The sequence below is a fragment of the Pan paniscus genome, chromosome 20, assembly GCF_029289425.2.
Source record: "Pan paniscus chromosome 20, NHGRI_mPanPan1-v2.0_pri, whole genome shotgun sequence".
NCBI lineage: Eukaryota > Metazoa > Chordata > Mammalia > Primates > Hominidae > Pan > Pan paniscus.
The window spans coordinates 61,777,560-61,895,121 of NC_073269.2; the positions used below are offsets into that span (position 1 = coordinate 61,777,560).

The 117,562-nt window shown below is 52.0% G+C and overlaps 7 protein-coding genes across 22 annotated transcripts; 6 read left to right on the forward strand and 1 right to left on the reverse strand.

Annotated features, from left to right (window-relative positions):
* The first annotated feature begins 411 nt into the window (after positions 1 to 411).
* On the forward strand, positions 412 to 4,943 carry LOC100978625 (uncharacterized). The gene is made up of 2 exons (XM_063599708.1): positions 412 to 423; positions 4,221 to 4,943. The coding sequence occupies exons 1-2, from the start codon at positions 412 to 414 to the stop codon at positions 4,941 to 4,943; spliced, it is 735 nt and encodes a 244-aa protein (XP_063455778.1).
* A 101-nt stretch (positions 4,944 to 5,044) lies between these two features.
* ZNF580 (zinc finger protein 580) lies at positions 5,045 to 7,635 on the forward strand. 2 transcript variants are annotated; one of them, XM_063600656.1, is made up of 2 exons: positions 5,045 to 5,349; positions 6,664 to 7,635. In XM_063600656.1, the coding sequence occupies exon 2, from the start codon at positions 6,676 to 6,678 to the stop codon at positions 7,192 to 7,194; it is 519 nt and encodes a 172-aa protein (XP_063456726.1). In that variant the 5' UTR covers positions 5,045 to 5,349; positions 6,664 to 6,675; the 3' UTR covers positions 7,195 to 7,635. The 2 variants fall into 2 exon arrangements, with proteins under 2 accessions (XP_063456726.1, XP_054960201.1); XM_055104226.2 differs by lacking the exon at positions 5,045 to 5,349 and adding an exon at positions 5,887 to 6,315.
* A 144-nt stretch (positions 7,636 to 7,779) lies between these two features.
* Positions 7,780 to 9,788, forward strand: ZNF581 (zinc finger protein 581). 3 transcript variants are annotated; one of them, XM_063600653.1, is made up of 2 exons: positions 7,780 to 7,939; positions 8,718 to 9,788. In XM_063600653.1, exon 2 carries the CDS (start codon positions 8,737 to 8,739, stop codon positions 9,328 to 9,330), a length of 594 nt encoding a protein of 197 aa, XP_063456723.1. In that variant the 5' UTR covers positions 7,780 to 7,939; positions 8,718 to 8,736; the 3' UTR covers positions 9,331 to 9,788. The 3 variants fall into 3 exon arrangements, with proteins under 3 accessions (XP_063456723.1, XP_063456725.1, XP_063456724.1); XM_063600655.1 differs by lacking the exon at positions 7,780 to 7,939 and adding an exon at positions 7,997 to 8,191; XM_063600654.1 differs by lacking the exon at positions 7,780 to 7,939 and adding an exon at positions 8,298 to 8,322.
* Positions 9,789 to 11,579: 1,791 nt separating this feature from the next.
* CCDC106 (coiled-coil domain containing 106) lies at positions 11,580 to 17,353 on the forward strand. Of its 4 annotated transcripts, none has more exons than XM_034946492.4 (6): positions 11,580 to 11,757; positions 13,183 to 13,258; positions 13,386 to 13,490; positions 13,589 to 13,765; positions 15,464 to 15,676; positions 16,623 to 17,353. In XM_034946492.4, the coding sequence occupies exons 2-6, from the start codon at positions 13,228 to 13,230 to the stop codon at positions 16,937 to 16,939; spliced, it is 843 nt and encodes a 280-aa protein (XP_034802383.1). In that variant the 5' UTR covers positions 11,580 to 11,757; positions 13,183 to 13,227; the 3' UTR covers positions 16,940 to 17,353. The 4 variants fall into 4 exon arrangements, with proteins under 4 accessions (XP_034802383.1, XP_034802380.1, XP_034802381.1 ...); XM_034946489.4 differs by lacking the exon at positions 11,580 to 11,757 and adding an exon at positions 12,319 to 12,458; XM_034946490.4 differs by lacking the exon at positions 11,580 to 11,757 and adding an exon at positions 12,321 to 12,458 and having other exon boundaries at positions 12,939 to 13,258.
* Positions 17,354 to 19,186: 1,833 nt separating this feature from the next.
* Positions 19,187 to 38,590, forward strand: U2AF2 (U2 small nuclear RNA auxiliary factor 2). 2 transcript variants are annotated; one of them, XM_008959146.4, is made up of 12 exons: positions 19,187 to 19,340; positions 23,393 to 23,528; positions 24,338 to 24,382; positions 24,677 to 24,780; positions 25,199 to 25,350; positions 26,636 to 26,752; positions 27,740 to 27,878; positions 32,468 to 32,547; positions 32,631 to 32,753; positions 33,044 to 33,142; positions 33,401 to 33,649; positions 37,816 to 38,590. In XM_008959146.4, exons 1-12 carry the CDS (start codon positions 19,292 to 19,294, stop codon positions 37,948 to 37,950), a joined length of 1,428 nt encoding a protein of 475 aa, XP_008957394.1. In that variant the 5' UTR covers positions 19,187 to 19,291; the 3' UTR covers positions 37,951 to 38,590. The 2 variants fall into 2 exon arrangements, with proteins under 2 accessions (XP_008957394.1, XP_003807136.1); XM_003807088.6 differs by having other exon boundaries at positions 33,044 to 33,130.
* Positions 38,591 to 39,001: 411 nt separating this feature from the next.
* Positions 39,002 to 60,303, forward strand: EPN1 (epsin 1). 9 transcript variants are annotated; one of them, XM_055104222.2, is made up of 13 exons: positions 39,342 to 39,939; positions 40,931 to 41,103; positions 41,435 to 41,466; positions 42,409 to 42,738; positions 49,959 to 50,208; positions 53,431 to 53,555; positions 53,858 to 53,932; positions 54,422 to 54,505; positions 56,305 to 56,608; positions 57,237 to 57,347; positions 57,502 to 57,588; positions 59,254 to 59,511; positions 59,676 to 60,303. In XM_055104222.2, exons 4-13 carry the CDS (start codon positions 42,511 to 42,513, stop codon positions 59,882 to 59,884), a joined length of 1,731 nt encoding a protein of 576 aa, XP_054960197.1. In that variant the 5' UTR covers positions 39,342 to 39,939; positions 40,931 to 41,103; positions 41,435 to 41,466; positions 42,409 to 42,510; the 3' UTR covers positions 59,885 to 60,303. The 9 variants fall into 9 exon arrangements, with proteins under 9 accessions (XP_034801131.1, XP_034801132.1, XP_034801134.1 ...); XM_063600651.1 differs by having other exon boundaries at positions 39,348 to 39,418; XM_055104223.2 differs by having other exon boundaries at positions 39,348 to 41,103; positions 57,505 to 57,588.
* Positions 60,304 to 72,403: 12,100 nt separating this feature from the next.
* On the reverse strand, positions 72,404 to 104,601 carry NLRP9 (NLR family pyrin domain containing 9). Its single transcript, XM_003807087.6, has 9 exons — positions 104,294 to 104,601; positions 98,184 to 99,735; positions 96,007 to 96,168; positions 90,146 to 90,310; positions 82,918 to 83,088; positions 81,222 to 81,392; positions 76,854 to 77,024; positions 76,234 to 76,404; positions 72,404 to 73,480 (listed from the first exon to the last, which is right to left on the reverse strand). Exons 1-9 carry the CDS (start codon positions 104,571 to 104,573, stop codon positions 73,348 to 73,350), a joined length of 2,976 nt encoding a protein of 991 aa, XP_003807135.2. The 5' UTR covers positions 104,574 to 104,601; the 3' UTR covers positions 72,404 to 73,347.
* Between the last annotated feature and the right edge of the window lie 12,961 nt (positions 104,602 to 117,562).

The following is a 117,562-nucleotide window of genomic DNA, read 5'->3' on the forward strand; positions in this document are numbered from 1 at the left end:
CTGGTGAGCAGGGCATATAGGTGACACCTAGCCAACTTGAGAGGTCAGAATACATGATTCCAGAAGGCTAAGGAGAAGGCTGCCAGTAGAGTAAAGGGGAAGAATTCCCAGGGCGAGGAAAACACATAAGCCTTTGCGTGTGGAGCTGTGTAAATTCAAGGTCTGGCCAGGGGGCTGTGAGATGCCGTGTGTGCTTGGAGCACAGGAATGAGAAGTGAGGTGAGGAAGTGTCTGGGCCACCTCACAAAGGGCCTCAAATTCTAGGCTGAGAAACTCGGACTTGGTCCTGAGGGTAAAGGGGGCCGGGAGAATGTTATGCATGGTGCTGAAGTTGCATTCAACACAGCTGTGAGAAGCATCTGTCAGGGTCAGGCCAGTGTGGGAGGGGAACTGGAGGCCAGGGTACCAGATATGGTGGTCCAGGTGAGAAGGAAGGGGCCAGAACTTGGCTTGGAGAACGGAGGTCAGTGCCCTCAGAGGGTGGAGGTGATGGAACTTGGTGCTTGTCTGGCTTTGGGGAGTGAGGGAGTGGGTGGAAATGGGGACGTTCAAAGTTCTAGATGGTGTGGCAAGAATTTTGTCTAGATGGTGTGGCTTCCTCATGAACATGTCTTGGGGTTGAGCAGGGGCTCTCTTTGGTGGGGAGCTGGGTAGGGAGGTAATGCTTCACTTTTGGATGGGGCGATCAAATTCATTCATGTATTCAACCAATATCGAATTGATTCCTTACCCTTTCCTGAAAGACCTTTGATAGATTCTGAGGGTAGAATGTTGACCAGGATGGAGCTGGGCCTTGCAGAGTGGGGAAGGCAGGCAGTAACACAGCAGGCAGTAGATCAACGAGGCCATATCATGGATTGTGCTGTGGGATGTGAAGGAAATGAACAGACGGAGGACGCAGAGCAGGGCACCTCGAGCTACCACGGTCACTAAAGGCTGCTAAAACCAAGTGTTCTGTGAGCTGAAACCTGAAGGCCAGGAAGGAGTCACTCTTGTGAGGGGCTGAAAGGAACATCACAGAGAGGGGAGGAGCTAGCACAAAAGCTCTCCAGATGGGAGAGGCTGGTGCACTGGGCAAGGGAAAGCCAGCACCATGGTGCCCAGAAGGGAAGGCAGCTGGGGGGCCAGTCTACGTAGGGCCTTGCAGAGTGTCTGGGTTTACTCTAAGGGCAGAGGGGAAGGTTTTGATCATAATGCACTGCAGTCTGAAACTCCTGGGCTCAGGCAATCCTGTCTCAGCTTCCTGGGTAGTTAGGACTGTAGGCAGGCACCACCACCTCTGCCTAATTATTATTATCATTTTTTTTGGAGAGACAGGGTCTCAATATGTTGCTGTGTCTCAGAGGGGAAGGTTTTAAGTCAGGGAATGATTCTGTGAGCTTAAAAAATCACTTGGAAATTGCCATAGGGAAGGGAGGGAGAAGGCCAGGCATGGTGGCTCACGCTTATAATCCCAGGACTTTGGGAGGCTGAGGCAGGTGGATCGCTTGAGGCCAGGAGTTCGAGACCAGTCTGGGCAACAGGGTGAAACCCTGTCTCTTCTAAAATTACAAAAAATTAGCCGGCCATGGTGGTGCACGCCTGTAATCCCAGCTACTCAGGAGGCTGAGGCGGGAGAATCGCTTGAACCTGGGAGGTGGAGGCTGCAGTGAGCTGAGATCTTGCCACTGTACTCAAGCCTGGGCGACAGAGTGAGACTCTGTCTGAAAAAAGACACAGCAACAAAAAAAACGAGAGGGGAGGGAGAGAGTGATGGAGGGGGAGGCTGCTGCTGCTATAAGCTGGGGGTAAATGGTGGTGGTTTGCGCTGGGGTGGCAGCGGCGATGGTGGGATTACAGGGAAGTGTGTGGCTTGCTGACAGGGGTCATGTGCACTGACCCGGTGTGGGCAGAGGCAGGTGCTATCCTGGCCATCCCGCCTGCGGATGTGTGACCTCAGGCCAATCACACGATCTCTTTGAGCTCTGCTTCCCTCATCTGTAAAATAGGGATCCTCATGGTGCTTTCCTTGTAGCTCTGCCCTGAGGATGCTGTGCGTTTAGCAATGGCTGTTCCCGAGTGAGGGCTCAATAAATGTTGCTTATTGTTGTCATTATTTCTGGGGATAGCAGTGGGGGTGGGGGTTGTGGCCAGTACAGTGCCACTAGTTATATGGTCTGAAACTCAAGAGAGGGATTGTGTTAGTTTCATTGTGTCTCTATGAGTGAATACCTGAGGCTGGGTAATTTATAAACAAAAGAAGTTTAATTGGTTTACGGTTCTGCAGGCTATACAGGACGTGTGGTCCTGGCAGCTGCTTCTGGCGAGGGCTTCAGGAAGCTTACAATCATGGTGAAAGGTAAAGGGGTAGTTGGCATATCTCATGGTGGGGGGAAAAGACTGGCAGGAGGTGACACGCTTTTTTGTTTGTTTGTTTGTTTAGATGGAGTCTTGCTCTGTTGCCAGGCTGGAGTGCAGTGGCACAATCTCGGTTCACTGCAACCTCTGCATCCCGGGTTCAAGTGATTCTCCTGCCTCAGCCTCCCAAGTAGCTGGGACTACAGGCGCCCGCCACCACGCCCAGCTAATTTTTGTATTTTTAGTAGAGACCAGGTTACACTGTGTTGGCCAGGATGGTCTTGATCTCGACCTTGTAATCCGCCCGCCTCGCCCTCCCAAAGTGTTGGGATTACAGGCGTGAGCCACCACGCTCAGCCCGACATGCTCTTTTAAACAACTAGATCTCATGTGAACTCAGCGAGATCTCACTCATTACCTCGAGGATGGCACCAAGCCATTCATGAAGGATCCACCCCCATGATCCAAATGCCTCCCACCAAGCCCTGTCTCCAGCACTGGGGATTACATTTCAACATGAGATTTGGAGGAGGCCAGGTGTGGTGGCTCAACCCTATCATCCCAGCACTTTGGGAGGCTGAGGCAGGTGGATCACCTGAGGTCAGGAGTTGGAGACCAGGTGGCCAATATGGTGAAACCTGTCTCTACCAAAAATATAAAATTGTTATATTTTATATAATACAGCTGGGCGTGGTAGTGCATACCTGTAATCTCAGCTATTTGGGAGGCTGAAACAGGAGAATCACCTGAGCCCCGGAGTTGGAGGTTGCAGTGAGCCTAGAATTGCGCCACTGCACTTTAGCCTGGGCAACAGAGCAAGACTCCATCTCCAAAAAAAAAAAAAGAAAAAAAAAAAAAGATTTGGAGGGGACAGACATCTTAACTATATCAGGGATCTTGGCAAGACACTCGGGTTGGATAATTGTCCAAGTAGACCAGGGGTTCTCAGCCAGGAGCCATGTTGCCTCCTAGAGGACACGGGCAATGTGTAGAGACATTTTGGGTTGTCACAACTCGGGGTTGGGGGAGGGTGCTACTGCCATCTGGTGGGTGGAGGCCAAGGATGCTGCTCAACACCCTACAGTGCACAGGATGGGCCCCCACAACAAAGAGTGGTCTGGCTCAAAATGTGTGGTGGCCCACGCCTGTAGTCCCAGCTGCTTGGGAGACTGAAGTGGAAGGATCACTTGTGCCTGGGAGGTTGAGGCTGCAGTGAGCCAGAAGCATGCCACTGCACTCCAGCGTGGGCGACAGAGTGAGACTCTGTCTCAAAAAATATACATACTGCCCAGTAAAATGTTTAAAAAGTACCTTGTGTCCCAAACCAAATATAACTGTGAGGCCTTTTGGGCCCTTGGGCCTCCAGTTTACAACTGGTTGACAGTGGTCTCTGGAATTGTTCCATAAGGTAGGAGCCATATGTGGCTTAAATTTTGATTATGGGAAATTATTATTTTTTGAGACAGTCTCCCTCTGTTGCCCAGGCTGCAGTATAGTGGCACGATCTTGGCACACTGCAACCTCCACCTCCTGGGTTCAAGCGATTCTCCTGCTTCAGCCTCCCAAGTAGCTGGGACTGTAGGGGAGCACCACTACGGCCGGCTAATTTTTGTACTTTTAGTAGAGAAGGAGTTTCACCATGTTGGCCAGGCTGGTCTCGAACTCCTGACCTCAGGTGATCCGCCTGCCTTGGCCTCTGAAAGTGCTGGGGTTACAGGTGTGAGCCACCGTGCTGATTATGGGAAATGTAATACAATTTAAAATTCAGGTCCTGTGATACACCAGCCACATTTCAAGAGTGTAAGAGTCCCACGTGGCTAGTGACTGTCATAGAACTTTCCACCATTGCAGAAAGTTCTGATGGACAGTGCTCTAGGACGTAGCTGTGGCACCCCAGGGTCTTGGGGCTCGCTGTGACAGTTACTCCTCTTCTGTCCCCCACTCCCAGCTGCACCTGCAGATGCTGCTGCTGCCGCCCTCCTGCGAGGCCGTGGCGCCACGTGGCTGGAGGAGGAGCTGCAGCTGCCCTGAGTGCTGCCGCGTGTGTAGCTCTCCAGTGCGGCTGCAGCGCCACCGCGCGTTGCTTTCGACGCCGGAGTCCTTCGCATGCGCAGCCAGCGCCCGGGCCTCAAGTGCCCCAGGACCTGGCGCAGCCCGCGAGCCCGCATCAGGCTTCCAGTGGGCCCCGTGGGCAGTGCCAGCCTTTCCCACCTCCGCATCTGGCAAAGCCTGGCCTTCGCTGCGTTTTGGTGTCGCCACGTGCCTTCTGGAAATATCACACCTCCCCACCTGCGCATGTAGCCGTCTGGCCCTCTGTGGGCCTCGGTTCCCGCATGTGCCCCGTGGAAAGAACACACCTTCCCCAACTATCTGGCAGCGTCTGGCCTTCTCCGGGCCTCGGCCTCCCCATTTGCTGGGTGGAGAATCACGGCCCGGCCACATCGGAGCCAATGGCTGGTCTCTGGACCTCGGTCTCCACATTTGCTCAGCCGGCAGGAACATCCCTTCTCCCGCCCTCTACCTCGGTGGGTGGCCACGGCCGAACAGGCAGCGACGGCCCAGTGGAAAGAGGACAAACCCTTGTGGGCCTTAGGGCGAAGACGTAACTTTGCTTAGTCTCGGTTTATTGGCCGAGCTCTTGTCAAGCGGCGGAATCGTTCCGTTCGGGAGGTGGGAGGGGAGCGGGGCCGCCGGGGGCGGGCGTCTTCAGTGGACCCCACGCCTCCGGTCCCCTCCCCGCAGGGCGCTCCGCAGAGGCGAGGGGTGGGAGCGCCGGCTCCAGGCGGCGGAACCTCCGCACTGGGCTCGCGCGCTTCCGGCCGGCGCCTTTTCCCAGGGACTCCGCCAACCCCTCGCGCCCCCGCGCCCGCGCCCCCAGTCCCCGCGTCCCCGGCGCCGCCGGCCCGGAGCTGCCCGGAAGTCTCGGTTCCGCCGCCGGCGCTCGCCAGGGGAAGCCCGGGGCCGCCCGGGACCTCGGCCCGTTCCTCCGGACCCGAGAGGCCGCCGCACGGGGTACGGGGGCCGGGATGGAGGGAGGAGCCTGGCCCTGGGACGACGCCGGGGCCAGGCAGGCTGGGGGAGTGCGCTGGAGCCACCCGGGATGGGGGTGGGGGTCGGGAGCGGCAGGATCGGGCGGAGGGACGGGAGGGGAAGTCGAGGCGCCAGGGCTCCTTGGGGAAGTGAAGGCAATAGGAGGGGCCCCAGGGCCAGGGGACAGGCGGTGTGTAGCGGGATGGGGGCGAAAACGCCCGGGCGCTGGGGTTCCCATAAACAAGGGGAGCAGAGCAAAAGAACGGGCGGGGGACCACGCTGTGTGTAACAGGGAGAGGGATGATGCTCCTGGAAGAGGTGAACACGAGGAGAAAGAGAGATGCCAGACGTACACAGAAAGGAGGGGAAAGTGGGCTTGGGAGAGGTGCTGTGGGAAGCGGAGTCCCGGAGCCTGGTGTGCATAACGGGGTTTGGGAGAAGGCCCCTGATGGGTACAGAAAGAAGTTAACGATGTCACCGCCATATATGGGGGGGGGAGAGAAAAGGGGCCTTTGGGGAGAATGTAGCAGGTAGCCAGGTTGCGGGGGCGGGGTATACAGAAGGAAGGCATTTGAGCCATTTTGGGGTGTATAGATGTAGTAAGACGATGGGTTCCGTAGTGGGGAGAGATGGCTAGACTTCGAGGTGCTAAGTGTAGGAACAGGATGGAAAAGCCCTAGTGAAATGTGGGGAATTGGGTTAGTGGGGCTCTGGGGAGGTACCTAGAGAGGAAGTGAGGGAGGCCACGGAATATGAAGATGGGGAGGCCCTGCGGCATGTAGTGGGGACGGAGGGCCAGGAGGCCGATGCGGGGGCCGGTGGGGGGGTGGGGGGCGGCAAAGGGAGGGGAAGTAAACTGAACTGGGGCTGGGCAACAGGAAAAAAGAAGAAACCACAGATTAGAGAAATCTCGGCGGTCAGGAGGCCCGGGGTCTAAGATGTAAAGAGGTAAACAGATTTAGGGATTGATTGTCTGCTGGGGTGGGTTGAGAGGAGAAAAGGGAAGAAAAGTCGGGGGACTACGTCCTCAGACCTGACCTGAGTGGTGAGAGGTGGACCCAGGAGGAGTGGCAGGTGGTGGCGGGGTTTTGCAGAGCTCAGTTGGAGGCCCTCTCCAAGGCAGCTTGATGGAACGTAGGAGAGCCGGGCTGGAGTCACAGTTTTTATTTTGCTAGGGAGGTAGTCGGTGGCGCACAAAGGGTAACAAGCAGTGATAGTGGGGATGCTTTCCATTTTAGGAAACTTTTCCTAAAAGGAAGTGGCAATTTTAACTAATCTCCCCTCCGCCGCTCCCAGCTGCCGCTCCAGATGCTGCTGCTGCCGCCGCGGCCACCCCACCCTCGGTCCTCCTCTCCGGAGGCCATGGACCCACCGCCCCCCAAGGCTCCCCCTTTCCCCAAGGCGGAAGGCCCCTCCTCCACTCCTTCCTCGGCGGCGGGGCCCCGACCCCCGCGGCTGGGCCGCCACCTCCTCATCGACGCCAATGGGGTCCCCTACACATACACGGTGCAGCTGGAGGAGGAGCCCCGGGGCCCGCCCCAGCGCGAGGCGCCCCCAGGAGAGCCCGGCCCTCGCAAGGGCTACAGCTGCCCGGAGTGCGCCCGTGTCTTTGCCAGCCCTCTGCGGCTGCAGAGCCACCGCGTGTCGCACTCGGACCTCAAGCCCTTCACGTGCGGCGCCTGCGGCAAGGCCTTCAAGCGCTCCAGCCACCTGTCGCGGCATCGCGCCACGCACCGCGCCCGCGCCGGGCCGCCGCACACCTGCCCGCTCTGCCCACGCCGCTTCCAGGACGCCGCGGAGCTGGCGCAGCACGTGCGCCTCCACTAAGCTCGAGACCCGGCCTGTGCTGCCCTGCCCGTCTCAGGGCCACCAAGTCTGACCCACACAGCGTCACTCACTCCCACACACACCCCCTGGCTCTGCTGAGGTTACTGCCTTACCCTGGGCCTCAGTTTCCCCACCTTCCAAAGGGAGGAGCATCATTCCTTCCTTACCCCCTTTCTAGCTGTGTGATGTAGACCAAAGTCGTTGCCCCTCCCTGGGCCTGGGAACCAGTCGGAACTGGGTTCCAGTCCAGCTGTGCTGTGTGAGCCTGTGCAAGTGACATGACCTCTCTAAACCTTGGTTTTCTGCTCTCTGGAGCGGTGAACCGGTGGTTGTCTGCGGGAAGAGATGATAAAGAGCACGGGCACGGTCTGGTTCATTTCTGTATCTAACCCCTTCCGCCCACGCCCCCGACCCTTTGCTCAATAAACATTCCGCACTCCATTTTCAGGCTCTTCCTTGCGTGTGCGTGCGCGTTGGGTGCTGGGGGGTGGAGACCGGATCTTCCTCGCTTGGGTACTTTCCTCTCGCTGTGTGTTTCTGGCCGGAGCCGTTTCGCGACGGCCCGGGCGCCCCGCCCCCACCTTCCTTCCCTAGACCCTCTTCTTTCCCTTCGGCTTCTCTCTTTCGGCCGGCGCCGCCAGTTCCTGGGGCACACCCAGAGGTCCCCTTCCCGCCGCCGCCTGCAACTGCGAGGGTAGCCCGGGGCCGCTTGGAGTCGCCCGGACCTGAGAGGCTGCTGCACTGGGTACGGGGGCCGGGAGGAGGGAGGGGGCTGGGGGCGGGCGGCGGGAGGGGCTGGACCGCGTGGAGGGTACCTGGGCCGGGGCGGGAGTGGGGCAGGCGCCGGAGGGGGCTGTTCTGGAGCTTGGAGGGGGCGAGAACTTACACAGAAAGGCCCAGACAGCGAGGGCTGCGGCCCCGGGGGTGGAATCCCGGAGAGCGCTGGGACCTAGAACGAGCCTGGTGGAGGCCGGGCGAGGACTAGAGAGAACCTGAGGTGGGTGGACGGGTGGGAGCACGGAGTTGTTCAGACACGTGGCTGGAGAGAGGGCCGGAACCTGGGGTTCCTAACGTCGGAGCCCCTGTGAATAGGCTTGGCTTGTATGGAGGGGGTCAGGAAAGGCTTGAGTATGTAGCATAGGCCAACACGCAGACCCTGGAAAGGGCTAGAAGGAGGGGAGGGAGAGGCCTGGAGGCCTGCGGGGTGGGGCACCCAGTGACCTGGGAGGGCACAAAGGGGAAGGTTAGAGCGAGGTCCAGGTTGTGCAGAGGAGGTCAAGAGATCCTGTGAGTACAGTGTGTGGTGGAGCACCGAGGCTAGGAGAGGTTTTCCAAGGAGGAAGACCCTGGGGACCTTTTAGGGGGCCACAGACTCCAGCTGTGAGCGGGACTGGAAAAGAGGGACTGAGGGGCAGCAGGATGCAGAGGTCCTGGGCCGGGTATAGGGAGGGAAAAGGATGGAGCCTGTGGTGCTGAGCTGCCCTCTTCTATATAACCTTCTTATCCCATCTCCCATCCACCAGGCCTCAGCCAGCCCTCCGGATGCTGGTGCTGCCATCCCCCTGCCCTCAGCCTCTGGCATTTTCCTCCGTTGAGACCATGGAGGGCCCTCCCCGTCGGACTTGCCGCTCCCCAGAACCTGGACCTTCCTCCTCCATCGGATCTCCCCAGGCTTCATCTCCTCCAAGGCCCAACCACTACCTGCTTATTGACACTCAGGGTGTCCCCTACACAGTGCTGGTGGACGAGGAGTCACAGAGGGAGCCAGGGGCCAGTGGGGCTCCAGGCCAGAAAAAGTGCTACAGCTGCCCCGTGTGCTCAAGGGTCTTCGAGTACATGTCCTACCTTCAGCGACACAGCATCACCCACTCGGAGGTAAAGCCCTTCGAGTGTGACATCTGTGGGAAGGCATTCAAGCGCGCCAGCCACTTGGCACGGCACCATTCCATTCACCTGGCGGGTGGTGGGCGGCCCCACGGCTGCCCGCTCTGCCCTCGCCGCTTCCGGGATGCGGGTGAGCTGGCCCAGCACAGCCGGGTGCACTCTGGGGAACGCCCGTTTCAGTGTCCACACTGCCCTCGCCGCTTTATGGAGCAGAACACACTGCAGAAACACACGCGGTGGAAGCATCCATGAGCCGGGCTGCCGGGTGCCCCAGGTACCACAGGACTTTGCAGGGAGCCTGGACTCCTGTCCAGACACCTGGTGAGAGCCTGAGGCTGGTGTTCAGGGCCCTGGACACAGACACAGAGCAGCCGCATCTCAAAGGCAGAGCCCTGCCTGAAGGAGGAATCCGTGAGTAATCTTCAGGTCCTCCGTGTTCTGGAGCTGAGATGGGAATGAGCCCCTACACAGAATGGAGTCCTCTAGCCTAAAGATATCAGCTGTTCCATGGCAGAGCCTTGACTGGATGGAGGTGGGGAGTGTGGTGTGTAAAGTCTCTGGCCTCATAAAAGGTGGCTGTGGGTCTTCAGGAATCTGCGCCATCTTCCTGGGGCTTCTGCGCTGTTGTTGGGGAAGGGACCCCAGTCCTGCCTTCCACCCCCCAACCAGGCCTGAGACTGATCAAACAATAAACACGTTTCCCACTCTGAGCACTCGAGGTTTGTTTTTAGAGACAGCATCTCAGACCCTCTTTGGTGGCCGTCTAGCAGGGAGACCTCAGCTTGCCTGGCTGGGGAATGGGAAGGTTGGCCTGCCTTGGGGTTATCCCCTCCTCAGCTCCTGAAGACCTGGGTCATCTGGGAAGAATGTTTTTAACTGAAACAATTTTAAAACCACAATCTCCTGTTACAAACACATTTTATATGGCAATAGAGTATACAGATACGCAAAATACACGTGAACCAAATTTCCTTTTTTTTTTTTTGAGACGGAGTTTCACTCTTTTTGCCCAGGTTGGAGTCCAATGGCGCAATCTCGGATCACCGCAATGCCTCCCAGGTTCAAGCGATTCTCCTGCCTCAGCCTCCCTAGTAACTGGGATTACAAGCATGTGCCACCATGCCCAGCTAATTTTGTATTTTTAGTAGAGACGGGGTTTCTCCATGTTGGTCAGGCTGTTCTTGAACTCCCAACCTCAGGTGATTCACCTGCCTCGGCCTCCCAAAGTGCTGGGATTCCAGGTGTGAGCCACAGCGCCTGGCCTCTTTTTTTTTTTTTTTTTTTAGACGGAGTTTTGCTCTTGTCACCCAGGCTGGAGCGTAATGGCGTGATCTCAGCTCACTGCAACCTTCACCTCCTGGGTTCAAGCGATTCTCCTGCTTCAGCCTCCCAAGTAGTTGGGGTTACAAGCGTGTGCCACCATGCCCAGCTAATTTTGTACCTTTAGTAGAGACGGGTTTCACCGTGTTTGTCAGGCTGGTCTCGAACTCCTGACCTGAGGTGATCCACACACCTCGGCCTCCCTCAGGGCAGTAGGCCTCGAAACAAAAGTTTTTTTTTTTTTTTTTTTTCTTTTGAGACGGAGTCTTGCTCTGTCGCCCAGGCTGGAGTGCAGTGGCGCAATCTCGGCTCACTGCAAGCTCCGCCTCCTGAGTTCACGCCATTCTCCTGCCTCAGCCTCCCGAGTAGGTGGGACTACAGGCGCCCGCCACCATGCCTGTCTAATTTTTTGTATTTTTAGTAGAGACAGGGTTTCACTGTGTTAGCCAGGATGGTCTCAATCTCCTGACCTCGTGATCCGCCCCCCTCTGCCTCCCAAAGTGTTGGGATTACAGGCATGAGCCACTGCGCCCGGCCCACAAAAGTTTCTTTACCATAGTTAGCTTTAGTTTGTGCATTTTTTTTTTCCATCAACTATTATTATTACTATTTGAGACGGAGTCTCGCTGTGTCGCCCAGGCTGGAGCAGTGGTGCGATCTCGGCTCACTGCAACCTCCACCTCCCCGGTTTAAGCGATTCTCCTGCCTCAGCCTCCTGAGTAGCTGGGATTACAGGTGTGCACCACCACGCCTGGCTAAATATTTTTTTAAACTGCTGATTTCATCCTATTCTATTGAATTCTCCACCCATGAACCTGTAGTTTGGAAAAGACCAATCTAGGGCAGATGGCTCCCCCTGGAATTTTTGGACCAGGCTGCAGTTAATCTGTAAAGTGGGGAGGGGAGGATCATGGTCACAGCTTTGCAGGCGGTGCAGACATTTAGATTCTCCCTCCATCGGGTTAAGACCTTGCTCTTACAAGGGCTGGCCACAGTCCAGAGCTTGGATGCTTCTGGTGAACAGGAGAGGCAGGTGGAGCTGAGCCTGAAGCTTAATAAACATCTGCTTATTCATTCATTTTTCTTGCCTATTTTGTGCCAGGCACTGTGCTAGGCCTCATTTGCTCTTCCGACCTCTTTTTTTGGGAGGAAGAACAAATCTTCCGTTCATACTCCCCAGAGTGGGAAAGAGCCTCCCAGAGGCTGCCATCATACCCCACCATCTGACCTCAAATAATACCAGCAGCGCTCCTCTCTTCAGCCCTGACTATGGCCAGGTGCTGGGCTGAGCTTCTGTGTGTCGCATCACTCCATCCTCACAAGAAATTTAGAAGGGCTTGTAATTTCCCCATTTTACAGGTGAGTTAACAGGCTGGGGAGGAGCAGGAACAGTCAGGACTGGAATCTAGCTTTGCTCCAAAGCCGGCTCTTAATTACCAACATGGGGATGGGGGTGGCGTGTTCCTGGCCCTCATTTTCCGGGAGAGGGGTAACTCCCCCGATTTTGGCCCCCACATCCCTGAGAACCTTGGGGTCTGGCTGTAGGAGGTAGGGGAGCTCTGAGGGGTCCGCGCTGGCCAGTTCCTGAGAGAGCGTTAAAAGTAGATTCTCCTTTCGCTCCAACTTTCTCGGTGTCTCAAACACTCTCCTGCCTTCTGGGCCCATTGGGCACACCGCCACCCAATCCGGGGACCCCCGGAGACTCGCCAGCTCTCCAGGATGGGAATTTCGTGATGTTCCCTGCCTGAGCTTCGGGGAGGGCGGGGGAGTGCTGTAAGGGGCTATCGCGCAAGTGCAGACGCTCTGCTTCTGCCGCAAACGGCGGGCCTCACCTGGACCCGGGGACTCTTCAACGAGGGGCGCTAGCCTGGCCCGACTGGGCGAGTCCCCGCGTCCCTGCCCGTTCCGTCGCTCAGTTCCACGACTCGCTCCCCTGCCGCCCCGCCTGTTCGCGGGTGGGTGGGCGCTTCCCTCGGCTCCCCGTGACACTTTGCAGACGCTCCCCGGCGCCGGGCATGGGCGCCGCCGCCGTCGGTCCCCGAGCCGGATTCCGCGCGCGGGTGGGTGAGCGCGGGGGGCCTCGGCCCCTCGGACCCCGGGCACCCGCGGGCGGGGGATGGTGGCCGCGTTTGCACCCCCGCCCTAGTGCATGTCCCCGCTGGGATCGTTCCACGACCGCTCCCCCTCCCACCCGCGGGACAAAGGGCGGGGGCGGGGGGGGCGCACCCCCACGCGTGACCTTTCCCCGTACTGCGCACGCGCCCAGCCCCCACCACCGGGGGACGGTCCGCCTGCCCACGCGAGTGCGGGGGAGGGGTGTGGGGGCCCCGAAGGTAGGGGAGGCAGCGCGCACGGGCTGGACCTCCTCCTACCCTGGGAAGTTGGGGCAGTTTCCCCCTGCACCTGCCTCTTCCTTAGGCCTGGCAGTGGCCCGCGATGAGAGAGGGTCCTTCCCCTTCAGGCCAGGTGTCCCTGGTCAGGCGACCCCTTGGGGCACCCAGCAATTTAGGGCTTCAGCTTCCTTTTCCTTCGATACCCAGGAGCCCACGTCCCCAGCTCACTTCTCCCCCAGGACCTAGGCGGCTGGGCCCCCTGCCCCTGACTCCAGGAGCCCAGGAGTTTGAAGCCCAGGCGCGTTTTGCCTCAGTCCTGGGGTCCAGGCTCCCTCCTCCCTCAGACCAGGGGTCCAGGCCAGAAGGTCCCTCCTGTCTCACTTCACCTCCCCCAGGATGGACCCTCCAGTCCATCCGCGTCTCTCCATTTGTGGCTGCCGTTTCTGTCCAGTGCCCCTGAGGCCCTCGGCTGCTGGGGTCCGCAGGAAGCCGCGCCATGAATGACCGGAGCAGCCGGAGGCGGACAAGTGAGGAAGCTGGGTCCCCTTCCCTACCCTGGGTCCCAGTGCGGTCGGCTCCAGGCTGCCGTGGTTGGGGGGTGGCCTGAGAGGCCCGGGGAATTCTCTGGGGTAACCCGGGGCCTCTCCTCTCCAGTGAAGGACGATGAGACCTTCGAGATCTCCATTCCCTTCGATGAGGCACCCCACCTAGACTCACAGATCTTTTACAGTCTGAGCCCCTCTCGGAGAAACTTCGAGGGTGAGCTGAGGGGGTGTGGAGGGACTGGAGTCAGCTGGGAAGCCAAGCCCTGAGTCCCAGGGTGTGACCTGGTCCCCCCACCCTCGCTGTGTCCCTAGAGCCTCCGGAGGCTGCGTCCTCCGCCCTGGCTCTGATGAACAGCGTCAAGGCCCAGCTGCACATGGCTCTGGAGAGGAACTCCTGGCTGCAGAAGCGCATCGAGGACCTGGAGGAAGAGAGGGACTTCCTGCGGTGCCAGCTAGACAAATTCATCTCTTCTGCTCGGATGGAGGCAGGTGTGTGTGGGGTGCTCTGATCCACCTGCCTCCCTGTCCCGCTACTGGGTACCCGCTCACCCAGACTCAAGGCTCCACTGTTTGGCTGGCTGGGTGGGACCTGCCCTGTTGGCCCTGTCTGCTAGTCCCCTGCCTGTTTTGGGCCCCCAGGCCCAGCTGCCTCCTCGCTTGATTCCAGGGCCTCATCCCCATGAACTGTCTACTGGGGCCCATCCTCCTGCCTTCTCCGTCAGCTCCCCAAATCCCATCAGCCTCCAGTGCCCTGCCATCTGCTTCCTCGGCCCATGGTGACTTCAGGGACCCTGGCACCTGAGAGCCCCTCTCTTCTGACTCCTAGGGGGACCTTCCTTCATCTCTTTGGCCAAGAGGCCCACCCTAGTTCTTTGGGTTTCCTCAGGGGGCCCCTGCTCCTCCTCCCGTCCCTGTCTTCTCCAAGATCCAAGAGTCCAGCCATCCGGCCTCCTCCTGTCCCCCCCTCCCCTCTGTGACACCAGGGGCCATCTTCCCACCCACCCTGTCCCATCCTTGGTTAATGAGCACTTCTTCCCCATCAAAGACATTAAATCCCTTCCTTTGTGGGCCTTTTTGGGTGGCGACCCCAGCAGGTGCTGTCCCTCAAACCCTGCCTGATTCCTGGGCAGTCCCCACCCACATACCTTGCTCTGCTATAATTCATGGCCAGAAGCAGCCCAGATAGCTCCCATAGCAGCCCCCAGCCCCAGCCAGTTCACAGCTAGCGTCTTCTCTTGACTGGTGGGACCCTGTGCCCTGCTTAATACATTTTGGACCCCAGCCCCATCCTCTTCCCCGGATGGTCAGGCCGTTTGCCCGACAGCCCATGTCCTGGAGAACCCACACTCTACCCCACCTACCCTCATCTCAGCCTTGCTAGCTCCTTGGCTGGGAAGACCCCTCAAAAGCTCCCACATCTCTCTTTGTGAATTCAACCCTTTCCCCAAAAAACCTGGGCAAGGGGGCTATGGTCTTGTGGTGTCTCTGTTACTGGAAGCCCAGCATCTGGGGATCTGGCCTTCCCTCTGTTCGGGAACAAACCACCTCTGGCTGCCCTTGGGCCTGCCACTGTCTCCTCTCACTGATGGTTCCATCCTGGGTGACTGACTCCTTTGCACAGACAGTTTGGCCCTGCGGCTTCGGCACTTTCCCAGTGGGGACCCTGGCACCACAGCCCTCCCCTAACCCACCTTCTAGAGGAATCTGTGTCTGGGCCTCCGCCTGCCGGCTCCCTCTGTCTAGATGGAGGTGGGACCCAGCCTGCTGGACCCAGGGCCCCTGATTTCTCTCGGTCTGACCCCCCGACTCCAGCCAAGGCCTTGCCTGCCTCCTGGGTTTCCAGAGGCTACTCTCCAGAGGTCCCGCCCAGTCCCCAGAAATCTCTCCCTCCCCTATGAGAACCGCGCATAGTCACAGGGGTCCTGAGGCCCCTGGTTGGCGGCCTCCGTAAGACCTCTTGCCAACCAAGGCCTCTGAGAAAATGCTCCACCCATTACCACCTCCCACAGACCCCAGCTGGCTCTACTCAGCCACCAGCGTCTCTACCGTACTCCCTGTCTCTCTGTCTCTTTAGGGGACCAGCCCAGGTTGGGGGATCCAGTTCGGGGACTGCAGCCTCTCTCAGTCCCAGGACCTGTGATGGGATGTCTCGTCCCTTGGTTCATGTGTGTGTCTCCATCTCCCCAGAGGACCACTGCCGGATGAAGCCTGGGCCCAGGCGGATGGAGGGGGACAGCCGTGGTGGGGCTGGGGGCGAGGCCTCGGACCCTGAGTCAGCAGCCTCCTCCCTCAGCGGAGCGTCCGAAGAAGGCAGCGCCAGTGAGAGGAGGCGGCAGAAGCAGAAGGGAGGTGCTAGTCGGAGGCGCTTTGGGAAGCCCAAGGCCCGGGAGAGGCAGCGAGGTGAGTGGGGTGCATGGGGCGGGCGCTGAGGGGCCCGGGCTGCTGAATTGCTATGTGTCCTTCCCAGAGGTCCCCCTTTCTCTCCAAGCCCCTCCAGCCTTGCTGGAGAAAGACCCACCGGGTTCTGTCTCTCCCTCCTCCACGTGTGGTCCTGGGTTTACTTTCTTTCTTTTTTTTTTTGGCGGGGGGCGGGGGGGGACGTCTTTCCCCGTCGCCCAGGCTGGAGTGGTGCAGTGGCGCATTCTCACCTCACTGGAATCTCCGCCTCCTGGGTCCACGCCATTCTCCTGCCTCAGCCTCCCGAGTAGCTGGGACTACAGGCACCCGCCACCACGCCTGGCTAATTTTTTTGTGTTTTTAGTAGAGGCCAGGGTTTCACCGTGTTAGCCAGGATGGTCTGGATCTCCTGCCCTCGTGATCCACCCGCCTCGGCCTCCCAAAGTGTTGGGATTACAGGCGTGAGCCACCGCGCATGGCCTGTCCTGGGTTTACTTTTAAGTTTTGGTCCACCGTCGAGGGCAGGGCCACCTTGGGCACCTCCTTAACTTTCATCAGTAAGAAGGAGGTGCGCAGTAGGACCTACCTCACGGGGAGGGTGAGACTTGAATAAGTGAATTCACCTGAGGCAGGGAGACGAGGGTGATGGCTGGGGGGGTCGGGGGGTGCTGGGACCGCGTGGGTTGAACCCGGCCTCTTGGCTCATTTTGTCTCCTCATCCTCCTTCCTGGGCCTGCCTCTTCCCATTTCCCACTGGTCCAAGATCTGGCTGCGCTTCTTCCCCTCCTCTCTGCCCTTTCCTTGCCTGTTGTTCTCCGTCTCCTCCTGCACCGGCCCGTGCCTCTGCTCGCCGAGATCCTTCCTTCCCATGGCCGTTTCCCTTCCCGTGTCCGCCCCCTCAGTCTTGTCCCCTGCCCCTCACTTCCGTGTCCCCGCCTCCACCCCTCAGTGAAGGACGCCGACGGGGTCCTCTGCCGGTACAAGAAGATCCTGGGCACCTTCCAGAAGCTCAAGAGCATGTCGCGGGCCTTCGAGCACCACCGCGTGGACAGGAACACCGTGGCGCTGACCACGCCCATCGCCGAGCTGCTCATTGTGGCCCCCGAGAAGCTGGCCGAGGTGGGCGAGTTCGACCCCTCCAAGGAGCGCCTGCTCGAGTACTCCCGCCGCTGCTTTCTGGCCCTGGACGACGAGACGCTCAAGAAGGTGCAGGCACTCAAGAAGAGCAAGCTGCTGCTGCCCATCACCTACCGCTTCAAGCGGTGATCGCACCACGCCTCCGCGCCTCCACCCGGGCCTTCCTCCCCCGTAGACCCCGGTGGATGACCTGCCCCTCTCCCCGCCGCGCCCCTGCCCCTCCTCCTCGCTCCCTGGGTTGGGGGCTCCCTTAGCCGGGCCCCCAAGCGCGACGGCCCCGGACCGGCCGCGGCCCCTTCCCGAACGCCGGCACCCCCTTCCGCTTGGGCTGCCCAGCCCTGTCCTCGCCGGGCCCCTTCCTCCTGGAAAACCAGGCAGGCGGGTGCCCCCCCTCGAGTGGGGGACTGTACAGACCCCGTCTCCGCCCCGGCCCCGCGGAGGAGCTGCCCACCTGATTCCCGGACAGACCTCCCCAACTCCGCGTGAGACAGAGAATTATTCAGATAATTTAAATTAAAAAACGACGTGAAAATTTGGAATAAACTTGGCCTCAGCCTCTTCCTAGGAGGGGGGCGTGCCTGGGAGGGGGCGGCCGTCGCCCCGAAGACGGTGACGGGGTTGCGGGGGCTTCCAAGGGGGTGGGTGGTCAGGCGGGAGGACGAGTAGGATACGGTGTAATTAGCCCCCCGGAGGCAGAGATGGAGAGTGAAGCAGCTGCGCCCCAGAAAACTCGGAGGCAGAGCTCGGGAAAAGAAGCGCGGACACAGCCGGGCGCGGTGGCTCACGCCTGTAATCCCAGCACTTTGGTAGGCCGAGGCAGGCGGATCACGAGTTCAGGAGATCGAGACCATCCTGGCTAACACGGTGAAACCTTGTCTCTACTAAAAATACAAAAAATTAGCCAGGTGTGGTGGCGGGTTCCTATAGTCCCAGCTACTTGGAAGGCTGAGGCAGGAGAATCGCTTGAACCCGGCAGGCGAAGGTTCCAGTGAGCCGAGATCGCGCCACTGCACTCCAGCCTGGGCGACAGAGACTCCGTCTCAAAAAAAAAAAAAAAAAAGTAAAAAGAAGCGTGGACACTACCCGCTGGACTACCCGGACCGGAGCGCGGCGCGAGAGGCGTGAGTCGATGACCTCTAGCGGGGGAGGCCACCTAGCGGCCAGGCCAAGTCTGGAGGATACTTCCGTCGGGCCGCCAGGGGGCAGTAACGCCAGATCATCTGTCTCCCGGAAGTAATGCGAGATGATCCGTCTGCCGCGCCTGCGCGGCGGGAAGAGCCGGAGCCCGTTGATGTGGTTGCCGAGACAACCAAGAGGGTGGCCGGATTTAACGGTTGGGAATTAAGCACTTTCACTCTAGTAAGGGAAATCTCGCGCACGCGCAATGGGGACTGAAACCTGGTCCCCGCAACCCCCTTCACCGGAGCAGTGGGAGAGCGCGCCACAGAACGACTTTTACGCAGGCGCAGAAGCCTGTTTCCCCTCACCCGCGGCTTCCACCCTGCGCAGGCGCAAAAAGCCGCGCTGGCAACCTCCGCAGCGGTCGCGCGCACCCTTCACCCCTCTTGCTGCTTTTGTCTCGCACAACCTTCTCAGGCCCTCCGCGAGGCCGGCCCTTTTTTTCTTTCACTTTCCCCTCCCGGAGAGCCAGGTGCCGAGAACTAGGACCTCGTCCCCTTCTCTAGCCCTTCCCCTGATCCACCTCGCCTCTGTCCTCCCTCCCTTTTCCGTTCCCGAAGCCGGAAGGAGCCGAGGTACCCACGGAAAAAGTCGAAGCTGTCCCGGAGAGTGAGGCCTTCACGAAGCGGTGGCGGAAGGAGCCGAAGTTCTCTGATAGGAGGAGTGAGCAAGTGGCATCTCCGGAAAGAGCCGAAACACGGACTCGAGCTTAATCCCAGGAGGGGCCCGAGGGCGAGATCCGGAAATCTCCGGAAAGAGCCGAAGGCCGGGACGGTTAGGATTGTTGGAAGTGGCCGATTGCTTGGACAGGGCCGGCGGAGAAGATCGGAGCAAGTCCGTGGAAGAAGCCAAAGACTGGGACGGATTGAATTGTTGGAAGAACCCGAACTCGCAGAGGGGGCTGGGCGCAGTGGCACACGAGGACACACGGAAACCTCCGAACGTTGAGGAGATAATCTCGGAAAAGTTACGGAAACCTGGGAAGTCGGCGAAACCCTAGGTTCGGGTGTTTTCGGAAGCAGCCGACGCGGCCGCCTGCTTCGCCTTCGTCCAGTATCCAGAGATAGCCGAGGCGCTTCGGAGCCAGGCTCGGGGGGAGGGGCAAGCTCGCGGGCGGGCGGGTGAGGGGGCGGAGCCCGGGCGGGGCGGGGAGGGCTGCAGGAGGCTTGATTAGGTAGGAGGTGGCGAAGCGCCGGCGGCGGCCGGAAGTAGCCGAAGCCAGCGGCGGAAGTAGCCGAAGCGGCTGGAGCGGGCGGCAAGGCGAGGCGAGAGCTGCACAGGGCCCTACGCGGCCGCCTCAGCATGTCGGACTTCGACGAGTTCGAGCGGCAGCTCAACGAGAATAAACAAGGTGAGGGCACCGGGGTCGCGGGGCGGAGGTGTGGGCGGCTCCTCGCGTCGCTCTTTGCCCCCCCGCCATTTTCTCCCTCGCTTCCCCCCACTTCACGGCCGCGCGGCGCCCCCCAACCCCGGTTCCGTGGCGCGCGCCTCGTTCACGTGACGTCCCCAGCGTTCCGCCGCGCGCTAGGCGAGGGGAAGGGGGCGGCGGGGCGCGGGCCCGTGACGCATGCGCACGGCGGCTGTCCCTGCGCCCCACGTGGTCCTGGCGGAGGTGGCGCGGGGGACGCGGCGCGAGCGCGCCAGATGCCTCGACGTGAACTTTTGTTTTTTAAAATCTTTTTGGTTTCTCTGAAAAGGAGATTATGTTAGGCCCCGTAATCTCTTTTCTCCCGCTGCCTTGGCACTTCCGCTTCCGGTCGGGCCCACGGCAGCGTCTCCACGCCCCCTTTGTTTCCAAAATGGCGGTTGCGAGAACTTGGTGGGGGGGCACCTTTCCCTCCTTCACGTGGATGAGGGCAGAGCCGTTTCGGCGGCTGCTTGGAGGCCACGGGCCCCTCGCGTACCCCTTTTCCTTTTTGCTGATTTGCTCTGATCTCTCCCGCCAGGTGGTTTCTGCCCCGTCTGTTGGTAGTGGGGCGCCTCATATTAACGTGTTTGGCGCATGTTCCCTAAAAGCATCTGCATTCTTTGAGTGTCCGCACGCACACATCCTGCATATGCGGGGCTTTTGGCGGTCCCGAGAATCGCGATATGGAGTGTTTGAGACAAACCTCAGATCATTTACAATCCCAAACTCAGGGCACCTGATAATACTCAGTCTCAGATTTCAATATAGAGATAAGAAAACAGGTTCTGAGGGAGGAAGAGGGATCTGGCCCACTGCGCTAAACTCTTCACTTACGGGGAAGGTGGGAGGCAGGTTCCATTCAGGGTATCGAAAATTGTGATAGGTTAGAACAAAAAGTGTGGGGCCCTGATCTTAGGGATTCCAATAATATTAGAAGTGGGAGAGTTGTTAGACGCTTTAAAAATCCTCCGTGTTTCAGTTTGTGAAGAAATACAGGACTAGGGAAGATTGGAGACTTGTTTCTTTTCAGGCTTCAGCTGCCCATGTTCCTAGCTCGTTCGGAGGACGAAATGAGGGCTGAGGAATTTTCCTTTGAACCCAGGCTAGAGTTGGGTAGGGGCTGTATTAGGAAACAGTGCCCTGGGGAAGCAATAACGTTTACTGAGGGTCTGATTCTGTCTTAGTTGATGGACTGCTCAAGAGCATAGGCTTTGGAGTTGAGCACATCAGGAAGTTTAGATACCTGCTTTGTCGTTTAGTAACTACTTTTAATACGTTTATATCTTTTTTTCATTTGTAGACTGATTATTTTCTTGTCACCGGATTTTGAGAAGATTAAAAAAGATGATAGTAACGATAGATGTAGTTAAACTCTGAGCGCTTACCGTGTGCCAGGCTCTTCGCTAAACTCTTAGCATGTTTTACTAAGTGGATCCTTGTAACAGCCTTGTGAGGCCAAAATGATTTCCACCTCTACTGGGGAGGAAACTGAGGGCTCAGAAAAGTTAAAAACTTTCTCAGGGCTCAGCTAGTCAGAGGCAGAGGTGAGATTAAATGGGGTAACATGTAAAGTGTGTGGCATGTGGCTTTGCGTACACTAGGTGTGCAGTAAGCGATATTTGCAATTGTAAAATTGCATGCTTAGAGAGGAGGGTCTTCCGCTCACAGAGATTGTGTCAGAGTTGGGAAAGGGGAGGAAAAGGTGCTTTCCAAATGTTATTCTGCCACACAACACCTGGATGGAGTAGATATGATCCTCGTTTAAAGAGAAAACCAAGTCTTAAAGGCTAAGTTGCTTTTGCATGGTTTTTGTTGTTCGTAAGCAGAAAAGCAGGTACTGATTCTGAGCTCTGACTGGCTGCAAGGCCAAGTTCCACTCTGCTGGACCAAGTGGAGCTGATTGGGCGGTTCTTTGAGGCTCTCAGATGGTGCTTCACCGGTTCTCCCGGGGTTTCCCTTTTGGTGCTGGTAGGGCAGTCCCTGAGACCTGGCACGGCTCCTGGGTTGGCGGAGCTGCTTCCATAAGATGACCACAATACAGTGTTTTGAGCAAACGAAGCTCTCATTGTTTTTACCTGTCCAGCATCAGTGTGTGGGAGAGGGTTCTTGCCATAGGGGAATCTCTGCCCGCGTGTCACTGCCTGTAGTCTTTGTCTCTGCGGAGGACGGGCCAGCTTCTGTACGTGTCGCCTTCTGCTTCAGTCCTTTCCTCTGCTACCTGTATCTACAGGGAATTTCCTTGTCTATATCCCAGGCACCCAGCGGGCATCATTGCTTTCTCTGCGTGGGTTCCTGTCTGCCTGCTTGCGTGTTTCAGAGCCTTAGCAGCAGAAAGGGCTCTTGGGGCTCACAGCCTGTCCATCTTATAAGCGTGGAGCTGTGCCCAGTGCCGTGCCTGTGTGCTTACCCCGCTGCTCTACACTGCTGGCCTGTCCTGCCGATTGTTCCTCCCAATTTCAGTTTTTGATTTTGGGGGTTTTGGCCTTCAAGGGGACAATTATATTGGCATTAATGGTTCTAGCCAGACCTGAGTGTTCTGCCTGATCCACATTCGGGAGTATGGCCTCGTGCTTAACTCACTGATGTCAGAGTGTTTAAATTCTGGTGTCACCATTTCCTAGCTGTTTGACCTTGGCAATTGTGATCTCTCTGTACCTTAGTTTCCTTCCCCATTATGTCAGCCCCCAGCAGTGTTTTTCCAAAGCAGTAGTGAGGTTTAAGAACAAACAAAACGATTTAGTACAGATTCCGGTTGTAGGAAGCATCTCAATATTTGTTGCTGTTTTTTTCCCTGCTGGGTGCATATTTTTCTGAGTGTTGGTGGTTTTGGAATTGTGATGCTTTTCCAGACATTCACATTGCATCGCAAAAACGTGAGACAAAACAGTGTGGGTGAGGCTGAAGTTTAACATCCTCCCTCAGTGCCCTTTCCTCCTGTCCCCAGGGATGATCACTCCAGGAGATGCGTGTTAACATATATGAGCACCTTAACGTGTGCATCTTTTTTGTGTGTGTGCTTCATGGCTAGTTGAGAAATCTGGGTGTCTTTGAATTAAGGAAATGGTGTGGCTGTGCTCATGAACACCCCCCCAATGCTCATGGTTTATCCTCCATCTTGAAGGGCCGGTCTCCCTTCAGGGGTTGAAGGGTCTGGTGAGAGCAGAGGTTTCTGTGGTTTTGCCAGCGAGGCTCCGTTCCTAGTGGCTACCTCAGGCAAATAGAGGGTTGAGGGAGCCTGCTGGAGGCTGGCAGAGATACACGCCCCTACTCACGCCTTTACAGCCTCTCCAGTACTTGGCTTTGAAGGGAGTGAGGCTGAGAGATTCAAGTGGTTTGGGATTCAAGTCTGGATGGGGCACGCTCCTCCCCTGACCTGCTGAAGGAGAGGAGGGCCTCTTTCCCCTTCAGTCTGCAGATTCTCCGAGGCCCTTCCCTTCCCCTGGGAAGGGTGCTTGCTTCTGCATTATTCACCGGCTTGGGAAGGGATGGGTTGAGTTTCCCTGCTTCCTGGGGATCTCAGATCCTGCCTGGCACCTGACCCCTAGTCCTGATGGTGGGGCTGTGGTTGCCAGCTAGTTGCAGAGGTCTTTCCTGAGGGGTCGCTGGGTCCCTTCAGGAAAACATCATTGGGTCTCTTGATTCCCCAGCCTCTAGCCCTGCCCCTCTCAGGGACGACCCTGGGGTCAGGCCCCTCAGCCCTCGAGGGGGACCAGGAGCCAGCCTCCTCTGTCTTCTCTGGCTCCCCAGCTCCTCCTGAGCATCCTCAGGTATCTTACACCCCGGGGGCATTTCCAGGCCCCGTCCCCCTGGTCCCCTCATGGTCCCTGGACTCGCTTGTGGACCCAGGAGGCCTGTTAATTCCCTTCCTCCATTGAATCCCTTCCCTTTGGGGGTGGCCTCCCTGGGGCTTGGGACATAGCCACCAGCGCGCAGGGTGGGCTGGGCCCGCATCCTTACTCCGCTTATCCCGTGCCCCTCCTCTCACCCTTGCCCAGAGCGGGACAAGGAGAACCGGCATCGGAAGCGCAGCCACAGCCGCTCTCGGAGCCGGGACCGCAAACGCCGGAGCCGGAGCCGCGACCGGCGCAACCGGGACCAGCGGAGCGCCTCCCGGGACAGGCGACGACGCAGGTACTAGGGCTCAGGGATCCCCCTGGGCCAGCCTGGGAGTCGGGGGGTCGGTGTTGGCCGGCCTGTGGGTGGCCTGTGTGTGTCTGTGTCTGGGCCCGGGCCCTGTGTGGCTCGTTCGTTCTTTGTGTGGATCTGGGGGAGGGATCTACTGCTTGGTCTGTCTTGGATTCCGATTTTTTCCCGTTTCTGGGGTTTCTTTCATTTTCTGTCTTGGTGGTTGCTGGGGGCAATAGGTTCTTTATCTGGAGCCTGGGAATTGATTCTGTGTTTTCCTTCACAAGGGGTTGTTCTCTGTCTCTGACTCTGAGGGCCTGTTCCTTCTTTTCGACTCTCTGTGGGACTCTCTTCGAGGGGGTTGGTCTCTGCCTCCAGTTTCTTTCTTCCCTGCCTCCCAGGAGAAGGGAGCTCTTGGGACCGAGGCAGTATCCACAGCCTGGGCTGACTTTTTGGCCCAGGGGTGTCGGTTTCCACCGCCTCTTCCCTTCTAGGCTCCCCTTTCTGTTCTCTGCCCCCTTAGGTGAGGAAGGGCAGGATAGGCGGAAGTCCTCCTGCCTCCTCCCAGCTCAGTTTCTCCAGCTAGAGACTGGTCCTTCCTGGCCCCTGGCCCCTTTCTCCTTTCCTCACTTCCTCTTTCCTGGGGGTGGGAGTGTTTGGGGGGAAATGGCAGGGCCGAGGGTGGCCTGCTTGCTGCTTGTTGACCTCGGCCCTGCTCCCACCCTGGGGCTCAGTGCCCTTGGGGGGGTGTGGCATGTGGGGAAGACGAGGGTCCCCAGTCACCCCTCCCCATACCTTTCCCTCCCACCCCCCAGCAAACCTTTGACCAGAGGCGCTAAAGAGGAGCACGGTGGACTGATGTGAGCTTCTCTTCCTGCCCCTTCCTCCCTGATGTCCACCCCCTTCACCTTCCTCACGCCCGTGCACCCTGTCCCGCCCATTTCCAGCCCTGGCCCAAGCACTGGGAAGAGTCCACTTACCTTGAAACCAGCACCCCTTTCCCAGGCCCTGCCCCAGACCCTCTCCTTCCCTGGAGAGAGTGGAGCTTACATGGTTGCGGGGAGGGTGAAAGGGTGCCTGGGAGGGGGCTCGCAGGCCCACTGTTGGTCAGACTGAGGTTGCCCTGCCCCGCTCTCCCCTCCCACCTCCCCCAGTCGTTCCCCCCGCCATGAGAAGAAGAAGAAGGTCCGTAAATACTGGGACGTGCCACCCCCAGGCTTTGAGCACATCACCCCAATGCAGTACAAGGCCATGCAAGGTAGGCCCCTGGCCAGGCTGCTCCCAGAGCGGGAGGGTACAGGGGTTGGGATTCTCCGTCAGTCATTCCCCTGCGTGTGTGCTTGGAGGGGGTCAAGGACACAGGTAGAGGGTTGCACACCCCTGGGGGTTCTGGTCTCTGCGCTTTTGAAGCCTCCCTAGAGGAGGAGATGACCAGAGACACCCGTGGTTGACAGGGGAATGAGGCCTCCATCTGGACGCCATTAGGAAGTGAGGCTTCTGAGGAGCAGCAGTTACTGGGTGGGGGCCCCGAGGGTGGAAAGAGGGTTCTGGAAGGTGCTAAGGCCGAGAGCCTGTAGGAGCTTCCTGCTGAGGAGGGGAACTCCCAGTGTGTGGTGGGGGGTGGTCAGTGAGCATTCCCCTGATGGGGTTTTATCCTGCTTTTACCCCCTTTGAAGCTGCGGGTCAGATTCCAGCCACTGCTCTTCTCCCCACCATGACCCCTGACGGTCTGGCTGTGACCCCAACGCCGGTGCCCGTGGTCGGGAGCCAGATGACCAGACAAGCCCGGCGCCTCTATGTGGGCAACATCCCCTTTGGCATCACTGAGGTACTGCCTTCCCCTGCCCCTACCCTCTCCCTTGTCCCTCTACCCCGTTCCTCCCCTTCCCTCCATTCCCTTTCCCCAACCTGCACGGGTCAGACTCTGCTCCTGCAAGACCCCCCGGCCCCCTCCCAGACGGACCGATGGAGTTGAGCCAGCCAGGGGCCGGGCTGGGGGTGGCCCTCCCTCCCTCCTCTTCCCCTCTCCCGTCTCCCCTCCCCCCAACCTCCTCCAGCAACCCAGGGATCAAGCACACACATAATGTACCTACGTGTCGGAGAGAGACAGAGAGGGAGACTTGGACACACACACACACACACACACACACACACACAGACGCACGCTGCCCCTCAGTTTTTTTCTGACACGCCTCTCGTTCTCTGCCGCCTGTCCCCTATCCTCTCCCCCACGTCCCTCCCATGGTCGCTGTTCTTTTATTTTTGATCGCCCCTGACCTCCCCCTTCCCCACCACTCCTTTTCCCTCTCCCCTCTCCCCAACCCCTTCCTGTGGCACCCCCTGAGAATCCCGAGATCAAAGAGTTGTTTCCATTTCTCTTTAAAGTGAAATATTGTGGGGCTGAGATCCCTCGTAGCAACAAAAAGTTTGCTACCATCGTCGAAGGCAAGTAAGGTCCATTCTGACTTTCTCAACCTGCACTTTGCTACATTTGATAAACCAGCCCCCGGACTCCAGGGCCAGATTCCTCCACATCACTCTTTTCTCCTCCCCTCCCGTCCCTGCCCCTCCTCCCTACACTCCTCCTCTCCTGCCCCTGCACTCTTGACTTCCTCCTCCTCGCTCGTCTCTGTCCTGCTCTCCCTTTCTGTCCTTTGCTCGTCTCTGCCCCTGCCTGCCACTTCCTTTTTACTTTCCTGCCACTTTTCTGTCTGTCTCCACTGGGTGTCCCTTCCTGTGTGCTCTGTCTCTTCATCTCTTCTGTTTCGTGTTTTTCTTCATTTTGTGTTGTCATCATGCTCTCTGCCTTTTCTTGAACAATCTTCTCCTTTCCCCTGATTTTTTGGGGCCCCTGTGGCTGTCCCCTAACGCCTGTCCATCGCCTGCCCTTGGCCGTCTCTTGCTACTGCTTCCTCCCCGTTTTCTCTCTTCCTTCTGTTCCTACTATTGACTTCTACACCCCCACCCATATTCCACTGTTCCTCCCCCCTCCTCCCTCCCCTCATCCCTCTCCCCTTACCCCCAAACCCCTCTGTGTCTCCCTCTCTCACCCTTCCCCTCCTCTCTCCACCTCCCTTCCCCCGCCCCCCCCTTGTCTCCTATTCCCTCTGCAGGAGGCCATGATGGATTTCTTCAACGCCCAGATGCGCCTCGGGGGGCTGACCCAGGCCCCTGGCAACCCAGTGTTGGCTGTGCAGATTAACCAGGACAAGAATTTTGCCTTTTTGGAGGTGAGCTGGGGGAGTGAGCGAGGTCCAGGAAACGCGTGTGATGTGAGGGCCCAGCCCTCAGGCTGATGTTGTGTGGAGCTGCCTTGCGCTGTTTCCACCGGGCCCTCTGCAGCCTCTTCTCCACCCGGTCGCTGAAATGAGCCCTGTAATAGCATTAAAGATCTGATCCTACTTTCTGCCTTCCATTTGCTTTCTGTGTGACCTGAGAGGCCTGTTTGGCCTCTGCAGACCTCTTTGGCCTTTTCCAGACCATTCCGGCCCAGTCCTCTCTGCACTCTGGCCACACTGACCTTCCCAGAACCTACCATGCTCCTGCCTGCTTGGCTAGAGTTCTTTACGCCAGATAACTGATGTTCCTAACTAGTCTTCTGTTACCCCAGCTAACTGATGTTCCTAACCAGTCTTCTGTGTCTGTGTTTCTCAACTGTCGGGAAAGGGCCTTGGTTTTTGATTTTCGACTCTTGGTGGACTGATGACTCTCGTGAAGTACTGTGAAGGTGTGGGCAGTGTTAGCTTACTGCAGAGGTTTCTGAGCACTCCCTCTCACTGTCTGAGCACTCCGTCTCACTCTGTCCCTCTTACTCTGTCCTTGCCTCATTGCAGTCCACTTGCAGTTGCATTGCTCCGGAGATGGGCTGAAATGTCCCCCTCACCAGAAAGACTCCAGTACTGTCATCTCCCCGTTCAACTAACCTTTCCCGTAACATCCCTTTTCAGCACTTTGTCCCTCTTCCGTGTCGTCACAGCCTGCAATTGTGTGTTTGCCTCTGTGTTTGTGTTGGGTGCCTGGTGTTTTTAATGGTCGAGTGTGAGCTCCTGGCAGCAGGGACATGCGTGTCTATTGTCCTCCCAGTGCCCAGCCTGGGGCCTGGCATGTTGTATTTGTTCACATGAGTCAAAGGAAAGAGGAAATCCCAATCCTGGAACACTAGGGGCTGTACTAGTCCCTGACCCCCATCCCTCACCACTCCTTTCTCTTTCATTCAGTTCCGCTCAGTGGACGAGACTACCCAGGCCATGGCCTTTGATGGCATCATCTTTCAGGGCCAGTCACTAAAGATCCGCAGGCCTCACGACTACCAGCCGCTTCCTGGCATGTCAGAGAACCCCTCCGTCTATGTGCCTGGTGAGTGGGGGATCCAGTAAGGGCCCCTTTCTCCCCCAATCCTGTTCCCTTCAGCCCAGCTGGAGTGGCTGAGGAAGTCGTGTAAGTACTGTGGAAGATAGGTGCCTTTTTCCTGCTTCCCCTAAGTCTCTGTGAGTGGGGTGCTCTCCTGCTGGTAGAGAAGGTGCCTAGGGCCGGGAGAATGAGCTGTCACCTGCTTGAGGACACACAGCTTGTACGTGGCAGAGCCAGGATCAGTGCAAAGGTGCTGGGGAAGTGAGGGGCTTGTGGCCTGGACCTCATGCCTGCTTTGCGGCTGTGGGACCTTGGAGGGCTCAGTCTGTGCCCGTCGGGGCTGCTGTGTGTCGACGGTTGGCAGCAAAGCTCCTGCTGTGGGGTCTGGCACCTGGGTATTCACTTGTTTTTGTCTCCTAGTGTTTGCCTTGAATCTTGTGTTCTGGGCCATTCCCCATAGCTGTGTTGAACATCATCTGTAATTGGTAGGTAACATAGCAGACCAGGGGTTGGCGACCATGTCACTGTGTGTGAAAGCAGCCAGACGGTGTCTGCGTGCGTGGGCCTGGCTGTGTGCCGGCACACCTCGACACGCATGGCTGCTGAGGTTGGGCTTTCCTGTGCTTCTCACAGGCCACAGAATGGTCTCCCTTTAGAAAGCTTGCAGGATGTGCAAAACCAGGTGATGGGCCCTGTCAGCCCACAGGTTATAGTTTGCTGACCCTTGTAGTTGATGAATGGGATTTGAGGGAGGGCTTGTCTGATGCCCTGTCAGGGTGCGGCTGTGTCTCAGGCCTGGGACATGGAGGAGGTGGGGTTCTGCTGGCGGGTACTCACTGTTCGAGGAGCCCTTTAGGAACCGAGTCAGCTCTTCAGGGCAGGCGATGTGGAGCCCCAGACGGAGGCACATCTGTGTCAGGCAGGACTTGGGCTAGGTCCCTCACTGGCCTCCAGTGCTTTTCTTTTTGTTGTTGTTGTTGTTTTGAGACAGTCTCGCTCTGTCACCCAGGCTGGAATGCAGTGGCACGATCTCGGCTCACTGCATCCTCCGCCTCTAGGGTTCAAGCAATTCTCCTACTTCAGCCTCCCGAGCAGCTGGGATTACAGGCACCTGCCACCATGTCTGGCTAATTTTTGTATTTTTAGTAGAGGCTGGGTTTCACCATGTTGGTCAGGTTGGTCTCCAACGCCTGACCTCAAGTGGTCCACTCACCTCAGTCTCCCAAAGTGTTGGGATTACAGGCATGAGCCACTGCGCTCAGCCCAGTGCTTTTCCATCATAGGTTTTGGTAAATTCAGCTAACCTTTTGGAGCCTGTAATATATGTTGACATGCTCCCAGTCGACATGGACTTTTTACGTATGGGTGCGTTTCCCCGATCAAGCTGCAGAATGTCTTCCCCACGTCTCTTCCTGGTGAATCCACTGCGTTTTCCTTCATTTTAAGTCCCGTGAGTGGCCCGCCACTTGCTGGTGCTTAGTGTGTGTGTCAGGCGCTGTCCTAAGTGCCCTCCATGGATGGCAGTTCTACGACACAGGGATTGGCGCTGTCCTAAGTGCACTCCATGGACGGCAGTTCTACGACACAGGGATTGGCGCTGTCCTAAGTGCCCTCCATGGACGGCAGTTCTACGACACAGGGATTGGCGCTGTCCTAAGTGCACTCCATGGACGGCACTTAGGAATTGGCAAGTTACAACTGAGAGGCCACCTCTGGCCCACTGCCTGTTTTTTGTTTTTTTGTTGTGTTTTTTGAGACGGAGTCTTGCTGTGTTGCCCAGGCTGGAGTGCAGTGGTGTGATCTCGGCTCACTGCAACCTCCGCCTCCCAGGTTCAAGCGATTCTCCTGCCTCAGCCTCCCGAGTAGCTGGGATTACAGGCATGTGCTACCACACCTGCTAATTTTTTGTGTTTTTAGTAGAGATGGGGTTTCACCATGTTGGCCAGGCTGGTCTCGAACTCCTGACTTTGTGACCTGCCTTGGCCTCCCAAAGTGTTGGGATTATAGGCGTGAGCCACCGCTCCCGGCCACTGCCTGTTTTTGTAAGTAAAGATTGATTGCGCCGCAGCTGGCCTCACTGTGCAGTGCCTCCTTCCTGGCTAGGGACGTGTGGTGGGCCTTGGGGAATAGGAACCGTGGGTTATGGATCTAAGGTTGCTTCTCTTACCAGGCTGAGGAGCTTGACTCTTCTGAAGGTGATGGGGTGCTCTGGCAGGGGCTGAGCTGAGGGCAACCCCGTGATAGTGGCAGCCGAGCTCCTCTCAGGCGCCCCCTGCACCAAGATGGCCTGGTCACCATGGGAGGGGACATTCCTCCACCTTACAGATGAGGAAAGAGCTTCCGGACAGTGGGGATCCCTGCTGGGTCTTCCCCATACCGCCTCTGCTCCAGGTGTGATGCTTTGTAGATGCAGCTGCTGCAGAGGTATGGGGCCCTGTTTCCCCGCCCAACTCTTGGAACATCCCTGCCAAGCAGGGCTTGTCCTCAGTGATGAGTGGAGGAACTCAAGACTCCGAGAAGATTCCTTTGAAGTTGTTGTCATGTAACAGCGGCTGACCCCACCGACAGTGCTCACAGTGTGTGTCTGGGCTGGGTGGGTCCTGTTGTGGGCATTGAGTCTGGCAGATGCCCCGGCCATGGGGACTGCCGTGCCTGTTCTCATGTCCTCGATCGAATCAGCACTTGGCCTGAGCTGTTCTCACACACGTGGCTCACACGACGGGCACCAGTGTTCTTCCCATTCTACAGATGAAGACACTGAGGCCCTTGGAGGCTCATACGGTACAAACATGACTTGAACCCAAGGAGCCATGAACCCAGGGAGCCCAACTCTTGTACCCTTGGCTCTGTGTTGCTCAAGTGAGACGGGCAGAGCCAGGGATCGCGGCTGAGCTTCCAGTGTGACCCATTCTTCCTTGGACCCAGGCAGAGCCTGCAGCCTGCCATGCTGCCTGTGGGGAGTCACAGCTGAGTGTGGGCTCTGGAGGCTGCCTTTTTCCTGCCTGTGTGTCTTTGCTCTGTGCCTCAGTTTTTGCCTTCTGTGCTGTATGTACAGCATTGCAGTAGGAGGTTGAAAGTCTTACAGGATGCCTGGCCCATGGGGTGAGTGCTCGGTGTGTGTTCCTGCTCCTGGGCTGCTGCTACTTGTCCCTGTAGCATAGGAGCCAGGTCTCCTGGGGTCTGTGTGGCCCCGTCTGGTGGTTGGAGCCGGCTGGGTTGGTGCTTCCAGTTCTGTGGGGGCAGCGTCATCATAGGCTGGAAGGGCTTGAGTGAGTAGGTGGGAGAGGGTGTGTGGGGGCGTCTCCCCTCCTTCCATGGGCACAGCGGCTCATGCTTCTGAGGCTCTTTCCCATTTCCTGTCTTACCTATTCCTTCCCAGCATCAGGATGGAGGTGGGATGGGGCCACTCACACTTGGTGTGGAGGCTGCAGAGGAAGGGGAGGCCATATGGCCTAGGTTTTGAACTTGGGAGTCAGGCTGGTTGGTTATCGGGGCCTGGCATAGCTGATATCTGACAGGACGGCGTCAAGATACATTGGCAGAGCCTGTGGGGTCTCAGGTTGAATCATCCCACCAGCAGGCACTTGTCTGTGAGTCCAGAGTTCAGTGGATAGGGCAGGATCGAGGGCCAGTAAATTCAGCCGATAAGCCCCCACTCTGGTATGTCAGCCCTCGAAGACACTGGATCCTGCATCCCACAGTCAGCCCACAGTTCCCAGTGAGATCAGAGCAGCTAATGCTGTGGATGCTGTTCTGAGACTTCCCGGGCAGCTGCGGCTGCTCATCGTGTCGTGCCACCCCTGTGAGGGCAGTTGCACCCCTGCAGTGGCACCTGCTGTTCTGACAGGGCGTGAAGGGAAGGGACTGAGCTTTTTTTTTTTTTTTTTCCTTTGAGACGGAGTCTCACTCTGTTGCTCAGGCTGGAGTGCAGTGGAGTGATCTCGGCTCACTGCAACCTCCGCCTCCTGGGTTCACGCCATTCTTCTGCCTCAGCCTCCCGAGTAGCTGGGACTACAGGTGCACGCTACCACAGCCCGCTAATTTTTGTGTTTTTAGAGAGACCGGGTTTCACCATGTTGGCCAGGATGGTCTTATCTCTTGACCTTGTGATCTGCCCGCCTTGGCCTCCCAAAGTGCTGAGATTACAGGCGTGAGCCCCCGCGCCCGGCCGGGACTGAGCTTTAATGGGAGCCTTGCCTGGGTGGCTGTCAGAGAAGGGGTGGGGTGTGTTGTGACTCACCAGTAGGTCCCGAGCCCAGGTGACCTGCCAGCATTCCACAGCAGCAGGTAGCAGATGTGGGTGTGAACTCTGTGCCCTTGGAGCGTTCTGGAGGATGTTCTAGTTTGAGGTTCCCCTGAGGCTGGGCAGATTTGGGAGACATGGTGCGTTCTCCCTGAGGAGCCTCTGTGTGCCACTGCCCAGGACCCTCACTCGTCAGATAAGGCTGGGGTGGGGTGGGCACGTGGCGACCCCTCCCTCGTCAGATCAGGCAGGAAGTGTTCTCTTTGGCAATTGAGGAGCTCGCCGTAGACTGTCCAGGTTTTGGGAGATAACCTGGTACTGGAATTGAAGTCCTCCTCTTCTCTGCCCATAGGGGTTGTGTCCACTGTGGTCCCCGACTCTGCCCACAAGCTGTTCATCGGGGGCTTACCCAACTACCTGAACGATGACCAGGTAACTTCCCTGCCTCCCTCCAGACCCGTCCCCCCACCCCGCCCCACCTCATCCCAGCCCTGATGGACTCTCGGCTACTGCAGGTCAAAGAGCTGCTGACATCCTTTGGGCCCCTCAAGGCCTTCAACCTGGTCAAGGACAGTGCCACGGGGCTCTCCAAGGGCTACGCCTTCTGTGAGTACGTGGACATCAACGTCACGGATCAGGTGAGTCCCCGGTCCCTGGCCGCTGCCGCGTCTGTCCTTCCCTGCCCTGCGCTGTTGCCAAGCCATGGTCTCCCCTCCTCAGGGGACGGGGCGGGAGGCGGCCAACCTGAGGCAGTGCCCTGCGTGTGGGCTCGTCCCTGTCCCATGGTGTTGGCTTTTTCCAGGCTCTTAATCCCCTTTGCCTTCCCCTCTTCCCCCACCAATGCCCCGGCTTGGGGGTAGGTGTTGGGCTCCTGGTCCCTGACCCCACTTCTCCCCGCACCCCCGCACCCCTCATCCTCCAAACGCAGGCCATTGCGGGGCTGAACGGCATGCAGCTGGGGGATAAGAAGCTGCTGGTCCAGAGGGCAAGTGTGGGAGCCAAGAATGCCACGCTGGTGAGCCCCCCGGCACGTCATCTTCCATTGGCTCGAGGGACCCTGGGGGTGGGAGGGGCTGGCTAGGGACAAGTGTTCCTGATCTTTCTCCCAGCTTTCATGGGAAAGCATTTGGGGGGCATTCAGTGCAGTGTTGGGGAGTCGGGCTTTAGGTGTTGGAAGTGGAGAGATGGCCTTTCCCCTGGGGGGGCAGGTGAGGGGCCTAGGCTTTAGCAGAGGGAGACTGGGTCTGGGCCCCCTGTGACGCCGCTGCCTCCCCTGGCCCCACAGAGCACCATCAATCAGACGCCTGTGACCCTGCAAGTGCCGGGCTTGATGAGCTCCCAGGTGCAGATGGGCGGCCACCCGACTGAGGTCCTGTGCCTCATGAACATGGTGCTGCCTGAGGAGCTGCTGGACGACGAGGAGTATGAGGAGATCGTGGAGGACGTGCGGGACGAGTGCAGCAAGTACGGGCTCGTCAAGTCCATTGAGATCCCCCGGCCTGTGGACGGCGTCGAGGTGCCCGGCTGCGGAAAGGTCAGGAGGCCTCGGGCTCAGTGCTCCCTCACCCTCTCCCCCTCCTCTTCTCCGCGCCCTCTTTCTTCCTCTCTCTCTCCTCTCGCAGCACGTGCATATAGGTGTGTGCCATCACTGAGTGCCGCCCTCAGGCCTGGCCATGGGAGATGTTGGTGACCCTGAGGGGTTTGTGGCCCTGTGGGGGCCCAAGACCTGCAGGCGAGACAGTAGTTGGGGAATGTAGCTCTGTATTGCTGTAGAACTTGGCCCTGCTCCCCCTTATATGGCCTGGCTTGTGCAAATGGTTTTGCCTGGTCTGTGGAGTGGGGAAGAGTGCCGGGAACAGTCCCGAGACACCTGCTGGTGTCTCCTGTGTGCCAGGCACCCTGCTGAAGCTGTGTCTGTGCTCACCCTGAGCCTTCCCTGTAGCCCCTGAGCCGCATCGTGGAAGGAGACAGGCAAAGCAGGGGTGGCTCACACTGGCAGGTTTCAGGTTCTCGGAGTCTGATTTCAGACCCTGCTAAGTCCTGTCACCTCCAGCGCCGTGACAGGTGTAATCACCTCACCTCGTCTGCCTCATGAGACGGTGGTGGTGAGGGCGTGTGACCTGCTCTTTGATCCCCTTGCTGGGTGTATGTATGGAATTCCCATCGTACCAGGCTCTGATCTAGACGCTGAGGCTTCGGTTGTGAATAGAGGTCCCTGCTGTCCTGTGCACACTGCTGTCCTGTGCACCCTGCTGTCCTGTGCACCCTCCTGTCCTGTGCACCCTCCTGTCCTGTGCACCTTGCTGTCTGTGCAGCTGTTAGAGGACCTGCATGCCGTGTTGAGTCGGGGCAGGGGCCGCATTCCTGGGTGTGCTGTTCATTCAGGGTGGTCAAGGTCAAGAGGTGGCAGTGAGCAGGTGAGTGAGCGAGGTGGTAGGGCCAGGGCTGAGTGGCAGGCCTTGGAGGGCTGCATGGGTCTTAGAACGACCGGTTATTTTGAGTTAGATGGGAGGGAAGCAATATTGAGAGGCCTCCAGGGTGGTCACGCCTGGCAGATGGAAATGACCCCACATAGTGAGGTTGGGGGTGGGTGCGGAGGCACAGCAGGTACTTCCCCTGGCCCTGGCTTCCCTGCTGAGCCCTGCAGGGCAGGATGTGGATCAGCAGGAGGGCAGAGAGGGTGCTGTGGACAGGAGGGCTTGCTGGGAGCTGGCAGGGTTGGTCTTGCCAAAGCGATGCCACAGCCAGGTTTGTCGGGACCAAGGCTGGCTCTGCAGGGCCAGATCGGGCGTGCGGGGCCTTCTTATGTCATGGAAGCAGCTCGGCTTTCCCCTGGAGTTGGTGGGCTTTTCAAGGAGAAAACAGGGCTGTGGTGGTGGCATTTTTGAGGTGATTGTGGCTGCAGTTGGGAAAATGAATGAGGTCTCCCGCAATAATCTGGTGAAAGATGGTGATCTGATTTAAAGTAGTAGCAGGGGATGGAGAGAAGTTGATGGATTTGAGGAAGATTTGTGCCTGGGAAGTGTCCAGACTTTGGTGATGGGTGTGGGTTTGTGGGGAGGGGAGGAGAAGGCCTATGAGCTGCTTAGTGGCAGCTCTGATGGTGGGGATAGCAGGTGAGATGCAGGGGTGATGAGCACGTTGTCGGGGGTGAGTGGGGGGTGGGGGGCAGCTAGCTGGCTTTGCGGTTTCTGAGACACCCAGTAGAGATGTCAAGGAAAAATTAGCTGGACAGGTCTGTGTTCCCAGCATGAGGACTGATGGACACTCAGGTGTCGAGGCCCTGCTTGGGATGTCGGAGTGGTTTGCCCAGGGAGAGCAGGGTTGGGGAGGGCGGCTGGAGAGGTGGAAGGAGCATCTTAGAAAAGGGGCATGGGGAAGGCCAACGGCATCTCCTCTCACTGCAGCTCCTGCCCACTGCCCTCCAGAGTCCCCTTCCCTTGAGCCGGTATGTCAGGGCTGCTCAGGGCTGCCCTCTGGTGCTGGGATGGAGCTTGGCTCAAGCAGGGGCTGAGGAAACATTTGTGGGAAGAACGAATGGAGAGACCCTGGCCTTTGGGATCAGCTGACCTGTTTTGCATATTAAATTTATTGCATCGGCGGCCCGGCGAGGTGGCTCACGCCTGTAATCCCAGCACTTTGGGAGGCCGACACGGGCGGATCATGAGGTCAGGAGTTGGAGACCAGCCTGGCCAATGTGGTGAAACCCCGTCTCTACTAAAAAATACAAAAATTAGCCAGGCATGGTGGCGGTGCGTGCCTGTAATCCCAGCTACTCAGGAGGCTGAGGCAGGAGAATTACTTGAACCCGGGAGGCGGAGGTTGCAGTGAGCCAAGATTATGCCACTGCACTCCAGCCTGGGTGACAGAGCAAGACACAGTCTCAGAAAAAAAAAAAAAAAAAATTACTGCATCGTATTGTTTTATTCTTAAATTTTTTGTTACATGTCTTTTCAAATATACTTAAAAGTAGAGACTATGATAGTGATACGTTTTTATCATAGTATATGTGCTAATATTTTGGTGTTCCTTCATCTGGCTTCAAGTTACCAATATTTTGTCATTCTTAATTTTCATATTCAGCTTATTTCTCCCCCCTCCTTTTTCTTTGCTGGATTATTTTAAAGCTTATCAGGTTTATTTCACCTGAGATCCTTAAGTGTATTTCTGTTATTTCTCAATTAACATTTTGGGTCAGATAACTTCTCTGTGGGGGCCTTTGCTGTGCGTTGTAGGATATTGAGATGTATCCCCAGCCTCCACCCACCGGATGCAAGAGCACTACTCCCTGCTGAGACACCCAAAAGCATCTCCAAAGATTGCTCAGTGTTCCCTGGGGACACCCCCCCTCCTCCAGTTGACAACCACTGCTCTAACCAGATAACCTTAAAAAATTGTTTTGTTTTGTTTTTTTAACAAAACCACAATAGCATGATTAGATTAGCGAAATTCCTTAGTGCCTATTCCATGTTCAAATTTTTCTATCTCAAGAATTTTTTTTTTTTTTTGGAGACGGAGTCTCGCTGTTGCCCAGGCTGGAGTGCAGTGTGCCCGCCACCACACCTGGTTAATTTTTTTTGTATTTTTAATAGAGACAGGGTTTCACCGTGTTAGCCAGGATGGTCTCGATCTCCTGACTTTGTGAGCCACCCGTCTCGGCCTCCCAAAGTACTGGGATTACAGGCGTGAGCCACCGCGCCCGGCCAATAATTTTTTTTTTTTTTGAGACGGAGCCTCACTCTTGTCACCCAGGCTGGAGTGCAGTGGCGCAATCTCGGCTCACTGCATCCTTCACCTCCTGAGTTAAAGAAGAGTAGCTGGGACAGGCACCTGCCATCATGTCTGGCTAATTTTTGTATTTTTGGTAGAGATGGGGTTTCATGCCATGTTGGCCATGCTGGTCTTGAACTCCTGACCTCAGGTGATCCATCTGCCTCAGCCTCCCAAAGTACTGGGATTACAGGCGTAAGCCACTGTGCCCAGCGGAGAATATTTTTTATAGTTTGGTTTCAGTAAGGATCCATATCAGGTCCCTACCTTGAATTTGGTTACAAAGTTTGTGTAATTTATCGTTTGTACCTCACTCCCTCTTTTTTTTTTTGCAAGCTCTTTTATTTGTAGAAGAAATAAGTTCATCTGCTATATAGGATTTTCAGTGTTCGTGTAGGCTCATTGTATCCTTCCCTCCCTCCATTTTCCTGTAAATTGGTTTAAGCAAGGTTAGAAGCTCGAATAGATCAAGGTTCAAGTTTTTAAATTTTATTCAACCTGGGTTTGAATCCTAATTTCTGAGCTTCCCTTAGCTCACTTATTGTTGGGAGAACATGGCTGTTGGGGTGGTTCTGGGAGCGCCCACCATGGTGGCTCGTGTGGAGTAGACACTCAGCACGAGGGACCCCTCCCCCGCGGTGAGCTCGTCTAGGCATCCTGCCTGCCCTCTATGGCTCTGCTGAGTTTCTGGCATGTCTCTATTCTTTCTCCCTCTCCATGTCTATGGTGTGTTTATGCTCTTGTTTTTTGATCCTGGAGAATATTTGGGTGAACTCCACCAAACCTGCTTACTAAGGGTCCCTTTCTGACACCTGTGGCGAAGCCCCCTCCTCCCTGTCCCTTCCTGCCTTCAGTTCTGGGGTTGGGTGGACGCTGACTGGCTGTTGGGCGTGAGCCTTGTTCACAAACCTGCCTCTCCTTTCCCCACAGATCTTTGTGGAGTTCACCTCTGTGTTTGACTGCCAGAAAGCCATGCAGGGCCTGACGGGCCGCAAGTTCGCCAACAGAGTGGTTGTCACAAAATACTGTGACCCCGACTCTTATCACCGCCGGGACTTCTGGTAGAGGCGGCTGGGGGAGGGTGGGGGCAGGGCTGGCTGGGGGCTTCTCCCCACTCCCGCCCCCCCCTTATCCCCCTGTGAAGACGATGGGCAGAGGAGTGACAGCCGCAGACACACGACAGCCGGCAGCAACTGGAATGGCAGCAATTAAGGGTGGGGGGCGGGGGTTGGGGGGTTAGGGCAGGGAGGGGACTGGGGAAGTGCGCACACAGCCCACACAGACAACACGCACCCACACAGACACAGAGGGAAGGGGTTGGGATGGGGACAGGGTGCACAGCAGGGCGGGGTAGGACCCCAGCCCCTCCCAAAACAGCCTCTCCTTCTCCCATAGACCCCTTTCTTCTCCCCTTCCCCACGGTAGGAACATAGCGTGTTTATATTTTATGGCCAAACTATTTTGAATTTTGTTGTCCGGCCCTCAGTGCCCTGCCCTCTCCCTTACCAGGACCACAGCTCTGTTCCTTCGGCCTCTGGTCCTCTCTGGTCTCCTCCTGGGTTTCTTACGTAGTTGATTTTTCCTCTTTAGTGTCCCCCGACCTGCGCCCAGCCCCGTGGCCCCTGCCCCTCTCCTACTCTCTGTGGCAGTTTCATATTTGCTAAGACGAATTTGCTCATTAAACATTTTGTTGTATTTTACTTTATGGAGCGGCTGTGTGTCCAGTATGTCCGACCCTCTTCCTCGGTTCTGGGCTCGGGTGGGGGTTCCCTTGGCAAACTGCGGGCCCCTGGCTGGGACGCCCCTGCTGCCGGCGCCGGCAGCCTCGAGGCCTTCCCTGCTTGTGCGGTGCGCTCCTCGGGGTCGGCACAGGTATAGCCCCGGGGGACGTGAGGTTCCCGAGTGCTCTCCCACCCCGCCGACAGGAGGGATGGTGGCCGAGCGGGCCGGGCCGGGCGTGGCGTGGGTGTGCCAGGAGCTCCGCGGTTGCCGCCAAGCGAGCTGGAGCTGACCCTCGGCGTTCCGTGAGCTCCCCGCGGATCCCCCCCACTGCAGCGGGCGGAAGTGACGTAGAGGCGCCTAGCAACGGGGCCCAGCGCGCCGGAAGTGATGCCTTCCAGGTTGGCTTGGCTGCGGAAGCGACTCCTGCCAGGGCGGGGTGCGGCACGGGAGGGCGGGGAGCGCGGCAAGCGCGGCAATTTCCGCTTCCGGTCCGTCGCCTCCTTCTGTTGCTTCCCGTCTCCTCCGCGGCTCCCCTCCCCCGCCCGGCTCTCCGCGCCCCTTCTGGGCGGCGGGGCGGTGGAGCCGTCGGCGTGCGGCCCTCCTTGCGTTCGTGCGTGCGCCCGTGGCCCGGCGCACGCCCCGCGACACCGAGGCCGAGCGGGGCAGGGGGCTGACCGCCATGACCCCCCAGAGCCCGGCGTGAGGGGGCCGAGGTGAGCGCGGGGCGGAGCGCGGGGGACGCTGGCCCGCCTGCTCCGGGTGTTCGGGCCTGGGCCGCGGCGCTCGCGGGCTCGCGTCTGGCCAGTTCTGGGTGTCTCTGGCGGCCTTTGTGTCTCTGCTCCTGTGTCGGCCTTGACTGCCCCCGTGTCGGTTGTCTGTGTCTGTCTCTCTCGTGACTGTGTGTCTGTCAGCGTCTGTTTCCTGTGGGCCTCTGCCTGTGCCTGTTTCAGTGAACTTAGAAAAGGGTTTGGAGATAGGAGTGTGTTTGTGTGTCTGTCCCGGGTCTCTTTCTCCTCTGTCTGTCGTGTCTGTGTCTGTCAGGATTTGTTCGTGTCTCGTTGAGTTTCCGAGTTTTCTTTTCCCTAGGTGTCTCTAGCCCTTCCCTGCGGGCTTTTCTGCCTATGGTGCAAATCTTACCCCCGCCCCGTCTTCGCATCTGAGTTTTGCCCCCATACCTATCACCTCCAATCCTGAAGTTTCTTTCCAGGAGTCTGTTAACTTGGTCTAGAATCTGCCCCTTTTCCCCAGTTGTCTGAGTCTCTGGTGTGGTGGTGAAGAGCCCCAGCCTTGGATTCAGAAGCCCGGCTGCCTGCTAAGCTGTGTAATTGCCAGGTGACAGTCTCTATCTCAAAACCTCAGTTTCCTAGTTGTAGGCAATCCGTAGTTCGTAGGCATTCGTAGTTCCTACATCATAGGGTCCTTGTGCATGTAAGTTGAGGTGATGCTTGTAAAGTGCCTGACGGTATCTGACACATAGCAAGTGTGTAATTACTGGGAGCTCTGGTTTTTATTATTACAGTGCTTAGAGATTTTTACACAGTAAGTGTTAGATATCGCTCGGTTATTGGAGTACTTCTTGGAGAACTTTGCCATATTCTTTGTATTCTTTTTAATGTAAGAATTCTCTTTGAATCAATTTAATTTGAAATACAGTCTCATTCTAAGCAGTATCTGAGAAATCTCAGCTTTGATGTGCTAGTTGGGTAATTTTTTCTAATGCACGCCAAATAAGTACAGAGTATTAAGATAGTGCCTTTTCTGCCGCCACCCTTTTGGAAATGTTCTCTGTTTTTTCTCTGATAATAATAGCAGCCAGTGTTATTGAGCGCCTACTATCTGTGGGGCACAGAGCCAAGCACTGTATGTACCCATCTTATTTAATCAACAGGCCTGCCAGGTAGGAATTCTTTCATTTCAGAGTTGAGCAAACTGTGTCTCAAGGAGGTGTGCGCTGCAGGTAGCTGATGTGGCCAGGATTTGAACCCACATTTTATATTCTTTGCCATTAGATTCCATTTTTCTTATCTCTTATTTCTCAGCGCCAGGTCTCTTTTTGTTTCTGGGCCTCTTTCTTCCTTGGCCTCCTGCCTCCCTGTCTTCCCGTGTTCTTGTATCTGCTGCTGCTTGTGTCTTTCTCATTGTGTCTCTGCCTAGCTCCCTCTGCCCAGGTTTCTATGTGTCTCTTTCTGTCAGAACTGTCTTCTATTTCTTCTCAGTCCCCTTCTCTGCATTTGTTACATCATCTCTTCATCTTAATGTATTAGGCTGGGGCTGTTTTGGAACTCCGGAGAGTTACTTTTTAACTAGCTACATCTGTCTTCAGGTGCCTGGCTTTCTGGCCTGAGTTGGAAGCAGAGGCCAGCCTCTCTCCGTCATCCCTATCTCCCCTGGGCTTACATCATGGTGGGGCTTTGAAAATCTCCCTCTGTGGCTTCTTGGAGCCGCATAGATGGGTGATCAGAGCTGGCTCTGGAACCAGGCTGCTCCAGGAGTAAGGTGTGTGTCCCTGGGCAAGGGGCTGAACCTCTGTGTCTCAGTTTCCACCCTGTGAGGTGGCTATGAATCATGGGGTTGTTTCAAGGATTAACTGAGTTAATACATGTAAAGCGCTTAAAACAGTGCCTGGCATGGGATAAGAGCAGTGCGAGTGTCTGCTGGTGTCATCATCATTTGCTTGACTCTCCTGTTTCTCGTCACCAGTCTCGGGATGGGTTAATTTAATTTAGGTTAATTTAAAAGTACGAGTTTTGGAGTTCAGGTGGGCCTCGGGTTGAATCTGCCCTGCCATTCCTGGTGTGTGACCTTGGTTGAATTATTTAACTTCCAGGAGCCCAGTCTCTGCATGCAGTGTTGAAAAAGGTAATGTCCCTCTTGTGCTGAGCGAGCACCTGGCACACAGCTGGGACCCAGGCAGTGGGGCTGTTAGGTTCCTTATCTCTCCTGAGCCTTGGGCTTCCGCTATCCTTGGGACGTCTGGTCTTCTGGCTTCCCCGGTTCTTCCTGCCGTCCTGGGTTGGCTCCCTGCTCCTGCCCCTGTCTTTAATCCCTTCATCAGCCTTCTTTCCCATGTGTCCTTGTTTCTGCTGTGGATTCCTGCCCCCTCTGCCCTTGTTCCAGAGGTCTCTCCTGCCCTCCCTCTCCACTTCCTCCTTGCATGGTTTACTGAATGGTTTTTCTGGGCCAGCTTCTTTGCTGGGAAAAGCCACATGCAGACAGACATGTTCTCTGCCCCCATGGGGCCTGTGGGTTGACCTTAGCTACAGAATCAGATAAGAGAATATAAAATCATGAGGGAGACTGAGTTTACTGATGAGGCCCCAGGGATAGGTGACCGTGATGTTTGGGTGTGCACCTGGGAAGTGTAAGCAGAGCCCTTGGGGTGAGTGGATATCCCTGGATGAGGAAGAAGGAAGAGCGCATGGGCAGGACGGAGGGCCTCCTGATGTGCTGCCGGTGTTTACAGGGCGTCAGTTCTCTAGATGACCGCATGGAGCCCCATTTGACAGAAAGCTGAGGTGCAAAAGATCCAGCCCGCCCAGGGTGGCCTTGCCAGGAAGTGCTGAGCCAGGTTGTGGGGCTGCGATCTGCCACTGCATATACTCTGCCTCACTGAGCAGGGGCCCCAGCAGGAAGGAGGCAGCCTGTCTGAGGAACTGAAACATGGATGGGGTTACTTTGAGACCTAGAGGTTAACAAGGGACAGAGCCTTCTGGGCCACAGTTAGGAACTCATCTTTGACCCTGAGGGCTCTGGGCAGGCCATGTCCCATTTGTGTTTCCAGAGGTCCTCTTTCCCTCGCAGATGCGGTGACCTGCCAGCGCCTGCCGCAGCCTTCGTCCGGGAGTCGCCCCATCTCTCCACGCATCAGGGGCCCTGTGCCCCTTGCTGCTGCAGCCGGGCACCATGTCGACCTCGTCCTTGAGGCGCCAGATGAAGAACATCGTCCACAACTACTCAGAGGCGGAGATCAAGGTTCGAGAGGCCACGAGCAATGACCCCTGGGGCCCATCCAGCTCCCTCATGTCAGAGATTGCCGACCTCACCTACAACGTTGTCGCCTTCTCGGAGATCATGAGCATGATCTGGAAGCGGCTGAACGACCATGGCAAGAACTGGCGTCACGTTTACAAGGTCAGCGTCTTGCTCTCCTCCCCGGGCAGGTGCAGGGGCTCAGGTGGGAGGACAGGAGCCCGTGTTGTGCACCCTGCCTGGGATGGCATCCCGGTTCTCAAGAGGAACTGGAGAAGAGTAAAATCTCTCTTTTTGTTTAATGAAGGCAACGAGTATAAGGCTAAGAAGTTTGGAGCCTTGTGGTTAAAATCTGTTTTTGAGTGAGTGGTGCGTTCGTAACATTCATGTGCTGAGGAGGCCTGAGAGGGCCCACGGTGCCCATCTCTTCTGTGTACCCAGACACCCAGTTCCTTTCCTCACAGCAGCCAAGTTTCCGCTCTGGGCCCCATCTATGAACGCCTCTCAGGCAGGTGTGTGCTCCCCGTGGCACAGGCGATGCCACGCTGGGGATGAACGCTGGAACGGCACTGTGTTCTCACACTCCTTGTCATACTCAAAAGCCTGCATGCTGTTTGCTGGCATCGATCTGACAGTGGGAGAGACAGGACCGTAGGGATGGAATGCAGATAGCAGGTTGGTGCTCGCCAGGAGTTGGAGGGGAGGGTCACCTACAAAGGGCAGCACAAGGACATTTTGGGGGCAGCGGGACTGTTCTGTGCCTTGAGTGCCGTGGTGGCTTCGTGGTCTCTGCATTTGTCGGAACTCAGACTGATGTTAAAATGAGTGAGTCTTGCCACATGTAAGTTAGACCCCGATTTAAAAAAGGAAGATGAGACTTTATCTTAGACATTGCCTATCAGAATGTAAAAGATTTGCCACTTTTTTTTTTTCTCTTACGACTGCCGAACTTTCAACTGTATGCATTGGTCATAATTTATTTAACTAGTGTTTTGTTGATGGATTCTTTTGAAAAGGATTTTGCAGTGTTTTGCTTTTAAGAATGAGATTGCCATGAATATCCTTGTACCTTTGCTGTTTCTTAGAACTGGAGTTGCCGAGTCAAGAGGCTCGTGCGTGTGTAATTTCAGCAAATGTGGCCAGAGTGCCTTCCATGGATGTGGCCTAGTTGCTGGCTCTGATCCACTGACCACACATGCAGATGGCAGGTTTTGGGCCAAAGGGGTCGTGCCTGTGAGCAGGACTCAGCGACTGGGTTTTCAGTTTGCTGCTCTTGGGGTCCAGGGGCCTTGGCATCCCCACCTTTGGTCTTTGGTTACTGTGTTCCGCGTGTTATGGCAAAGTGGCCAAGGACATGGGCTGGGGCCGGGTTATACTCCCAGTGGCGGGATCTCAGGCTCGTCCCTGAATCTCCCTCTGCGAGGCCCCATGGAGTCGATTCATGTCTGACTTGGGGCAGGGGCTGGTGAGTGTTAGACTCCTGCTGTTGCGGTCCCGTCGGCAAGCATCTGCAGAGGGCCTGCTCTGGGTGTCTTGGTGCACGAGACCAACAAGGCCCCACCCTCATGCGCTTAGACCTGGGCCTGCTCTGGCGGAGGTCCCTGTCCTTGCTGAGCTTTGAGACTTCTGCCTAGGCGAGGGTGGTTCCCTCCACTCACAGATGAGGAGGCTGAGGCCCAGAGCGTTGCAGCACTTACACATGGGAGCAGGGGTTGAGGCTCGTTTCCTGTGACTCGTTTTCATACCCATCCCGACACACCAGGATTGGGTTGAGTCATAGATTGAATCAGTTATTGGTCATTTATTGTGAAGGGCTGGGTGGCGTTTGTTTAGTTGAGAATCTTGGAAAACCCTGGAGGTGCAGGTGAGCCTCTTTGGAGGCAACGAGGAGGGATGGGGCTGGAGGGGTGGGTGTGCAGAGGTGATGAATCCAGAGGGGCCCCAGACGCAGATCCTTCCTGGCCAGTGGCTGGGGTGATGCTGCTGGGTGCAGACACAGAGTGGCCTGTGGGCAGGGCTGGCAGGTGCCAAGGCCTGAGAGTCTGCTGGGGAGCATGTGGTGCTGGCAGCCGGGGTGGACGGCAGGACAGGGCAGTGCAGGAGAGGGGACGTGGCCTCCAGTGCCAGGCGGGGCTTGGGCTGCTTTACTGAGGTATAATTTGCACACAGTGAAACCCAGGCTTTCGAGATAGAGTTCTCTGGATTCTGACAGATGCACATATTTCATAACTGTCATCACAGTCAAGGCATAGAAGGTTTTTGTCACCCCCAAGACCTCCCCTATGGTTTTTGCAGCCCCTCTGGGACTCTCCCCAGGCCTGGCTGTTCCTGCTGTGTCCGCCATCCCTGCAGCATCTCTTGATTCTTGGGACTCTCCTTTCTATGCTCCCCACAGCAGAGCCTGTAGGATCCCCAGCCCATGTGGCTGAGGACACGGGGTTCCCGCTCCACCCTGAACCACTGGTTCCTCATGCTGGGGTGGGGTTCAGCCTCAGTTCCCCGGGGGAGGGTTGATGGCGTCTGGAAACCTGCTTTGGTTGCTGCTTGTGCTGCCTGCTGGACACTGTCCTGAGAGCAGCTTTGTGAGGTCAGCATGTGTCACTGTTGTCCCTGCTGTGGCATGCGCCGATAGCTGAGCATAGGCACAGGGCAGGGGTCCAGGAGGGGCTCCCTGGGTCCACGTCTAGCCAGCGCCTCCCTTCCTGGCTGACCACTTCTATCCCGCAGTCCCCTTCTGGAAGTACGGGTGATGAGGACAACCCCAAAGGCCCAGAGGCCCTGAGCCACTGTGAAGCTGCTACACCCCCTTTGGCCCTCTCCGGAGCCCTCTGTGCTGACCTGTTCTGGCATGAGGGCGAGTCCTCTTGCTTCCCACCATCCCTTCGCCACATGGTCTCACCTTGTCACTTCAGCCCCAGGTGGTGGGTTGTGCAGGAGCAGTCTTTCCACTTTGATGGATGGGGAAACTGAGGCCCAGAGACGGGGGAGGTGGCCTGCCCAGGCTCGTGGGGGAGCTGGGGCTTGGGCCCATCTGTTCAGAGCCCAGGCTGTCCCACCCTGTGGCCCTGCTGGCTGGCACTTTGTGGGTCTTATTGTCCCCGTGGAGAAGGAGGGTGAGCTGTGGGGGCCTTGCAGGCCTGGCTCTGCACGGCCTCCCTGCATTGCCTTGGGGGTGAGTCTTGGTGAGTAAGGGCCGGCGTTTATTTGGTACCTTGTACGTGTAGCACACACAGGTTCTCATGAAATCCACGGTTACCCTGTAAAGGAAGTTCTTTTTCTCCTTTTCCTCTGTTTTCCAGATGAGGGAACTGAGACATAAAGGAGCTCAGCTCTACCTCGCAGGAGGTGGTAGAGCCAAGAGGAGCCCCGAGCCCACCCTCTGGGCCCTGCACTGCCACCTCACTTCTGAGGAATGCAGGGTCTCAGTCTTGGCTTTAAACCAGGGGTCAGCAAAGTACAGCCCACTGGTGAAATCCCACTCACAGCCTGTGTTTGTAAATAAAGTTTTATTGGAACACAGCCAGGCCCATTCATCTGTGGCTGTGAAGTAGTTGAGACAGAGAGTATATGGCCTGAAAAACTGAAATGTTTTTCATCTGGCTCCTTACAGAAATGTTTGCTGATCCCTGTTTTAAACTTTATTTCTGCATTGCAGGATGTCCTTGATAAAGCTGCCTTTAACATTAAAAAGGACTATCATTTTATGCAGTTGCCCACTGCTTTTTGGTTGTTTTCAGAAAAGCAAAGGAGAAATAATGACTTATTTTGCAAACTTTTTTTTTTTTTTTTTTTTTTTTTTAACTTTTTTAGAGACAAAGTGTTGCTCTGTAGCCCAGGCTGGAATCCAGCAGTACAGTCATAGCTCACTGAGCCTTGACCTCCTGGGCTCCAAGCATGGTTGAGGAATAGCTGGGACCACAGGCACACACCACCATGCCCGGCTAATTTTAAGATATTTTAAATTTTTTTGTAGAGATGGCAGTCTCACTGTGTTGCCCAGGCTGGTCTTGAACTCCTGGGCTCAAGCGATCCTCTTGCCTTGGCTTCCCAAAGGGCTGGGATTATAGTCATGAGCCACTACACCTGGCCCACTTGCTCACTTCTAAAATAAGGTTTTAAATTTTTCATTAAGAAGTTGTATACTAAGCACATCATGAATGTATAACACAGCTGTTACGCATGTGGACACCTGTGTAGCCTTCACCTAGAGGGAGGTAGAGGATGCATCCAGCCTTCCAGGTTTCCTCAGGAGACCTGTCTCCCACAGCACTGTGTCTGACTTCTGTCTGCCAAGACTGTTCTTGAGCTTTATATATGTGGAGTCACACGCGTGGTCTTTTGTGTCTGGCTTCTTTTGCTCACCATCACCATCAGGTCAGCAAGGTTGACCGTGCTGTTGCATAAAGCAGTTGTTCATTTATTTTGAGAAAGAGTCTCACTGTTGCCCAGGCTGGAGTGCGTTGACATGTTCTCGGCTCACTGTAGCCTCTGCCTCCCGGGCTTAAGCAATCCTCCTGCCACAGCCTCCCAAGTAGCAGGGATGACAGGCATGTGCCACCACGCCTAGCTAATTTTTTGTTATTTTATTTATTTATTTTTTTAGAGCTGGGGTTTTGCCATGTCACCCACGATGGTCTTGAACTCCTGGACTCAAGCGATCCACCCACTTTAGCCTCTCAAAGCACTGGGGTTACAGGATTTTGCCACTGCACCTGATTTTATTTATTTATTTAATTATTGTTTCTTATTTATTTATTTATGAGACGGAGTCTCGCTGTGTTGCCCAGGCTGGAGTGCAGTGGCACCACCTCGGCTCACTGCAACTTCTGCCTCCCAGGTTCAAGCAATTCTCCTGCCTTAGCCTCCCGAGTAGCTGGGATTACAGGTACTTGCCACCACGCCTGGCTAATTTTTGTATTTTTAGTAGAGATGGGGTTTCACCATATTGGCCAGGCTGGTCTCGAACTTCTGACCTCGTGATCCGCCCACCTTGGCCTCCCAAAGTGCTAGGATTACAGGTGTGAGCCACCGCGCCCAGCCTGTTTTTTTTTTTTTTCTTGAAATGGAGTTTCACTCTTGTTGCCCAAGCTGGAGTGCAGTGGTGCTATCTTGGCTCACTGCAACCTCTGCCTCCCAAGATCAAGCGATTCTCCTGCCTCAGCCTCCTGAGTAGCTGGGATTACAGGCGCATGCCACAATGCCTGGCTAATTTTTTGTATTTTTAGTAGAGATGGTGTTTCACCATGTTGGCCAGGCTGGTCTCAAACTCCTGACCTTGTGATCTGCCCGCCTCGGCCTCTCAAAATGGTAAGATTGCAGGTGTGAGCCACCATGCCCGGCCTTATTTATTTATTTTTAAATGGAGTCTCAGTCTGTCTCCCAGGCTGGAGTACAGTGGCGTGCTCTTGGCTCACTATCACCTCTGCCTCCCTGATCCACGGGATCTTCCCACCTCAGCCTCCTGAGTAGCTGGGATTACAGGTGTGCACCACCACGCCTGGCCAGTTGTTTTGTGTTTTTAGTAGAAACAGGTTTCATCATGTTGGCCAGGCTGGTCTCGAACCCCTGACCTCGGGTGGTCCACCTGCCTCGGCCTCCCATAGTGCTGGGATTATGGGCGTGAGCCACCGCACCTGGCCTCGTTTCTCTTTTATTTCAGTGTATGTGGTAGTCCCGCTGTGTGAGCGTGCCATAGTTGATGTATGCATTTCACTGTGCGTGGGTATTCGCACTATTTCCTGCTTCACAATCTTTTTAGCTGCGATACCAAAGTCCAGAGAGCTCTGGAAACAAAAGTATTTCATGATCCGTTCGGCACAGAGTCTGACCCAGACTGAAGTGAGGTCGTTCACATGGTGTCTGTTGGTCCCACAGTAGTGTGGCTGTTGGCACGACTCTGCCCGGCGCGTTCTCTTATGTGTTGTATGTGCGTTATTTTCCTGGTCTGAACTCAGGAAAATTCTGAATTCCAAAACACAAGGGCCCCAGGAGTTCTGGACCTGGGACTGCCTCTTGGCTTGGGGTGTGATAAGGCATAGCAATGGCTTACCTGCTTTCCTTTCTTTCGTGTAAATACCTTGAGGGCCGGTTAAAGACTAATCTCTGATTACACTGTAAATACTGTTAACACACCTTTGAAAGGCCTTGCCAGAGCTAGGTCCAGCTGCCTCAGAGGGTGAGGAGATATGAATGGCCCTGGCATCTTTCCTGGCAAATTTCTCCTTGGTTCAGACGGAGCTTAGCTGTGATAGCTGACTCTTCCCCTAGGAGCCCTGGGTGGGTTTCTGTGGCTCTGTGAAGGCCCTGGAATCCCCTGCAGAATCAAAGTTGTGCCTTTTTTTGAGGTCAGTGACCAAGACACCCCCTGCAGAGCCTTAAGGGGGCCATGACTCCTCAAGCCCAGGACTTGAGCCTGAGCTAGGGAGAGCCTCAGAGACCTTGGTCCCCCCGCCCCCACTATTAATTTCAACTTGTTGAAAGGGAGTTTGTTTTCGTATTATAAAATACAAACATACCAAAGGGTGCAGATTGAACGATAATGTTCCCTCCGCCCTGTCCTTTTGCTCCTGGTGGTGTGGAACCTGGGTGCCCCTCCCAAGAGAGCCCAGGCCTACCTAGGCCCTTGCGTGGATCTCTTCCCTTCTTGCAGAGGTGATAAACTACTGCTCCAGGCTGTTAGTACCAGCGTGAGGTTTTACAGTCAGAAATACACATTTCAAACTAGTACTAAGACCCCCTTCATTGTGATTTAACTAATGTGGTTTTCTTGGCCATGTTACTTTAGATTTTAGTTGTAAAGAAATAGACAGGGCTCCAGGATGCCAGGCGATGCCCACGGTGGCTGTGGTGCCTGTAGCTGCCATTTCCTCTTTTATTTGGATTGAGATGGAGCTCCTACACTGTGCAGCCCCCTTCATATCACACAGTTCAGTGGCCTTCGGCCCATTCACAGTGCTGGGCGACCACCTCTGTCCAGCTCCAGAACGTCTTCATTGCCCCAGAAGGAAAACCCATAGCCTTCAGGTGGTCCCTCTCCATCCCTCCCTCCACCCCTGGCAACCCATAATCCACTCCGTCTCTCTGGATTTGCCCATTCTGGATGATTCACGTCGATGGAATCGTAGGCTGTGTGGTGTTCTGTGCTGGCGTCTGTTGCTGAGCGCAGTACCTCCGCGGCTGGTCCCCGTCACAGCGTGGGTCTGTGTTCATTCCTTTGCATGGCCGTGTCGTATTCTGTGGGGACAGATGTGTGTCCACCCACTGACAACAGGTGGGTTGTGGGCCTTGCACCCAGTCAGCCGCCCCAGAGCCTGTGTCGCAGGCAGTCTCCGGCCCGCCTTGTGCCCGGCGTGCTGACCGGGCATCCCTGTGCCCACTCGCAGGCCATGACGCTGATGGAGTACCTCATCAAGACCGGCTCGGAGCGCGTGTCGCAGCAGTGCAAGGAGAACATGTACGCCGTGCAGACGCTGAAGGACTTCCAGTACGTGGACCGCGACGGCAAGGACCAGGGCGTGAACGTGCGTGAGAAAGCTAAGCAGCTGGTGGCCCTGCTGCGCGACGAGGACCGGCTGCGGGAAGAGCGGGCGCACGCGCTCAAGACCAAGGAAAAGCTGGCACAGACCGCCACGGGTGAGTCCCTCCCTGCGGCCCCTGACGGCCTAGAGTCTGTCCTCCGCCTGCTGCGGCTCCCGGCACCCAGCCGCCCACTGCTTTCTCTCCCAGCCAGGAGGGACCGAGGCATCCCCCTTTGCTTCTCCTCACCTGGGCCCCTTGCTCTGGTCTCACTTGGGCCCTTTTTTTCCCTTAGCACCTCCCATGCAGCAGCTCTGGGACCCTTCCTGCCTCTTGCCTCGTGCCCCAGGGCAGGCCTAGAATTGGGAACTTTTATTCCGCTCCCCCATAGGCTCAGGGCCTGAGGGTGATCAGTGCTGGGGACAGGGCTCTGAGGGGACACGCACAGTGACCCCCGAGGGTGCTGTCCTTCTCTCTGCGCTGAGATGAGGGGAACATCGGAGAGGCAGAGGGGGGCCTGAAAGAGGCACAGAAGGAAGGCCAGAGCCAGGGCCTGCAGGTTGCACCAGGCATCTGGGCCTGTGTTAGGAGCCTTGACAGTGCCTTCTGGAGGTGGAGGACTCATTCTGGTGGGTGGTGACCAGCACCGAAAACAAAACTTGAAATAGTGCATCCCACATCGTCAAGCCAAGATCTGTCCCACGAAACATTTCCAGTTATGTGATGGGTGTGTGGGTCTCGGACTGTTCCGGGAAGTGTGGTCTATGTTGGTCGGGGGCTCACAGCCGTGAAGAGGCTAGTCCGGCTGCTCAGGACTGGGAGGGAGGCTGGAGAATGTCTGCCAGGCTCTTCTGCTCTCCAGGAAGAGTGGAGGTGCCTCAGTTAGTGGGGATACGTGGGATGGGGAGGGGCTGCTAGAGCACTGCCTTGGAGGTGGAGGTGGGTCAGCCAGGCTGGTGCAGACAGGAGGAAGGGCCTGTGGCCCTCGTGGGGTCCGGCTCGAGGGACTAGACTTGTTTGGGGAAGTCTAGGCCTTCTGTTTGGACGGGTCTCATTTGGGATCACCTTTCAGCACCCACGGGGAGACATGGGTGTGACGGGGTGTGTGCGGCCCTGCCTGGGACTCCAGAGTAGGGACCCACGAGCCGGTAGATGGCATGAAAGCAGAGAGAGAGTGAAGTGGAGGGAAGGAGGCCGGTGTGGCATGGGAGTGCTCAGAGCCAGGGACACCAGGAGGGAGTGTAGGTGGCAGAGAGGGGCTGGTCAGCTCGAGGCAGGCAGGCAGGCAGGTGGGTGGCGGGGTTGGGGTGGACGGAGGAGGGACATTGGCAGTAGCTTGGAGGAGAGTGGGAGCCTCAGGTAAGAGGCCTGAGGGTGGGACATCCTGGCTCGGGGGTTGTCAGACTTTGTGCAGGGCCAGAGCTAACGTCCTCTGCGTTGCTGGCCACGCCTTCCCATCCCAGCTGCCTGGCCCCGTCTGCTGGCGGTTGCTGGGAAGCAGCTGCACCCCTCCGACACTCACCAAGGTCTCCGAAATTTGAATTTTATGTAGTTTTCACGTGTCTTTTTTAAGACTTTTAAGTTGTTATTTAATTTTTTAAGGGTGCTCTGAATTTTCGCCCATCTTGGTGCATTCTTTTCATTTTTTCCAACCATTGAAAAATGTAAAGGCCTTTCTTAGACCTTCTCAGGCCAGCTGTGGCTGCCACTGTGGTGTGCTGGCCCCTGTCTTGGAGTGAGTTGTGTGGAGGGCTGTGGCTGGGGAGGAGGATGGGGGCAGCTAGGGAGTGCGCCCTGAGACCCTCAGCGGGCGGGGAAGGGCCTGTGGTCCCCGGGCAGCACCGAGGCTGGGTGCTCTGGTGATGGGAAGGCCCGGGTGTTGCTGGCTGGGTGCCAGTATTACCTGTGATGTAGGAGGTGGGGCCCTCAGGGCTGCTGGGCATTGGATTTAGCCACCACCAGGCTGGGGGGTTAGGGGCATTTGCAAGGTAGAGGTTGGGCAATGGGGTGTAGATTCCCAGCACTCACCTCTGAGAGTCCCTAGAGCTTAGGAGGAAGTCGCAGGGGCAGGGAAGAGCAGGAGGGGCCACAGGGGTGTGGTCCTCCCTGTGCGCTGGCCTCACCTGTGCCCCACGCTGCCCTTCCATCTGCCCATCCCCTCAGACGGCCGCTTACCCACCCAAGTCCATCAACCCCTGCTGGTTCTCTCGTCCTTTCCTCACTCATAACCCCAGATGGTCACCCTTCGGCCCCGCTTTGCCGCCCACATGCTCCCTGGAGCATCCCATGCACTCAGCCCTGCTGGGCATACTACATGGGGGCCAGCCTGGGGGCCCCTGGACCCGGTGCAGGTGGGGCCGCCAGACAGCTGCCTGCTGCGGCTCCGGGCAAGGGGAGCCAGGGCCTGCTCATCAGGGAGAGGCCTGGGCCTGGGGAGTGGGTTGGGTGGGGACACAAGTACAGGACACAGGTGCAAGGCGGCGTCTTGGAGCTGGAGCGGACAGAACTTGCTGACCAGCGCACAGTGGTTGGGAGGGCGGGGCAGGAGAGGCAGGGTCCGCCCTGGGGCTTCGGAGGCTGGGGCGATGGCCCTGTGCTCGGCGGGCCTAGGGCCTGGTTGGAGCCTGTCCTCTGCACGGTGGAGGGGGCAAGGGTCCACAGGCCTTGGGGGTGGAGAGAACAGTGTCAGGACAGAGTTTGAGGGTAGGCGGGGTCGCTGAGAGGATGCTGCAGTGGAGGCCGGGGATATCTCAGCACCCTCCTGGAGGGTCTGGCCCTGCCTTCCTGTGTCCTCTCTCTCCCTTCCCCTCCTGCTCCTGGAACCAAGGGCTCCTTGCTAGCCCACTCCCTAACCCTGACTAGGCCTTAGATCCCGCTGTCTCAATGGATGCTGTTCTCCCCTCTGAATTCCAGTTGTTCCCTGCCAGAGCTACCATTCTCAACAAGCCCTGGAAACAGGCCTGGGAAACCTGGGAGGAAGGACCTCCCATCCCCCACGGGCCCAGGGACAGACCCCAGGCACGCGGAGAGTCCTGGTGGTGGCAGGGCTCAGAGGTTCCTGGGGTTCCCCACCTGCTTATCAGACCGACTTTTGCTCTGGTCCTTCCCTGATGCCTGGCCCCTCCCGTGGGTGGGGCTGCCTGCATCCCCACCCTTCCTCCTCTGAGCACCTGGCGTCTGGTCTCCGCCTCTCAGTCCTAGTCTTGGCCTGCAGAGGTTGTAGGGTGGGGGACTTGGGGGGTGGGGTTGGACACAGAGGCCCCCGTCTGTCTAGGCTATGGGGTTTCCTGTCTCTCGTTCCCTGGTCTGGGTCTCACGCGTTTCTCACCCGCCCTCCAGCCTCATCAGCAGCTGTGGGCTCAGGCCCCCCTCCCGAGGCGGAGCAGGCGTGGCCACAGAGCAGCGGGGAGGAGGAGCTGCAGCTCCAGCTGGCCCTGGCCATGAGCAAGGAGGAGGCCGACCAGGTACTGGGCGTGCAGCTGGGGCTGTCTGTCCGCCACCCGCCTCCACGCCTCACTTCAGGCTCCCTCCCAGCCAGGCGTGGGCCTGGCCCTCACTGTCACTGCTCCACATGCTGTCACTCGTCTCCTCCCCAGTCCTGCCTCATCCTCACCCTGCCGTCCCTCTGCGTGTCACTCTCTGCCTGTCCCTCACTGGTTCAGGGACCCCCAGCCCTCTCTTTCTTCGGCTCTATCTGACCCTGGCTTTGCCTCTGACTCTGCCTCTGGCCCCTCCCGCCATGCCCCTCACACTCTCTCTCCCCCAGCCCCCGTCCTGCGGCCCCGAGGACGACGCCCAGCTCCAGCTGGCCCTTAGTTTGAGCCGAGAAGAGCATGATAAGGTCAGAGCAGCCTCCCTGTCCCTGCCAGGGGCTCCCCTCAGACCAGCCCCGTCGCCCCTTCCTAAGTCACCCCCCACCATCCTGCTGGGCCCGAAGCCCACAGGCTCACGCGTGTTCAAACCTCAGTACCTTCAGCCGTAGGATGTAGGACCACAAGTCAGACAGAGCCTGGGTGGTGGCCAGCACAGCTGTGCCAAGGTTGCTTGGGTGACCAGGGTCCCTTCCTCCCCCCAACGCAGGAGATACCACCGAGGCGGGTGCCCGTCCTCCCCGGGTGCCCCAGCACAGCACCCCACTCCCCTTATCCCCTGTCCCACCTGACCTTTGACCCAGGTGCCCCATCCCCATTTCATACATTGTCCGCATCCCATCGAATCCTTCAGCCGCTTTCGTTGGGGTGGGAGGGGTTGCTGGGGCTTCCAGGCTGAGGCGGCATCTGCCCGTGGCTCACGTTCTCATGTCTCCCTGGCCGTGCCCGTGCCCCAACAGGAGGAGCGGATCCGTCGCGGGGATGACCTGCGGCTGCAGATGGCAATCGAGGAGAGCAAGAGGGAGACTGGGGGCAAGGAGGAGGTGAGCGGGGCTTGTTCTGCCCTCCCTGGCCCCCGCAGGTGTCCGTCCGTTCCATCGCTCATTCCTGCATGGCCAGGTCCCTGGAGCAGAGACTGAAACACAAGGTCCTGGAGCTGGGCACCGGGTTTCCAGGCTTGGTCGGCCTCTCTGTGCCTCTCCCTCCCTGCTGGGCTGAGGCCGGTGACTGACCAGGCTGCCCTGCGGCCACCTCCTGTGGTCAGCACTGGCCATCCCCCTTCGGGCTGAGCACCGTGAGGGCCACCACCGGCTGCCACAGCTGAATGGGGAGGCCCAGAATAGGCCAACAGCCTGGCATGGCCACAGGGAGGAGGGTGCAGGGCTCGCCCATCTGTCACACTTTGTCGGGCACCTCCTTGGTGCCAGGCCGTGTGCTGCACACCCAGGGCCTGTTGGTGAGCGAGGAGGCATGGTCCCGCCCTCGCGAACAGTGTTTCTGTGGCGTCCCCGTGCTCTGCAGCTGAGTAGCAAACCCTCCCACGACCTTGTGCTTCCAGGTCACGCTTCAGTACTTCTCTGTGACGGGCCCGCTGGCTGGTTGTTTCGTGTCATGGCTGAGGTCACTCATGCCTCTGGGCCCAGGGTGTCCACACTGGCCTTGCCCTCCAGCCTCCTCCCCTGGCCTCTCCCTGGTTACTAGTCTGTCCCGAGTGTCCTCATAGCACAGTAGCTGCTGCTGCCACCCCCCAGGACAAGCTCGTCGGGCTGGGTTGGAGTTGCCTCGTCAGCCTGTGCACTGCTATTGGTCTCAGCAGGTCCTGAGGCCAGCCCAAGTTTGAGGGGTGGGGACAAGGCCTCCTCTCCATGGGAGGCGGCAGACAGCTTGTGGCCATAAGTGATCAGGCACAGTGGGACTTTCTTGGTAGACGGAAAGCCTCTTTAGGTTGGCCTCGGCCAGGGGGTCTCTATCAGTGTCCGCCACAGCCCAGTGACCTGAGTAAGGGCTGCCCTGCTGGGGGAGCACCAGATCTCACCCATCTCTTCTCCTGCCCTGCCCTGGACTCAGCTCTTCTCCCCTTCCCATCCCCCCCGGGGCCTTTGCCTCACGGGTGCTGACTGGAGATGTGTGCATGAGTATGTTGGGGGCATCTGCACGTTCTGAGACGGGCTCTGGTTAGCTGGGCCCGTCGTGTGCCCACTTCCAGAACACAGGACCATGCATGCGTGTGCGTGCGGCATGGGAAGACACGCAGTGCGATGACTGCGGGGTGACAGTGGGGCAATGAGCGTGGGAAGGCCTGCAGCGCGATGACTGCGGGGTGACGGCGGGGCAACGTAGGGGGCATCATGAGGGGTGCTCAGGTTGACCTGAGTGGGTTCATGGGGGGCTTCCCAGGGGAAGGCATGGAGCAGGGGCTGGCCAGTCTGGCTGAAGAAGGCACGGTGGGCAGAGGGAGGATCGAGCTGCTTCGGGTCGAGTGAGGGGAGGGCTTGGCCTCCATCCTCAGTCAGGGCCGGGCAAGGACCTGGGAGCAGGTGGAGTTAAGGGGCTGCCCTGCTGCAGTGTGGAGAATGGATGTGGGGCAGGAGTGGGGCTGTGTTGGGGCTCCCTGGTGGTGCCCTGGGGTGGGGTAGGTGGGCAGGGGTGGGCCGACCCCAGGACGGATGAGGAGGGAGGGCAGGTGGTGTGTTTGGGGCTTGCCTCCCTCTCACCCCTTATGGATGGCTGCTGTCTGGACACCCAGGGCCTGGCCGCCTCCCCCGCCACCGGCCCCAGCTTGGTCCCTGTCCCAGGCTTCCCACCACTTCTTCATGCTCCTTCTCTTCTCTCTCCCCCACAGTCGTCCCTCATGGACCTTGCTGACGTCTTCACGGCCCCAGCTCCTGCCCCGACCACAGACCCCTGGGGGGGCCCAGCACCCATGGCTGCTGCCGTCCCCACGGCTGCCCCCACCTCGGACCCCTGGGGCGGCCCCCCTGTCCCTCCAGCTGCTGATCCCTGGGGAGGTCCAGCCCCCACGCCGGCCTCTGGGGACCCCTGGAGGCCTGCTGCCCCTGCAGGACCCTCAGTTGACCCTTGGGGTGGAACCCCAGCCCCTGCAGCTGGGGAGGGGCCCACGCCTGATCCCTGGGGAAGTTCTGATGGTGAGTGCGTGGCCCACTTGCATGCAGCCCCTACGCCTGTGTGCACCTGTCTTTGGTTGACTGTGCCCTTGGACAGGGACAGATCGAGCCAGTGGCGCCGGGCAGTGGTGGGGCGTCCTGGGTGCAGGGGAGGGAGCAAGGGAGGGGGTCAGATGAGAGCCCAGCACAGGGCGTGTGAGATTGTGCCTTGGAGGACATGGGGGGTGTGCTGTGGGGAGGGGATGGTAGCTCAGCCGAGGGGCAGAGAGGCTGTGGCCAAGGCAGAGCCTGTGTGATGTAGGCATCTGGGGAGGGCGGTGGGTGGAGCTGGGAGGTGCAGGTGGAGAAGGGGCCTGACACCCAGCTGGACAGGGGAGGGGTGGCGGAGTCGTGGGAGCTGAGGGAGGGCTGGGCAGGTCTGGCAGAGGCTGCGGGGAAGCCCCTCACCCCAGCTGGGGTCCCAGGGGCAGAGCCTGGCAGAGAAGCCCAGTTGGAATTTGAGTGTGTGTGCGGGAGGCCGGGTGGGGTGGGCTTCTGGGGGGCAGGGGGGCTTTTGCGTGAACAGCCACAGATTCGGAGGCAATGGTCCTCCCTAGCCATCTGGGCAGTCAAGGTTGCCAGCCCCTCATGCTCTTCTGTCCTCACCCAGGTGGGGTCCCGGTCAGTGGGCCCTCAGCCTCCGATCCCTGGACACCGGCCCCGGCCTTCTCAGATCCCTGGGGAGGGTCACCTGCCAAGCCCAGCACCAATGGCACAACAGGTACTGGAGTGGGGGTGGGAATGGAGCCCCGGGTGGGAGTGAGTGGGAGAAGTTAGTGTTGAGTGTCCTAAGGGAGGGGTGGACGCCTGGACTGGAGGTGGGGGCTGAGGCGGGGCCCCAGGGAGGGGCTGAGCAGAACATCCTGACCCCACAGCAGCCGGGGGATTCGACACGGAGCCCGACGAGTTCTCTGACTTTGACCGACTCCGCACGGCACTGCCGACCTCCGGGAGCAGCGCAGGTGAGCCCCTGCCCTCCTTCCCAGTGGCCAGAGAGAGCCTCCCCTAGCTCTTCGGGAGCCCCGTCCCTTGCTGTCTTTGTTCCACTCCAGGCAGGGCCGGCTGGACTTAGGGATGAAAAGTTCAGTTGGGTAGAGTGGGCCAGAACCATCCACCTGTCTTTGAAAGAAGTGTGCATCTTTATTTTAGAGAAATTGCAGACTTAGAGAAAAACTGAGAATTGTTCTCAAGGTTTCCCACCCGAATGTTGACCTCTGACCCGTCTCTGCCTCCACGTCGCTTGAGTGCCTTGCAAACTCTCCAGGTGTCTCAAAGAACACGGACTGTCTTGTCCTGTGCAGTGAGCTGCGTGGACAGGGGTTTGGAAGGCAGCCGAGGCTCCCCTTCCGGGTCGCCACTCACCTGCTGGTGGCTTCTGGGCTGGCCAGGGTGCGTCCTCATGGGTGCTGCCTTTAGCTGCCCTGGCTCCTTGGGGTTTTCAGCTGGCATAAGCCGGTGACGGGCCCATCTGCTGAGTCCTGAGTGGCTCTTCCGTCAGGAGTGCCCGAGGTCATGGTGGGCCACTAGTGCTTCGCCGTGGCCCTCAGCTGATACCTGTCTGTCCCATGATGAGTCGGGTCAGCCTTGATCTCTTATCTTTATTTTAAGTGAGCTGTACTGAAGAGCAGGTTGTGGTACAGAAACCTTTTTCCACTGATGAAAGGCTGGCAGCTTGCGGGGAGTGAGCTGCACCCACGCTTCCCTCCTCTCATTATCTAGGTTAACATAGAGCAACCTTCCAGCATGCAGTTTTCCTTCTTTTAGGCCCTTTTTTGTCCCATACAAATGTGTGCATTTTTTCAACATTAGATAGAATTCTTAAATCTATTTAAAAAGAAAATCAGGCCAGGCGCAGTGGCTCGTGCCTGTAATCCCAGCACTTTGGAAGCTCGAGGTGGGTGGATCACCTGAGGTCGGGAGTTCAAGACCAGCCTGACCACCATGGCCAAAACTCCGTCTCTACTAAAAACACAAAATTATTACCCAGGCATGGTGGCGCACGCCTGTAATCCCAGCTACTTGGGAGGCTGAGGCAGGAGAATCGCTTGAACCCAGGAGGTGGAGGTTGCAGTGAGCTGAGGTTGCGCCATTGCACTCCAACTGGGGAAACGAGCGAAACTCCGTCTCAGAAAAAAAAAAAAAAAACAGAAAATCAGACCTCCAGCCAACAGACGTCTTCACGCTGGCCCGGAACACGTGTCTGTGCTGTCTGTCCACTTGGAAGCTCCCTCTGGGGCTGTGTACTCAAGGAGCGTCTGAGGGCAGGCTCCTCTGAGCCTGGAGGCACCTGTGAACAGGCCCCCGCTGCCTTCCCCCGCGGGCCTATAGACCCTGGACGGCCCCACCCTGAAGCACTTGCTGCCCTCTGGTTGTCAGAGGGTGACACCTGCTTCTGTCGTCCCTCTTGTGTTTGCTCACTGGAATCAGACCCACCTTAGGGGAATCTGGGCTGACGTGAGGTTTTGGCCTGGGCAAGCGATGCTCCCGCTCTGCACCTCAGTTCCTCCTTCCCGAGGCCTCTGGGCACCGGGCTCTTTGAAGCGCCCCCTATGATGGCCTATACTGCTCCCGGGTTGGAGCCTCACTGCTGTCTGCCCTGTCTGAGCCCCTCTCCCGGCTCCTTCCAGGAGAGCTGGAGCTGCTGGCAGGAGAGGTGCCGGCCCGAAGCCCTGGGGCGTTTGACATGAGTGGGGTCAGGGGATCTCTGGCTGAGGCTGTGGGCAGCCCCCCACCTGCAGCCACACCAACTCCCACGCCCCCCACCCGGAAGACGCCGGAGTCATTCCTGGGGCCCAATGCAGCCCTCGTCGACCTGGACTCGCTGGTGAGCCGGCCGGGCCCCATGCCGCCTGGAGCCAAGGCCTCCAACCCCTTCCTGCCAGGCGGTGAGTGTGGGCCCATCACCTGCTCAAGTCCTTCCTGTGGGTTCCACCAGAGGAGGTGCCTCATGGGGCAGGGACACTTCGCCCTTTGCCTGCACGTGCTGGATGGACACAGGTGGGCTGCGCCACTGACTCCACTCCGTGTCTCTGGTTTTCTCTTCCTGCAGGAGGCCCTGCCACTGGCCCTTCCGTCACCAACCCCTTCCAGCCCGCGCCTCCCGCGACGCTCACCCTGAACCAGCTCCGTCTCAGTCCTGTGCCTCCTGTCCCTGGAGCGCCACCCACGTACATCTCTCCCCTTGGCGGGGGCCCTGGCCTGCCCCCCATGATGCCCCCGGGCCCCCCGGCCCCCAACACTAATCCCTTCCTCCTATAATCCAGGGCGGAAGGGGGCCTGGCTCCATCCGGCTGCCCCATTCTGGCTCCCTGGGAGATCAGTGTTGTGAGTGCATGTGAAATGGGGGATCCCCACCCCCAGTGCCCTTCCCCTTCCTGGGGCCCACTCACACTACACCCTCTTCCTTTCCCACCCCACCTCCCCGGAGAGAAACTGGACATGGGGCCTGGGGAGGGGAGCTGGCCAGAGGAGGACCCCTTTCCCGTGGCATTAGAAGGGGGAGGGGTGGCTGGGGCCCCCACCCATTCCCCCTCCCTCCAAACTCCCAACCCCCAGTCAGTGTTTGAGCCTCCTTGTTCCCCTCACGCACCCCCTCACGCACCCTCGGTGAATCCTTGGTGATGATTTTGGCAACTTTGGGAATAAATGGCAATTCCCACGGGCTTGGCACCCCCAGATTCCCATCTGTGATTTCGTGTGTCCCCCAGAGCCCCTTCATCCAGGGACCCAGGGCTCAGGTCCCGTCTCTCTCGGGGGTGGCTGGGAACCAGCCCCTCTGTCTCAGAAGCCCTGATTTCCCTGACCCTCCCAGGTCAAGGGATGGCTGGGTTGAGGGTGGACGGTGCGAGGCCTGGCAGAGCTGTAGCCCACACAGGTCCAGATGGTCGGGAGGCCACTCGTGGCCAGACGCTTCCGGTGCAGGAGGCCTTGCTCTTGTGTTGAGGGGACAGCAGGATGAGGTCAGAGAGTGCACTGGGGTTCAGGGAGGAGAAGAATCCTGAGAGATGGCACATGTGCAACACAGGTCACCGTCGCCATCGCCCGGGCCCACCGCAAGCATCACTAATCCATCCCTGCACTCCTGGAAAGCCGGGTCAGCCTCTGCCGGCTGAGCTGAGTGGACCACCAGGCGCCTCCTGGTTGTCCTCTGTGTGCTGTTGTCCTCTGTGTGCTCTTGTCCTGGGCTGGACCACACCTGGTGAGACTCTCCGGGAGAATCCTCGGGCCGCCTTGTGAGGGGGGTGTTGCTGTCATCTGCAGGGCTAGGTGACAGCTTGTTGCAGGCCCCACAGCCAGGGCCTCAGGGATGGGGATCTGGCTGTGTCTGTTTTAAGCAGAACAGGCTGTTCTTCCATGTGGAGTCTCCCTCCGTGATCCCCTGGGGTCAAGTCCTGACGGCTGGGTTCGCTCCCTCAGTGACTCTGACAGCTCTTGTCTCAGAGGTGCTGGGGTGAAGGCTGTGTGGGGCCAGGCCCCTGGGGTCAGACTTCTTGCCCCTTCTGCCCGGGGGATGCTCTGGGCTCAGGGTGGGGCCAGACAGCTGCATCACAGGGACACTTGTTATGGGTCGGGGTCCAGGGAGCACCCAGCCAGTGGAGTGTTGGAGGCCACTGAGAGGGACATGACTGCGGTGTCCGAGCAGCGTGGTGGCCACCCTGTGTGCCCACTCCCTGGTGGACAGACCTACGTCACCTGGGGATTGCAGAGCAAAAGGAGTGCTATTGGGGTGATGTGAGGTTGGGGTTCTGTTTCTTGCTGTGAATTGGGTCATGACCTGTGTCGGAGCGTTCTCTGGCCTCCACTTGCCCCTGCAGACCAGGGTGTCTGGAGGGTTGTGGGGGGCTTGATGGAGGAATTGCTGACCACACCATGCAGGAAGAGGTGGGTTCCAGGGACACAGTAACTTTGGGGTCAGCTGGTTCCAGATTCAGTTGCAGAGGAGCATCCCCCTTGCTTAGCCAGGGAGGGGAAGCCCTCTTCTCACACCCGGCCTGGGTATGTTGTGGGAGAGTCATTTCCCAGGAGGAAATGGGGACTGTTACCAGGGGAGGGGGTGCTGTCCCCAGGCAGCAGCAAGCGTCCCTTACGCTTGGGCTGTCCGAGACCCTGCTGCTCTAGGCGGTTGTGATGGGGGAGCCCCACAGGGCACAGAGAGCCAGCTGAAGGCGGCAGCTCTGGGTGGGATCGCAGGGAAAGGGGAGGCGAGCCTTCCTCTTGCCAATCTTGGTCTCCCCACACGGTCATAGCTCCTGGGCCCCTCACTTGTCAGACCCTCCATTCACCAAATTAAGGATAAGTTTCACGATTTCGCACTGCAGAGCCTGCACTCCCTTTCTCTTCAAAAAAGCAGAGGAGGAAGATAAAATGATACAGTTGGGTTAGTCCAGTGGAGGGGTTAAAGGTGTGAGGCTTTAATTCTCCCCGCCATTTCCTCATTTGGCAAAACAGAGAAGACAGGATTGAAAAACAAGACAAAAACCCAGAGGCTTGCACATAAATTTGGGGCTTAATTACAGCATCTTCGGCATCTTCTTTTCCCTACAGTGCGAATTACAAAGTAGCACCACAGATCTCGTGTCTCCTACTTTATTCCTCTTTCTAGAATATTCCAGCCACCAAAGTGCTCAGCAGGAGCTGCTGTGTAGGAGTCCCCCATGAGGCCCAAGCACCTGAGCTTAGTGACATGCACGGTTGAACGCTGGGAGAATGCTGGGAGCCTGCTGTTGTCCCCGATTGAGGGTTCACCCCACTGTGTGTGTATCACTCTTCTACAGCAGATGTGTCTCTTTCCCCACAGTGGGATGGCGAGCTTGTTAAATGGCCGTGAGGAAGACTTTATTCAGGACCATCGAGACAGGTACAGGTACCATCAGTGGATGGAAAATCACTAAGAGCAAACCTCAGGGGTCCGGGGGTTTTCGGCTAAACCCACCTAGCAGGATTCTTGCTGAAGGCAGGCCAGGGTGATCACAGGTCACCTGGGGATGGTGGAGGCTGAAGAAGCCTATCAGATGTGAGGGTGGCGGGGTTTGGGGGGGATGGCGGCGGGGTTCATTTGCTGAAAGGATTTTACAAGGGCATGCACGGATGGGCCTAGGAGGAGGTTCGGAACTCTCAGGTTTGGCTAAGCAAGAGTCATGGTGGTGCTCCCGGCTGGCTCTCAGGAGCAGATGTGCTTCTGACCCGGCGTCTTCCCCCAGAGAGGGCTGAAGTGGAAAAAACCCACAGAATTTCTCCCTGGGACAGGTGAAGCGATGGGGCGTGGGACATTCCTGGGTCTTGACTCTGTTCAGGGCCTAGGGGTTGGGTGGGGAAGGCACTTGAGGGAACCTTCCTGGAGCCCGTAGGAGCTTCATCCAAGCTCCTGGGTCACCCCACCCACCAGAGTCCAGGCCCATGAGTCCCCTGCCACCTGTGCTCACCCTAGCCTTACCCCTCGCTCTACTCCCGCCCTCGCCCTATCCTCGCTCCTCGCCCTACACTTGCACCTCGCTCTGGAGCTGCGATGCCAGCCTCAGGGCTTTCAGTCCTGCCTTCACCTTTTTTTATACTGAAACTCAATTTTACACACACAAACCCACTCCCAGCCAGCCTCTGCCTTTTGCCTTTTCCTCATGTTCTCATTGAATAGGAAGAAATGCCTTTTTTTTTTTTTTTTTTTTTTCCCGAGAAGGAGACTTGCTCTGTTGCCAGGCTGGAGTGCAGTGGCACGATCTCGGCTCACTGCAACCTCCACCTCCCGGGTTCAAGCGATTCTCCTGCCTCAGCCTCTCGAGTAGCTGGGATTACAGGTGCCCACCACCACGCCCAGCTAATTTTTTTTTGTATTTTTAGTACAGACGGGGTTTCACCATGTTAGGATGGTCTTGATCTCCTGACCTCGTGATCCGCCCGCCTCGGCCTCCCAAAGTGCTGGGATTACAGGCGTGAGCCACTGTAGCGGCCCCCACCCCATTTTATTTTTTATTTTTTTATTATACTTTAAGTTCTAGGGTACCTATGCACAATGCGCAGGTTTGTTACATATGTATACACGTGCCATGTTGGTGTGCTGCATGCATTAACTCGTCATTTACATTAGGTATATCTCCTAATGCTTTCCCTCCCGCCTCCCCCAGGCCCTTAGTTTGTGCTGCTCTGCGTTGGTTTTCTGCGTGTGCTAAAAGGGGAGGGAGAGTTTCTGTGCCCATTCCCAGGCACCTTCTTGCAGCTGCAGGCATCTCCTCCACGCGTGCTTCCAGCTTCCCGGGTGTGGCGTGAGCCATTGCGTCTGGCCAGAAATGTTTTATTTCTTGAGAACTTGTCTGTCTCTGTGATGACTGTGGGTTGTCCAGCTCATCCCTCGAGCGCCATCCTGCCAGGCCCTTCACTCTGCTGAGAAACCGGCCTACTCACATTACAGGTGCCCCTGGAGTTTCTCAAACTGCAGCCCAAGGATTGGCTGCTTGCTTTTGTAAAAAAAAATGTTTTATTAGAGTGCAGCCACGGCTGCTTCTGCACTACAGTGGCAATGGTGACATTGAGTGTGGCAGAGACCGAGTGTCCCTTGAGCCTAAAATATTTACTATCTGGCTCTTCAACAAAAAGTGTGCTGACCCCCGGTGATTGCTTGTATGTGGCAGGGGTCTAGGGCCTGCCTGCACGTCCTGGGACAGCCCACGCTTCCACAGGGTTCCAGCATGCTTTCCGCCGAGAAATCGCTCCCTTTGCTGTTTGTTTTCTATTGAATGTTTCTTCATGCTTTTGTTTTACTTTCAGGGATAATTATTTAATGTTATGTTTCATCCACATTATTTTAGTATGGATATTTATAATTTCCTAAAGCACTATTTTTTTATTTTTTTTGAGACAGAGTCTCGCTCTGTCGCCCAGGCTGGAGTGCAGTGGCTCGATCTCTGCTCACTGCAAGCTCCGCCTCCTGTGTTCACGCCATTCTCCTGCCTCAGCCTCCCAAGTAGCTGGGACTACAGGCGCCCACCACCATGCCCAGCTAATTTTTTTGTATTTTTTTTAGTAGAGACGGGGTTTCACTGTGTTAGCCAGGATGGTCACGATCTCCTGACCTCGTGATCTGCCCACCTCGGCCTTCCAAAGTGTTGGGATTACAGGTGTGAGCCACCATGCCCGGCCCATAAAGCACTATTTAACGACTGCTCCATAAATACAAACTTTCTTTCCTTATTATTTATTTATTTTTTTGAGATGGAGTCTTGCTCTTGTCCCCCAGGCTGGAGTGCAGTGGCGCGATCTCGGCTCACTGCAACCTCTGCCTCCTGGGTTCAAGCGATTCTCCTGACTTGGGACTACAGGTGCATGCGACCACAGCCAACTAATTTTTCTGTTTTTAGCAGAGACAGGGTTTCACCATATTGGCCAGGCTGGTCGAACTCCTGACCTCGTGATCCACCCGCCTCGGCCTCCCTAAGTGCTGGGATTACAGGCGTGAGCCATGGCACCCAGCCCATAAATAAATACAAACTTTCTGAGGGACATCTTGAAGCACACAAAACTATAGACAATATTATCATAACCACCCCTGCAAATGCCTCACTTGTGTTCAGCCATCATTTACATTTGAGCCACTCCTGTTTCACCTACAGCCTCCTCATGGCCCCTCCCCTGGAGCACTTAAAAATGGTAATTACATGCTCTCTAGTAATAGTTGTGTGTTACTGTCAAAAGGTATAACTCATGCATTTATGGGGGTAACCCCTACAGCAGTTAACCCCGCGTGCTCAAAGGGGAATGAAAGGTAGCTCAGAGGCTCAGGAGGTGAGGTTTCAAAATGGCTTGTGTTGTGGGGAATGTTCTCATTCACCCAAATCAAGCATCACTACATCCATCCGCAGGGGAGGTAAGCTTAGGGCACCATGTCCAAGAGTGGCCAGGTCCCGATGTCACGGGGAGCTGGGCTGGGACAAGCTCCAGACAGCCAGGGTGGTGTGGGTTTGCAGTGGGAGGGCTGGTGCGGGGGCCCTGAGGGCTCCCTGGTTCCCATCTTATCAAGATGCTGGACTCGGTGCTTGAAACATGTCCTGACAGCCACATGAAAAGGGTTAGAAATGATACTGTTTCGCCTGGGTGCCATGGCTCATGCCTGTAATCCTAGCACTTTGGGAGGCCGAGGTGGGCGGATCACGAGGTCAGGAATTCGAGACCAGCCTGGCCAACATGGCGAAACCCCGTCTCTACTAAAAATACAAAAATTAGCCTAGTGTGGTGGCGGGCACCTGTAATCCCAGCTACTCAGGAGGCTGAGGCAGGAGAATCGCTTGAACCCAGGAGGTGGAGGTTGTAGTGAGCCGAGATTGCACCACTGCACTCCAGCCTGGGTGACAGAGTGAGACCCTGTCTCCAAAAAAAAAAAAAAGATACTGTTTCCTGTATTTTTTTCTCTTAGTATCTTAAGAAATACATGATTTGAACAAGGACCTTGTGTCTCCTCTCCCCTTTCCCGGACTATTCTGACCCCAGCAGTTCTCAGAAGGAGCTGACATTAATGAGAACTTCTCCCTGTTAGACCCTTAAAATACTGAGCTTTCGGGACCCTGCCTGGCTTGTTCCTGTAAAACGGTCTTGTCTGTGGTAAATACTAAGGTTTTTGGTCTCACAGCCGAGGAAATCAAGGATGTGGATGCACACAGAGATTTGGAGCAGGAGTTTAATAGGCAAAAGGAAGAAACAGCTGTGTCGCAGAGACGGGTCCCGAACGGGTTGTGAAGTTGTAGTAGAAATGTCAGGGGTTTTATAGATGGGCTAGTGAGGAGGGGTGTCTTTTCTTCCTAGGGCCTGAAGAACCAGTTAGGACCAGGTGTGCTGTCTGCATCGAGCAGAGTCTCTAGCAGCCCCCACCCCATTCTTTTTTTTTTTTTTTTTTTTTTTTTGAGATGGAGTCTCGCTCTGTCGCCCAGGCTGGAGTGCAGTGGTGTCATCTTGGCTCACTGCAACCTCCGCCTCCCAGGTTCAAGCAATTCTCGTGCCTCAGCCTCCCGAGTAGTTGGGATTACAGGTGCATGCAGCCATGCCCAGCTAATTTTGTATTTTTAGTAGAGACAAGGTTTCACCATGTTGGTCAGGCTGGTCTCCAACTCCTGACCTCAAGTGATCCGCCTGCCTCGGCCTCCCAAAGTAGTGGGATTACAGGCGTGAGCCACCGTGCCGGGCCCCCACCCCATTCTTTGATCCTGCAGGCAGGCCCTTCGTTTGTGCTGCTCTGCGCTGCTGCTTATCTGTGTGTGCTAAAAGGGGAGGGAGAGTTTCTGTGCCCATTCCCAGGCACCTTCTTGCAGCTGCAGGCATCTCCCCCACACGCTTCCAGCTTCCCTTAGTGTGCCTAAAGAAAGGGAAAGGAATGTGCTTTAGGCCCACTGTTTTCACTGGGGCCCATCTATGTATGTGGCTTGGTGATTACCCAGGAACCTCCCAAGTCTGTGCCCGAGACTTGGGAGGTGCTTATCTGTGTTTTACTGCCGGAAAGATCAGGCTGCTCTTTGTTAGGAGAAGTGATTTCTTTGAACTGCGTGGTGTGGTGAGAAAGGGAGCAATTTCTAAGCTGCTTTTTGTTAGAAAGTTTTTTGCTGGGGACTCTCTTCGCCCTAGTTACCTAAATGATTTCTGTTTCTTACATCAATTGGGTATTGATTTCAGGTAGAATGGGTGAATGCATTTATTCGTTCATCTAAGCCGCATTTACTCCTTTCACTGTTGTTTTGGGACGGAGTCTTGCTCTGTCACCCAGGCTGGAGTGCAGTGGTGCGATCTTGGCTCACTGCAAGCTCCACCTCCCGGGTTCATGCCATTCTCCTGCCTCAGCCTCCCGAGTAGCTGGGACTACAGGCGCCCACCACCACGCCCGGCTAAGCTAATTTTTTGTATTGTTAGTAGAGACGGGGTTTCACTGTGTTAGCCAGGATGGTCTCAATCTGACCTTGTGATCCGCCCACCTCGGCCTCCCAAAGTGCTGGGATTACAGGCGTGAGCCACCGCACCTGGCCTCTTTCAGTTTTGATAGCAGATTATTTCCTTTGGCCCTGCGTGGTCTCTGGCTGGGCAGCTCTGGGCCAGCCATAAATGGAGGGGAGGGCGTGTGTGTGGCCACATGTGTGTTTCTGTCCTGGACAACACTGTCCAGAGGGGCCTAAGTGGGAAGTGCCCTCAACCAAGGAGATTGCTGCTGTGTGTGTGTGTGTGTGTTGTGTGTGGTTGGGACAGTCGGGGATTCTTTTATTTTTTTTTTTTAATTTGAGATGGAGTTTCACTGTCGTCACCCAGGCTAGAGTGCAATGGCGTGATTTCGGCTCACTGCAACCTCTGCCTCCCGGGTTTAAGCGATTCTCCTGCTTCAGCCTCTCAAGTAGCTGGGATTACAGGTGCCCGCCACCATGCCCAGCTAATTTTTGTATTTTTAGTAGAGACGGGGTTTCACCACGTTGGCCAGGCTGGTCTCGAACTCCTGACCTCAGGTGATCCACCTGCCTCGGCCTCCCAAAGTACTGGGATTACAGGCGTGAGCCACTGGGCGCAGCCTGGGATCCTCACTTTTTCGCAGATTGGTCACTAGCAGGGCGTCTGATGGAACTTTCAGATGCTGGAAATGTCCTCTGTGCTGTACAAAAGGGATGCCACTAGCCACATGCCACATAGAACAGTTGAAATGTGGCCAGCATGAGATTTTTTTAATCTTGCCAATTTTTGATGGATTTAAGTTTAAGCACCTGCATGTGAGCGGCTACCGCGTGGGCTGGGATTGGAGGAAGCTGGAAAGCGCTCCCCTGCGTTTCGGCTGCTGGCCCAGCAGAGGGCGCCGGAGAGCGGACGGAGCCGCAGGCGGGGTTGTGGGAAGACGCTGGGATCCCGTGCGCGCTTGTGCTCCTTCTGGGCCAGCGCGCAGACTATCAACCGAGGTATTCAGTCCCTCGGAAACCCAGTTCCTCCGTTTCGAGGCTTCTCGCCCACACGGAGACAGTCGCTCTCACACGTACCTCTCGCGGGCTCTTACTCGTGGTCCCGGTCTCCTCCTGGTCCCCACCTTCCAGCCCAGCGCGCACACTAGACGGCACGTGCTCTCCACGCTCTTTCTCCAGCGCCCCTTGCTCACCCGCCCCCCGTTGGAGTGGCCCATCCTCTCCGCTTAGACACCTGCAGTCACTGTCACTAGCTGAACTGCGCCCTCCTGAAAGCTCTATGTTGAAACCCTACCCCCCACCCTGCACTGACCCCGTACCCCAGAATGGGGCTGTATTTGGAGACAGGACCTTTACAAAGGTAAGTAAGGTTAAAATGAGGACATTAGGGTGGGTCCTAATCCAATCTGACTGTTATATAGTGGGGTTGCACCTTCATGTGAGGACGCAGGGAGAAGACAGCTGTCTGGGAGCCAAGGAGAGAGGCCTTGGCGGAAACCAACCCTGCAGCACCTTCATCTTGAACTTCTGGTTTCCAGAACTGTGAGAAAATACATTGACGTTCTATAGCGCTCCCAGCTGGCGGTACTTTGTTATGACAGCCCTAACATGAATGCAGTCATCCACACTGTCTGGGGGAATGCACGCACACCCCACAGCACCCTTGCTGTCTCACCCCGTATCGCAAAAGCTCACGCATGTGTCTCTCCTGAGTCCCTGGAGGGTCATGCCACCTACATCTCTCTCCTTGGCGGGGACTGGCCTGCCGCCTGTGATGCTCCTGGGCCCCCTGCTCCAGCACTGCTCCCTTCCTTCTGTAATACAGACAACAGAGACAGGAGACGGCCTGGCCCCACTTCCTCATTTCTGTTCCCTGGGAAATAAGCATCGCAAATGATCCGTAGAATGGTAGACATCATCCACTTCCCAAGCATCTCTGGCTGAGTGCTGTTCTACACATGCACGTGGGAGGCACCAGGGAGCCCAGAAGAAATGAAAAGCCTGGGCAGACTCGCAGTTCTGCCACACAGTGAATGTGCTACTCAAGCCACTCAGCCTGGGCTGCGGAGGTTGGAAGCCTCACTGGCCTGAGGTTTCTGAGTAAGCTCTGACCCAATCATTGACTATTAAACTTCAGAGGTCCATGGAGACCTCTTAGGAGTCTTTGAAGGAACTTAGCATAGATACCGATAGCTGCTGACTGCAGGGAGATGGGGAGATATGTTTTGTAAACCTGTCCAGGCAACTTTTTTGCCTACGGAAACAGACAAAAATGAAAACAAACCAATGAAAAAAACCTCTCAGAACGATACAGAATCCAGAGCCACTACAACACATTTCATGAAGTGGCGTGAGCCTGTAATTCCAGCAGTTTGGGAGGCCGAGGCGGATGGATGACTTGAGGTCAGGAGTTCGAGACCAGCCTGGCCAACATGACAAAATCACCATCTCTACTAAAAATACAAAAATTAGTCATGCATAGTGGCATGCACCTGTAGTCCCAGCTACTCGGGGTGCTGAGATGGGAGAATCGTTTGAGCCCGGGAGGTGGAGGTTGCAGTGAGCTGAGATCGCACCATTGCACTCCAGCATGGACAATAGAGCAAGACCCTTTCTTAGAAAAAAGAAAAGTATCCCCGAACATTATCAGAGTCAAGTTAATAAAGGCCAAAGGTAGAGAAAGTCTTGAAAGTATCAAGAAAATGACATGTCAATCATAAGGTCAGGTTCTTCAACAGTCATACTGACATTGTGGCTGGAATTGTTGTGGGATATATATATATATATTTAGAGTGTTGTTGCGGGATATATATATTTCGGGATATATATATTTAGAGACAAGGTCTTGCTCTGTCACTAAAGCTGCATTGCAGTGTGTGATCATAGCTCACCATGGGATTCTTGATTTTCAGTGAGTATAAAGTGTAAGACAAAGTAAGTCTTAGTTCAGGTATGCTGGATGGGAAGCCAGAGGTCTGCATAGCAGTTACAAACAAGGCCTTATTATCTGGAAGAAAAGGGACCATAGAATGTCCATTGGTTGGGGAACAACCCAGCTTTAGTTTTTCCAGATTCTCTGCATGTGCAGGTTTATGAGACTGGAGAACTTTGATTTCTTCTTCTTCCTCCTCCTCCTTTCTTCTTCTTTCTTCTTCCTTTTCCTCCTCTTTCTTACTCCTCCTTTTTCCTCTTTTCTTCCTTCCTTCTCTTTTTCTTCCTTTTTTTTTTTTTTTAAGACCGAGTTTCGCTCTGTCACCCAGGCTGGAATGCAGTGGCGTTTCATGTCTGAAATCCTAGCACTTTGGGAGGCCGAGGCGGGTGGATCACCTGAGGTTGGGAGTTCGAGACCAGCCTGGCCAACATGGCAAAACCCTGTCTCTACTAAAAATACAAAAATTAGCCGGGCATGATGGCAGATGCCTGTAATCTCAGCTCCTCAGTAGGCTAAGGCGGGAGAATTGCTTGAACCCAGAGGCAGAGGCTGCAGTGAGCCAAGATTGCAGCATTGCAGGAAAGAGAGAAAAAGGAGGGAAGAAAGGAGGGAAGGGGAAGGAAAAGGAAAGAAAGAAAGAGAGGGGAAGGGGAAAGGGAAGGGAAGGGAGAGATTTAAAAAACAATAGTAAAGAGAGATTAAAAAAAAAAAGTAAATGGGCCAGGTGCGATGGCTTGTGCCTGTAATCCCAGCAGTTTGAGAGGCTGAAGTGGGAGGATCACTTGAAGCCAGGAGTACCAGACCAGCCTGGGAAACATAGTGAGACCCCATCTATACTAAAAAATATTTAAATGGGCTGAGCGCGGTGGCTCAGGCCTGTAATCCCAGCGCTTTGGGAGGCCGAGGCAGGCGGATTACCTCAGGTCAGGAGTTTGAGACCAGCCTGACCAACATGGCAAAACCCCGTCTCTACTAAAAATACTAAAACAAAACAAAAACTAGCAGGGCATGGTGGCGCATGCCTGAAATCCCAGCTACTCAGGTGGCTGAGACAGGAGAATCACTTGAACCCAGGAGACGAGGCTGCAGTGAGCCGAGATTGTGCCACTGCACTCCAGCCTGGGCGAGCAACAGAGTGAGACTGTCTCTCAAAAAAAAAAAAAAAAAAAAAAAGGAACGGTAGTGTGCACCTGTGGTCCCAGCTACACAGGAGGCTGAGGCAGGAGCATCACTTGAACCCAGGAGTTCAAGGCTGCAGTGAGCTATGATGGTACCACTGCCCTCCAGACTGAGCCACAAAGCAGACCCTGACTCTAAAACAAAAGAAAGAACAAATAGCAAATGAAAATAAATACCCAAAAACCAGTCAAATGTGAAATTGGTGTCAGGGGTATGTTCTCCATGTTGAGCCCCTTCTGTGGAATATGACAGTGTCTCTATTTTGGGTAAAGGAAAGACCAAAATAACTTTCCAAGATGAAAAGCTAAGAGTGCTGATCTCATGACAGACATAGCCAGCTCTTCAGTTCAGACCACCTGGAAACCCTCCCCATGTCTTTTCAGAACAATGTCCTAAGAACCGTAGGGGAAGTGGCCGTAAAAACCATCTTTCCTTTGCAGACTGGGGTGGGGACTCTAGCCAATGCCATTCTGTTCTTCCATAATATCTCCCATCTTGACTGAGCATCAAATGAGGCCCACACACAAGATTCTCATCCACATGGCCGTGGCAAACTCCTTGGTTCTTCTTTCCACTGGAATCCGCCACACAATGGTGTCTTTTGTTCTATGGAAACCCTTGTCCAGTCTTGAGTGTAAACTCGTGTTTACAGGTCTTGAAGTCCTGACCTTGTGATCCGCCCGCGTGGACCTCCCAAAGTGCTGGAATTACAGGCGTGAACCACCACTCCCGGCCTATGCCAGCATTCTTTAAAGTTGTGGGAAAAGGCCAAAAGCAAATAGAAAATCGGGCAAAAAAGTTCATAATTGCTTAAACATATGGAAAACCCGAAAGTAAAATTAAGCAAGTAAGTGCGAGCACTCTACATTTAAGATTATAGAAAATTCAGCCTCCCAAATATCCAAAGAATCCAGGAGTGTGCCAAGAGATCGAAGAGTAGGTCCACAACTTTTCATTCTCAGGAGAATCTGAGATTATATTTCAATCTAATGATAACTGATATTATATAATCCAACTTCTGCATCATCTTGCTTTTATATTTTGTAATAAAAATTTTAGACCAGGCCAATAAGGCATCAGCAATTTACCGTAGGGAACTAGGGAATGTTTAATTATGACAATGAAGTGTTTAATATTGTGTTTTGAAATATAAACAGTGTAGATACATTTGAATAATACTGAATTTTTAGAAAAATCTATTGGGGTGTCATATATAAAAGGATAAGTAGAGATTTGGAAATGCTTTTTTATTGGACAAGAAAATTGATCAAATCGAAATCTGGACAAACTAGAAAGTTTGGATGCTAGCAATACAATCTATAGACACATTCTAGCATCACTTCTGTGTCAGAAGTATCCGGATTGTGGTGCCTACAAATGCATGCTCCTACACACCAAGACATCCATTAAGAAAATAAAGCCATGCTTTCCAGAGCGTTTAGCACTTGTTTAACGTACTTGTGCTTCTAAATATCACAAGGCAGGATGGGATTTCTAAAGACAAGGGGATATAGGACCGAGGCAAAGACAATCAGCATGTACACTGAATCACACTCCATAATCATATTGCTAGAACACTTAGGGAGTACCTCTGAAATCACAGCCCTGTTGCCATGATGTGCAATTACAGGATAGAGGTGCCAGGTGAAGGTCCCACTGTGGCCAAGGAAAGCCTTTGTGAGAAGACTACTTCAGGGTGTTCCCCATCAGAGGAGCACACCCCTGATCTTGTATTCCTCGTCAATCCAAGGTCCATGTGAAATGGTCAGATGGGGAATTTTTTCTTCCACAGACATCAGGATCTTCTGAGTTTCTTCATCAAAGCCAGATTTGTGCAGCCTGGGAAAATAGAAATAGTTTTTTTTTTGTTTTTGTTTTTTCATTTTTACACAGTATTGCCTCTCTACATTCTGATGTCTACCTCTCCTCTCCTCTTTATTCTTTCCTAGAAATCACTGGGAGAATTGTACTGAATTTGAAAAACAAGCATGAATCTTTCCTATAGGATAGGAAGCCTCTGATTTATACCATAAAGTGAAATTTCATATACAGGATGTATCAATTAAGATTTAATTCAAAAAAGATGAATTTAAGTTAAAAAGAAAAACACAGGATAACTTCCATTCATCTGATGTTCATATGCCCTGGCACATTTATTGCTTCTTATAATGTGCTTAAAAAAAAAAAAACATGAGCTTTTCTCAGAGACACTAATATAATGAATTCATGTACCCATCACCAACTTCTACAATTACCAATATTCAGCCTCTTCCATTTACAACCTGCCCATTTTCTAAGAAATAATTAAAGCACATGCTACACCCATAAATATGTCAAACGTTCTTGTCTATTTTTGCTATTTTCAGTTCCTTTCATGTCATTGTCCCCTTAACCCACCTCAACAAAGCTGGTTTTTGTAGTCACCAATAACATCAATTTGTTAAATACATTCTATCCTACTTACCCAGTTAGCATTGAATACAGTTAATTACACTTTCTTGTTTATTTTTTCCCTTAGCTTACTGGACACGACTTCTTCCTGGCTTCTACTCCCTCAACAGCTATCGTTCTTGCTTTATACGTTGAATCTCTGTCTCTTTGTAACTTCTAAATGTTCTCAGCATCAGGAAAATATAAAAAATAAGTTCACAAATAATTGGTAAGACTGGAACATAGGCCTTCCTGAAAGAATATAACTAACATTTGCAATTCTCTTCTCCCCTCTCCTGTGTCCTTCCTTCTTGCCTGGTGTTCATAGTTATATGCCTTTTTATCTCCAATTATAAAAAGAAGTTGAGGAGGATTAGCAGGTCACAAAATTTCGTAGACATTTAGACACAGGAGAAGTAGGAGTTTATTATCTTAAATCTTCAGAGGTAGGGAAGATGGCTAAGTTTCCTTTCAGCTACAGCGACACTATGAGAAAGTTACCCAGAAATAACTGCTCTGAATGTTTGCTACTGTGGAGATGACATGTTTTGGGTGTGGGGATGGTGGTTGAAGAGAAGGGAGACATGATAATTATTATTTTATAATGCAGGTCTTAAGTACCTAGCCTGTCCCTATGGGGACTAGGTCTCTGTCTCCTCTCTGAATTCATTTTTCCCTTTCTCTGCTGTACAGCTCCCCGGGACTCCCTTCCGGCCCTGCAGGGTACAAGGCCTGGCCCCATCTCAGGGCCTTTATGTTTTGCTGTGCCCCCTTCACTTGGGGTCCTCCCTAGACATTCGTGATATGGTTTGAATCTGTGTCCCCACCCAAATCTCCTATTTAATTGTAATCCCCAATGTTGGAGGTGGGGCCTGGTGGGAGGTGACTGGATCATGGGGGTGGATCCTTCGTGAACGGTTGAGCACCATCCCTTTGGTGCTGTTCTCATGATAGAGTTCTCATGAGATCTGGTTGTTTAAAAGTGTGTGGCATTCCCCCTGCTTCCTTTCCTCCTGCTCCCGCCACCAAAGACGTGCCTATTTCTGCTTCACATTCTGCCATGATTCAAAGTTTCCTGAGGCTACCTCAGAAGCAGAAGCTGCTATGCTTCTTGTACAGCCTGCAGATGCATAAGCCAATTAAACCTCTTTCCTTTATAAGTTACCAGTCTCTGCCAGGCGTGGTGGCTCACGCTTGTAATCCCAGCTCTTTGAGAGGCTGAGGCAGGTGGATCACCTGAGGTCAGGAGTTCGAGACTAGCCTGGCCAACATGGTGAAACCCCGTCTCTACTAAAAATAAAAAAATTAGCTGAGCATGGTGGTGAGTGCCTGTAATCCCAGCTACTTGGGAGGCTGAGGCATGAGAATTGCTTGAGCCCAGGAGGCAGGGGTTGAAGTGAGCTGAGACTGTGCCACTGCACTCCAGCCTGGATGACAGAGCAAGACTCTGCCTCAAAAAAACAAAACAAAACAAAACCTTAAACAACATATTGTGAACTTTTCTTAGAGACACTAGCATAATGAATTCATGTACTCATCACCAACTTGAACAATTATCAATATTCAGCCTCTTCCATTTATACCCCGCCCAATTGTTTTTTAAAAAATAAAAAAATAACTTTTAAAAATTAAAAAAATAAAATCAGAAGGAAAAATTAACATAAAAAATTCATCCTACAGATTTCAAATAGGTACAACCCTAAAGGCAAACCTAATTTTCAGAACAACGTTAACTGCTGCCATTTGGCGAATGTATTTCTGAATCAAGACCTTACTCAGCCCATTCCAGAAGCCCTTCTGAAGTCTGAGCTGGCGTTGCATATTTATGGGCAACGTAAGTAGAAGATGTTTTAGTAGAGCAGTGGTTCTCACCTGGTGCAACTGTGTCTCCGAGGGACTTCTGACAATTTCTGGAGCTCTTTTTGATTGTCACAACTGAGGGAAGTGCTACTGGCAACTCATGAGAAAGGCCGAGAATGTTGCTTGACATCTTACAATGTCAATGGTTTTTATATTTTATAGTGTCAATAGGGGCCCAAGGACAGGCCCCCACCACAAACAACCCTCCAGCCTGGCGTCCATCATGTCGCGGTTGAGCAAATGGCCAATGAACTAAGCTCGTTCTGAAGTCACTCACCCCAAAGGAAACAGTGTCCACTCACCCCAGCATCTGCAGGGCACAGTCCGGGTGGCTCAATGCCTCACACAGCACCACCACTGCATCAACATCCAAGGCAATCCAGTCGAGGTTCAGGCTCCTCAGTGTTTTGCAGGTGATGAGTGCTGCGGCGAGGTCGCCGCAGCAGGCACGGGTGATCGGACACGTTTGCAGCCTGCAAAAGGGAAACACACCAGAGAATCCACTCTAGCTTTGGGTAGGCTGGAAGGCACGCCATTGTTACTTGCTAATTACACACCTCCGGGCAGGACACTCTGCTGTCTAGACCCGCGTTTCTCAGCCAGGACGATTGTGCTCCTGGGGGACGTATGTCTAGTGACCTTTATCCCAACTGAAGGTGCTGCTGGCAACTTGAGGATAGTGTCCAGGGGCGCTGCTAAAGACCCTATGATGCACAGGATGGCCCCCAAGGCAAATAACTCTCCAGTTTCAAACAGCAAGAGTACCAAGACTGAGCAAACCCTGGGGCAGCATTTTACGTATCAGATCATCCCAGAGGGACTTGCTTTTAAACCTGCCTCCCTTCCATTCTATTGACCCTCCAGCTCTTCCTATTCTTGAAATAGATAAATTTTCCTACGATGGTGATCAGTAGATACTCACCCGAGACACTCTAATTTACAGTGAGGATGCTGCAAAGCTGCACATAACTGTCTGACACCAGTGTCTCCTATTTCATTATGCCCAAGTTTCAGGGTCTTCAGTTTCTCATTGCAAATAAGAACAGCAGCAATGTCCTTACAGGAATCGGAAGTAAGGAAACAGCCCATCAACCTGGGGAGGTAGAAGACACACACAAATACGTACACTTATGAGGTCAATCATAACGGCCCACCTTATTTTCATTTATTCATATGACGCAAGAAATACAAAGTACTTCTGAGACAATGAGGAGGGTGGGGAGGGGAAGGAGGAGAGAAGAATGAGGGAGGAGAGGAGAGCAGAGGACAGGGGAGGGTGGGAGAATGAAGGAGGAGGGAAGAAGAGGGGAGGAAGAGGAGGGAAGAAGGGGAGGAAGAGGAGGGAGAGGAGTGGGAGGGGAAGGAGGGGGAGAAGGAGGAGGAGGGAGGAGAGGGAGAAGGAGGAGGAAGGAGGAGAGGGAGAAGGAGGAGGAGGGAGGAGAGGGAGAAGGAGGAGGGAGGAGAGGGAGGAGGAGGATGGAGGAGAGGGAGGAGGAGGATGGAGGACAGGGAGAAGGAGGGAGGAGGAGGAGGGAGGAGAGGGAGGAGGGGAGGAGGAGGGAGGAGAAGGGGAGAGGAGGAGGGGGGAGGAGATGGAGGAGGGGGGAGGAGATGGAGGAGGGGGGAGGAGATGGAGGAGGGGGGAGGAGATGGAGGAGGGGGGAGGAGATGGAGGAGGGGGGAGGAGATGGAAGGGGAGGAGGAGATGGAGGGGGGAGGAGATGGAGGAGGGGGGAGGAGATGGAGGAGGGGGGAGGAGATGGAGGAGGGGGGAGGAGATGGAGGAGGGGGAGGAGATGGAGGAGGGGGAGGAGATGGAGGGGGGAGGAGATGGGGGGAGGGGGAGGGGGACGAGGAGGGAGATGGAGGGGGACAAGGAGGGGGAGGAGAAGGGGGAGGAGGAGGAGGGGGGAGGAGAAGGGGGAGGGGGAGGAGAAGGGGGAGGAGGAGGAGGAAAGGGAGGGGGGAGGAGGAGGAGGAAAGGGAGGGGGGAGGAGGAGGAGGAAAGGGAGGAGAGAGAAGGGGAGGAGAGAGGAGGGGGAGGGGGAGAAGGGGCAGAAAGGGAAGGGGGAGAAGGAGAAAGGGCAGAAAGGGAAGGGGGAGAAAGGGCAGAAAGGGAAAAGGGAGAAGGGGGAGAAAGGGCAGAAAGGGAAAAGGGAGAAGGGGGAGAAAGGGCAGAAAGGGAAGGGGGAGAAAGGGCAGAAAGGGAAAGGGGAGAAGGGGCAGAAAGGGAAGGGGGAGAAGGGGCAGAAAGGGAAGGGGGAGAAGGGGCAGGAAGGGGGAGAAGGAAAGGGGAGGGGGAGAAGGGGCAGGAAGGGGAGGGGGAGGGGTAAGAAGAGGAGAGGGGGAAGAGGGCAGGGGAGTGGGGAGGGGGAAGAGGATAGGGGAGGGGGAAGAAGGGGGGAGGGGGAAGAGGGGAGGGGGAGGACAGGAGGGGAGGGCAAAGGGGACAAAGGAAGGGGAAGAGGAGGGAGGGGAAAGGGGGAGGAGGGGAGGGGAAAGGGGGAGGAGGGGAGGGGAAAGGGGGAGGAGGGGAGGGGAGAGGAAAGGGGGAGGAGGGAAGGGGAGGGGAAAGGGGAGGAGGGGAGGGGGGAGGGGGAAAGGGGGAGGAGGGAGAGAGAAGGAGGAACAGGGAGGAGGGGGGAGAGGAGAGAGGGAGAGGAGGGGGGAGGAGAGGGTGAGGAGAGGGGGAGGAGGAATGACAGGAGGAAAGAGGAGGGGGGAAGGCAAGGGGGGAGGGGAAGAGGGGGCAGGGGAAGAGAAGGGAGAGGGAGGGGAAGAGGTGGGGGGGGAGGGAGGGGAAGAGGTGGGGGAAGGGGAGGGGAAGAGGAGGGGGGAGGGGAAGAGGAGGGGGGAGGGGAGGGGAAGAGGAGGGGGGGAGGGGAGGGGAAGAGGAGGGGGGAGGGAGGGGAAGAGGTGGGGGGAGGGAGGGGAAGAGGAAGGGGGAGGAAGGGGAAGGGGGGAGAGGGGGGAGGGGAAGAGGGAGGGGGAGGGGAAGAGGAAGTGGAGGGGGAGGGAGGGGAAGAGAGGGGAAGTGGAGGGGAAGAGAGGGGAAGTGGAGGGGGAGAGAGGGGAAGTGGAGGGGGGAGAGAGGGGAAGTGGAGGGGGAGGGAGGGGAAGTGGAGGGGGGAGAAGGGGAGGGAGGAAGGGGGAGGGAGGGAGGAGGGAGGGAGGGGGAGGTTGGAGGGGGAGTGGGAGGGACGAGGAGGATGGGGGAGGGAGGAGGAAGGGGGAGGGAGGAGGGGGAGGGAGGGAGGAGGGGGAGAGAGGAGGAAGGGGGAGGGAGCAGGGGGAGGGAGGGAGGAGGAAGAGAGATGGCAGAAGAGAGGAGGAGGGAAGACAAAGAAGGTGGAAGCAGCAATGACTTCCCAGTTCCTCCATCTTCCCTACTCTGCTCCAACACTTTGGGGTCCCTGCACTTCTTCTGTCCTGCCTGGCTCTCTTTTCTCTGTGGCCTCTCCTCATTATTCTCCCTGGTTGAAATGCTCCTGCCCCAATTATCAGCATAGCTACCTCCTCCCCACCTTCAAATCCCTGTGCAAATGTCACCTTTTTGGTGAGCCCTCCCCTGACTATTTTGTATATCATGTGTCCAGTCCCTCTCCAGGCCCCAAGCTGGTGATTCCTCATAGTACTTATTACTCCCTAATACAGATAGACAGAAAGATGGTAGATAGAGGACAGAGGATAGGGGACAGATGGATAGTTAATAGATGACAAATGACAGATGACGTATAGATACGTGATATACATAGATGTGTGGATAGGCACGTATCTGCCCACACTCATACATATATATGTATGTGTCTGATGTATGTACTTGTGTGTTGGTGGCTCTCAGGCAGGCAAGATTTTTGCCCACCAGAGGACATTGGTAGTGTCTGGAGACATTTTTGGTCTACCACACCAGGAGAGAAAGTGCCACTGGTACCTTCTCTCCCTCCTCCCCTCCTCCTCCTCCTCTCCCTCCCCACCTCTTCCCCCCTCCTCCCCACCTCTTCCCCCCTCCTCCCCACCTCTTCCCCCCTCCTCCCCACCTCTTCCCCCCTCCTCCCCACCTCTTCCCCCCTCCTCCCCACCTCTTCCCCCCCTCTTCCCCCCTCCTCCCCACCTCTTCCCCCCTCCTCCCCCTTCCCCTTGTCCCTTACCTCTTTCATCCTCTCTCCCCCCTCTTGCCCCGACTTCCATCCCCTCTTCCCCTCTCCTCCTCCCCCATCCTCCCCTCTCCTCCCTCGTTCTTCTCTGCCCATCTAGTGGCTGGGAACCAGGGAAGCTGCTCAACACCCTAGGAAGCATGGGACAGCAGCCCCAACAACACAGAATGAATTGGGCTAAAATGCCCCCATGTCAATACTGAGAATCCAGGATGCAGACACATCCTTGCAGCCTCACACATGCATGTGTGTGTATCTGACTCTCCTTCAGATGGAAGTCCATGGAAACAGGGATGTTAGAATGCTCTACTGACCAACTTATCCACCCAGAAGCGTCTTCAGTTCCTAGCAGAGGGAATGAATGAGTCTCGCACTCTGACTGTCATTTATCGAGAGTGTATGACAAGCCAGGCATTGATCATAGTCCTTCATGTGTGTGATTCCAACTGGCCATCTCGATTCTTTAAGGAGGAGGCTCTAGCTATCCTCTCATTACCTGGGGAGAGGTGAGTCACCTGCACAAGCTCAGGCAGTCAGGGCCACTCGGGACTCCATCCAGGCCTTTCTAGGGCTGGAGACCCAACTCCAGAGTCCCCTGCTGTGTCCTTACAACTCCTTCCCACTGAAGGTTCCCAGAACCAGGTGGGGTAAATGTATAGCCTCATCTGGATTTTTTTTTCAGAAGACACCATTCTCTTCCTATCTCAGTCTATTTGGACTGGTATAACAAAATGCCATAGACTGAAACGGGTCCCTTATAAACAACAGAAATGTATTTCTCACAGTTTTGGAGCCGGGAAGTCCAAGATCAAGATGCCAACAAATTCAGTGTCTGGCGAGGGCCACGTTCTACCTTGGAAGTGGCATTTTCTCACGGTGTCCACAGACGGTGGAAGGGGCAGAAGAGTCTCTGGGGCCTCTTTTATAGGTGTGGGAGACTCCACCCTCATAACCTCATCACCTCCCAGAGGCTCCACCTCCTAGTACCATCAGCCTGGGGGTGAGGACCCAACATACGAATTTTGGGAGGACATATACATTCAGATGCTAGCATATCCCTTTCCTATGTCTTTCCTAGAGCCACAGTATCCAAAAAAAGAAACCCTGACATTGAAGCAAATCATGGCTGGTCCTACCACAGCTCCCGTATGCTGCAGCCTGGGTGCTTCAGCGCTGCACACAGAGATGCCACTCCATTATCTTCCAGGGCATTTGAGCCCAGATCGAGAAGGGACAGGGACTTACTGCACAAGAGGACTTCGGAAATGGAGTCACAGGAGACAGAGGTGAGACAGCAGTACATCAACCTGCAAAGAAACACACTGTCTCCCAGCCTGCTGAACAGCAGTACATCATTCTGCAGAGAAACACACCATCTCCCAGCCCACTGAAGCTTCCTATGGTAATATTACCATATTTTCTTTGTCCCAGGCAAAACCTTTCCAGATGTTCCTTGAACTCTGCTGTCACTCAAGAAAATAAGGAGCTGGGTGCCGTGCCTCACGCCTGTCATCCCAGCACTTTGGGAGGCTGAGGCGGGTGGATCACCTGAGATAAGGAGTTTGAGACCAGCATGACCCACATGGTGAACCCCGTCTCTACTAAAAATACAAAATTAGCCAGGCGTGGTGACGCACACCTGTAATCCCAGCTACTTGGGAGGCTGAGGCAGGAGAATCGCTTGAACCCAGGAGGTGGAGGTTGCTGTGAGCTGAGATCATGCTACTGCACTTCAGCCTGGGCAACAAGAGCGAAACTCCGTCTCAAAAAAAAGAAAAGAAGGGGATTAAAACTTGTAACACCTACAGATGTACAGAAAGACGAATGTGGAATACAGTGTCCCAACAAACAGAATCTCAGATTCCAGTTCCAAGTCAGATCATCACCAGCTGGAAGAACTAGGGCAAAAGTCACCCATTCTTTGCAACAGAGTATAAATATGGCTTAACAGAATGTACTGGACGATATCCCATGTAGAATAATTTTTGTTTTGTTGTTTAATACACATATTTAAGGTTTTGTTAAAAGAATAGATTTTAAGTGCTCTAGTCACAAAAAAATAAAATGCTTCAACGATGTCAGATGATGAGTATGTTAGTTTCCTTGACGACAGTCAACATTTTACTATGGATATGTATATCAAATACTTTTTGTTTTAAAAATTATTTAATCACAATGTACTGTATACTTCGCTGAGAGTTGATTTTAAATGTTCTCACATCCTCCAAAATGATAACTCTGTTAATTAGCTTGATTATAGTAATCATTTTACAGTGTATGCATATATCAGAACATCACATTGTATGGCTTAAATATATGCAATTTTTAAATTTAAAAATTTTCTTTTTTTTTCTTTCTTTCTTTTTTTTATTTTTTTTGAGATGGAATCTTGCTCTGTCTCCCAGGCTGGAGTGCAGTGGCACAATCTCGGCTCACTGCAACCTCCACCTCCCGGGTTCAAGGGATTCTCCTGCCTCAGCCTCCTGAGTAGCTGGGAGTATGGGCATGCGCCACCACACCCAGCTAATTTTTGTATTTTTAGTACAGATGGAGTTTCCCCATGTTGGCCAGGCTGGTCTCAAACTCCTGAGCTCAGGTGATCCTCCCGCCTCGGCTTCTCAAAGTGCTGGGATTACAGGCATGAGCCACCACGCCCAGCCAGCTCCATTTTACTGATGAGCAACTGAGGCGTGGGAAAGGAACTCAGGTCTAGCTACGGATTCCGCATTCTGCTGCACCCCTCGGTGAGCACCGCGTTGCTTTGATAATGGGTGGATCCAGGTGCACGCTTCAGAAATCTCCTCCGAATGTGCTTCCCGCAGACCAACTTACATCAGCCTCTCCAGGGCACAGTGTGGGTGCTTCAGGGCTTCACACAGCAACGTCATTCCTTCATCCCTCAAGGGATTTTCTACCAAGGAGACGTGTTTCAGCTTGCTGTTGCAGGCCAGGACAGAGGCGATGTCTTCACAAGCTTCACTGGAGATGTCACACTTTCCCAGTCTACATGTGAAACACACACCATGAGACGGACCAAAGCTTTCAATCACTCATGAAACATTATCCACAGACCAAACGACACCTCTGATTCTAGTCTTGCACCTGCTGATCCATTATCTACACTACAGACTCTTTTCCTTTTTTTTTTGAGAAGGAATCTCACTCTGTTGCCCAGGCAGGAGTGCAGTGGTGCGATCTCGGCTCACCGCAACCTCCACCTCCCGGGTTCAAATGATTCTCCTGCCTCAGTCTCCCAAGTAGCTGGGATTACAGGCGCCCGCCATCACGCCCAGTTCATTTGTATTTTTAGTAGAGATGGGGGTTTCACCATGTTGGCCAGGCTGGTCTCGAACTCCTGACCTCAAGAGATCTGCCCACCTCGGCCTCCCAAAGTGCTGGGATTACATGGATGAGCCACTGCGCCCAGCCACATTACAAACTTTTAAGAAGTGCAAACGTAATGACATGAATCCCTCAATCCTGTAGGTTTGCACTGAAGTTAGGAAAAATGTCTAAGCCCACGCTTATCACCGCCTGGGGTGATTTGCCCTAATGGAGACATGTGGAAATGTCTGCATATATTATTGGCTGTCACGATGGAGGCAGCCAGGAATGCTGCTCAACATCCTTTAGTGAACAGGACAGACCCTGCCACGAAGGAGTATCCAGAACTCGATAAATCTGACTGTGTCAATAGCACTACAAGAAATAGGAAAAACCAAACTGTTTTTTTTCCTACTTTCACACACTCAGCGCAACACGCTTCTGTGACCGGAGACGGGAGGGCAGCTCTTCTGCAGCCACTAAGTGGGTGTCCTAAAACTTAACCCAATCCTGACACTTCCTAGAGGGGCTAGACACAGAGTTGATCGATTATGCCTGTGTGATGAAACCTCCATAAAAATCCTAAAAGAATGTAGTTCAGAGAGCGTCCAGGTTGGCAAACACATCCACACGCCACGCCCCAGCTCCACAGGGACAGATGCTCCTGCACTCGTGTGGGGAAAATAACGAGAGATCAGATTGTTACTGTGTCTATGTAGAAAAGGAAGACATAAGAAACTCCACTTTGATCTGTACTAAGAAAAACTGTTCTGTTTTGAGATGCTGATAATCCATAACTTTAGCCTCAACCCTGTGCTCACAGAACACATGGTTTAATGGATTTAGGGCTGTGCAGCACGTGCCTTATTAACAATATGTTTGCAGGCAGTATGCTTGGTAAAAGTCATCGCCATTCTCCAGTCTCGATGAACCAGGGACACAATGCACTGCGGAAAGCCGCAGGGACCTCTGCCCTAGAAAGCCTGGGTATTGTCCAAGGTTTCCCCCACTGAGACAGCCTGAGATATGGCCTCATGGGAAAGGACAGACTTTACCATCCCCCAGCCCGACACCCATAAAGGGTCTGTGCTGAGGAGGAGGAGTGAAAGAGGGAGGCCTCTTTGCAGTTGAGATAAGAGGAAGGCTTCTGTCTCCTGCTCGTCCCTGGGAATGGAATGTCTGGGTGTAAAGCTGACCATTCCCATTCGTTCTAGTCTGAGATAGGAGAAAATTGCCCTGTGGCTGGAGGTGAGATATGCTGGCAGCAATACTGGTCTGTTACTCTCTGCTACACTGAGATGTTTGGATGAAGAGAAACATAAATCTAGCCTACGTGCACATACGGGCACAGTACCTTTCCTTGAACTTATTCATGATACAGATTCCTTCGCTCACATGTTTCTCTGCTGACCTTCCCCCAACCTGTTGCCCAGCCACATTCCCCTCGCCAAGATAGTAAAAATAGTGATGAATAAATACTGAGGGAACTCAGAGACCAGTGCCGGTGCGGGTACTCGCACTTTGAGCGCCTGTCCCCCGGGCCCACTGTCCTTTCTCTATACTTTGTCTCTGTGTCTTGTTTCTTTTCTGAGTCTCTCATCTCCACCTGACTAGAAATACCCACAGGTGTGGAGGGGCTGGCCCCCTTCACACTCAGGACCCTTCCAGATCTCATCCTGTGTGTCTATCTGGCTGCATATCTGTATTTGTCAGATCATTTATTAAATTGAGAGTCAGATCCCAGCTGCACATCTGTATCTTTCAGATCATTTATTAAATTAGGTGAGAGTCAGATCCCACATGGTAGGAGCTCAGTCCCACAAGATCACCCTTGACTTCCGATGCCAGTTGCAAGCGCTGGGTTGCTCTGCCTGTGTTTGACCAACCGGCTATACATGGGGGTTCCCCTGACCCCTTCCTTGGGTTAGACTGATTTGCTAGAGTGGATCACAGACCTCAGGAAAATAATTACATTTCATAAATGATTGCTTGAGCTCACGAGGCAGAGGTTGCAGTGAGCTGAGATCCCACCTCAGCCTCCCAACTAGCTGGGAGTACAGGCACCTGCCACCACACCCGGCTAATTTTTGTATTTTTAGTAGAGACGGGGTTTCACCATGTTGGCCAGGGTGATCTCGAACTCCTGAGCTCAAGTGATCTGCCTGCCTTGGCCTCCCAGAGTGCTGGGATGATAGGTGTGAGCCGCCATGCCCGGCCCGGCCCCTGGCCGCCTTTAGATCTCTCTTCTCCATCCTGCTCAAAGGGCAATGCATATGCAAGTGTTTATGCATGGACTGTTTGCTCTCCATTGTGATAATTTTTTAAAAGCTCCTCAGTCTTTTGACTTTTTATTAATTATTGCATGCCTGTATCTAATTATCTTCTGTGCCGCATAGAAAGCTCCTCATTTTTCAAGCCTCTCGATTGAAACTATGATGGGGATCTCTCCTCTCAGACCAAGAGGAAATGAGAGAGAAGATGTAGCAGAAGCCATATTTAAAGATAGAGATCATGGTAAAATGTTCTCAGAAGCCTGTGCAAACGTTCATCCACAAATGCAGGAAGCTCAGTGAATTTTTAAGCAGGATAAACACAAAGAAATACCAAAACCACACACAATGGGGGTGGGAGGGGAAACTTAAAATTAGCCGGAGACGAGACACATTAAGCACATTGCCTACAATGGGACGAAATATACTGATGGCTAAATTTAGAAAAAGCATGGCAGCCTGAATGGGATGGAATTACATCTTTAACATGTAAAAGAACAAAAGAAAGAAAACAGTGAAAGAAAACCTACAATTCTCTGATGTGTGGGGGAAAAAAATCTACAAAAATAAAATCAAAACAGATATTTTTGGTCTCAAATACACCGTGGTCATCTGGTTTATAACGATAACTACTGTTGTTCACTTGAGAAAAAGTGGTTTTTCAACAGCATTCTGTGTTCATATGTGAATTTTTTTTAAAAACCTGACTTTATACTACATAGAAACACTTACTCAAAGTAGGTCATAGCCCCACTTGTGCATGGTACAATAAGACTTTGAGAGAAAAATGCACAGGAAGTTATTCTTATGACTTTGGGCTTGGAAACAATTATTTTCTTTTGAGACGTGGTCTCACCCTGTCACTCAGGTTAGAGTGCAGTGACGTGATGACAGCTCACTGCAGCAACCTTGGACCTTTGGGCTCAAGAGATCCTCCTGCATCAGCCTGATGAGTAGCCGTGACTACAGGCATCCACCACCATACCTAGATAATTTTTTTGTTTTGTTTTTAGAGACGGGAGTCTCACTATGTTGCCCAGGCTGGTCTCCAACTCCTGGCCTCAAACAATCCTCCTGCCTCAGCCTCCCAAACTGCTGGGATCACAGGCATGAGCCACCAAGCCTGGCAACAATTCCCTAAACAAACACAAAAAGCAGCTGAACAGGAAAAGACACATTCAGTTTTGATAAAGAATCTCTCTTAATTCAAAGATGATATTAAGAATGTGGAAAACCAAACCACATAGAAGATACTTGCAATGCATGTATTTGACCTAGGATTCATTCCACAATATAAGAAAAACACCTGTCAATCAATTAGAAAAAGACAGCCCAATAAAACAATGGGCTACACCAGCACATCAAACAGACATATCACAACAGGAAGCCCAGAAAGTCAAACAAATGAAAAGGCGCTCATATTATTAGTCATTAGAGAAATGCAAATTAAAACCACTCAGATATTATGCCCGAAGCAGAATGGATTTGAAAAGATCAACACCCTTAAGGGTTGGGGAGAAAATGGGACAAGTGGAACACATTCATTTCATAGGCAAATAATCTGGTGAAGCCTCTGGTTAAAAGATGCTGATTAAGTCTAGTTTCACTGGAAGTTTCATAAAAGCATATTTTTAAAAACAGCTTTGTACGTTTCATTAGTAAAATTTCCTAGTTTTAAGAATGCACTATTGTTATGTAAGATGTTACCTTTGGTGGAAGTTGGGTGGTGATTGGTATATGCGACTTCTCTGTACTATTTTTGTAATTTCCTGTGAGTATAATAATCTTTCAATAAAAAGTAAACAACAACAACAAAGTAAAATGACTGATGTGGAGAAACCGGTGTTTGTCATAAGGGTTTCCAGATACACATGAATTAAGGTGTGGTATCCATAAAAATGTTTGTCCAGGGCCACTGCACAGTATTAGATGTTTTTTTTCCTAGTACAAGAGCCCCTGGGTTGGATTTAGGCAAATACCCCATTCTGTTTTAGCCAAGCTGACCCCCTCCCACCACCAGAAGAGAAGCATCAGTCTAATCTCTCCTAGGGCACTTCACAGGCTAGCACTACTGGACTAGATAATCCTTTGTTGTTGGGGAGCTGTCCTGTACATTACTGGGTATTTAGCAGCATCCTTGGTGATATGGTTTGGCTCTGTGTCCCCACCCAAATCTCATCCTGTAGCTCCCATAATTCCCATGTGTTGTGGGAGGGACCCAGTGGAAGATAATTAAATCACAGGGGCGGGTCTTTCCCAGGCTGTTCTCCTGACAGTGAATATGTTTCACAAGGTCTGATGGTTTTATAAAGGGGAGTTTCCCTGCACAAGCTCTTTTCTGCCGCCATGTGAGATGTGCCTTTCACCTTCCACCGTGATTGTGAGGCCTCCCAAGCCACATCGAACTGTAAGTCCAATAAACCTCTTTCTTTTGTAAATTGCCCAGTGTCGGGTATGTCTATCAGCAGTGTGAAAACGGACTAATACACGTGGTCTCTATCCACCAGATGCCAGCAGCACCCTCCCCACTCAACTGTGATCATTGAAAATGTCTCTAAACATTGACATCCCCAAAGGGACAAAATTCCCCCCATTGAGAACTACTGAGCTAGAGAGAACCTGACTTTGAAGACCTTCCACCACCAATACCACATTGAAGTAAATGAAGAATAGTTAGTTTACCCCAAAAGGCAACATTCCCAGCTACATTATGTCTATCATTGTAGATATGTTCCCCAATCCTTATGTTAATGTATAATAGATAAAACCCTATGCAAATAACATAATTATGAAATGGAGCAAAATACGATAGAATTTTGAAAGTTCCCCCTGAGAAGAGAAAGTTAGAGTAGAAGTTAAAAAAAAAAAAGTTGCCATGATAAGAAAACAGCTTGAATAAGGAATGAGATCTACAGCAGTTCTATAAGCTCAAACAACCCTTATGCATAGAATCTGCCTCTTTCTCCTGATGGGTCTAGATGCATAAAATTAACCAAGTATAGATGAATCTGTCAATTACATTTTTGACGGTTACTGCAAAGACAAGACAGTGAACTGGGAGAGAGAAGAGCATATTCTCTTAGGGGGGTTAGCGGGCTGATTTTATTTATTGCTGCCTCAATGACTTCCCTTTGTTCTCTTTGGAAAGATAGATTGGCCAGTGATCATGCTACAATAAAGATACATGCACATGTATGTTTACTGCGGCACTGTTCACAATAGCACAGTCTTGGAACCAACCCAAATGCCCATCAATGATAGACTGGATAAAGAAAATATGGTACATGTACACCATGGAATACTATGCAGCCATAAAAAAGGAAGAGTTCATGTTCTTTGCAGGGACATGGATGAAACCGGAAACCATCATTCTCAGCAAAGTAACACAAGAAGAGAAAACCAAACACTGCCTGTTCTCACTCATAAGTGGGAGTTGATTAGTGAGAACACATGGACACAGGGAGGGGAACAACACACACTGGGGCCTGTCGGCGGGTGGGGAGCTGGGGGAGGGAGAGCATTAGGAGATATACCTAATGTAAATGACGAGTTGATGGGTACAGCAAACCAACATGGCACATGTATACCTATGTAACAAATCTGCATGTTGCACACATGTACCCCAGAACTTAAAGTATAATAATAATAATAATAATAATAGAAAAAGAAAGATAGATTGGCTCTGCCTGGAAATCACCCAGTTAGGACAGGGGCCACTCTGACAATGTTCAAGAGGAAGAAATTACTTTGGGCAAGTCATTCTCCCCTGGCTTTAATGCTGTCAACTGCCAAATCAGACTATCACACTTGTGATCATTAACATGCTTAAGTTTTAAGTTTCTATAAATATCTTTAGGGGAAAAAAAATGGTGTTCTTGTTTTGGCCTGGTTGGTTGAGGGCAGAACCAGGAAGTATCAAGGGAGGTGTCCGTGAGATGAGCCTGGATGCAGTGGCTCATGTGAAGTACTGTAATCCCAGTACCTTAGGAGGTCAAGGCGGGCAGATTGGTTGAGACCAGGAGTGCAAGATCAGCCTGTGCAATATGGTGAAACCCCATCTCTACAAAAAATTACAAAAATTAGCTGGGTATGGTGGCGTGCACCTATAATCCTAGCTACTTGAGAGGCTGAGGTGGGAGGATTGCTTGAACCCGGGAAGCTGAGGTTGCAGTGAGTCAAGACTGCGTCATTGCACTCCAGCCTGGGCAAGAGTGAGACCCTGTCTCAAAAAAAAAAGAAGTAATTAAAGTGAGTACTAGAGATGGGAAGGCGGAAACAAACCTTCTGAGAGGAGGCCTTGCCCGGCAGAATCTACCTTCACCTTATGAGAGAGACAGATTCAAAAGATGAAAAACAAGAGAGATGAAGGCTGATGCAATGACCCTCCAGGAAGGAAAACAAGAAAATCAAACTGCAAAGCCCACCTTGGAAAGAAACAGCACTCGGCATGAACAGCCCGGACTTACATCAGCTCTTCTATCTTGCACATTGGATGTTTCAGCGTCTCACACAGGTGTCTGATGTCAGACTGGGAGAGGCTAGTGCCGTACAGGCTCAGAAGTTTCAGATGAGGGTTGTGAAGAACTGCCTTAAATAATTCTGAATCATGTCCAAAGTACACAGAAGTAAATCTGCAAAAGATTAAAAAAAAAAATAGCGTCATGCAATGAGATCCCAGCACAAACACAGACACCTCTTGTATGATTCTTCCTGCCCTGAATGCTGGGCCTCACCACACTGTTTCTGGAATTCTGGTTACTCCTGCCCGTAAATTATTTCTCGATGGGGTTTTCAGACACCAGACAGCACAGAGGCTCAAGCTGCTTAGAACTTTCCTGTTTCTTCCTAGCCCCTCCACTTCTACATAACTCCAAACATAGAAGGAAAACGAGTCAGCTGAATCCCATGTTAAACCAAGCCCCATGGGGACAGGAACAAACTATACTTGTACCTCTTTGTATTCTGAGATTAATGATTAATGCCTCACATAAAATGACGCACACATATCTGAATTAATGCTCCAAGCAAAACTGTGTTACCCAAGGAAATAACCCATTTCTGTTTTAAAATTAAGATTTTTTTTTTTTAAATAAAAGAGACAATGTTATGTAGTGTCAAAAAACTCAGGCTCCAGAGTTACAGGAAACTGGATTTGACATTTTGCTTTTCTCCTTGTTGCTTTTGCAAGATTGGGCAAATGACCTAATGGCTGTGTGGCCCCGACTCTTCATGAAAGACATGGTCATGGTAATTAAGAAGTTAACATTTAAGGCCAGGCATGGTGACTCACACCTCTAAGTTGGGAGGCCAAGGCAGGCAGATCACATGAGGTCAGGAGTTTGAGACCAGCCTGGGCAACAAGGCGAAACCCCGTCTCTACTAAAAATACAAAAAAGTAGCTGGGTATGGTGGTGTGTGCCTGTAATCCCAGGCACTCAAGAGGCTGAGGTAGGAAAATCACTTGAACCCAGGAGGCGGAGGCTGCAGTGAGCCGAGATGGTGCCACTGCACTCCAGCCTGGGCAACAAGAGTGAAACTGTGTCTCAAAAAAAAGAAATGAGCATTTATTGTAATGCCTGGAACATGGTCAATTCATGCTGGCTTTTATTTTAATATCTACATGTATATGCCATATATGTGTATTTATAAACCAAATACGTAACTACAAATATGTATCTATAAGCCAGATATGTACATATTTACCAGATAAATACAAAACCAGAATATGTACTTAAAATCCAGACAAAATTTATGTATAAACCATATATATATATGTATTTATTAGCCTGATAAATGTGTATTTACAAACCAGACACACGTAAGAATAAATACATGACACACAGAACTTGCTCTATGTGACTCCTGGTGTTACAGCAGATGAGTGCACCCTGATTTCTCTCCTAGTCAACTTTAAGAAATGACAGAGAATTTTAAAAGTAAATATTTTTACCCTGTTCAAAAACTAGAATGGAAATTTTGAGTAGGCCAGAATCAAAAGACAGATAAGGGCAGATCACAGAGGGGAACAGCAGGCTGGAGGAACTGTGGGGACTGCGGGCAGAGTGATCCCCTAAATGTCTGAGTGACACCCAGGTACCACCTGCCCAGAGATAAAGGAAGCCAGGAGCTGGTGACAGGGCGGTGAGGTGTACAGGGATCTGTGCGGCGAGGGTGAGCAGAGCCTGACCCACTAACAGGTGGAAGTGCTACCACAGGAAAACAGGGAATCCAGGCCGGGCGCGGTGGCTCCCGCCTGTAATCCCAGCACTTTGGGAGGCTGAGGTGGGTGGATTGCCTGAGCTCAGGAGTTCAAGACCACCCTGGGCAACATGATGAAACTGCATCTCTACTAAAATACAAAAATTAGCCAGGCGTGGTGGCGGGCACCTGTAGTCCCAGCTACTGGGGAGGCTGAGGCAGGAGAATTGCTTGAACCCAGGAGGTGGAGGTTGCAGTGAGCCGAGATTGCACCATTGCACTCCAGCCTAGGGGACAGAGCGAGACTCTGTCTCAGAAAAAAAAAAAGAAAAACAGCGAACCCCCTTGATTTCTGGAGACACCTGTGAGAATAAGGGGGAGGTGGTGGCAAAAAGGACAGGAAGATCCGGCCTCCAAGCCACCACACCACATTAATGAAAGCACCGGGATTGGTTAGCTAGGCAGCTGCAGTGAATGCCAACCGTCAGCCAGCAGCAAACAATCGAGTCAACAGACAATATGGTGGGAAAACAGTGACAAAGATGAACATGTAATCAGGAATCATCGCCATTTCAGGATAATCAACCTCATGGAAAAGGGGCAAACTAAAATAGAAGAGTTGATTATGATACCATTTGTTGACTATTTGCCTTGTCAACTTTTTCCTTTTTCTGCACATAAAATGATGAAAAATGCAATTGCTGAGATGAATAAAGAAGCAGAAGCCTGGGCTCATTCCTTCAACTTTGAGTCCAATGCCTCCCCAGCGTTAGGGATTAAGGAACGCTGGAGGTATGTGTGTTTGGAACATATTGATCCATCTGTTATTAGTCTGCCCTACATAACCCAAGGAATCAATCTACTTCTCTCAGCCTCTACTGATGCCACTCTGTTTCCAGAAAGTATTATCACTTTTTCTCAAGTATAACTTTTTCCTTAACTATGAGGGAAAAAAAGTTGATAAATAGAACAGGATCTGAACTAACCATTCCATGTGAGTGATGGCAGTTGGATGATACCTCCAACGTTCCCTAAACCCTAACCTTGGGGAGGCATTAGAATCGATGTTGAAGGAATGAGCTCTGGCTTCTGATTCTCCATTCGTCTCAGCAATTGCATTTATCATTCATGTACACAACAGAAAAGAGAAGGAAAAACATTTTTCAATTTCAAGGCATATGGCTAGATACCTTTGAAGAGAAATGACCAAACTGTCTCTATCATTTCTGGACAACTTAAAATGAATCTAATGATGTTTTTACTAGACACTGAACTAAAGGACTTGTGTAAAATATCAATGAGTTGGGAGGTCAAGGCAGGTGGATCACATGAGGTCAGGAGTTTGAGACCAGCCTGGCCAACATAGTGAAACCCCATCTCTACTAAAAATACAAAATTAGCCAGGTGTGGTGGCGGGCACCTGTAATCCCAGCTACTTGGGAGGCTGAGGCAGGAGCATTGCTTGAACCTGGGAGGCGGAGGTTGCAGTGAGCTGAGATTGTGCCATTGCACTCCAGCCTGGGCGACAGAGACTCCATCTCAAAAAAAGTTTTTTTAAATAAAAGATCAATTATTTATTCTGTCATCAACACTGTGAAGAAGCACTAATGTCCTCATTTTGTAATCTAAGGTTCCTAGGAAGGACACGTGCATCTTAATTCACGCCTTCACCCAGGTTTATCCAGATTACTGTTCTGCTTCATGTTGCCATTGATCTCATGTGAAAATCAATGACTTCTTGTGCTTTGAGACTGAATTTATAAAAAAAAATCAATGACAAATGTCTTCATTGCAAGACCACTAACCACCTCTTCCTTGCTAGTATTCCTCACATATCCCATTGAAATTCAGATACTGCTCATGCGTTATAATCAAGCCAGTCCCCTACTTTAACATTTTCCAGAAAAAAACAGTTCAGTGAGGTCGACTTTTTACTCTCCATGTGGGATCTTTAGAAATTCTTTTGAGTCAGTTCCTTCATTATTTTCAGCACACATTCATTCTATGGATGTTTAGTGAGCCCCTACAAAGCTTTGTATTTTTCTAGATGCTGAGGATGTGAGGGTAAACGCATCCCCATCCATCATGGAGGTTTAGTCAACAGAGAAACACTGTGCTCCCCAAGATCACTCCTAGCTTTGGTGACTTGCTAGGAGACCTCGTACGACTTGCAATACAGTCTTACAATGGCTATGATTTATTTCAGCAAAAGGACACAAAGGAAAAACCACCAAGGGGAAAAAGAACATAGGAAAAATCCAGAGAAAACCAGACAAAAGCTTCCAAGAGTCCTCTCCCCGTGGGATCACCAGGACACCAGGACACAATAAATTCCTCTAGCAACAAAATGTGAGAACACATGTGAAGTGTCATCTACCAGGGAAGCTCATTAAGGATTCAATGTCCGTGGTTTTTACTGGGGCTTGTCATATAGGCACCCTCTGCCTAGCAGGAACCAAAATTCAAAACTCACTGAAGGAAACCAGACATTCAGTATAAACCACAGTGCCAGTAGAATTTACGAACAGTGAACCATTCTTATCAGTCAGGTTGGTGGAAACTCTCCCAAAGTCCAAGTTTCAAGACATCAGCCAGGCCAGGTGCGGTGGCTCACGTCTGTAATCCCAGCACTTTGGGAGGCCGAGGCGGGCAGATCACAAGGCCAGGAGTTTGAGACCAGCCTGGCCAACATGGTGAAATCCCGTCTCTACTAATACAAAAACTAGCCAGGTGTCGTGGTGCATGCCTGTAATCCCAGCTACTCGGGAGACTGAGGCAGGAGAATCGCTTGAACCCGGGAGGTGGAGGTTGCGGTGAGCCGAGATCATTCCACTGCACTCCAGCCAGGGCAACAAGAGCGAAACTCCGTCTCAAAACAACAACAACAACAAAACAAAAACAAACAAACAAAAAAGACATCAGCCAAGGACCAACTTAGCAAACAGGCCTTTCTCGAGACAGCAGTCTTAACGTCTGCTATGTTAACTTTTTTCTGCACAAATATGTGGGCCAATAATTCAACGCAATAACTCTTACCAAAAAGATGTATAAGGTGCTTTGGGAGCATAGCAAGTCTTCCGTGATGACATGACTTTTCAAGCTGAAGGAAGACTTAAATTTAACCTGAAAGCAGTAAGATTGCTTACAGGGGTGAAGAGAACAGCATGGCCCAGGCAAATCAAGATAAGTAAAATATCAAGGAACAACTGTGTTTCTATCCTCTCATACATTATTTGTATAAAAGTAATAATAAAAACTTTATTAGGATTAAAAGAAACGGAAGAAAATATTGCACATCAGCACTCTGTTTTATGAATGCTACCAATTATGCTTATCTTCATTATTTTTCTTTTTCTTTTTTTTTTTTTTTTTTTTTACAAATTTAAGGCTATTTTTCTGTCTGTCCTCAGCACTCTTCCTTTCTCACCTGAGAAACATCTATTCTCCATCCACCCACATCCAAGCAAAGGTCATCCGTAACCAGGACTGCTCGCTCTCTGGCCCTCCAACTAGATTTCATTTTACATGTCACTACATTTTTTTTTTTATTATACTTTAAGTTCTAGGGTGCATGTGTACAACGTGCAGGTTTGTTATATATGTATACATGTGCCATGTTGGTGTGCTGCACCCATTAACTCGTCATTTACATTAGGTATATCTCCTAATGCTATCCCTTCCCTCTCCCCCCACCCCACAACAGGCACCAGTGTGTGATGTTCCCCTTCCTGTGTCCATGTGTTCTCATTGTTCAATTCCCACCTATGAGTGAGAACATGCGTTGTTTGGTTTTTTGTCCGTGCGATAGTTTGCTGAGAATGATGGTTTCCAGCTTCGTCCCTGTTCCTACAAAGGACATGAACTCATCCTTTTTTATGGCTGCATAGTATTCCATGGTGTATATGTGCCACATTTTCTTAATCCAGTCTATCATTGATGGACATTTGGGTTGGTTCCAAGTCTTTGCTATTGTGAATAGTGCCGCAATAAACATACATGTACATGTCACTACATTTAACACACTGGATTGCCGCTCTGCATTTATGCATTGGTCTTCTTCCAAAAAGGCCACAGTAGAGAGAAGGAAACTCTGCCATTTGCTTAAAGGACAGGTTAACATAAAACTTACATGAGTTTTCGGAGTTTACAAACAGGCTGAGCCAGTGCTTTGCAAAGAATCGCCAGGGAGGGATCATCGAGGCTGGTATTTTCCATGTCTAAAATCTGGAAGTTCTTGTTGGTAATGAACATTGAGCAAAGCTCCCGCCAGTAGACGAGCTTCTCATTGTAACTATGAGAGAACAAAGATCGTGATTCTCCAGTGGCTAAACTCAATTCAAGACATTCTCAAAACAGGTCGAACACCATTTCCAAAGCACCTCAAAGCTGACAGACACCCAGGCCTGAACAGGGAGAAGGTCAGCCAGGTAAACGGAGCCAACATGACATAATAGTTAGAAAGTAGGCCCTGGCCAGGTAGAGTGGCTCAAGCCTGTAATTCCAGCACTTTGAGAGGCCAAGGCAAGAGAATCGCTTGAGCTTAGGAGTTTGAGGATGGCCTGGGCAACATAGCAAGACTCCATCTCTATTAAAAATTTAAAAAATTAGACAGATGTGGTGGCATACACCTGTAGTCCCAGCTATTTGGGGGCTGAGGTGAGAGAATCACTTGAACCCAGGAGTACAAGACTAAAGTGAGCTATGATCATGCCACTGCACTAAGCTAGGGAAACAGAGCTAGACCCTGTCTCAAGAAAAAAAAAAAAAAAGGAGCACTATTTACAATAGCAAAGACATGGAATCAACCTAAATGCCCATCAATGATAGACTGGATAAAGAAAATGTGGTACATATACATCATGGAATACTATGCAGCCATGAAAAGGAACAAGATAATGTCCTTTGCAAGGACATGGATGGAGCGGGAGGCTATTATCCTTAGCAAACGAATGCAGGGACAGAAAACCAAATACCACATGTTCTCACTTGTAAGTAGGAGCTGAATGATGAGAACACATGGACACAGGGAGGGGAACCACACACACTGGGGCCTGTTGGAGTGTGGGGCTTGGGAGGAGGGAGAGCATCAGGAAGAATAGCTAGTGGATATCGGGCTTGATACCTGGGTGATGGGATGATCTGCCCAGCAAATCACCATGACACACGCTTACCTATGTCACAAACCTGCACATCCTGCACATGTATCCCTGAACTTAAAAGTTGGAAATAAAAAAAAAGAAAGTGGATCCTGAGACAAGAGTAATTGATTGGAATCAAACTCTGGTGTAAACATTTAGTAACTATGTGACCCTGGACAAGCTATTCAACCTTATTCTGCTTCATTTCCTCCTCGTTTAGATGTGAATACTCGATTGTTCTGTGAACAAGGGTTATTTGGTGACCCCTCAGTGAACAGGGAACTGTATCCAAAAATGTTATCATGAACAGGAGCATGTATCTGAGAGCTAACATATGAGCTGGTAACCTGAACCCGATGGAAGAATACAAGGCAAAATCAGCAGAGGGAAAAGCCATATGGAAAAAACGCAGAGGAAACAAGGCACGAACTTCCAGGAGTCCCCTCTCAGTGGGGTCACTGGGGGATACCGCACAAGCTGTGGAGGGGGAAAAGAAAAGCACAGTCTGACAACAATAAAAATGGTGAAAAAAAAAAAAAAGAAGAAAAGGAAAGAAAGAGAGAAAGAAAGAGGAAGGAACGGAGGGAGGGAGGGAGGAAGCAAGCAAGGCCAGGCGCGGTGGCTTATGCTTGTAATCCTAGCACTTTGGGAGGCCGAGATGGGTGGATCACCTGAGTTCAGGAGTTCAAGACCAGCCTGGCTAACATGGTGAAACCCTGTCTCTACCAAAAATACAAAAATTAGCCGGGCGTGGTGGCGGGCACCTGTAATCCCAGCTACCTGGGAAGCTGAGGCAGGAGAGTCGCTTGAACCTGGGAGGTGGAGGTTGCAGTAGGCCGAGATCGCGCCACTGCACTCCAGCCTGGATGATAGAGCAAGACTCCGTCTCAAAAAAAAAAAAAAAAAAAGTCCTGCTAGCCGCCTCTCTTAATCTCACACGGGCCCTATGAAGTAGATAAAACTTTTATTTCTCTTTATACAAATGGAAAAAGTTCAAGAAGTTGCAGCTCATGATCCCACAGCAGTGCCAAGCCTCAAAAGGAAGGCTTTCTGACTCTGACCTCCATGCTTTTAAGCACAGTGGCATAAGGCCCATGAAATACCCACAGGCCACTAGAGCAAACTCCAAGCGTAGTGTGTGGGACGGGGGATTAACAGACAGACTCACTCTGAGATGCATCCTGAGTCATCTGGAAAGATATTCTCCACACACATGCGAAGTGTCGTTAAATGTTGACAATGCTTCAGGCAGAATGAAGCTATTACCAAATGTTCTATGTTACCAATATAAATGAAAACTTCTTCAAAGAAATTCATCACTTTGGTTACAAATTCTTTTTCCTGAGTTTCAAACAAACCGATGAATAGTTCCTGGAAAGCTATGGCTTCCCTATCAGCTTCACATTGACTTAAACTTTCAAGGCATTGGGTTATTTCCTGCTTTAGGTCTTTTGACAGTGGAAAACCAAAGGAGGTCTCCAGCATGCTGACGATTTCTTCTGTTGAAATTCCAAACATGAATATCCCCACCTGGGTCAAGAGGGTTTGAGGCTGAACCACACTTGCTCTTACAAGCTGGGTTATGCTTCCAATGGCCGGGTTAGGATCGTCTTTGGGTCGTTTGAGCAAATAAAACATGGCGGCACAAAACTCTTGGATACACAGATGCATGAAGGCAAAACAGTCCCCTCTCCTTTGGAGGAGTCTCATACCCACCCACATCACGCCCTCAGACTCAGATAACCCATTCCTCCGGAGATCCCCACGGGAAAATACAAATGTATATGTCCAAATTCCCTCTGCAGCCAAAGCACACAGGCTTTTTAGTCGGGCTCTGTTCACCTTAGGTGGAAAACTCTGACTTCCTGCTTTGAATACAGTTGTTAAAAAGGATGCATATAAATAGCTGGTGTTTTGGGAGTTTATTTCAAGGTCTTCTCCCCTCTCTAGCCTCTGTTTCACACAAGTACAGACCAACCAGCATGTAAAGGGATTATGGCACAAGATAAACAGCGGCCCATTATCTCTCACAAAATTGAAGACTTTCAGGGCTTTGCTCTTCTCACCAAAGAAGTGGGAGAAATACGACTTCTTTTCAGATTCACTGAATCCTAAGAGCTTTATGAGTTTTGGATGCCGCAACATAAAATAGTGTTTTTGCATAGCCAGTTTTCCTAATGCAATAAGGAGAGAGGATTCTGGAAGCATCTTTTTTTGCAACAAACTGCTCAGGATAATTGGCATTGGCTGCCGCTGCCTCCAATCATCGCTCAAGTCAGCCTTAAGTTGTAAGTTAAACTTCAGTTGCTCAAAGCCATCCATGATGAACAGAATTCTCTCTGGCTGGGAAAAAATGTCTTCGATCTTCTCTGAAGACTCCGGCCAGTCCCTAGAGAGGAGCTCCAGTAAGCTGGTCTCTGCGATACTGTTCATTTCATAGACATTGAGGAAAAACACAAATGTGAACCTATCCTTCCATAAGTTTCCCTCTGCCCAGTCCAACATCACTTTTCTTAAAAGGGTTGTTTTCCCAATTCCATCAGGACCTTCCAGGACCACAGTGTGTCGTCTAGCCGCAGCAGCATATGCGTCATTCAATTCTTTATACTCATTCTTCATGGTTTCTTTGTAGAAATGCTCAGGGACGTGAAGACAGGTTTCCTTCTCCCATATGAGTTGAAATGTTTCCTTCATATGCTTTCTGTATGGGTTTAGCTTATCTGTGTTAATGAGAACAGGATATAAGATAGGTAAAAATGCACTCATTCTTTTATACTTCTGAGAACTGTAAACCAAAAAGAAAATTCTAATACTCGCCAGCCATCTGAAGCCAGGGTGCTTTTAAAATTTAACCTGAGAGACTGGTTCACGCCATGATGGGAAGTGGGGGTCAGACATACTTCCTTGTACCTCTCCATTAACAGGAACACAGGCTCGAAGTCTGATAAGAAACATTTTACAACCTATTCTCTCTGAAGGTCTCCTGGGCAAATAAGGATGTGGCTCTCCATAATCCTTTATCTTAACCCAGACATTTCCTTTATTTTGATCCCAGGTCTTTAGATAAACTCAACCAGTTGTCAACCAGATTTTTTTTTTTTTTTTTTTTTTTTTTTTTTTTTTTTTTTTTTTTTTTTTTTTTTTTTTTTTTTGAGACGGAGTCTCACTCTGTCACCCAGGCTGGAGTGCGGTGGCGCGATCTCGGCTCACTGCAAGCTCCGCCTCCCGGGTTCACGCCATTCTCCTGCCTCAGCCTCCCGAGTAGCTGGGACCACAGGCGCCCGCCACTACGCATGGTTAAGTTTTTTGTATTTTTAGTAGAGACGGAGTTTCACCGTGTTAGCCAAGATGGTCTTGATCTCCTGACCTCATGATCCACCCACCTTGGCCTCCCAAAGTGCTGGGATTACAGGCGTGAGCCACCGCGCCCGGCTGTCAACCAGTACGTGCCTGTGGTCCCACCTACTCAGGAAGCTGAGGCACAAGAATTGCTTGAACCTAGGAAGCGGAGATTGCAATAAGCCAACATTACACCACTGCACTCAAGCCTGGGCAACAGCCTGACACTCTGTCTCAAAAAAAAAAAAAAAAAAAAAAATTTTACTATATCAATTACTTCTAAAATTGGTCTTGTCTATATAATAACCTTCCCCTAATTTCTGCATTCTCTTTAATTAAACTGATGATAGCAGGTCACCTATCAGCAAAGTACACATGTATATACACACACACACACATATATATACATATATACGCACACATATATATACACACATATACATATATACACATATATACATACACATACACACACATATATATATATATTTTTTTTTTTGAGATGAACTCTCGCTCTTGTCCCCCAGGCTGGAGTGAGATGGCGCTATCTCAGCTCACTGCAACCTCCGCCTCCTGGGTTCAAGCGATTCTTCTGCCTCAGCCTCCCAAGTAGCTGGGATTACAGGCACCTGCCACCACGCCCGGCTAATTTTTGTATTTTTCGTAGATACAGGGTCTCACCATGTTGGTCAGGCTGGTCTTGAACTCTTGACCTCAGGTGATCTGCCCTCCTCGGCCTCCCAAAGTGCTGGGATTACAGGCGTAAGCCACCATGCCCAGCCACAAAATATATATTTTATGCAAAGTTTATCTAATGAGTGATGAGAAATGGGGAAAGGAGAAGAATTAAAATCCTGTTCATAATCTGAGTTTTCAAATTTCAGAAAAATTTTGAGTCTTGGGAAGGGACTGGACGGAAGGAGACTGCAAAGGGGCCCTACAGTCGCTCACAGGAAGGCAGGGACGGTTCCACCGATGGTCTGTGCTCTCCTTGCACACTCGTCTGTGGACATCACAGGAGGGAACAGCATCCACTTTATTCTCCGCTATATCCCTTTAACACCATCGCACAGGAGTTATTCAAGTCTCTGAGCAGTGACTGACTTTGTACAAAATTAATATTGTAAAACTGTCTTGAATTTAAAACATACATGCTAGGCACGGTGGCTCACGCCGGTAATCCCAGTGCTTTGGGAGTGCTGAGGCAGGAGGAGCACTTGAGGCCAGGAGTTCAAGACCAGCTTGGCCAACATAGTGAGACTCCATCTCTATTAAAAAATTAAATTAAAAAATATGCAGATAAAGAGAAAGGAAATAAGGCCATTCCAAAATGTCATCAATGTATGTAATCATGGCTCATAGCTTGATCTGTGTGTGTATTACTCTACATTTTTCTTCTGCCCGATTTTTCTCTCTACAGTAGAATTATACTGTATATACTATTTTCAAACATGATTTTTGACTGAACAATATATTATGGACATCTTTCTAAATTCATGCACATTTTTCATCATAAAACACTATGCTATTTATTAAAAAAATTTTTTTTGAGACAGAGTCTCATCACTCTGTGGCCCAGGCTAAAGTGCAGTGGTGTGATTGTGGCTCACTGCAACTTCCACCTCCCGGGTTCTAGTGATTCTCGTGCCTCAGCCTCCCAAGTAGCTGGGATTACAGGCGTGCACCACCACGCCTGGGTAATTTTTGTATTTTTAGTAGATAGAGTGTCTCACCATGTTGGCCAGGCTGGTCTCGAACTCCTGACCTTAGGTAATCCGCCCACCTCAGCCTCCCAAAGTGCTGGGATTACGGGTGTGAGCCACCACGCCTGGCAAAACCCTATGCTATTTAATTGAATGGATTTATCATTATATTATTCACTTTCTATATTTGCCCATAGTAAACATTTGCTGACATCCAAGGTTTTTTTTTGAGACAAAATTCATAAGCAAGGTTATTTAAAACTGATGATTCACGCCTGTAATCCCAGCACTTTGGGAGGCTGAGGTGGGTGGATCACGAGGTCAGGAGATCGAGACCATCCTGGCTAACACGGTGAGAACCCATCTCTACTAAAAATACAAAAAATTATCTGGGCGTGGTGGCAGGTGCCTGTAGTCCCAGCTACTTGGGAGGCTGAGGCAGGAGAATGGTGGGAACCCGGGAGGCAGAGCTTGCAGTGAACTGAGATCGCGCCACTGCACTCCAGCCTGGGCGACAGAGCGAGACTCCGTCTCAAAAAAGAAAAAAGTCATGTCATGTCTTAGAGATTTTTATAACATTTAGGACCTCAGTGTCCCAAGTGAGAAACTCTCAGTTCAGACACTGACTCGGTCATTTTTTCATCTGCCAACATAGAACATTAATCAGCAGAAAAGTCAAAGACACGAACCACACAGATAAAGAAAACTGGCACACACCTGTAATCACAGCACTTTGGGAAGCCCAGGCAGGAGGATCATCTGAGGTCAGGAGTTTGAGACCAGCCTGACCAACATGGTGATACCCCGTTTCTACTAAAAATACAAAAATTAGCTGGGCGTGGTGGTGCATGCCTGTAATCCCAGCTACTCGGGAAGCTGAGGCAGGAGAATCGCTTGAACCTGGGAGGTAGAAGTTGCGGTGAACTGAGATCATGTCACTGCCCTCCAACCTGGGCAACAGAGCAAGACTCCGTCTCAAAAAAATAAAACAAAAACAAAAAAACCCAAAAAAACTAACACAGGAAGCAACTCCAAACCAAATAAAATACCCTCAAGCATGTGGGGATATGAAATAAGGTCTCAAATTAGAATTACCAACACAAAGAGGAAACATGAACAAAACAGAAGTAAACGTAACAGAAGTTGATGGAACTCAAAAGTAAAGGGAGAAGACAACAATCATCAGAAACAAATGCTAATTACTAGATACCTAATAGGGAATATATTTAGTTTTTCCTAAGTATCCCCCGAGAGGAGGGTGTAGACCCCATCAATGAGTCCAGCAGAAGTGGTTCGGAGTCAGATCTGTCACTTTTGGAAAAGTCATGTAACACATGGGAACACTGTTTTGTCCAGTTTTCTCACTTGTAAACCTTTCCTGGGTTGTGAAAAGAATGGAAAGACATTATGCAGAAAGAATGCTTCCAGGATGTGAGGACAACCTGGCTGTGATGTCTGTCACCCCATTCATCGCCCCAGGGCTAATTCGGCTGATGTGGCCAGCTGGGTGGGTGTCCACTTCCTCCCTCACTGCTCCATATGCGTCCGTCCTAAAAGTCTCCCCTGGGTCAAAGACGATGACAACCTTTGCCCATAGAGGAAGGTCCTTCCATCGCGGGCAGAAGAGAAGCTGTGCTCCCCTACTAGAACCTCCAAACAAGCTCGCAAGAATGCTTCCTGTAGTACCCGGGACATACGCTGTCTGATTGTCTTAAGATTCTACCTACTCCTTGGTACATGTCTGGTCAAAAAGGACAGGCAGTTAGGCATGGTGGCTCACTCCTGTAATCACAGCACTTTGGGATGCCTAGGCAGGTGGATCACTTGAGCCTGGGAGTTCAAGACCAGCCTGAGCAACATGGCAAGACCCTGTCTCTAAAAAAAAAAAAAAAAAAAAAAAAAGATAGGCAACTACCATACTAGAATTCCATCTCAGTAGACCTGGCAATGCAGACACTAACTGGCCACTCATCTCCTATAACAACGACTCCACTTGGGGTGGAAAAATGGGAAGACACTCTATAGGTGAACAGTTGGTATCAGGACGCCATCTGTCCCCAGTTCATTGCTGGCCCACATATGAACAGCCCTGGCCTGCAACTCTTCCTACCTTCAACTCTCACCTTGACCCACACACATTCTCATCTGATGGAGGGGGTGGCCACTCATTTAACAATGCTATCACCTTGTTCCCAGGCTTCCCCCATGGGTCCTTGCCCCGTCATCCAGCACTTACTTCTCATCTCTTCCTGAGCCTTTGTCCAGAGATCTTTCCTATTGATCTGTAGAAACAGATTCAGTGTTACCTCCCATGCCTGCTTTCCTGGGTAATGTTTGTCCAACAGCTTTGCTACATCTTCTTTGGAGGCCTTCTTCAGCTCAGCCCAGGGGATTGGCTTGAGTTCAAATTTCTCCAAAGGTTGTTTGAGGAGCTCCTTAAATTTCCAAAACTCTTCCTTTCTGAGCTCCTTCAGATACCACAACAAGCCAAAATCCGAAAAAAAAGATTCTGCCATATCGCCCCAGGATTGTGAACTCAGGTGTCTCCAGAGGGAAAAGAAAGATCCTCAAAAATAAAGAATAAATGATACCTGGAGAAGAATGACATGATTACAGAGTTAAGTTTCAGCAGCTGAAAGCAGCTCAAAATTATTGATATCATCATGCGTAGCTTGCACTAAACATCATCTAGGGAAGAAGCTTCATCTTTTTCCAAACAAATGCATGTGAACGGTAGAGTTGACTGCCACTTATGTGTCTTGTTTTTGTCTGACATAAATGATGCTTCCAGGAACAAGTGTTTTTGTGTAGTTTGGTGCATATAAGCACACATTTCTCTAGATTTATAAATTATAGGTCAAACAGCAAACACAGGTCACCATGTTTGCTACATAACACTCAACGGTTTTCCCTTGTGTATATAATAACTGACATTCCTACCAGCATTCTATGAGTTTGTTTGCTCTGTAGACCTTCCCATCCTTAGTATAGTCTAATCCAATTTTGATAATGAAAAAATGAACGGATATTAAAATTACAGATGATCACATTCAGGAAGATGAAAATAAAGGAAGAGGACATAAAAGCAAATTTAAATTTTTTTTTGTCTTGTTTGGCGGTATATGCCTTCTTTTTTTTTTTCTTTTTTTTTTTTTTGAGACAGAGTCTCGCTCTGATGCCCAGGCTGGAGTGCAGTGGCGCAATCTCGGCTCACTGCAAGCTCTGCCTCCCCGGTTCACGCCATTCTCCTGCCTCAGCCTCCTGAGTAGCTGGGACTACAGGTGCCTGCCACCACACCTGGCTAATTTTTTGTATTTTTAGTAGAGATGGGGTTTCACCGTGTTCGCCAGGATGGTCTCGATCTCCTGACCTCGTGATCCACCCGCCTCGGCCTCTCAAAGTGCTGGGATTACAGGCATGAGCCACCGTGCCTGGCCGGTATATGCCTTCTTATTACAGTATATAAGGAAAAAGTTAGATTTACTATAGGTTAGCATCTGCAGACAACTCAGACAGAAACAGAGCAGTGAACGTTCCCACTATTATAAACCCTTCAGATAATCATTGCAATTCAACAAAAGACAGGAAATGAAGTAGAAATATATGGTAGACAAAATAAGACAGGTGGCAAAAATAATACCAAATATATATAGATATGTATTTTGAGACCGAGTTTCACTCTTGTTGCCCAGACTAGAATGCAATGGTATGACCTGAGCTCACTGCAACCTCTGCCTCCCAGGTTCAAGTGATTCTCCTGCCCCGTCCTCCCGAGTAGCTGGGATTACAGGCACCTGCCACCATGCCCGGCTAATTTTTTTTTTTTGTATTTTTAGTAGAGATGGGGATTCACCATGTTGGCCAGGCTGGTCTCGAACTCCTGACCTCAGGTGATCCACCTGCCTCAGCCTCCCAAAGTGCTGGGATTACAGGCTTGAGCCACTGCGCCCAGCCTAAATATAATTTTAACACATATGAATGAAATAAAATTGCTCACTAATATATAGACTCACATTGGATAAATACAAATCCTGCTATATGTTGTTTATAAGAGAATCCTAGAAAACACACATAAAAGTAAAACAGAAGAAGAAAAAGCCTGGCAAATTCTTACCCAACAAAGTATTAATAGTATAAAATATCAGCATTGAAAAACACTCAAGCTAGAAAGCACTAAATGGACTAAGAATTTTTGAACACCAAGATTCAGTTCCTCAAGATCTAGAACGCATGAGCATATGTGCACCTGGGAATACCACTTTACACATAAGGAGATGATGACAAACACAATATCATTGTATCTGAGCTAATATACCTTTCAGATAATTACAAGCCATTAGCAAAGGTTACATACCATCTATGGCCACATGCAAAAGAATAAACTTGGACCCTTAATACCATAAACAAAAATTAATGCAAAATGGATTGAAGATCTAAATGGAAGGCCCAAAGTATAAAACTCCTAGAAGAAAATGTAGGGCAAAAGCTTCCAGACACAGATTTGGTGATTATTTCTTGAATATGACATGACACAGACAAAAGAAAAAAATAGACAAACGGGACTTTATAAAAATTTTAAAATTTTGTGCATCAAAAGACAATATCGGCCAGGTGCGGTGGTTCATGCCTGTAATCCCAGCACTTTGGGGGGCCAAGGCAGGTGGATCACTTGAGGCCAGGAGTTTGAGACCCCTGGCCCACATGGTGAAACCCTGTCCCTACTAAAAATACAAAAATTAGCCAGGCATGGTGGCAGACACCTGTAATCCCAGCTGCTCGGGAGGCGGAGGCCGCAGCAAGCTGAGATCACGCCGCTACACTCCAGCCTGGGTGACAGAGCGAGACTCTGTCTCAAAAACAAAGACGATATCAAAAGAGTAAAAAGTCAACCAACAGAATGGGAGAAAATATTTGCAAAGCATGTATCTCACAGGGATTAAAATCCAGATTACAGGGAATGCCTAAAACTCAATAACAAAACAATCTTATTAACAATGAGAAAAGGACTAGAATAGACATTTCTCCAAAGATATACAAATGGTCCATAGCCAATAAGCACATAAAAAGAGGCTCAACGTCACTAACCATTAGGGAAATACAGATCACAACTACAATGAGATAATCCTTCACATCCACTAAGATGGTAACTACAAAAAAAAAAAAAATTCAAAACAAGTGTTGATGAGAAGGTAGAGAAACTGGAACCCTTGTATCCTAGTGACGTATAAATGTTAAATGGTTCAGCCACTGTGGAAAACTGTATCATATTTCCTGAAAAATAGAAGAACAGAATTACTGTAGGATCTAGCAACCCAAAAGAATTGAAAGCAGCCTCTCTCAGAGTTATCCGGACACTCATGTTAATAGGAGCATCAGTGACCCAAGTGTTCATCAACAGATGAATGGAAAAGTGAAATGCAGTCTATAAATACAGTATTATACAGCCTTAAAAAGGAACGAAGCTGGGCCCGGTGGCTCATGCCTGTAACCCCAGCACTTTGGGAGGCTGAGGCGGGTGGATCACCTGAGGTCAGGAGTTCGAGACCAGCATGGTCAACATGGGGAAACACCGTCTCTACTAAAAATACAAAAAAAAAATTAGCCAGGTGTGGTGGCAGGTGCCTGTAATCTCAGCTACTCGGGAGGCTGAGGCAGGAGAATTGCTTGAACCTGGGAGTCGGAGGTTGTAGTGAGCAATGATTGCATCACTGAACTCCACTCTGGGCGACAGAGCGAGACTCTGTCTCAAAAAAAAAAAAAAAAGGAAGGAGTTTTGTTTTGAGAAGGAGTCTCGCTCTGTCCCCAGGCTGGAGTGCAGTGGTGCGATCTCTGCTCACTGCAAACTCCGCCTCCCGGGTTCACACCATTCTCCTGCCTCAGCCTCCTGAGTAGCTGGGACTACAGGCGCCGGCCACCATGCCCGGCTAATTTTTTGAATTTTTAGTAGAGATGGGGTTTCACCGTGTTAGCCAGGATGGTCTCGATCTCCTGACCTCGTGATCCGCCCGCCTCAGCCTCCCAAAGTGCTGGGATTACAGGCATGAGCCACTGCGCCCGGCCTAGGAAGGAGATTCTGACATATGCTGTGACATGAATGAACCTTGGGGACATTATGCCAAGTGATAGAAACCAGTCACAAAACGACAAATACTGTTCAATTAAACGTATATGAGGTACTTAAAGTGGTCAGAATCATAGAGACAAAGTAGAATGACGGTTGCCAGGGGCTGAAGAAGAAAATGGAGAGCTATTGTTTAATGAGGACAGTTTCAGTTTTACAAGATAAACAGTTATGGAGATGGATGTGACGATGCTTGTACAACATTATAAGTGTATTTAGTACCACTGAATTATACACTTAAAACGGTTAAGACGGTAAGTGTTGTATTATGTGTATTTTACACATAATACAAAAAATTTACAATAAATTTTTTGAGACAAGGTCTTGCTCTGTGCCCAGGCTGAGTGCAGTGGCTCAATCACAGCTCCCTGCAGCCTCGACCGGCCCCCCACCCACACCCACCGGGGCTCAAGGACCTCCTCAGCCTCCCCACCTCCGCCTCCCAAGTAGCTGGGGCTACAGGCACACACCACCAGGCCCAGCTAATTTTTTTAGATTTTTGTAGACATGATGTCTCACTATGTTGCCCAGGCTGGTCTCAAACTCCTGGTCTCAAGTAATCCTCCCACCTTGGCCTTCCAAAATGCTGAGATTATAGGCAAGAGCCACCACACCCAGCAAAAAAAAAAAAAAAAAAAAAAAAAAAAAAAAAAAATTAGTAATATACTATTGAGGTAATGCACAAGTTTGTGACATATGTATGTGAAATATATGTATACATTTTTTAAAGGGAAACTGCTTTGATTCCAAATCAAATATGTACATTTCATTCAAACGCATATGGGACATTTACTAAACATGACCTTATCTTGGGCATAAAGAAAAACTAAAAGAGAAACAGGTATTCTAAATCAGAGATCACTGGTCTCATTCAACAATCACAATAAAATTAGAAAATAAAGGCAAAAGCATGGAAATCCATTGTTAAATTTATTTATTTATTTATTTTGTTTTTTGAGACAGAGTCTCGCTCTGTCGCCCAGGCTGGAGTGCAGTGGCACGACCTCAGCTCATTGCAACCTCCGCCTCCCAGGTTCAAGCAATTCTCTGCCTCAGCCTCCTGAGTAGCTGGGATTACAGGCACCTGCCACCACGCCTGGCTAATTTTTTTGTATTTTTAGTAGAGACGGGGTTTCACCATCTTGGCCAGGATGGTCTGGAACTCCTGACCTTGTGATCTACCCGCCTTGGCCTCCCAAAGTGCTGGGATTATAGGCATGAGCCACGGCGCCCGGCCTCCATAGTTAAATTTTAAGTGTACATTTTAATGTAACAGGCAAGTAAGAAGCTAATTTAACTTACTGAGAAAGGAACAGACAAACTTCATGAAATAAACTTCAATGGCTGTTAAAAATAGGAAAAATTTTCTAGAAGCTCATTTTCCAACCAGATTTGAAATATATAGGCCGGGTACGGTGGCTCATGCCTGTAATCCCAGCACTTTGGGAGGCTGAGGTGGGTGGATCACCTGAGGTCGGGAGTTCAAGACCAGCCTGCCCAATATGGTGAAACTCTAACTCTACTAAAAATACAAAAAATTAGCCGGGCATGGTGGCGCGTGCCTGTAATCCCAGCTACTCGGGAGGCTGAAGCAGGAGAATCGCTTGAACCCGGGAGGTGGAGGTTGCAGTGAGCCGAGATCACACCATTGCACTCCAGCCTGGGCGACAAGAGCAAAACTCAGTTTCAAAAAATAAATAAATAATATACATAATTTTCATCATAATATATGGGGAAATGGATGTTAAACAATGGTGGAATATAAATGCATGTAATTTTGGAGGAAAATGTGGCAACCTCTATTAAAATGGAAAATGAAGATTTTCTTCAACCCCACGATTTTACTCCCTGTATCCATTCCAAAGTAGCATTTGCAAATGTGCCCAGAGTTTTGTGTGCACAAATGGTCACTGCAGAGTTTTAAATAATTGTTGAAAGCAAAAACCTAAATATTCATAAATAAGAGAACAGTTAAATAATGGTATAATATTATAGTACAATTGGACCGTTGTATGGAGTCAGACGGAGACTAGAGGGGCTGGAGAAGATACGGGGAGTGGTTTGATGGACATTGCATAGAGTTTCAGTTTGGTATGAACAGGTTCTAGGGATGGTGGTGATGACTGCACAGCAATGTGAATGCACTTAATGCCACTGAATTGTACTCTTAAAAGTAGTTAAGATGGTAAATTTTATGTATATTTCACCAAAAGTTTAAAACAAACAAACAAAAAAACAAACCCCACATCCCCTCAATCTCTTCTCCGAACATTCCTTCTCCTCCCTGCTCTAGGGGACACCCCCCTCTACAGATACTGAGTCTCCCGCGGCTCTCTCATGCCGACGGTTTCATCAGCCCCATTCTTCATGCTGTGGAGTCCAGATAAGGTATAGATACCCTCGCTGGTGCTCCCTAACACCTCACAGACTTTCGGCCAACACTAGGCTCCACCACCCATTACCATTTTGTGTTGTTGCCATCCAAGGTCCCTGGCACAATCTCCTCATTCCTCCCAGATTCTACCCCCTGGCTCACCCCTACTCTCAAGCTATTCTTGTGGGCATGCAAAGCAACCATTACTGACAACGTGATGAATATGTCATTTAGCATAAGGTTAGGACATTTTAGAACTGGCTGATAAAAGATTACTTCAAAACCAACCAGCCAAGTCACCAGATCCACAGGTCTCAAACTTCCTTCTCTCCACTTCACTCTTTCTCACTGCCAGAGATTTGGTGTTTTATTATTTGTCTCCCCAGGTTACATGAATCCCCCAATCAGAACCAACAGACCAAGTCTGGAAAATGGACCTTCAGTTTTCGATATTTTCATCATTTCTCCTCAGCTCTCCAAGACCTCCAATTTTCTGTATCTCTAATTCAATTTCAGAAAAAAAAATGAGGAGACAATGCCTTCTGGAAGAGTCCCTTTCTCTCACCCAATTTAGAGTCGGGAAACACAAAAGTTAACAAGTGAAAGTGCCGGGTACACAATCTCTGCAAATTTATCTGGTTTTCATTACAGGCCGGGAGCAGTGACTCTCACCTGTAATCTCAGCACACTGGGAGGTCGAGGCGGGCGGATCACTTGAGGTCAGGACTTTGAGACCAGCCTGGCCAACATGGCGAAACCGCGTCTCTACTAAAAGTACAAAAATTAGCCGGGAGTGGTGGCGTGCGCCTGGAGTCCCGGCTACTCGGGAGGCTGAGGCAGGAGAATCGCTTGAACCCAGGAGGCAGAGGTTGTGGTGAGCCGAGGTCGCGCCATTGCACTCCGGCCTGGGTGACAATGCAAAACTCCATCTTAAAACAATAAATAAATAAATAAATAAATAAATAAATGGTTTTCACTACAATGCATCCTTGCCAAAACAAAAGGTCAAGACTTGATCATTTCTGGTGCCCTCTTATCTGTTCCTTATGCACTCCAGACCTTCAGGAAGCACTGAGACTTTAGGGAAATGAAGAAGAAAGAAAGGTCAGGGGGAAGACTTACCCAACCCAGCCCCTCGTCCTCCTGGCTGGAACTCAACAAAGAACAGCTGTGGAAACTTAGAATAAAAGGCCCTGGCTGCTCTGTGACTGGCCACAGAATCTCTCCTTTTCATTGGCTGTCATGGATATTGATGACTAGACCCAGACGGCAATTGTTTAGGTTCTTTTTTAACTCCTCAGGTGTGAATGCTTTTCCCCCAGCTGGATAGTCCGTGCTGCTGTTAATATCATCTCCCTACGTAATATAATATGATCCTAGGGCTTCTGCGAACTATCTTCTCCCGACCAATGAGAGCTGGTTTGGAGACTAGTAATGGGAACCACTCTGCTCCATAATCTGAGTATCTGACTCCTGTGAACTTCCTAAGCGAACCTATTTTGTGCATGTCTCAACTTCCGCTTTAAAAGTTGAGCACTTAAAAAGGAGCATTTGTATGTAAGGAAATCAATGAATATGCTTGAGTAACTGGCTTTGGATATAAACGGCAGAAGTCAGAATCTTCAGGTGTCTCCTAACGCCCTGTTACCCTCATCATTGACTCCTGTGCGAATGCTGCCCCCTCTTCACCATCCCCATTATCCCCCCGCAGCTGCCATTCTTGTCTCCACCCTCTTTAGCATTAATTGAATGCTAATGGTGTAAAAGCCCTGCAGCTGAGTGCATTTCATGACAGATCCTTCTCTTCACAGTCCTCGGAAGTAGATAGCATTATTATTCCCATTGTCAAAGATACTTGAGGCCATCAGGGTGGAGGCTAGAGTTGAGAACATTCCTACTTGGTCAGCCCAAATTTTAACCACAGCATTGTCCTGCCTCCCAGGCATCATTGATCCCAGTGAGGCTTAGGAAGGTCTGTGTTGGATCTGTGGGAAGATGTGGCTCAGTTCTGCCTAATGAGACTGAACTAAGAGACTCAAAGAATCTTTCCTCTCCAGGATCTTGGCCTTTCTTTAACCAGCTACTCACCATCAAAATTGTGACCTGACCTCTTTACCCTGACTGGTTAAACCATCCTTAGCTGGGCCGGGGTGCATCCATTAGAGGGCTGTGTCTTGATCTCCCTTTCTTCAGTTTTTCTGATAGCCGCCACAGGATCTGGCATAGAAGGTTAGAAGTGGTTAAGCACTTGAGCTGGAACAGCAACCTCTATTCTAGACTGTTGGTGTGGCTATGGGCAGGTATTTATTAACTTCACTTGTTTTTCCTCCTCTGTGAAATGAAGAGGATGATGATCGTGATGCTATTGATGATGATGGTGATGATGATGATGATGATGATGGTGATGGTGAAGATGAAGATTATGATGATGGCGATGATGATGATGACGGTGATGGTGAAGATGAAGATTATGATGGTGATGATGATGACGGTGATGGTGAAGATGAAGATTATGATGATGGTGATGGTGATGATGAAGATTATGATGATGGTGATGATGATGATGACGATGGTGAAGATGAAGATGATGGTGATGATGATGACGGTGATGGTGAAGATGAAGATTATGATGATGGCGATGATGATGACGGCAATGGTGAAGATGAAGATGATGGTGATGATGACAGTGATGGTGAAGATGAAGATTATGATGATGGTGATGATGATGATGGTGATGATGATGATGGTGATGATGATGGTGATGGTGAAGATGAAGATTATGATGATGATGATGGTGATGAGAGTGATGATGATGATGATGATGGTGATGGTGAAGATGAAGATTATGATGATGGTGATGATGATGATGGTGATGATGACAGCAATGGTGAAGATGAAGATGAAGATGATGGTGATGATGCTGACGGTGATGGTGAAGATTATGATGATGATGATGGTGATGATAGTGATGAAGATGATGATGATGGTGATGGTGATGATGATGATGATGGTGATGGTGGTGATGATGATGGTGATGGTGATGATGATGATGGTGATGGTGGTGATGATGATGATGACAGTGATGGTGAAGATGAAGATGATGATGGTGATGGTGGTGATGATGATGGTGGTGATGGTGGTGATGATGGTGATGGTGAAGATGAAGATGATGATGGTGATGGTGGTGATGATGATGGTGGTGATGGTGAAGATGAAGATAATGATGATGGTGATGATAGGGGGCAGAAAGGGTGGTCAGGCTGTCACTTGGTTTCTCTTTTGTTAATTGTCTGTTCTTTTCCTTAAAGATTTACCTGACTTTATGTATTTTTTTGTGTATATTTATGCAAAATACAATTTGCCGGTTAATACAAAATCATAAATCCTTATAAAATTTGGGATTTTCTCTTTATTGTTTACGGTATTTTAGGGGTAGAGTTGTTTTAAAATGTATTAATGTCTATTTTTATTAATCTTACCATTTGTGGGTGATATAAATACTTCCTATCCTGAAAGCCAACTATTTCCCTATATTTTCTTTCACACATTAATATCTCTTTTTACATTTTCGACTTGCTTATACATAATAAATCTCCATAATGTGATGTAGTGGTTCAGTTTTATCTATTGATACCAATTACTTCAATACATATATTGCATAGCCTATCTTCCCATACCAATTTTCTGGCACCATCCACTGGATGTGAAACACCCACCTGTTGCCTTGGTCTCTTTCTGTAACTTTTGTTGTACTTTGTCTATTTTCTGTTACTGCTACAATATCATACCACTTTACAAATATTGAATATTGGCTGGGCGCAGTAGCTCATGCCTGTAATCCCAGCACTTTGGGAGGCTGAGGTGGGCAGATCACCTGAGGTCAGGAGTTCGAGATGAGCCTGGCCAACATGGAGATACCCCGTCTCTACTAAAAATACAAAAATTAGCCAGGTGTGGTGGCACATGCCTGTAATCCAAGCTACTCAGGAGGCTGAGGAGGGAGAATCCCTTGAACCTGGGAGGTGGAGGTTGCGGTGAGCTGAGATCGCGCTATTGCACTCCAGCCTGGGCAACAAGAGCAAAACTCTGTCTCAAAAAAAAAAATGGAATATTTCTGTATTACGTGGGTTTATAGTAATATATTTCCATATGCATTTTTATAGTTTTATCATGCATACTATTTTAATAATATTAAAGTTATTGCACAGTGCCTTTTAGAGTGTTGAGTATCGGGACACACATTCTCACGTTGTGTCACTGATTCTTGCTCATGGGAAATTGTTTCCAAGTGTGTCTTGTAGTTATTTTGAAGCAATGAATAAGGAATATTTTCACTTTGGTGTGACCATATGGCTTCACTTTCAAAAGGTAACCAAAAGTGTTCATTTCCACTTCTGGTAGGTTCATCCAAGTAGGCCTTGTCTCTCATAAGTGTGAGGGTTAGTGTGTTGGTTTCGTATTTTTTCTTTTACTATCCTTCCAGGAAATTTCTGGGACTGCCTTTGGCTTTCAATTCCTAATATTTTAACATTGCCGAGAAACAATTGTCCTTTGGGGGAAGTGATTGGCTTACTTTCTCTCCTGGCATAGAGGTAAGGATTCTGTTGCTGAATCGCTAGAGTTTCAGCACTTCAAGAATCTCCTGTGAGTGAAGAGCTCAGTTTCTGCATCTCACTTCACCAGTGTCAACGCTTACACCCATCCCTGCCTGAGTGTTGAGTCTCTGGGCCTCAAAGGAATCCAACTCATTTCTAACTCTGACCCTCCAACCATGCCCAAAGCTCGTAGTAGCATGGACTTGAGAGGGAACACTCCGAATTCCATTTCACTGTCGTTTACATGTCCTGGAGGTTTCTTTAGTTTTGTTGAAAGTTCACCTTTCATTATGATATTGATGAAATTAGAGTTAATTGTGTTAGACATAATTATGCCAATTATAATGATGGTGAAATTTTTCTTTTAATTTCAGGAAATTCTGCAGGCAGTTATCTCTTTCTCTTTTGGATATATATTAGTTCTTTAATGAATTGCATTATGCCTTATTTCGTTCTGGCTGAAACTGAATTTCCCATCCTGGCTGAATATTATATTAGTTAGACCATGCCTATTAAGAAGTCCATTGGTGTCCGGGCACCGTGGCTCACACTTGTAATCCCAGCAGTTTGAGAGGCCAAGGTAGGTGGATCACCTGAGATCAGGAGTTGGAGACCATCCTCGCCAGCATGGTGAAACCCTATCTCTACTAAAAATACAAAAATTAGCTGGGCGTGTTGGTGGGTGCCCGTAATCCCAGCTGAGGCACGAGAATTGCTTGAACCCAGAAGGCGGAGGTTCCAGTGAGCCGAGATTGTGCCACTGCACTCCAGCCTGTCTCAAAAAAAAAAAAAAGTCTGTTGGCAAAATGTTAGAAGTTGCATCTTATCCACATGTAACAAATATATAGTTAGAGACCCTTTTGATAAAGCCTATTCACAAGTATTCCCTAAAAGCTCACTCAGAAGATAAAATTGTTTCTTCAGATATATTTTTCTAATTGCAGGAATTTATTTTCAGAAGGCTTTTATTTTTAGACGGAGTTTCGCTCTGTCGCCCAGGCTGGAGCGCAGTGGCACGATCTCGGCTCACTGCAAGCTCCGCCTCCCGGGTTCACACCATTCTCCTGCCTCAGCCTCCCAAGTAGCTGGGACTGCAGGCGCCCACCACCACGCCTGGCTAATTTTTTGTATTTTTAGTAGAGATGGGGTTTCACCGTGTCGGCCAGGATGGTCTCGATCTCCTGACCTCATGTGATCCACCTGCCTTGACCTCCCAAAGTGCTGGGATTACAGGCATGAGTCGCCACCCCTGGCCTATTTTCAGAAGTTTTTTAAACAAACTGGAAATTCTCTTGAAATGACTTGGAAACTAAACAAGAACCTTTTTGAACATTTTATTTGCCAAAAAATAGTAACCAAAATAAATGATATTTTAATTTCTTTTTTATTAAAAGATTTTCCGCTAGCTTTATTGAAATATAATTGACAGGTAAAAATTGTACATATTCAATGTGTTTGAAATGATAATTCGATTATACATACGCATTGTGAAAAGATTACCAAAACCACATTAACACGTCATCACAATTACTTCACTTTTTGTGCTTGCATGGGATAAGAACACTTAAAATCTACTTTCTTCACTAATTGTAAGTAAACTGTACAGTATTATTAAATATGGTCATCTCCTCGTACATCAGGGCTTCAGAATTTATTCATCTTATTATTAAGAGTTTGTACCCATTGACCAGCATCTTTTCATTTCCTCTTCTCCCAGCCCCAGGCAGCCACCTCTGTACTCTCTGCTTCTATGAGTTTAGCTTTTTAAAAAAATATTCCATATACAAGTGACATCATACAATATCTGCCTTTTTGTATGTGGCTTATTTCACTGAGCCCCACGTCCTCCAGACTCATCCATGTTGTCACAAATAGCAGAATTTTCTTGTTTCTTATGGTTGAGTAATATTCAAATGACAGTTTTATAACTTCATCATTTCTTCTATATTTATTAGCTGACATTTTAATAGAGGGATGAATTTTACTCACTTGTTCGTTTATTTTTTTCCGTCTGATTTTTAAAATTTTTCCTTTAAGTTATTGGGGTACAGGCGATATTAGGTCACATGAGTAAGTTCTTCAGTGGTGATTTGTGAGATTTGGGTGCACCCATCACCTGAGCAGTATACACCGCACCATATTTGTAGTCTTTTGTCCCTCGCCCCCCCCACCCTTCCCCCCAAGTCCCCAAAGTCCATTTTATCATTCTTATGCCTTTGCATCCTCACAGCTTAGCTCCCACATATCAGTGAGAACATATGATGTTTGGTTTTCCATTCCTGAGTTACTTCACTTAGAATAATAATCTCCAATCTCATCCAGGTTGCTGCAAATGCTGTTAATTCGTTCCTTTTTGTGGCTGAGGAGTATTCCACCATATAAATAAAAGTAGAACTACCATTTGATCCAGCAACC

What these genes read in the sequence shown, in the direction of transcription:
- ZNF580 (XM_063600656.1), top strand. Translation starts at nt 6,676, where the DNA reads ATGCTGCTGCTGCCGCCGCGGCCACCCCACCCTCGGTCCTCCTCTCCG.
- ZNF581 (XM_063600653.1), top strand. Translation starts at nt 8,737, where the DNA reads ATGCTGGTGCTGCCATCCCCCTGCCCTCAGCCTCTGGCATTTTCCTCC.
- CCDC106 (XM_034946492.4), top strand. Translation starts at nt 13,228, where the DNA reads ATGAATGACCGGAGCAGCCGGAGGCGGACAA. An exon ending in GAGCAGCCGGAGGCGGACAA is followed by an intron (nt 13,259 to 13,385) that starts GTGAGGAAGCTG and finishes TCTCCTCTCCAG; the next exon opens with TGAAGGACGATGAGACCTTC. An exon ending in CTCTCGGAGAAACTTCGAGG is followed by an intron (nt 13,491 to 13,588) that starts GTGAGCTGAGGG and finishes CTGTGTCCCTAG; the next exon opens with AGCCTCCGGAGGCTGCGTCC.
- U2AF2 (XM_008959146.4), top strand. Translation starts at nt 19,292, where the DNA reads ATGTCGGACTTCGACGAGTTCGAGCGGCAGCTCAACGAGAATAAACAA. An exon ending in AGAATTTTGCCTTTTTGGAG is followed by an intron (nt 26,753 to 27,739) that starts GTGAGCTGGGGG and finishes TCTTTCATTCAG; the next exon opens with TTCCGCTCAGTGGACGAGAC. An exon ending in AGGTGCCCGGCTGCGGAAAG is followed by an intron (nt 33,650 to 37,815) that starts GTCAGGAGGCCT and finishes CTTTCCCCACAG; the next exon opens with ATCTTTGTGGAGTTCACCTC.
- EPN1 (XM_034945240.3), top strand. Translation starts at nt 42,511, where the DNA reads ATGTCGACCTCGTCCTTGAGGCGCCAGATGAAGAACATCGTCCACAAC. An exon ending in TCCCTGGGGAAGTTCTGATG is followed by an intron (nt 56,609 to 57,236) that starts GTGAGTGCGTGG and finishes GTCCTCACCCAG; the next exon opens with GTGGGGTCCCGGTCAGTGGG. An exon ending in CAACCCCTTCCTGCCAGGCG is followed by an intron (nt 59,512 to 59,675) that starts GTGAGTGTGGGC and finishes CTCTTCCTGCAG; the next exon opens with GAGGCCCTGCCACTGGCCCT.
- NLRP9 (XM_003807087.6), bottom strand. Translation starts at nt 104,573, where the DNA reads ATGGCAGAATCTTTTTTTTCGGATTTTGGCTTGTTGTGGTATCTGAAG. An exon ending in TGCAAGATAGAAGAGCTGAT is followed by an intron (nt 83,089 to 90,145) that starts GTAAGTCCGGGC and finishes TTTCACATGTAG; the next exon opens with ACTGGGAAAGTGTGACATCT. An exon ending in TGTGCCCTGGAGAGGCTGAT is followed by an intron (nt 81,393 to 82,917) that starts GTAAGTTGGTCT and finishes GTTTCTTTGCAG; the next exon opens with GTTGATGTACTGCTGTCTCA.